Genomic DNA, 139,214 nt, shown 5'->3' with positions numbered 1-139,214 from the left:
CAACCTAGGAAATGAACTCTTAAGGACTATGCAAAACCAAAAGAATTACAAAAGGGAACCAGAGAGGTTAATCTGTAAATGACAACAGCATTAGAACAATAAAAGAGGGAATAAATGGTGTAGATATAGAACCTTCTAATGGAGAGGAAGTCAAGCAATACCAAGTGATAATAGACTGGTTCAAATCTAGGAAGATAAGGGTAAATTTCAAGGTAACCAGAAAGAAAGTTAACAAACCTACTCAACAAAATAAAGAAGAAAAACATAAAGTCTCAGTAAAAACAAAACCTACAAAAACAAAAGAAATGGACAAAAATCCACAAACAAAAGGAACTCAGCACAGGACAGTAAGAGAAACAAAACTGGAGGACATTATGCTGAGGGAAATAAGTCAATCACAAAAGGACAAATGTTGTATGAGACCTCTACTGCATAACTCATGTAAAAGTTTACACACAAAAAGAAACAATCTTTGCTGGTTATGAGGGATGGGAGGAGTGGGGGGGGGACTAAATAGGTAAGTGGTAACTTTGGTGAAGGGTAAGACAGTACACATTACTGGGGAAGCCAGCACAGCTTGTACAAGGAAAGGTCATGGAAGCTCCATAGATACATCCAAACTCCCTGAGGGACTGAATTGTTGGGTGGAGGGCTGTTGGGACCATGGTCTTGGGGAATATCTAGCTCAACTGGCATAACACAGTTTATAAAGACAACGTTCTACATTCTACCTTGGTGAGTAGCGTCTGGAGTCTTAAAAGCCTGTGAGCAGCCATCTAAGATACTTCACTGGTCTCCCCTTTCCGGAGCAAGGAAGAATGAAGAGAACTAGGTACAAGGAAAAGATTAGTCCAAAGGACTAATGGACCACAGCTACCACGGCCTCCACCAGACTGAGTCCAGTACAGCTAGATGGTGCCCGGGTACTACCACTGACTGCTCTGACCGGGATCACAATAGAGCGTCCTGGACAGAGCTGGAAAAGGATGTAGAACAGAATTCTAACTCACAAAAAAAGACCAGATTTACTGGCCTGACAGACTGGAGAAACCCTGAGAGTATGGCCCCCCTACACCCTTTCAGCTCAGTGGTGAAGCCCCTCCCAAAGTTCACCGTTTAGCCTGGGATTGGACAGCCTCATAAAACAAAACAGGAGTAATGAGGCACAGCAGTCCAGAGACAAGGACTAGAAGGCAGGAGGGAACAGGAAAGCTTCTGATAGGGAACCCAAGGTTGAAAAGAGACAGTGGTGACATGTCATGGGCTTGTTAACCACTGTCATAGGGCAACATGTGTACTAACTGTTTAATGAGAAACTATTTGTTCTGCAAACCTTCATCTAAGGTTAAAAAAAAAAAAAAGGATTATCTATGTGAGATCAAATTGACAACAGCCACTCAAAAGGTTTGATGCGAAGCCTCTGGGACAGTGAGTTGAAGATAATGGTGATGGAATAATTTGGAAAAGGATGGTGAGAAAAGCAGCACAACTGGAAGAATGTAATCGATGTCACCGAACTGTACATGAGAAACTTTCCAAATGGAGTTAACTTTGGCTATGTATATTTTCACCAAAAAAAAGGTCCTCAAGGTCGAGAAGGGAGACTGTTGACATGTCATGGGGTTGTTAACCAATGTCATGTGTACTGACTGTTTAATGAAAAGCTATTTGTTCTGTAAACCTTCATGTAAAGTACAATAAAAAAATTTAAAACAATAATAATAATAAGTGTTGGTGAGGAAGGTAAGAAACTGGAACCCTCATCCATTGCTGGTTGTTGTTAGGTGCTGCTGGGTTGGTTCCAACTCATCGCAGACATTTTACATTGCTGGTGGGAATGTAAAATGGTTCGGGCACTGGGGAAAAGAGTTTAGTGGTTCCTCAAAATGTTAAACATAGGAATATCATATGATCCAGCAATTCTACTCCCAGGCGTATACTCAAAAGAACTGAAAACAGGGACTCAAAAAAAACGCACATACATGCATGTTCACAGCATCACTATTCACAATAGTCAAAAGACAGAAACAACCCAAATGATCATCAACAAATGAATGAATAAACAAATTGCCGTATACACATACAATGGAATATTATTCAGCCATAAAAAGGAATGAAGTACTGATACATGCTACAGCATGGACGAACCCTGAAAACATTATGCAAGTGAAAGAAGCCAGACACAAAAGGTCACATACTATGTGATTCCATTTACATGAAATGTCCTGAATGGGTAAATCCACAGAGAGAGAGAAAGCAGAATGGTGGTTGCCAGGGGCTGGGGGCAAGGAAAGGGTGAAGGTTGGGGAATAACTGCTTAATGGGTATGGGGTTTCCCTTTGGGGTGATAAAAATGTTTTTCAATGAGGTGATATGGTAGTTGCATGGCACATAAATGTACTAAATGCCACTGAATTGTTCACTTTAAAATGGTTAACTTTATCTTATGTTGATATCTTTTCAAAAAAAATTAATTAAATTTAATTTAAAAAATGAAACTCTTAACAAACTAGAAGAAAACTTCATTTACCTGATAAACGGAGTCTACCAAAAAACAGCCACCACACTCAATATGAAAGACTGGGAGCACACCCTTTCAATTCAGTATCAAGACAAGGTTGCACACTGTTGTTTCTATTAACATCAAGTTAGGGATCCTAACCAACAGGTAAGACCAAAAAAAAATGTTGGTAAAACCAAAAAAAAAGGCGTAAGATTGGAACGAAGAAAGAATATTATCAACAGTCAAGGATTACAAAGACCATATTTCAACATAAAAAAATCTACAGGCAAATTGTTAGAAATAGAGCTCAGTAAGGTGATTGGATACAAGATCAGTATACCAAAAGCAATTATATTTGATATGCAGTTAATATCTACTTAGTGTAATACTAAAACATTACTACTCACAAAAGCTACAATAACTATATGATATCTAGTGGTAAATCTAGTAAAATATATGTGAGATTTCTGTGGAAAAAAGTATAAAACTTTACTGAGAGACATGAAAAGAAACCTAAATAATCAGAAAAATGTCACATGTTCATGGATGGGAAAAGGATATCACAAAATGTTAATTTCCCCTATAAATTCAATGCAATACTAATCAAAATCCCAAGACACAAAATGTGTAAACTATAAAAGACAGATAAATTATACTACATCAGAAATGAAAATGTCTGCATAAAAGAATACCATAAACAAAACAAAAAACGACATCATCATCTGGGAGAGGATATCTATAAGCACAGAACCAATTAAAAGATTAATATCCAGAATATATAAAGAACGCAAGTGTCCATTAACAGATGAATGGCTAAATAAAATGTACTATATTCATACGTACTCGTAGGCAATGGGTTTGGTTTTTGTTTTGTTTTATATTCATACAATGGAATGTTATTCAGCCATAAAGAGAAATGAAGTTCTGATATATGCTACAACATGGATGAACCTTGAAAACATTATCCTAAGCGAAATGAACCCAACACAACAGGACAAATATTGTATGATCGCACTGGTATGAACTATCTGGAATAGGCAAACACACAGAGAAAAAAGTTTCTTAGTGGTAACCAGCGGTGAGTAAAGGGGGGGAAAAAAAAAGGAGGTGCTGCTTAAGGGGTACTGAGTTTCTGTTAAGGGTGGCGAAAAAATTTGGAAACAGATAGTGGTGATGGTTGCACAACACGGTGAACGTAATTAATGTCACAGAATTATACTAATAAAAATGGTTGAAATGACAAATGCTTTATTATGTATATTTCATCACAATAAAAAATTTTAAATCTGTGTAAAAAAATCAGTAAGAAGATAACCCTAGTAGAAAATTAGTTAATATGACTAGGCAATTTATGACAAGGAAAGCAACTCATTAATCTGTTGCTGTCGAGTCGATTCTGACTCATAGTGATACTACAGGACAGAGGAGAATTGCCCCAGAGGGTTTCCAAAGCTGTAAATCTTTATGCAAGCAGTCTGTCACATCTTTCTCCCACAAAGTGGCTGGTAGGGGTTTGAACCACTGATCTTTCAGTTAGCAGCCGAACATTTAACCACTGTGCCAGCAGGCCTCCTTCTATATGTGTGAAATAAACAAATAAAAAAAACAGTAATTCCCCCCAGTAACATGGTAAATAAAAGTTCTAGAAGGCAGCCACCCCAAAAAGTCATTCTTTGGCATTAAAAATTGGTTCCAGCTCCCTGATGGAAACTTGGATAGATGGAAGCTCACATTATTCCAGTAACCCTAAATCACCTTTGTCAATTACTCAAGACACATGCTTGTGGCATTCTGGTCTGCTGAGGCAGAGTCCCACATGAATGCTACGTTTTGTGAACTGTATTACTTCTTAAAATTGTACCACTTCATGCTAGCTCTGGCTGGATTAATACGTAATGATTTTTTTTAAAGTTAACAGGAATCAGCATTTGATGGACATAAACACAATGTGAAGGAAGCACATCCCTAATGGGAGCAACAGAAGGACAGTAGGCTTTCCTTCTCTGCTTGTGCTGTAGCTTGTGCTAGACCCAGGGGCTACTCCTGGAGAAGACCAGTCCCTGGCCAGTCTGTCACTTGCCCAAGAAACTGACAGTACTGCTGCCTCAAAGTCCTTCCTTCAAAAACAGAAGGAGTGGGGCTATAGGCACTGGTCTTAAACAACTCTATGAACAGAAGGTCCTAATCTCAACCAGAGAAGAATCTGAGAGACTGGGGAAGTTCAATATTTATACACATTGCTGAAGCTTGATCCTGGCGACTCATGCAGGCTTCCCAAAAGCATCTGAGGACTGACGATTAGACTGAGTAGTGTGCAGGAGTGAAAAGGCCTCGTTCTAATCTCAGCTCTAGACACTGATTTCAGAAATCAGATACCCTCCACTGTGCCGTCAACGAAGTGGGAAGAAGTAAGGCTTCCCTTATTGGGATTTGTAGAAAGGCACCAAACACATGATCCTCAAATGAAAAGCCATCCCTTAACAGCATCCTATTATAAGCATGTAAGTAACACACATTACATGCTCCCACAAAGCTGTGACTGCCCCCTCTTAACTCTTGTTTCCCTATTATAACATCACACTTGAGCTAATTTTTTCAATAGGTCATATCTGGTTTAGCCAAGTAGCCAGCGTCTACGTTTTGCTGAATCCTAATAATATTAATTCACCTCTTTTTTCGAGGGCCAAAGGAAAGGACAGACTCCAAGAGCCCCTCCTATAGCTTTCATCCAGTCCCTCTACTCCTAACTCCTCACTCTACAGATAAAATGTTTACATTTGGTTAGGCATCCTAGATAACATTAGATGTAACTCGTATCTTCAGTTACATATAATGGAAGACCCCAAACCTAACACATTCTGTTAACTAGGTTAACTGTGGCCCACAGTGAGGCATTCCTTGTTTTCCTGTTTAAGCCAAAGACAAATTGCTTCACTTCTTTGGAGAAGATACTACTGGCCTGTGGGTTTCCTGAAGCCTTACCAGGTCCTGGCAGCAGCCTCAAACACTTTCAAAAGCTTATATCCACAAAAGCCATTATCACCAGGATAAAGATACTATATAGTCAGCAGACCAAAAACCCTGAAAAGCCTATCAGCAACTGAATCAATTATTTAATTTTGTTTTCCAAAGGCTGCCGCCCTCTGAGCTGCCTCTAAACTTGATAGGAAGTAACAGATTTTCAAGCAAGATTTAGAAATAACTACAGAGTGTTTAGGCAATTATTTGACAGGAACTTCAGTGAAAGGAAAAGAATCATGATCTGTGGAGGACAAGCTGATAGCCTACCACCTATGAGCTAATCCTCCCACACCTGGGCCTTTTCCAGTGTCGGAGAGAGTCAACACGTTCATTATCTGCAGACTTAACACTCAGTTAAGACTCACTAGATGTACTACAAAATGCTTACACGCAGAAAACAGTTTAAAAAGAAAAGAGAAATAAACCCTTGTCAGCAACATGATAAAGCAAATGCTAGGCATTACTACATTCTAACTGCTGACCCTGACGGTTTTTGATAAACACACGGGGTAAACCATGACATACAAATCAAGACGATCTTTTACTAAAATGCACATTTTCAGTACTCTGACACAAAGAGGTCTGCGGTCTTGGACCAGATTGTTCTATGAGGCTTTAGAGAAAGTGCAGAAAGCTCTTACACCATATATGAAACCAAAGCCATTACTTACGGATACATAGCAATGGAGCTCCAATTAAAAACAAGAGGAGGGAGATGGTTCTACAAAGATAGTTCTAATGCATCAAGTGTCAAAATCATAAACACTTCAGGCCCTCTTGTCAATAATAGGTTACATCCTTCACATCAGAAACTGATCCTTACCTACTCCAAGTTGCTTAAATTGACAAAAGGCATCACTTCTGTGGAAGCTTTGGGGTTCTCTGGAATGTCTGCTTCTCAAGAGTCACAGCTCCAAAAATTCAGTTTAGCTCAACAAAGACATACTAAACAATTACTATATACTGAGGACACAAAAATAAAGAGAAAACACAGGTCAGGTGAGAAAAAGTGTTAAGGGGAGTGATGCCCAAAGTGAGTTTTGAAGAAATACTTGGACAGAGTTAGGTAATCCAGGGGGCAGAAGGTGGGGGATGCAGAGGTGTTGACTGGGGGTGGGGGTGGTAACTGAACAAGAGGAAGGAAGAGTTTAAAGACAGAGAAATCCATGAACAATGATTCTGAGACACGAAAGAGCAGAATGTGTTTAAAGAAATCGAAGTTTATGTTACTGGAGCATAAAATAGGAAGTATGGAGGAAGAGTAGTAAATGGACCTAGAGAAGAAACAGGGCCAATGATCATGGAGTGTTCTGGATGCATGATTAAGGAGATTAGATTTTATCCTTCAAGGTAGTGATTCTTAACCTTTTTTGAATCACAGATCTCACTGAAAAAATGACAAAAAGTCATGGATCCTTTCTCTAGAAAAATGTGTGCATGCACACACAGTCTTTCCCCTTATAATTTGGGGATTCATACAACCCCTAAAGCTCATTTATGGGCCCCTGCTATGGACAAGGTACTTGGTCTCCAGGAGTAAGAACACCTGCAACTGACTCAGGAAGCCACTGAAGGGTATGAAATAGCAGAACGACATAATCAGATCTTTTATAAAGATCATTCTATAACCATTATAGAATGTTGGTTAAAAGCACAACTGTATACAGTTTCAAACTGAAATCCCAGCTCACTTTACTGTGTGACCTTGGGCAAGTCACTTAATCTCTCTGGGCCACAGTTGCCTCATCTGTAAAAGAATTATTAAGCAAGTGGTGAATGAATATAAATGTGAATTATATTTTGTAGATACATGGCACATTGTAAGTATTCAAAACATGGTCTAAAAAAATTACTGGAAGAAACGTGGATGCTAGAATAAAAGGGTACAGCAAATAGAAGGCGGCCAGTTAACAAATCAGAGGAAAAGCCAGACTGGAGAACTGTTTTGGAGGTAAAATAAACAGGCAAGTGGAGTATCATTCTTTAAGCCTCAATGAAAGTGTAAAAGACACAGGAATGAGGTTTCCCCGACCATGGCCTGGGGTGCTGCTAACACCTCCTCCCCAGACACCCACCCAGACTAGAGACCAGATGGCACACATATCCCATCTTTTACTATCAGCACCAATGTATATCACAGGGTAGGAGCTCTTTGGTGTCAGAGACCTGGTTTGATGTCACCGCTTAACTGGAGCAAGTTAGCTTCTCCTCATCTATACAACTGGGGAACTGGCACCTACCTCAGGTGCTGTGAGGGTCTTATGCCAACATGACCCGGCAACATAATAAACACTTAACAACTTGGCCCAACACAAATCCTACATAGCTGTAAAACTTATTTTAATAGTGTCTCTCATGAAAATACTGTATAGCCTTATCGTGGTTCCAGCCTGTTTGGAAGCCCCTGCAGCCAAAACTGCCCAGCACACATCACTAGGTTGGCTCTCATACAGGCAACCAATGTTCCATGTAGGGAGAGCCTGTTCTCATTTCCAATATGTGTCTAACATCTTCCACCATAATACGTGCTATCTGGTTCCTAAACAAACAAAACTGGTTTCAGAGAGCTCATCTCTGGAGACAGCAGATAGGATAGTGTAGTTTTACCCAAAAGTTAAGTAAAAAATTGGCACCGAGCCCAGAAAACAGGCATTCCTCCAGACAAAACTGGATAAACCAAGTCTACAAACAATGAGTGGATAAAACAGTGGGTGGGGGGGAAGGGGGGGGACTGAGACAGCCAGAATAACCCACTCAGAAAGGCCCACCCATAGTCAAGAAGGGAACCGAGTGGGGCTCTAGAATGCATTAGTTCAGATCTGAAGCAATCAAGTGAGGAAGAGTTACCAAGCGTTAAGATACCAAAGTTACTAAATGTAAACTACTATCTGGGACAGATATTCTCCCTGTTAAGTCAAAGGAAAGATTTATGGGAACAGTAAAAGTCAAATGCTCTACCCTCATTAAGATTCCAGATTCCTTATGAGAGGTTATGAAGCCAGAGACAGATTATCGGGGGAAGAACATCAGTGGAGACAAAATTTAGACACATTAAATGTGAAAGAGTACCAGGTTCTACTTCAACAGGCCATTTTGTTGATGCTGCAATCATTACAGAGATTTGATTTCTCCTAAGGAATGTACTGAATGTATACTTCACAAGGCATTCTTTGCTACCTTCCACTTACGGAGCAGGAAGAGAAATGAATCTTCAAAGAGAAACTTGCCACAATACCCTCGACACAGAATTGTTCTTTAAGATGTTGCCACGGCACATAATTTTGATTTTTTTTTAAATAAGACCTCCCTTGCTTTAAATATATAAAAATATATATAAATATATTTAAAAAAATTTTTTTTAAACATTTAATCTGAAATATCCACTGCAGAGTCAGTAGATGAAGAGCAAGTCTAACAGAGACCAATGACAGACGAGACCAGGTCAAAAGTCTCTGAGGGGGGAATCTGGGCTGAGACTACTGGTTAGGTCAATCAGTGGGTTCTACAAATACCATGCGTAATCTCATAAGTACAATAATACTACAAATGACCAAGGTTCTACCATCAACTCATGAATGGATAAATAAAATATTGTATATTCATGCAAGAGAATATTATTTGGCAATAAAAAGGAATGACATTCTGGAAAAGGCAAAATTATAGAGAGTAAAAAGATCAGTGGTTGCCAGGGGTGCAGGGGGAGTGAAGGAGGGACGAAGAGATGAAACACAGGGTATTTTTAGAGCAGTGAAATTATTCTGTACAATGCTGTAATGGTGGACACACAGCATTATGCATTTGTAACAACCCATGGGACTGTACAACACAAAGGGTGAACCCTAATATAACTATGAACTTTAGTTAATAATAATGTATCGACATTAGTTAATCAATTGTAACACATGTACACAGGAACGCAAAATGTTAATAATAGGAGAAGCAGCGTGCAGAGGGGAGAGGGGGCCTGTGGCAACTGTGTACCTTCTAAATAATTTTTCTGTAAACCTAAAACTGCTCTAAAAAATTAAGTTTATTTCAAAAAAAAAAAAAAACCTCGTTGTTGTCAAGTCGATTTCAACTCATAGCGACTCTATAGGACAGAGTGGAACTGCCAATAGAGTTTCCAAGGAGCAGCTGGTGGATTTGAACTTCTGACCTTTTAGTTCGCAGCCAGAGCTCTTAACCACTGCACCACCAGGGCTACATTTTAAAGAAAGACAAGCTAATTTTTTAAAGGGGCAAATGGTTTGAGCACACATTTCTCCAAAGCAATATACAAAAGGCTGATAAAAGCACATGAAAAGATGTTCAACATCATTAGTCATTCGAGAAATGCAAACCAAAACTACAATGAGATATCACTTCACACCCACTAGGGTAGGCAGAATCAAAAAGATGGACAATAACAAATGTTGTTAAGGATGTGGGAAATCGGAACTCTCATGTATTGCAATGGTGAGAGTGTAAAATGGTGTGGTCCCTCAGGAAAACAGCCTAGCAGTTCCTCAAAAAATTAAACACAGAGTTACCAAATGACTCAGCAATTCTACCCCTAGGTACATACCTGAATTGAAAACAGCCACACAAAAACTTACACACGAATGTTCACAGCAGCATTATCCATAGTATCAAAACAGTAGAAACAACCCGAAGGTCCATCAACTGATGAATGAATAAACGAAAGGTGGTACAATGGAATATTATCCAACCATTAAAAGGAATGAAGTTCTGATACATGCTACCACGTGTATGAACCTTGAAAACATTATACTAAGTGAAATAAGACAAAAGGCCACATAATCTATGATTCCATTTACCTGAAATGCCCAGAACAGGCAAATCAGTACAGACAGAAAGTAGATGACTGGTTGCCAGGAGAGGGAGATAATGGAAAGTGACTGCCAATGGGTATGGGGCTTCTTTTTTGGGGTGATGAAAATGTCCCAGAATTAGTCAGCTGTGATGGTCGTAAAAGTTTGTGACTATTCTAAAAACCACAGAATTTGTATACTTTAAAAAGGTGAATTTTACAGTATGTGAATTATATTAATATTGAATGAAAGAATAATAAATAAACAAGGCAAGCAGGCAGAAAGGCCAAAAATAAAAAACCAAACCTCTTGCCGTGGAGTCTATTCTGACTGATAGTTACCCAACAGGACAGAGTAGAACTGCCCCACGGGGTTTCCAAGGAGTGGCTAGTGGATTTGAACTGTAGACCTTTTGGTTAGCAGCCGAACGCTTAACCATTGTGCCACCAGGGCTCCAGGCAGAAAGAAAGACTGACTGAAGTTCTATGGGAGGACAAAGAACGAAATAACTTTGCCTGGAAAGGCTGGTAAAGGCCTCCCAAAGAAGGCAACAGACCTAAGTGTTAAAAGACAAACAGCTTTCCTTAACTAGAGAAAGATGGAGTCATTCAGTGAGACAGAATGCATATGTAGAAGTATGTAGTTCCATGTGGCTGAAGGTTGCGGGGGTAGGTAAATGAGGGGTTGCCAGAGATGAGAAATGGGTAGGTCAGATCCTGATCCTGCAGTGCCCTGGAGACCTTGCTAAGGAGTCTGAACTTTATCCTAAATACAAGGATTGGCAAATAGGTGGCACTTGGCACCACTTCCCTGCCTGTACGTCTGGCAGACATAACTATTACACCATAGAGCCCTTCCCTGTTGAGTGCTGAGGTGGCCTCAATATCTGTCTCCATGCAATCCTCTCCACAGCCCATGTGCCCCCAATAGGGGCCACTGGAGCATCTCAAGCAGGGAAGCAGTATCATCAGAATTCTCAATTTAAAAAACACTCTGGGGGATATGCGGAGGCAAGTAGATTGGGTAGGAGATTGCTGTAACGTTCTGGGCAAAAGGTGATGAGACCCTGAACTACAGGAGTGGCAATGAGAAGGGAGAAAAGAAGAAACATTAGCCACTAAAGAAGTAAAACTGATAAGACTTTAGTAGCAACTGGAGCCCCACAAACACCTTGCTTACCCCATCTACCCAGCCCCCATCACAGTACATAGCACACAGGAAAAACTCGTTATTGTCAAGTCAATTCCAACTCATAGCGACCCTACAGGACAGAGGAGAACTGCCCCACAGGGTTTCCAAGAAGCAGATGGTGGATTCGAACTGCTGACCTGTTGGTTAACAGTCAAGCTCTCAATCACTGTGTCATCAGGGCTCCATAAATATTAACCAAATCACTGTCTTACCTACATCCTCACACTGAATCTTCACAATAATAATGAGGACAGTAATATTATCATTTCACAGATAAGGAATCCAAGTTAAAGAGGTTAAATGACCTGCCCCAAATATACCCAGCTAGCAGAAGTAGAATTCAATTCTAACCCAGACTTCTAACTCCAGAGTCCAAGCTCTTATTCATGGCCCAGGTTTCCAGCTTGAACAATACGGCAGATACCAGTTTTATTAACTGTGAAATGCCAGAGATAGCTGGAAAACAGATTGGGGTTCAGACTGGGTGTTCCCACCACATTCAGGTAGGTGGTAGCTAAAATCTCACATATGGAAGTTGCTCAGGGAGTGTGTGTAGTGAGGGAAGGGTAACCAAGGATGGGCCAAACCATGACAGTGTAAAGAAAAGGAGTCTCCATAGAGAGTAAGAAAAGCAGAGAAAGCACCAGATAGGGGAGTAGGCTATCAGGAAAGACATCAGCAAGATGGGTATGATCAACATGGTCAAAAGCTACAAAAATGTCAAGTTCATCAGATGGGGGAGTCACTGGAGTCACAGAGAAAGACAGCATGTAGGGGAGAGATTCTACAAGGTATTGAAGGGTTCCTGGTGTTTCCCAAATCTGGCAGAACATCAGAATCTGAGAAGCTTGTTAAAAATACAGAGTCCTGGCTTCCACCAATAGCCACCTTGTACAAGTGACTTAGTCTCTTAAAGCCTCTGTTTTCTCATCTCTAAACTGGAAATAATAGCACTGACCTAACAGGATTATAGTGAGAACTTTATGACATATACTTTAAAGAAGCTCCCCTAGTGACTGTGACACTATTTGAAAACTGGCTTCTAGGAATCACAGCTACAGAAACCATGAAAGGAGTTTTAGCTGGAAAGGGTGAAAGGAAATCCTTCCCACTGGAGATGAGGGAATGGAAGAAGGAAAATTGGCTGTCATAATCCAGGACTAGACCAGGAGGGCCTGGGTTAAGGGAAAGGCAAAGAGGCCAGAAAGAATGGAGCAGGTGTAAGATGTTACCAAGGAAAAATCAAAAGCATCTTCTGTTCAAGGAAGGAAAGCGCACTTCACATTGGTCCCCATGGCCCACAGGAATGTCTAACAGCCAAGATGAAATGTGGGTTTGTTGCTTGGTAAAGAGTCCAGGGTTAGAGTTACAGAATAGAGTCACTTGGATAGCCTGAAACTATGGGAGTGGAAGAGATACAACTATAAGAGCCAGACTAGAAATAAAATAAAGCAGGTGGTGAGGAAACAGTAGTAAATGGCACCTTAGCTAAAAAAGACAGGGAAAGGAAGGAGAAGGCCAGGGGTGTACAACAGGTCCCAGAGCTGAGCAAAGTTACTGTGGTTCTACCTTGTTTGTAGGTAAAAACAAAAAGGGAGAAGGAAATAGGTGATAGAAGATGCCAGAAAGAAATTAACTGATGAATCAAGGTTAAGGAAGAAACAGGAATAGATGGAACCCAAGTAGAAAGGGTTAGCTTGGGGGAAAAAAAAAAGAAGACCATCTCTTCTTCTGGGAAGATGAATAAAGAGAAAGTAAAATTTTGAAACTGGAATGCATGGGGGCCATATAATGTGACAGTTAAGGGGGCAGACTCTGGCATTCAACCATCTGTCTTTAAATTCCAGCTTGTCACTGGTCAAGTGGGTGACCTGGGGTAAGGCTTTTATTCTTTGGGTTCCAGTTTCCTCATTTGTAAATTAGGCTGACAATAATAGTACACCTTATAGGGTTGCTGAGAGACCCACCAGAGTTAACACAATTAAAGAGCTGATGCTTGGAAATAAGCATACAATATATAATTAATAATAATAGGTAAAGCTAATCTCACTAATAGTTAAAAAATTCTCAGAGGTCAACAAAAACATATTACCCTAGGAAAAAAGCTGGCAAAGGACATGAAGATACAATTTATATACACACATATACACACACATATACATACATACACACACACACATATATATACGGACCACTGGAGTCAGAGAGAAAGACAGCATGTAGGGGAGAGACTCTGCCCTCCATGTGGCATGACCTTCTTTGTGTGTATCCTCTATTGGCCAGAAGCCTGGGAGAAGGGGTGACTGTCACCCCAAACTGAAACCCTAACAACATCCTGTAAGGACATAATAAGGTCCCTAAACTTAGAATCAAAAAATCTGGTGTTAAGTCCCAGCTTTTCTTCTTATTGGCTTTATGTACTTAAAATCAAGCCATTTAACCTTTTTGTTTGCTTCCTCATCTGCAAAATGGGGATATTCTTCTGCCTTCCAGGGTTGTTGGGAGGATGAAGTAAACTTACATGGAAGTTTTATAAATTATAACATCATACATATGCAAGGTATAATTATCAGAGTAAAGCAAGCATTTTTTTTCATATTCATCAATGGTGCTGTAAAACCATAAGTGGGTGCTGTTGTTGTTGTTAGCTGCTGTGGAGTCAGTCCCGACTCATAGTGACCATACAGGACAGAGTAGAATTGCCCCATAGGGTTCCCAAGGAGCGGCTGGTGGATTTGAACTGCCGACCTTCTGGTTAGCAGCTGAGCTCTTAACCACTATGCCACCATGGCTCCCGTGGTACTAGTACCTCCAAAATGTCTGTGCTGGCTAAAATTTTCCATGTTTTTATTTCTTCTCATCTATATTATTACAACAACTTCCTTCTCAACATCTCAACACTGCTCACAAAATGGTCTTGAATTTAACAACTGCTGTCAAATTTAAAGCGCCTTATGCTTTGCCTCAAGGAGCTATGGCAGCACAAATGGTTAAACATCTGCTAACTGAAGGCTGGCGGTTCAAACCCACCCAGTGGCTCTGTGGGCAAAAGACCTGGCAACCTGCTTCCATAAAGATTACAGCCTAGAAAACCCTATGGGGCAGTTCTACTCTGTTACATGGGGTTGCTATGAGTCAAAATCGACTCAATGGCACCTAACAACAAACTACCTTGCCTCAGTTTTCCTTTCTATCTCATATCAATTCTTACTACGTTACTTTTCATGCTTTCCTTTCCTGCAGACTGCTGTTTGTCACATACCTGAAAGAATAACTGCATGATAGGCACCTAACCTTTGCCCCCTGGTAGGATTCCTATGTGGTCTGATCAAACCACGAAAACTAAATCAAAGTAATTTGGATAATGTACTCTCAAGTTACTTTACCACTAAGAAGAGCCCAGAGGATGACTAATGAATTGGCACTATTCTATAACCTTCTGGGTAAATAAGAGAACTCACAGCCTCCGACAATGGATTAATTCAGCAGTTTCAGCATCGTACAGATTTAGGCTAAGCAGAGAACTGGTACAGATAACTTGGGAATCACTGAGCTCAAATTCCTGAGTAAAATTTGGGCAAATAATCTTATTTTCTGAATATGGTGACATTGAGCTCAGCTAGATCTCCAAAAGGTCCACAGCCGGCAAAGGTCACAATATCCCAGCGTTAAATCGATTAACCACTTCCAAGCAGGTGGCAGCTGGCCAGTAGTTGTCTGGAGACCCTGTGGCCCAAAGTGACCAACCAGTCACTCCTCTTCACACATGAGGACAAAGTACTCAGAGCAGTAAATGGCCAGTTGAAGAGCTAGATAATACCAACCAAAAACTGTCACATTCTTTTCTAAAGGAAACTTTGGCAAAATCCAAAGAGAGCAAAACACAGTCTTACATCACCATAAACATGGAATAAGGAACATGTTTTCACAGCAAAGCAAAGGGCATAGCCTTTGGCAACCTGGAAATACAAAGGTAGAGGCACTGCTTTAGCGAGGACCAAACGAGGCCACAAAGCTGGAGTTCTCATCATGCCACCGGCTCCACCAGGAATGATCTGTCATTTCACAAGCAGAGATCATTCATTTGTTCACTCAATAAACATTTACTGAATAACTTACTCTGTGCCAGAAACGGTTAGGTGCTGGGATATAGAGAGGAACAAAACAAAGTCCTGCCTTCAAGTAGGTCACATCTAGGCATGGAAAACAGACAAAAATACCAAAACTTAACAGTACAGTACAGACTGCAACGGCCATATGAAGGTGAGGCATTCAGCTTACCTGGAAGGAATCAAGGAAGTCTTTTAGGAGAAGGTGGTGCCTAAACTCCTGATAAGTTCAAGCTTTAGAGTCAGCCAAGCAGCAGAACAGGGAGGAAAATCAGCAGAAGGAATAGCCTGAAGACGCGAGGACCTTCAAAGAATTCACTGAGGCTTGAGTGCCAGAGAAACTGCAGTAGAGGAGGGGCTAGAGAGAAAGATACAGAGGGGCTGGATCCTAAAGGTCCTTGTGAAATGTCGGAGCAGAAGCATGCCAGGATCTCAAAGTGCATGGTGTTTTGAGTCCAGAGGAATGTTGTTTACCCTCAATTGGGGTTAAAGACCACCCTGAATGGAAGAAGATTAGACTAGGGCAAAACTGGAACAGATTTAGAGGCCAGTTATTTTCAATCACTTCTGGTTCCTACTTTTCTCCTGAATAGTAGTGAGACTTTTTTCCTTCTTTTTTTCCTCACAGGGGAATAATAAACCAAACAATTCTATAATAAAGCCTGTGAACCTTCTGTTCATCAAAACCATACCTGAACAGAGTGCTAGACTCTACTAAAGTAGTCCAAACTAGAGAAAGACAACAAACTGCTTCAGCACCTGGAGCCTTCCAGCAAGAACAAAGCCAGGTCTCTGAGGTCAACAGAAGAAAGGTAGAAAAATGTCCTAGCAGGGGCCACACAGAACACAATGCTGCCTGGCATTCTCTAGCACTCTGTCAATGGGAATGCTCACTATTCCCAAAACAGTTATCTCCTGGCTTCTCTATAGAAACGGCCAGGAAAAAAAAAAAAAACCTACCATTCTTTGATGGCTAGGAGGGTGGGGAGGGAGAGGGATATTCACTAGATAGTAGACAACAATTACCTTAGGTGAAGAGAAGCACAATACACACTACAAGGGAAGTCGGCACAACTGGACTAAATCAAAGCGAAGTTTCCTGAATACAACCACACACTTCGAGGGACAGAGTAGCAGGGGCGGAGGTCTGGGGACCATGGTTTCAGGCGACATCTAGGTCAACTGGCATAATGAAGTTTATTAAGAAAATGTTCTGCATCCCACTTTGGTGAGTGGCGTCTGGGGTCTTAAAAGCTAGCGAGTGGCCATCTAAGATGCATCAATTGGTCCCAACCCACCTGCAACAAAGTAGAATGAAGAACACCAAAGACACAAGGGAACTATTAGCCCAAGAGACAGAAAGGGCCACATAAACCAGAGACTTTATCAGCCTGAGACCAGAAGAACTAGACGGTGCCTGGCTACCACCAATGACCACCTTGACAGGGAATACAACAGAGAGTCCCTGATGGAGCAGGAGAAAAGAGGAGTGCAGAACTCAAATTCTAGTAAAAAGACCAGACTTAATGGTTTGATTGAGACTGGAAGGACCCCAGAAGACATGGCCCCCGCACTCTCTGTTAGCCCAAAACTAAAACCATTCCCGAGGCCAACTCTTTAGACAAAGATTAGGCTGGACCATGGGACATAAAATGATACTCGTGAAGAGTGTGCTTCTTAGCTCAAGTAGATACATGAGACTAAATGGGCAACTCCTGTCCAGAGGCGAGATAAGAAGGCAGAGAGGGTTAGGAGCTGGTTGAATGGACACGGGAAATCCGGGGTGGAAAGGAGGAGTGTGCTGTCACAGTAGAGGGAGAGCAACTAGGGTCACAAAACAATGTGTGTATAAATTTTTGTATGAGAGACTAACTTGAATTATAAACTTTCACTTAAAGTACAGCAATTAAAAAAAAAAAAAAACCTACCAATGCCAGGAATGACCTTGGACTTTATAGAGTGTGGACTCCTGCCCACCAGTACTGGATAAAGATTACCTTGACAATTCTCTTACCTGTCCAGCCTGCCAGCAAGGGCAGACAACGTCACTGGCTGTCTTTCTCAACAGACAAGGAAATTGAGCCTCCTTATCTCTGCATAGCACCCACATATACTACTACTACTATAGAGAATTGTGCCCCTACATAATACACATTAACTACTAATAGCAAGCACTGACCACGCATGAAGCACTAGGCCCTCTACATCCTCTCCAGTCCTCACTATCACTACAACCTTGCAAAGAAAGTAGTATTAACCCCATTTTACAGACTGCAAAAATTAAAAAAAATGAGGCTCAGAGACATAAACAGCTTATGCAAGGTCAAAAGGTGAGCAAGAGGCAAAGGTGAGATGACTCCAAACACCATGCTATTCCCACTGTACTAGGCACCTCTCAGAATTTTTCTAAAGATATAAAAAACTTGGAGCCTTCTTTCCAAGAGTTTCTGAAGCTGATCCACTTAACCAAGAGGTAGTCAAAAACATTTGTTTCAGTCATCACTTCGCTTTCAAAGCAACAAATAAACCAAAGTTTTTATTTTCTCTGATGAATATTCCACATGGAAAATGAGGGCTATCTTAAAGAATATATTTATAATCCAACTGCCTTGATTTTAATTTTTTTTATTTATTTTTTGCCAAGACATATAGACAGTGAAGAACAGAACAAAGGACAGAATTTCATTTTACTAGGCCGAAACAGATTAACAATTCAAGCAAAAAATATTCAGGTTTATATTTGATACATTAAAAATTAAGAGGCAAGTGACTTCAAAGACACTGAGCCTTACCTCAATCTTATTCCCCCTGCCCTAGGGACCAGCACTCCAAGCAATCAGCAGACACAGTGAATCAGACAAAGGGGGTAAACAACGCCTTCACACTCTCAAAACCAGCGTGGCAAGGGAACTGTGGTAGCTTCCTGGGGAATCTGAGCATACATACAGTATTTGTAAATAACTGCTCATCCAGACACATACAGCAAAATGTTTTACCTTGTAGTTTGTCTACAGGAGGACAAGTTAAAGTTAACAGACATGTTTAATTAAAATAATGCAAAATCAATTTCATACCATTGTGAACACACAGTTGTAGCTAAACTTTTCCCATAGAAAACTGTAATCGTCACTAATACTCAAAAAAACAAAATAAACTTTATTCAACAGCTTACTGATTAAAAGCTTGATATACCTGAATCACTCCTTTTTTCATACCATAGCCACATCTGAACTAAGAACTACCACTACTAAAACGCCAAAAATACCATCACCATGTGGGGGTGCCCAGCACAGCGTCTGACATAATTCAATAGATATTCTTTTATGAAAGAATGAATGACTTAGAATGGGAAATTTGGAGAAAGAGAGAGAAAAGAAAACACTATCCAAGGGAAACAAGCAATTTTTTTTAAAGATTAAGAAAAATAAATAAAATAGAACAATTCGTAGAATAACCAGAACGATCAGGACAACTAGAAAGAGTCAGAACTTCTCTCACTTATCACCTGAACACTCCTACTAGACTCCAACTAGGCAGTACCTCCCACCACTTTAAATAAACTCAGAAGGTACAATGATTCTGACAGTTTTTCTTCATGCAGGGCTCCCTTTAATATCTCATCTACAGACAACACACCAACTTTTGCCTGAATAATACATACAGAACTCTGGCACACAGCTGCAGGCCTGAGCTGGAGTTTGCATACTGCCCTTCAATGATTCAGACTGTCACAGGAAGATACAGTGTACAGATCAAATTCATTGAAAAGAGTTAAGACTTCTAGTGAAGAAAATGTCCTGTGAGTGTTAACAGGGGCCCTGAAATGACAGTCAGTAAGATTCAATAGACTCAACATAATCACTTCCTGGCATTAGGAGAAAATAAAGTTTCATGGATTTAGAGATGTAACAACTTATAACAATATAAACTGTTAGGCTTTTTATCCTTCTCTAGACTTGCACATGGAGCCCTGGTGGCACAGTGGTTAAGTGTTGGGCTGCTAACCAAAAGGTCAGCCGTTTGAATTCACCAGCTGCTCCTTCGAAACCCTACAGGGCAGTTCTACTCTGTTCTATAGGGTCGCTATGAGTTGAAATCGACTCGACAGCGACGGGTTTTGGAGACTTGCACATATTAAGCAATGACACACAGGTTAGCGAAAACAGGCTTTTAAATCAATTTAGATTCCTAAGAATTAGACTGAAAATCCCCATAATTTACATGTTTTATAGTGTCTAAGTTTGTCTATCATCACAAACAATAGCCACAGTGCTGAAAAGAAAGAATGAGTCATAATTCAAAAACAAAGAAGAAAAAATTAAGAGGAAAGCTTTGGATCCAGATATCACAAAGATTTCTTTACTTAAAATATTGTCAATGACAGGCACCATTCCGACTTGGAGTAAAAAGGAACTGTCTACACTGTCTTTGGCTCAGGTACGCATTCATTTAGCCCCCAAAAGCCCCTTTCAGCCCCATCCACTCACTGGCCAGCACCAATATAGTCAGCCACATCCGCTAGCAAGAGGCAGGAATTCTAACAGATCTGAGTCACCCCCTCCCCCGCAGTAAGAGGTCATTCTCTATCAGAGAGCCCACTCTGCAAAGTTCCCTTGTTCATCTCCCAGGCTGCCACCACCATGGCTCACGAAAATTTGATTCCCCAACCTCAGCAGCCTACCAACCTTCCTCTACACTCCCCAAATCACAACTCCCACCGGCCTCAGACTAACGCCACGGCAGTCAACATTACTCACCGTGACATTCCTATGACGAGTTCCCTGCCTGAGAACCACTTCACGCCAAGGTGCATGTGGGCCCCAGAGGATCCAGCTCTTTGCCCAACTCTCCTGTGCCCCGCTGAGCTCCTGTCTTTCCAGGAACTAATAATCACCGGTTACCTCAGAGAAGGTGAACTCTCAATGCCTTTTCTCCACACAGCGGACCCTAGTATGCCATATTCTCAGATCCCAAGAGAAGAGAGAGACGCATCCCGATACCCCTTAGAGATCGGACACGTAGAGGCCCCTAGAATCCCATCGCAAGCCCCCCACCCCCACTCCCACCTCGCGCCACGGTCACCCTCTAGGACGCCAGCATCCAGCGCCAGGAGAGCGCACAGCCACTAGATTTAACTCTCCATGCCCCTACAACTCCCTTCCCCCGCTATAAAAATCTCAAATATCAAGCTACTGAGATCCCAGGTCGAGTCCAAGACCCCCGCCAAGCCTCCAGGCACTGGAGTTTCCCACGTTGGACCCGACGCCCCCACGCCCGGGCCGCTGGGACCCGTTTGCAGCCCCAGGTAGCCGTGCGCCAAGGGCCTGGGCCGCGTCCCTGCTCAGCCCCCATTGTTGCGAGTCCCGACGGCCAGGCGGGGGACTGATGCCGGCTCTCACCTCCCGCGCCGCGGCTCCAGGCCGCGCCGGACCGGGCAGGGCCGAGCGGCCGCGGGTTCCGCTACGCCGACCTCGGCGGTGTCTGCGGCAGCGAGGGCTAGAGCCGCGACTGCAACGGGAAACAGCCGGCCAGGCCCGGGTGCCGCGGGCTAGCCCCGGCGAAGCTTCGGTCTTCTCCGGCGGCGGCGCTCTCAGCCTCCGCTTGCGGTCCGCTCCAGAAAGCGTCCCCCTCCCGGCCCCCGCGCCGGGCCGCCCGGACGGGAACATGCGCCGCGAACAGAAAAGTTCCGCTGCGAGCCAACTGGAGGCCGTTCTTCCCCTGCGGCAGGAAGACCGCGATTCCTCCCCGGATAGAACCGTTTATCAGCTATAGAGGATCGTTTCGGGAGTGAATGCGACACGGAAATCCCAGGCCAGAACCTGCCCAGGAACAGTTCTAAGGGTGGTCCAATAGAATAGGTTTGCACACTGCCAGCCACCGGTAAGACATGCTGGCCACTAAGTGGTCAACTAAATCTGGGTTCCTCCTCATCCCTCACTTGATAATATTGGAGAGTTGTTAGGATTGAATGAGATGATGCATGAGCCTGGCTCAGAGATATGAGGTTCACCATTAGAGCGCGGTCACTGCTGCTGCCGCTAATGATTGCTACTACCACTATCGCCTCCTACACAGGTTGTGTGCAGCCCTCGAGGGCCTCTGAAGTTGATGCGCATCATGTAACTAGGTTTTTCCCCTCTACCCCCACCTCCCGTCCTGTTTGCTGTTGAAGCTGTCCCTGGAAGAAAAGCAGGGGCCAGAAGGGGCTTTCTTCATCTCTAACACTCAGGCAGAGATTGAGGTTGCAGGTTCTCCTCCCCTCCTCCCCCAAGTTGAGAATGACTGCCATGTGGCTCCAGTTCACTGCTGGGAGTTTATTGTGTCCGCTCTCCTCCTCTCTCTCTCTACAGCCCTCCGTTCTCTTCCTCCTCCTCCTCCCAAGAAGTGAACATTGGCGAGATGAAAAAAGTTCAGACGGGTTTTTCTGAAGGTTTCTGCGGTTTTCCTCATAAAATCGAGAAAAAAATCCTTTCTCCTCACCACCTCCCTTTTCTTCTGGATACCAGACATGGTTATTTTGGGAGCAAATTAGGTTATAAAAATATAAATGTGTTCCCAAACTATCAATGAGAATTTAAATCTGCAGAAGGTGCTCCAGAAAGTATCATAGCTTTCACACATTCTCAATTTTTCCATTCTCACTTATTCCCTTGGCTTCTGAAACTCAGGAAAAGTTCACCGCAATACTCTTCTCCATTGTCTGAAGCTACTTACTGAAAGGCTCTGATATCAGTCACTTGCACCTGGAGGCATGCACAATTTATAACTAGATTTCCATTTGGGATTATCCTTTAGAAGCAGCTCTGTCTGTCCAAAAGCATTTTTGGTATCTGTCTGGGGAGGGCAGGCTTTATGGGGTAGAAAGCACACTCAAAGTCTCTGAAGGCTCTCTCATTCAAGTAAAGAAAACTTCATCCTGGGCTATTAGAAGGGTGGGGATGCCTCAAAAGTTGGTTTGTTTCACTTAGCATCCTGAGATCAGCTCCCTTAGATTGGGTTGCCAAGGTGAAACATATAGGGTTGGAGCAGGTTCAGAGAAGAGTCCCAAAGATGACTAAAGGGAGGAGAAAGAGACTAAGGAGGCTGCCGAGAGGCTTGGGAGGGAAGTCTTGTTTATTCCCCCAAAAGACCCAAGGCACTGGCATAGGTACAATCAACACAGACACCCACGCTTACCTTCCTCCACTGTCACTGAGGTGGGAGCAACAAGGGATGGGCCAGGGCTGACTCTGGTAATGATGGAAGTCCCTTCCATTCCCTCCTCCCAGTATGCCATTGCTCTCTGTGACATGATCACTTCCTTGCCCTCCCAGAGCTCCCTTGACTAATTGGGTGATGTTATATCATGAACCTGAATTCACTTACAAGAAAATAGGCTCTATTTGGGGGGCAGGTGGTACCCCTAAGGTGATTCGCACACACACTTGCCTATGGATGGCTCTGCCTTCAAGGGAGGTTAAATGGTTGTGACCTTCCTACTGGAAGAAAGCAAAGCTCACCAATGACTAAATTACTCAGAAACTAGAACTAGGCCTCTTCATCTCCTGGAAAAACTAGGCCTCACACCTGGAAAACCACCCTATGATGGTTAAGGTTGTGTGTCAACTTGGCTGGGTCATGATTCGCAGTGGTTTGGCAGTTATGTAATGATGTAATTTGGCAGTTATGTAATGATGTAGTTATCCTCCATTTTGTGATATAATGTAATCACCTCCATGATGTGATCTGATGTGATCAGCCAAACAGTTGTAAGGGGAGTTTCTTCAGTGGTGTGGCCTGCATCCAATATATACGGATGTTCTGGCAAAGCCCACTGGCTTTTGCTCACTTTAGATCCTGCATCCAGCTCATCTTCATCTGACCTCTGGTTCTTGGAACTTGAACCAGCAGCCTGCCATATTGCCTGCCAATCTTTGGATTCGTCAGCCTCTGCAGCCTGTGAGCCAGCAGCCTACCATCTTACCTGCCGATCTTGGGTTCATCAGCCCCTGCAGCTATGTGAGTCAAGAGAAGCCTCCAGCCTGATGTCTGACCCATGGACTTGGAACGTGCCAGCCTCTACAACCACATGAACCATTTCCTTGAGATAAATCTCTCTGTCTCTTTCTATATGAGTGTGTGTGCGTGCGCGTGCGTGCGTGTGTGGTTTTGCTTCTCCAGAGGACCCAGCCTAAGACATGCCCTCTTCCTTTCACCTGTTTCACCTTCTCCTCATTCCACCAGCAACACTTCCAGCCCACTTCCACTTCAGAATGCCAAAACCATGTTCACTCTAAATCAGATTCCAAGATGACAGAAGATTAGGCTGCTTTCTTCAACAGTCGTCCCATTCTTGAGATTTTTTTTAAAGTTTCTCCTTGTACACCACTTCTCTCATCACTCAGACTATAATCTCCTGGGACGCTTTAAAAAAAATCCACTCCAGTGTCTAATGAAGGCCTGGCATAATTGCTGTACCATCAAAATACCCCATTAAGCAATTATTACTGAGTACATACCTTGTGCCAGGCACTGTGTAATGCTGCAGAAAAGTAGTAGGACATGCCAGGCATGACTGTGAGTGAGCACTTTACAGGTATTAACTCATTTAATTATCACATTGACCCTGTGAGGTCTGCACAATTACCATTCCACTTCAAAGATGGAAAAACTGAGGCTGGGAAGTAACAGGAACAACTCAGGAGACAGGATATATTCTTCAATCAGGACAGCTTCCAACCGAGTCAGCTCTCAGCTCCTTCTTGGCCATGCCTGTAGGTATGTCACCCTTCTAGGCTAGGCTGGCCATATTCTTAGCCTGGCCTCCGCTGCCAGTCTTCTGCCCTGCTCAAGCAAGTGTTACAGCTCTTTAGTTCCACCGACAAGTGCCTGGAGGAATCCTACTCCATTAGCAAGCCTCCTGTCTAAAGGCGCTCAGCTCTCTCACTCCATGGGCTGGCAAGCCCACCGCAGCTGCCTTGCTCCATGGGCCAGCAAGGCCACCGCGGCCATTTCACACCAGTCTCCTGGTTCCTGCAGTCTCATGCCACTGCCACTCAAGCTGCTGCCGTGCCGTCTCTCACCATCTTCAGTGTTAACAGTTCTCTCTCTCCTGGGTCTAGGAGGTTCCAAGTGAAGGGATCCTGGGGCCAAAGGATGCACTGTACTCCAGGTTCTTCTTCTTGATGGTAGTGAGGACCCCCTAAACATCTGTGGGATTAGCCCTTTTATAAGCCTACTCCTTCCACCAAGACCACAAACTAACCAATACCCACAGTAGGCCATAGTCACCTAATTTGCATAGAAAACTGTCCATTCCCTTTGCAAGATGTGGCCTAGAAAATCATCCTGGAAGAACTACAAACCCAGGGGCAGGGATACCACATATAATATAAAGAGAAAACTGTTGCACTGCCAACCATTTCCTAAGTCATTCTATGAAGCCAGCATTACCGTGATGCCAAAGCCAGAAACAGACGTGACAACAAAAGAAAACTATAAATATTTCTTATGAATGTAGATGCAAAAATCCTTACCAAAATAATAGCCAACTGAATCTAGCAGTGTATTAAAAGGATTATACACCATAACCAAGTGGGTTTTATTCCAGGAATGCAAGAATGGTTCAACAAATAAAAATTAATCGGTATAATACACCACATTAATAGAATGAAAGGAAAAAACCACATGAGCATCACAACTGATGAAGAAAAAAGATCTGACAAAATCCAACAGCCTTTCATGACAAAAATATTCAGCAAACTAGGAATAGAAGAGAACTTTTTCAATACGATAAATTGCATTTATAAAAAACTCACAGCTAACATCATAATGGTGAAAACTAAAAGCTTTCTCTCTAAGAACAGCAACAAGACAAGGATACCCACTTTCACCACTGCTATTCAACATTGTACGGGAAGTTCTAGCCAGAGCAATTAGGCAAAAAAATAAATATCAAACCCAAACCAAATCCATTGCCGTCAAGTTGATTCTGACTCAGAGCAACCCTGTAGGACAAAGTAGAACTGCCCTACAGGGTTTCTAAGGCTGTAATCTTTACGGAAGCAGACTACCACATTTTTCTACTGCGGAGCAGCTGGTGGTTCGAACTGCCGACCTTTTGGTTAACAGCCAAGTACTTAACCACTCTGCTACCAGGGTTCCCCTAAAAAAATCAACAAATAAATAAAAGCCATCCAAATAAGAAAGAAAGAAGTAAAAACTACCACTATTTGCAGATGACATCTTATATTTAAAAAAAACAAACAAACTAGAGAATCCACCAGAAAAACCTATTAGAACTAGTAAACAAACTCAGCACACTTGCAGGATACAAGATCAACACACAAAAATCATTTGCATTTCTATACACTAGCTATGAACAATCCAAAAACAAAATTAAAAAAAAACAAAACTATTCCATTTACAATAGCATTTAAAAGAATAAATGTTCAGAGGTAAATTTAACTGTGAAAGCATAAGACTTGTACGCTGAAAACTACAAAACATTGCTGAAAGAAATTAAAGAAGACAAATAAATGGAAAGACAACTACTGTTTATAGACTGGAAACTTAATATTGTTAAGACGGCAATATTCCCAAGAGTGATCTACAGGTTCCACACACTCTTCATCAAAATTTGAGCAGCCTTTTTGCAGAAATGGAAAAGCCGATCCTAAAATTCATAAAAAAACAAAACCAAACCTGTTGCCATCAAGTCAATTCCGACTCATAGTGACCCTATAGGACAGAGAAGAGCTGCCCCATAGAGTTTCCAAGCAGCGCCTGGTGGATTTGAACTAGCCAACCTTTTGGTTAGCAGCCATAGCACTTAACCACTATGCCACCAGGGTTTCCATAAATTTATAAGGAAGACACCAAATGACCAAAACAATCTTGAAAAAGAACAAAGTTAGAGGATTCACACTTGCCGATTTCAAAACTCACCACAAAGTTATAGTAATCAAAACAGTGTGGTCCTGGCATAAGGATAGACATATAAATCAATGGAACAGAACTGAGAGTCCAGAAATAAACCCATTCATCCATGGTCAATTGATTTCAACAGGATGCTAAGACCTTTCAATGGGTGACAGAAAAGTCTCTTCAACAAATAGTGCTGGAACAACTGAATAGCCAAATGTAAAAGAATGAAGTTGGACCCTTACTTTATACCACATACAAAAATTAACTCAAAATGGATCAAAGATCTAAATGCAAGAGCCAAAACTCTTAAAAAACACAAACAGAAACCATTGCCGTCGAGTCGATTCATAGTGACCCTAGAGGACAGAGTAGAACTGCCCCATTGGGTTTCCAAGGCTGTAAATCTTTATGGAAGCAGATTGCCACATCTTTCTCCCTTGGAGCAGCTCGTGGGTTTGAACCACTGACCTTTTGGTTAGCAGCCAAGTGCTTTAACCACTGTACCACCAGGGCTCCTCTTAAAAGAAAACATAGAGGTAAATGTTCATAACCTTGGATTTGGTAATGATTTCTTAGGTATGACAGAAAAAGCACAAGCAACCAAAGAAAAAACATAGGTAAACTGGACTTCATCAAAATTAAAAATATTCGTGCATCAAAAAACACTATAAAGAAAGTGAAAAGACAACACATAGAATGGGAGAAAATATTTACAAATCATATATCTCATAAAGGTCTACTGCGTATTCAGAATATATGAAGAACTCTTACAACTCGACAATAAAAAGACAAACAATCCAATTAAAAATGGGCAAAGGACTTGAATAGACATTTCTCCAAGTGAAGATATACCAATGGCCAATAAGCACATGAAAAGATACTCAACATCATTAGTCATTAGGGAAATGCAAATGAAAATCACAATGAGGTAGCACTTCATATCCACTAGGATGGTTATAATAATAACAATATTAATAAAAATAAAGAAAAAGACAAGTGTTGGTGAGGATATGGAGATTTGGAACCCTTGTATATCACTGGTGAGAAAGTTTAATAATGCAGCTGATGTGGAAATCAGTCTGGTCGTTCCTCAATAAGTTAAACATAGGATTACCATAGGATTGTTGTGTTAGTTGTTAAGTCTATCCTGACTCATGGCAACCCCATGTGTGCAGAGCAGAGCTGCTTCATAGAGTTTTCAAGGCTGCGTGACCTTTACAAAGCAGATCACCAGGCCTATTTTCCAAGGCACCTCTAGGTGGGTTCAAATTGCCAACCTTTTGGCTAGTAATTGAACACTTAACTGTTTTCACCACTCAAGGACTCCTAGGATTACCGTAAGACTCAACAATTCCACTCCTGGGTATGTATCCCAAAGAATTCAAAACAGATGGTCAAAAAAAAAACTTGTACATGAATGTTCATAGCAGCAATACTCACAATAGTCAAAAGGTGGAAACAACCAGTGTTTATCAATTGATGAATGGATCAAGAAAATTGTTACATTCATACAATATTCTTTAGTCATAAAAAGGAGTGAAGTATGATACATGCCACAACGTGGATGAACCTTGAAAACATGCTAAGAAGTCAGACACAAAAAGCGACATATAGCCAAATGATTTCATTTATAGGGAACTATCCGGAATCAGAAACCCTGGTGGCATACTGGTTAAGAGCTACAGCTGCTAACCAAAAGGTCAGCAGTTTGAATCCACCAGGCACTCCTTGGAAACTCTATGGGGCAGTTCTACTCTGTCCTATATGGTTGCTATGAGTTGGAATCAACTTGACAGCGATGGGTTTGGGTTTTTGCTTGTTTTTTTTTTTTTTTTCTTTTTATCCAGAATAGGCAAAGTGAGAGAGACAAAAAGCAGGTTAGTGGTTGCCAGGGCTGGAGAGAGTGGGAACTAGAAGTGTCTGCTCCACGGGTTTCCTTCTGGGGTGATGAAAATGTTCTGAAACTAGAAAGTGGTGATGGATGATGGCTACACAACACTGTGAATGTACTAAATGTCACTGAATTGTACACTTTAAAATGGCTGCAATGGTACATTTTATGATATGTGTATTTTACCACAGTAAATTTTAAAAAATAATAACATGATCTATAATGGCAGAAAGAAGAACTCTAGGCCTGTGGTGCCAGCTGAGGACAATTGCTCTCTGCCCCAGTGAGCTAGAGAGACCTCTGGCCTTAGGACAGCAGGGAAGCAGTGATTACCCTGGGTCGCAGGGGTGCCCATAGGTCTCCTGGGCTCCACACTTGCACAGCCCCACCACCTGGGCCTCTCTCGTCTCCAACTCCCTCTAGTGACCACCCAAGCTTCGCACCCAAGCTGCTTCAACCAAAAGGGATCCAGAGCCTGCAGTGGTCTCTGCTGAGTCAGTCCTCACTCAGGCTCTTCACAGTTCTTCAGCTGTGAACAGGCCTGTCCTGGGGGCAGAGAGGCAGCTCCATAGATGGACGCTCATCCAGGCTCTCAGGAAATGGCTCTGGTTCTCTTCAACCTCTGCCAAGAATCCCTTCCACAGTCACACTCTTTTAATGCTGTAACAATAAACATGCATAGTACGCCAGACACTATGATACGTGCTTTACATGTAAGTTCTCATTTGCTTATCACAAGTTACCATATCCTTCCTTTTAAAATGAGGAAACTGAGGTCCAGAGAGGTTGAATTATATAAGATCTCACGGTCAGTAACTTGTGGAGCCAGAATTTGAACCCAGGTCTGAGAATTCAAATATAGCATATATTGTACAATGAGAAATTAGGAGCATTTACTTTCCCTTGGGGGTGAATAACTATTATGCTGGTGTTTTTCTGAGAGCAGGCTTCAATGCGGGGGGTGGGGGTGGGGTGTTGTGTCTTATATATACTAGGTGCTCAGTACTGGTTTCGTCTAAGTAGGGGAGGAGGAACAGTTCCTACTTACAGGGCTCCTAGGTCTGGAAGGAACCTGAGGTGTCCAGAAGGTCCTCTAGCTCCTTCCAAGCAATGAAGTCTCTTCCTGTCTCTCCCTCTTCCTCTGCGATGGTGGGGAGGGACCAGCTCCACCGACATGCTGTGTGACCTGGGGCAAGTCCCTTAACCTCCCTACATCATGCTCTTCATCTGTAAGATGGGAATAAAGTGCCTTCCTTGTAGTGGTAATAAAGAAATGGAAAATGGCTATAAACACTCTTTGAATGTGCTAAATATACGTGAGATTTATTTAGTACAGAAAAAACTCAGCCAACATGTTTACTGTTTGAAGTCAATTCTACCGTCTCCTCCTGGAGAAGATTACAGGCTCTTACACTCCTCTCTATGAGGGAGTTTCCCAGCCTCAGCTGCACTTCTGCAATTATCTTGACTATATCACCCATGTCATTCTTATTGGAATTGTGTCTGGCTCCTCCAGGTGGGACCAGGTCGGTCCATCTCAGTAGCCCCAAAGTCTAACAGAGGGTTGGCTTCCATGAGCATGTATTAAGGAGAATCTTAGGGTTGTCTATTGCCCACCCCCTTGCCATGAGGGGATTCAGTTTCATTCAACAGATGCTGGGGATTTGTTACACAAAGATGAAAACCACATAGCCCCTGAGGCTCCTAGGGGAGACAGGCACACAAACATCATTATAACACAGCCTTGACTCCTGTGAGAACAGAACAATCAGCAGGAGTTCAGAGGAAGAAGTATTTGTCTCAGACACTCTAGGGGTCTAGTTCCCCCTTCAGCTATGACTCACCCATTTCCAGGTAAACTCACTTCCCCTTTAATACCCAGACCAAATGTCACCTTTGTGATGCCTCCATGGACCTGACGGACTGACCTTTTTCTAGGCATTCTTGGCACTTGATCCCACAAATATTTGTTGGGTACATTCTGTTTTGTCCCTGTTGACAGAGTTACATGACTTGGCCCTGTCCTAAGAGCTTCTATCCACTGAGGGAGGCAGACCAGTAGCAGGCAGTTACACCACAAGAGGGGAAGCATGGGGTAAATACTCCTCAGAGCTGTGGGAAACATCTTTGGGATCTTCTTAGCCCATATCCCTCTTTCCAAAACTGCCCACCTACTTAGGGATGAAGCCCCGAGATCACGTTTGTGCTGTGTCTCAGGTCCCTAGCAGCAGCTGATTGACCCAGGGAGAACACCTGATTACAGACAGGCCAATCAGATTCTATATCTCAGGAATTTGGATTCAAGTTTCAAAGAGGCAGAGAGTTGAAGCAGCCTGGCAGAGGGCACTGGGCTGAGAGTCTCTGAGGTCCCAGAGGAGAAGGGAAGGGAGGAAGGGACTAGGCTTCTTGTCTTCCAGTCCAAAAAATACCCCCATCTCTCCTTACAATCAATTCCTGGTTTTGCTTAAAGGAGCTCCAGGAGGTTTCAGGAATAACCACACTGACTGAGGCAGGAACAGCCAGACAGGCTCCCAATCTAGATTGAGGTGAAAGCAGGGGAGAGAGCAAGTAGGCCAGGTCACCGGCTGAAGCTTGAAGCAGGAGCAGGAGTTGGGTCAAGGATGAAGAAGAGGATTCTGAGTAGGGGGAATAGCATAGGCAAAGGCCAAGAGGTAGAAACTACATGAATGTGATGGGAAGAGATGAAGCTGAAGATATAAGCAGGACTAGGGCCACACAGGACTTTGTAAGCCATGTTGAAAGTCTGAGACAACTTGCAATTTAGATGGATCATAAGGACACTAAAAGTGGAGGCCAGGGGGTCACAAGTTGGGGAGAGAGTCTTCAATGGTCTAGGCAGGGTATGGTTGTTGGTGACCTAAACTAAAGGGCAGGAGGGCACAGATGGACAAATGGAGTTAGAGTTGTTTAGGAAGTGGCATTGTCAGGTCTTGGTAACTGCAAGTGGGGATAAGTGAGGGGAAATGTCAAGGGTGTCACCCTCCTACGTGGTGGTGCCTTTCGCTAAAAAGGGAAGTCACCTTGGAAGCAGAGAAGCAGGGCTAGAGAGGGTGTGGTTGTTTAAAGCCTCATTGTTCAAAGTGTGGACCAGAACCAGCAGCTCTGGCCTTACCTCGGAGCTTGTTAGAAATGCAGATGCTCAGGCCTCAACCCAACCTACCCCATTAAAGTCCCAGAGGCTCTCACTGTCTCAGCAGATGATGAGCTGTCAGTGTCTGTCCTCTTCCTTTGCCAGGGAGCCTCCACTGCTTGACTCCCTTTGCCCTCCTCTCTACCCAGAGAAAATGATTGCAGAGTCCCTGCCCAGTTTAATCTTTCAGACACCATTAGGAATTTTAAGTCCTTCTGCACCAAAATTTGTAACCTGGGGTCCTTGAAGCCCCTGAAAATGTGTGTAGACTTTGGTGTACATGAGCAGTTTTTTGGAGAAAGGATCCATAGGAAGGTAAGGACTTACAGGTAAGAACCACTGCGATCCAGCAAAATGCTTCCATGGCTGGATGTGGGGCGTGCAAACATAGCGGTGGAGCACTCAATATTGTTTAAATGCAAAGTAAACTTTTTTTTTCCTATCAAAAGCATTCATTTCCTATGTAAACATACCTGGGGCGTGAGATACATAGATCTGACCCTTAAAGAGCCACATGTCAACCATCTTGGAGGCCCTTACCCTCTAAGCAGGCTTTGGGGTCCCAGCCTTTATCACACTGTGTGGCTGTTTGCATGTCTGTCTCCCCTAGGATCCTGTTTCCTGCCCAGCATATGACGCTCAAAGAACGAAGGAATGAATGAACAAATGAGCAACCGGCAGAAGTGAAATGCCCCACAGTTCTAAAGGAGAGACTGAGAAAAACCGCAGTTTTGGTTCTTCCCATGGTTCCCTCCAACTATTCCTCTTCCATCCTTTGCAGCCTACCACCCAAAGTCACTGCCTGCAGGAAGCCTTCCCAGATTGTGCCAAGCCACAGAATTTAAGGTCTGAGCCTCCAGGCTAGTTCCTTTTCCCCTTCTCCCTTTCACCTGGGGCAGGAGGCAGGCAAAGGGTTCACAATGAGAGACATGAACTGCTTACAAGGGATCTGATGGGGGGAGGGAGGATGGGCAAAAGCTATAGCCTGGTTGCATAGCAATGAGACTTACAATGGGAAAAGAAAGGAGCATGAAAAGCTGAGAAATGAACAATGAGAGCAACTGAAAGGAGAAGCAGAGGGAGATCAGAGGAATAGGAGAGAATTCGTGGGAACATGTGGGGAATGGGACCTCCTGCGTCAGCTTCCCCAGCCCCAGGCCCCTAGAAAGGGCACTGGGCTGCTCCCTCACCCCTCCCTGGGGAGGCGTCCCAACACACAGGTGGAGGCCACACGGGCTGCTCCAGCTGCTCTGAGAAGACGCTGTCTTCCAAGGTGGCATCCTCTTTAGACTGCTGAGGGGTGCTCCTAGGGAGAAGGGGGAAGGGCTGGTCATAGGCCAAGTCGTCCTGGGGTGCTGGCTGATGCCCCCCTCCTGCCTTCTTTCTGATGGAGGAGAGAACAGGGGCTCTGGATTTTGCCTGAATGGCCTTAGATGACTTATTTAACCCTTCTGCACCTCAGCTTATTCAACTGTTAAAACGGAGCATGATGTCTACCTGTAGGACTGTTGAGAGGATATCTTGAAGGGTTGAACATAGGACCTGGCACAAAGTAGGTGCCCGATGCCTGTCAAAAGTCTGGGCTGAGTGCAGAACTCTAGTCTGGCAGGGGGTCAGTAACTGTCACCAGAGCCCTGGCTGCAGAATCACCAATTAAGCCATGTGGCCAAGTCAATGACAAAGGCTCTGGTGCCTCAGCATCCAAAGATAAAGAGCGGAGGAGACTGTTCCCACCATCTCCCTCCCATGAATGGTGACAGACAGAGAACATTGGACAGAGATAACTTTGGAACAAAACATGAAAAGCATGAGCACTCACCTGGGCCAGGCTAAGCCCTTTATATCAATTAGCTCTGTAATCCTTGCAAACTCCTGGGGGTTGGCACTACTAATCCCTATATGTTAGTTTTACTTTTCAACATAATTTTGTTTTTATGGAACTAATGTATGCTTAGTGGCTTAAAAGTCAAAGACTACAAAAAAGGCTTATCTGGAAAAATGACTAGGCCTCTTCCTGCTCTCCCCACCATTCCTAGCACCCAGACCCAGGCCCCAGAGACAGTGGCATCTTTCTCATTAATCGTCAGTCTCAGGGTGGCCACACCCTTGGTACCAACGTAATGAACCCTCTTTGTAACAGGAATGTCAGACAGGACTGGGGACCAAACAGCCCATTCGGGTCAAATGGCCAGGTTGGCTGCAGGGCCTGCAGACCCCTCAAGGGTCTAAGAGGCAGCTCAAATAAGACATTCTAAAAAGTATTTTTAAATCCAGCACTTGCTACTTTAGAAGTCCCATGCTGGATGAGGAGAGTTAAAGCTCAACACAGGCCACTGTGAGGCAAAGCCATCGTATGGAGGGAGATTCCAGTTCCAGCTGGCTACATGGCCTAGGAAAATCTCTTCCCTCTGGACTTGGATGTTTCCATGTGAAAAACAAGGAGTTGGACGGCTGATCCTTAGGGCCCTGTCTGCGCTGACAGAGTCTGTGCTGCTGCTGCTGCTAGCAATCCCATCCCTGGAGTGCTTCTTGCATGCCAGGTGCTTCCTGGTTGCCCTCCTTGCAGCCATCCTCAAAGTAGGCATTAGTACTCCCATTTTATAGATGAGCAATTAAGGCTCAGAGGAGTTGCCAAGGCCACACAGCCAGAGAACGGTGGGGCCGAGATTCTAAGCCGGAAACTCTAGTGCCAGAGGGCATGCTCCTTCCATTCCCTGTGCTGGCTCCCTGAGTCCGCTGTCCTGCTTTTCTGCAATGGGTCCCACAGCCTCCAGGAACAGCAGGGCCCCCCTTACTCATCACTCAGGACTTCAGCCCACTAGGCCGAAAGTTTGGCAATTTGAACCTACCCAGAGGCGCTTCAGAAGACAGGCCTGGCCATCTGTTTCCGAGAGGTCACAGCCTTGAGAACCTTATAGAGCAGTTCTGCTCTGCACACATGGGGTCCCCATGAGTCTGAATCCACTCAACGACAACTAGGAACAACAACAAAGCCCCACCTCAGGGTGCAGGCCATCATGCCCACATCCTGTTTAATGCCAATCTCTCCTCCTTGACCAGTGGCTCTCAGCCTTGGCCGTATATTTTTATTTGAGGAGCTCTGAAAAACACTCAAGCTTGTACCTGACCCCTAGAGATTCTGATTTCATTGATCTGGCGTAGGGGCTGGGCATTGGTATGTCATACAAGCTCCCCAGGTGATTCTAATGTGCAGCCAGGATCAAGAACCTTGTGCTAGCCCGTCTGTTTACTAAAGGGCTTTGTGATGGTCTTGCTCCTTCACTGTGACTAGCCCTGGGAAATGTCTATGGAGTAAGTGAATGAGTGAGCCAGGTGCAAGACCAAAAGAACAGAGGTGGTTTGGGGTGAGATGAGCAGAATGGGCATTTTGAGAGTTCAGTAAGGGCCAAGGTGTCCAGGCTCTGCAGGGCCACATTCAGGGAAAACGTGATCTTGTTCTCCTAGAAAACATGATCTTGTTTTCCCCCGGCAGTCTCCCAGGGAAGTAGGGGGAGGCTGCCCAGCTGCCGTGGTTTGGGACAGTTTAAGACAGAGACGGGAGTGAAAGTTCAGTTTCTGTTCACTGCCTTTCTGTTCAATGCCCTTCCTGCTCAGCCCCAACCCAATCCACACTCCATGTAACTTCAGTGAACGAATTAATGAACCTGACCCCTGGTTACCCTGCAGGCCTAGCTCATGATCTAGCTTCTCCAGGAAACCTTCCTGTTCTCCTGCTCTGAACTCCCTTAACCTTCCGTCCATTGGTGCCACCACCCAACCTGGCACTGGCTTGGTCCTTCATTGTGATGTCCTGCCTGGGAGTCTTGTCTTTCCGAACAGACTAAGACTCCTAAGACTTGACATTTTGAATGTCTCAAGGTCCATCAATATCACAGCTCTCTGATTCCACCCCAGGAGGAGTGGGTGATCTGTTTTCTCATAGGCTGCCATCATCACCATTCACTACATCCATCAGGCTGAGTACCATCCCTACGGGGAGGGTCTCCCTTCTCCCCTCTTGAATAGAGGTGGAATGATGTAGTCAACCACAAGGGCTCTGAAGGACCCAGACTCAGGTGGGAGTCCTCATTCCTCTGCCCATCTGTCTGATCTTGGGCACATCACTTCATATGCTGTAAAATGGGGATAATTATTATTCCCACCTCAAAGTTGCTGTGAGATTAGAGAAAACACTTTCAAAGTGCTTTGCATAGGACCTGGCATAGAACAGACCCCAGAAAATTAAAGCTATCCTGTATTATTTGATTTGTCATTTATGGAAAGTGTTATAATCTGATTTACTTATTTAAGGTGCCAAGGTGGGTGTATTATCCCCATTTTACATAATAGGAAACAGAGGTTTAAAAGGCTCAGGGGATGTGGCCACGTCACCCTGCCAGGAAGAGTAGAGCCGGGGTTAGGCTCCAGCCCCATACTAACTGCACCCTTTCCCTGGATTCTTGTTTTCTCCAATAACAAACATAGTTGTGAGGATCAAATGAATGGACTCAATAAAAGTCCTTGGTTGTTTAAAGACAAATGCCCCAAAGTCAGGAGGTGGGAAGGCTTTGATCCTGTCTTAGCGATCTAGTGCTGCTATAACAGAAATACCACAAGTGAGTGACTTTAAGAAACAGAAATTTATTTTCTCATGGTTTAGGAGGCTAGAAGTCTGAATTCAGGGTGCCAATTCTAGGAGAAGGCATTCTCTTTCTGGCTGCTCTGGAGGAAGGTCCTTGTCTCTTTTGAGTTTCTGCTCCTGGGCCATTTTCATGTGGCTTGGCATCTCTCTTCCCCCACCTCTGCTTCTAGTTTGTGTTTAATTTCTTTTAGATCTCAAAAGAGATCGACTCAAGATACACACAGCACTAATCCTGACTTATTAACATAACAAAGACAACCTGTTCCCAAATGGGATTATAACCACAGGCATAGAGGTTAGAATTTACAATACATATTTTTGGGTGACACAATTCAATCCATAACAGACCCCATCTCGGGACCAGGGTGTTCTGCCCTCCCTCCCCAGCCACTAGGGCAAATCAGCCTTTGTTCTCAGCTATGGTGCAGCAACTTTCCCTGTAACCAGGCCCACAGCACCATTACTCTGCTCTCCTGAACTTGTTGTCTTCAGAGTAAACCAAGGCCATGATGCTTCTCATGGATTTTTTGAAATGAAAGGCCCTGGAACCCAGACCTGCCTGGCTTGTGCGATGGGGAACCCATCTTGCCCCCTTTGCTCTATATCTTAGGGGGAAAGAACACGGAGAGTGCAGGCTCTGGTCTCCACCCAGACTTCCCTGGGCGTACATGAGGCTGGCAGCCCCATGAGATCAAACATGTCCTGCATTTAAAACAAAACAAAACAAAACGAAACCCATTGGCATCGAGTCGGTTGTATTACACAGTAGAATTCCTCCATAGGGTTTTCTGGGCTGTAATGTCTATGGAAGCAGATTGCCAGGCCTTTCTTTCATGGTGCTGCTAGGTGGGTTCAAACCGCCAACCTTTATGTTAGCAGTTGAGCACAAACTTTACCACCCAGGGAGCACTGCATTTTTAATTCTGGAGGTTACAAGGTTCTCAGAAGAGAATAAGGCAAAGCTGAATGTTACCTGGAGAAAGAGAGTCTCCTGTCTCTTGCCCACTGGACTCAGGTACAGAGGGGTGCCTAATGAGCTCCTGACTCGGATGTCCACATGGGCTGTGGGCCACAGAGCCCTGGATTCCTGATTTTAGAGCCTGAAAGAGAAGAGTAAAGTTGGGAGCAGAATGTCAGGGGAGATATAGGGCTGGGGATGCACTGGCAGGTGGAAATAAGCCGGACTGCAACTAGGAACTAGAAGTGGTAATTTGGGCAGATACTCTGAGGTGGCCACTCAAACCCATAAACCCGTTGCCATTGAGTTAATTCCAACTCATAGCAACCCTATAGGACAGAGTAGAACTGCCCCATAGGGTTTTCAAGGAGTGGCTGGTGGATTTGAACTGCTGACCTTTTGGTTAACAGTTGTAGCACTTAACTACTGTGCCACCAGGGCTCCGAGGTGGCCACTAAATATGCAGAAATCCCAGGCATTGTGGTGACAGATTCATGGCAGGTCAAACTTGGAAGGATCTGGAAGCCACGCGATGTGTGGTTTTCAAACCGAGTTCCTTGGAAACCTAGGGGTTCCTCAGAACTGGCAGGGACTCTGGCATACCATGGCCCCCCAGCCTCCTGCATAGCTCTCTTTACCTATTTAATGAACAGATATATGAGACTTCACTGGATAAAAGGATTCTGTAGTAAAATAATACTAATATAATTTGAAAACCACAGATCTAATCAAACCATACTCACACTAGGCCTGTTCCCACAGCATGTCTCCCATACAGCAGGCAGCAGAAGGCCCTCTGTGGAGGCATGGCTTGAATGCAGCCCCACAAAACATGCAAGAGAGGCTCTTGGCTGCAGGCTGAAGTCTCTTTGCATGGGATCACATGGTGAGGAGCCACTCTCAACAGAGTAAACAACCCCAACACCCCCAACCTGCAGACCCTGAGAGGCAGTGAGACGCTGTCTTGGCTCAGCTGCCAAAGGCCCTCATGATCCCAGTCTGATCTTACCTTTAGGAAAATGTTGGGCCCTGGACTGGGAGGCAGGGCTCCTCCTGGGTTCCAAGGTGTCCCACTCCTCCTGGGACAACAGCTTTCTCTTTAAGGGAAGCAGCTGCGCAGTCAGTCAGTCCCTAGACTGTGGGCCCTTGAGGGCAGAGCCTGTAATTGCCTCGTGTTGTGTCCTCCACAGCACAGGGCACACGGGGCAAAGGGCCAGGCACAGAGTAGGAGCTCAGAAATCCTTAAATTAAAATGCAGCGTTGTTCACTTGTTTTTAAAGTAAGGCCTCCATCAAGTGACTCTCCCCATCCCTGACACACAAACTGGAACCTTCCATGGTAGTGACCAGCTTTCCACACTTTTTATGGAATGAAGCTTTCTCCTGTTTTCTCCCAAGTTGGCTTCTTGGGAGGTGGGAGCCTATACTCTGGAAAGAGTGAGTGCTCGGCACTCCCCCTTCTTTTCCTGGTATTGTTCTCCCTCTGGATATCCCAGTAGATAGGGGTGCCCCAAGGCTGTCTGGCCTGCTTGTCAATGTAGCAGCATTGGTAGCAAGGGTTTGCCCAGGAAGCAGGTGGGATATTCAATAAGTGGTTAATTGCGGATGGATCATAGGGAAGGGAAGAGCTGGTCTTTGCCTCAGAGCCTTAATCCCTTTGCTATGAAACACCCAGAACATCAGTGATCAGGACCCTTGTATGTACTCAGGCAAGGCAGGGCTCCTACTTCCTCCCCTCCCCGCGGGGTCTCCAGGGATAGGCCCAGGGTCAAAGATCACAGCCCCAGGCCCCAGTTGTTCTCACCTCCTGGCAATGACCTGAGAATCTGTCCTCATCCCCAGATCCCCACCCACTACAGCCTGAGGTAGAGGGGAACAGCTCTCCTTTAGCGAGTCTCTCTAGACCCCTCACTCCTCTCCAGAGTCCAAAGGTCAGTCCTGAAGCCCTTTCTCCCCCAAAGTCATGCCCACTGGGCCCTGGTTGCCCTGGTCTTTGGTCCTGTAGGGAGGCTGCTCACATTGTGACTTCACAGACGGCTGTCTCTGTGACAAGTTTGGGCCTGGTAAAGCAGTAGCTGGGCAGAGGGAGCTCCTGCCAGGAACATCATGTGACTTCTCAGAGAGCGACACCTCCACCTCTGAGGGAACGCAGAAGAGCTGCCTCTCACGGTAAGGGCCCAGAACACCCCTCTCCGCCTAGAATGCCTCTCCTTGATGAGTTTGGGTCCCAGGCCTAAGTGGGCACTCCTGGCTATCTCTGGCAACACCTCTCAGGGGTCCAGGCACTTGACAGCCAGGCTTGGGAGGGACAGGAAGTGAGTTACTCCAGATGGTAGTGGTGGGTCTCTGACCTATAAACTGCGGGTCAGACCAGCATCCCCCCATTAGACAAAGTCATACTTCTCTAGACCCTTTAGAAATGAAAGAACTAATAGAATGGGAAGATTTATCTGACCTGAATCTCCTAGATGAGGGTCGGCCCCAGCATTCCCCAGAATACCTTCAAAAGGGTCAGGCCAGAGATCTTGAAAACCTGCAGAAAGCTCTTGTGGTTATAAACAGGCATTGCTAAAAAAAACCCAGAGGTTTCTGGGAGTTTAGAGGCCAGGCCAGTATGGATTTGCAATCTCAGGAACCTGAAGCAAAGGTGGGGTAGGGTAGAGTGAGGAAGCTTAGAATCCCCCCAGCCCTCTGTCTGCTGCTCCCTCCTTATCTGTCCTGCACCTGTTCCCCAATCTCTAAGCCTTACCTGGAGCACAGCCTCTAAAAGGGCAGGGTCCCAGGAATCAGCAAAGATGATAACTGTTGGGGATCTGACAGGCCCTTGGGGTACCAGGAGGAAAGAGTTTGGCCCTCTTCGTGTTCCAGCCGCTGCTTTGTGCTATACCATCTCCGACCACCCACTCTGACCTCTCCCTCTGGCCTCTAGTTTGTCACAACACCCCCGTTGTACCAGAGGCTCCCAGGGAAGTGAGTGTGCTCTGGGCAAAGGTTCCAATGCAGGCTTGGTCCCAGCAGAGAGGCAGGGTCAATGGGCTGGCTTGGAGAGGGCAATACATCTGGCTTCACGTCCAAATGGGCTCCTTGACCTCAATTGTCCTCTACCTCAATCAGCTGTAGCCCACTCAGGTACAAGGGGGCCTAGGAACAGAGCCTCCTACCTCTACTCTCTGACCCATTTAGTTTTCAGTTCTCTGCTGGGATGGAGAGTGGACAGATGGCCCCAAGAGTGGATTCTCTACTACTTGTTATTGGTCCTGAAAACGTATCTAGGATTTTTCTGGTTACGAGCTCATTTTTCATTTAAGTATGGAGAGCCTGAGCCCTTGCAGCAGGCAGTACTGAGGGCAAAGAGAAACCAGCCAGGGCTAAGGTTGTCCTGGACCGACAATAATCAGAATAGGAGCAGCCAGCACTTACACAGCACTTACTGTGCGCCAGACCTCAAGGTAAGTACTTTATGTGCATTATCACATTTAATCCTCATAATGCTGGGAAGAAGGTATTATTCCCATCTTCCAGGCAGGGAAACTGAAGCTCAAGAGAGGTGAAGTAACTAGGCCCAGGTTCCACAGCTGGTAAGTGGGGGACCCAGGTCTGTTTACCTGCATGCAAAGCTGGACTCAACTGCTGAACTGTCTCCTCCTACAAACCCTTTCCAGTAAAGAGGAAAAGAAACTACTCTATTTTCTTATCCCCAGTCATCAGTGCTAGGGTTAAAGAAAGAAGTGTAGAAGGGAGGAATTTAAGCCTGATATCGCCCAGACTGGAACCCTGGTGGTGCAGTGGTTGAGAGCTTGGCTGCTAACCAAAAAGTTAGTTCAAATCCACCAGCTGCTCCCTGGAAACGCTATGGGGCAGTTTTACTCTGTCCTATAGGGTTGCTATGAGTCGGAATCGACTTGATGGCAATGGGATCACCCAGATCATCAGTTTTTGGATAAAGGTGCTTTGACTACTTGGATTGTCTAATCTTTAATGAGACCCATTGGGAGGTTGCTGTTTTGATTTGCTGCTTTCCATTTTACACATGATCAAAGTGAGACCCTGGGACCACAGGAGGGCAGTCCTTGGAGTCTGTGGCTGAGCAGTGGCTCTCGGGTAGGGCTGTCAGATCAAATACAGGATGCCCAGTTCAATTTGAATTTCAGATAAACAATAATTTTTTTTGATATAAATATGTTCTAAATATTGCACGGGCTCCTCACTCTGGCTGGGGCTCCAGTACATTGGAGCTGGGGTGACAATGAGACCTGCCGCCTCATTTCCCACTTGGGCCTCGGGCCTCTTTAAGAAGTTGCACCTGTCGGGGCAGGAGGTGGGGACTGACTTCCGGAGACTGCAGCTACTGTGGACATACTGGACAAAGTGGGGGTTTAAGCTTTTCCTCTGTGGAGCCTCAGTTTCTCCCTCTGTAAAATGAGCTCGGTGGTGGATGTGGTATAGTCAAATAGGAGTGGTTGCTTTGCTCACCTCTTGGGGAAGGCAGTAACGTTCTCTCTCCTTATTTTCTGGGGGGCTACAGGGGACCCCAAGCAGCAGTGGCGTACCAGCTGAACAATGGGGATTTCCTCTTTGTCCAGGCTGGGGTCCTCAGAGGCTGGCAGCCCTGAGACTCTTCTTGGTGGCTCCTGTGACACTCCTGGGTGCAGCAGCAGTCTTGTCTGGCCAACAGAAAAGTTGGAGTGTTTGTGAGACAGCTGGCCTTGCCTCCCAGCCCCAGGGAGTGGCAGGAGGAAGCACAGGAGTTGTGGGGGTGGCAGCAGGCTGAGGATGGGCTGGTGAGAGCACCTGGCTTGGGTGAGCCAGGAAGGAGGTGCTGGGAGAGAAGGGATGAGGGTAGGAAGGGAAGGGGAGCAGCCTGGGACCCAAGGAACTTGGCGCCAGCAATTTTCCTACCCCAGGGAATGGGCATGCTTGGGGGTGGGGGCAAGTGGAGCTCTTGATGCTGGGGCCAGGGCTGGGCTGCTCTTGCCCTGTCTTTGGGGCCAGGCAATCCTACAAGACGAGGTCCTCACCCTTTCAGAGGGGGCTGCTTCCTTTTCAAGCCCATGGAGAACAAGGAGAGCAGAATAGGGCAGAGTACAGAGACATTCCACCAAAGAGGCGAAGGAATCTTCCTCCATGATTCATGATCGATGTGCCAGAACCAAGCTGGGCATGTGGGCCTGGCCTTTCTATGGCTCTGTGCGTGCATATACTCAGATGTTTTAAGTGTTGGCTGTGAGCACTGCTGCCTAGTACACGCGGGTGCACAGGTGCATGGTGTTTGTGGCCATGTGCAGGGGTGGGATGCCTGTCCTGTGAAAGGTGTCAGTGACTATCCCTGGAATGTGTGTGCAGCCCGGAAGGCCTGGGTACTGCCCCTTCTTGGGGGTACCTGCAGGTCTGTGTAGGGAGTGGTGGTGGGGTGGGGAGTGAGGAGGGTGGGGAGCTGCAGGGGTTGCAGGGCAGGGATTCTGCAGGAAGCATCCCTGGACAGCTCCTGCTCCTCCTCCCCAACCTCCTGGGCTCTGGCTTCTCCAAAGTCCTTCCTCAATCAATGCCCCTCACTCCCAGTGCCACCACCTAAGGATCCCAGGCTGGGCTTCTGACGGGAAGCAGTGCCATCTGGTGGCAGGACAAGGTAGTGGCAGGCAGTAGGTGACCTGGGTCCTGGGTTCCCAGAGCTGTAACTTACAGTACCCCAGACAGTGGGAAAGTTCATGGACAGAGGGAGGGTACCTAAGGCTCAAACGTTCTGTCTCCATGCATTTTGGGTCCATGGCTCAGGGAGGCATGGCAGGAAAGTTGGCTGAAGGAGTGCCGGAAGATGAGAGAAAGTATAGGAAAAATTATGAATCTAGCATCTGGACCAATAAATCTCGTCTATATTCCTGGCTCCACCTCTCTGGGCTCAGACTTCTCATGTATAAAGGAGGCTTAACCATATTTACCCTGTGGGGGTGCTAATGAAGGTTACATGAAAAACTGTGGCATTCAGGCTACTGTAGGGTCAAAGGGTAACCAGTAATCAGATGCGGTTGAGCTGATTCAGACTCATGGCAACGCTATGTGTGTCAGAATAGAACTGTGCTCCATAGGGTTTTCAATGGCTAATTTTTTGGAAGTAGACCGTCAGGTCTTTCTTCTTCTTTAAAAAAAAATATTTTATTGTGTTTTAGGTGAAAGTTCACACAGCAAATTAGGTTCCCCTTTAACAATTTTTATACAGATTGTTCCGGGACATTGGTTACAGTTTTCACAACGTGTCGCCATTCTCAGTATTTCCATTCTGTTTGTTCTCTTTCCATTGATCCAGCTTCCCTTCCCCTCCTTGCCTTCTCATCTTTGCTTTTGGGGAAATGTTGTCTGTCTGGTCACGTGTAGTTGGTTGTTTAAGGGACACATTACCCAGAAGTGATATTGTTTATTTTATAAGCCAATCTATTATTTGGCTGAACAGTGATCTCCGGAAATAGAAGGCCTGTCTTCTGAGGTGCTTCTGGTTGGACTCGAACCTCAACCTTTCAGTTAGCAGCCAAGTGCATTAACTGTTTGCACCACCCAGGGTTGTGGCCATTAATAATATAGGCAAAGTTCCAAAAGCATAAAGAGCAGTGAATTCTGGGTGTTGTGGGGGGGAGAAAGGGTTGCAGAGAGGTGATATATCTGCACTGGTGCCACTGCACATTCTAGAATCTTGTACCTTGAAAAGTTTCTCCAAATTATACATTTAAGTGAAGGAGAAAGTTCTCTTTTCTAGAAAGAGAGAGATAGGGTGCAGTGGGTGTTATGGATTGAACTGTGTCCTCCAAAAATTCGTGTCAACTTGGCTAGGCCATGATTCCCAGTATTGTGTGGCTGTCCTCCGTTTTGTGGTCTGATGTAATTATCCTATGTGTTGTAAATCCTAACCTCTATGATGTTAATGAGGCAAGATTAGAGGCAGTTATGTTAACGAGGCAGGACCTAATCTACAGGATTAGGTTGTATCTTTAGTCAATCTTTTTTGAGATACAAAAGAGGGAAGTGAGCAGAGAGGAGAGGGACCTCCTATCACCAGAAAGAAGAGCCGGGAGTGCAGCGTCCTTTGGACACGGGGTCCCCGCACAGAGAAACTCCTAAACCTAGGGGAAGATTGATGACAAGAACCTTCCTCAAGAGCCGACAGAGTGAGAAAGGCTTCCCCTAGAGCTGGTGCCCTGAATTTAGACTTCTAGCCTCCTAGACCGTGAGAGAATAAATCTCTGTTAAAGCCATCCATTTGTATTTCTGTTATAGCAACACTAGATAACTAAGACAGAATGTGGTACCAAGAGTGGGTTGCTGCTCTTAGAGATAGCTAAAATGTGGATGCAATTTTGAAACTGTGAATGGGTAGAGGCTGGAAGAGTTTTAAAGTGCCTAATAGTAAAAACCTAGATTGCCTTGAAAAGACTGTTGGTGGAATTACGGATGTCAGACAATTAAGGTGAGAGCTCAGAAGGAAGCGAGGAGAGCTGTAACACTGGATATGACATAGACGGTGAGAAGCAGTGGTAGAGAAACAGCTGCAGCAGAACTAGGAGACTGGCGTGAGATGGCGTGGGAGCTGACCTATGAAGGGAGAGAGCTAAGAGCCTTTGGGCAGGAGGCTTGCTGGCAGAGTGGGGCGCCTCTGGGAACTTGCTGGAAGAGGTAAGCTTGCCAACCCACAGAGTGAGAGAGCTGAGGGCCTTTGGGCCTAGGCTTATTGGTGAAGTGGGGTGCCTCCAGGCACTTATTGGTGGAGCTAAAGAGCTTTGTAACACTTGCCCAAGCAGGGCAGAAGCCGGGCTGGCCCAAGAGGGCTGAGGGGCTGAGAGGACAAGAAACCAGGAAACAGATGCTGAAGAGACAAGGAGCACAGGAAGCAGAACTGCCTCAGTCTCAAAGGGCTGGGGCATGATCTCTGGGTTCTCAAAGGGTGGGGCCGTGGCCTCCCAGGTTTCAAAGAGTCAGATCTTCACCAATTCAGTTCTGGAGTGTGGGGCTGCCACCCCCGAGTGCCAGGGGGACAGGGCTGGATCCGCTGCCCGAAGCTGAGGAGGTGGGGGTGCCGTGCCCAAGGGGCAGAAGAATGGGGCCTGCCGGGGCTGAGAGGGTAGGGTTGCCACTCAGATGGACTAGGAGAATGGGGCCACCCAAATCCGAGAGAGCAGAGTTGCCATCCCAGTGGGCCCGGAAGGCAGAGCTGATGCCCAGAGCTCAGGAGCCTCCACCCAGAATCCGGAAAGTGTGGCCAACCCCCAGAGTCTGGAGGGCAGGGTCATTGCCTAAGTGGTCTCAGGGAACAGAGGATTATTTTCAAGCCTTGAGAGCTAATGTAACGTGTTCTGCTGGGTTTTAGACTAGATTGTTGCCTGTTATCCCTTTGCCTCCAATTTCTCCCATTTGTGATGGAAATGTCTACCTTGTGCTTTTTCCACTATTGTACTTTGGAAGCAGACAATCTGTATTCTAGATTTCACAGATGAAGAGGAATTTTGCAGAAGATGAGATTTTGGAGTTGGAGTTAAGACTTTTGGGGTGATATGATGGGGTGAATGTGTTTCATATGCAGCAAGGATGTGAATTTTAGGGGGCCGAAGGGTGGAATGTTATGGATTGAGTTGTGTTCCCCCAAAATTCATGTCAATTTGGCTAGGCCATGATTCCCAGTACCCTGTGGTTGTCCTCTACTTTGTGGTCTGATGCAATTATCCTTTTATTGTAAATTCTAAGCTCTACAATGTTAATGAGGCAGGATTAGAGGCAGTTATGTTAACGAGGCAGGAAACAATCTACAGTATTAGGCTGTATCTTGAGTCAATCTCTTTAAGATATAAAAGAGAGAAGCACCAGAGAGAAGAAAGACCTCCTACCACCAAGAAAGAAGAGCTGGGGGCAGAGCACGTCCTTTGGACCCATGATGAGAAACTCCCAGACCCAGGGGAAGATTGATAACAAGGACTTTCACCAAGAGCCGACAGAGAGAGAAAGCCTTTCCCTGGAGCTGGTGCCCTGAATTCGACTTCTAGCCTCCTAGACTGTGAGCTAATAAATCTTTGTTCAAGCCATTCACTTGTGGTATTTCTGTTATAGCAGCACTAGTTAATTAAGACAGTGGGGGAACAGAATCAAGAGCCTGAGCATCCAGGCCCTGGCTAGTTATGGGACCTAAGCATGGCAGCAGGCTCACTGCGTCTCGTCTTCTCCATCTAGAACTGCACGGTTGGACCAGGAACTTGCTCAGGACTCCCAGAGAGATAATGAGCTGTGTTGGGCCTTACGGCTGGGCAGGATTTTGGTAGGTGGAGATTCTGCTCAACTGTGGTGTTATGTCTACCTTTCATGTCCCCAAAAACGGGATCTTTGACTGAGAATCAGGAGTCATTCTGGTTCTACTGTTTACACTTGTTGTGCAATGTTAGGCAAGCCATTCACCCTCTATGGGCCTCATTTTTCCCAACTGCAAAATGAAGGAATTGAATGAGATGACCTCTGAGGTCAGTCCAATCAGAAGTCCCAGGCTTTTGATTTTTCCTTTTCTCTGCCTCACATATAAACCCAGGAATAAATATTTATTGATGCCTATAGAGTTGGTCTTGAACAGAAAGATAAAGAACAAACAAATAAACAAAACAGTACCTTCTGTTTAATGAGTGCTGTGATTTCTGATATTTATTCTTGTGAGAAATATTTTCTTAGATCCTGATATGTTCTAGGTGTGATGGAGGGAAATAGGACAGAGGTTATGCTGTAACACAAGGTAGAACATAAAACCCAAGAGAAGTTGGGGGAGGGAGCAACCATCCCAGATTGGAGGAGAAAATAAAAAAAATAGCTACTGAATGAGGCCTTGAAGGACAGGTGGAATTTTTTTAATTCAAAAACATTACAAAGGATACATAAATAATTTCTTGCTTTAAAAGAACAAACAATACAGAAGTACATGCAGTAAAATATGCAGGTCCTCTTCACTTTTCCCTATCTGTAAAAATGGCATGGCTGTGGCATCTGACCTCTTCTAAATTCACGAGGGAGGAGGAGAATCACAATCAACAGCCTAAGGCTAATTCCTGCGAGGCAGAGGTCAGACATGCCTCCTCTCTCTGCCATCTTTCCCAATTCTGACAGCAACTATCCCTCTGACAGCATTCTCTACTACTCTGCTGGATTCGATAATTCATTGCAACGGCCACACAGAACGCACAGACAATACTCACAATTATGAGGTTTATTACACAAGAAACAGGTTACAGTTCAGGTCCAGGAACACTCAGGATACTGTTCTTCCATCAGGACAGCCTCTTTTCAGCTTTGCTCGCAGGCATGTCTCTCTCCGGCTCCTCAGCCAAAGCTCTTTTAGCTCTGCTGATAAGTACCTAAGGCACCCCACTCTGCCTAGAGGCCTCCATGGGAAGGTGCTCAGCTCTAGCTCTGTGGGTCAGCAAACCTAGGCACCCTACTCCTCCAGCAAGCCTCTCGCCCGAAGGTGCTCAGCTTTCTCCATCTGTGGGCTGGGAAGTCCACTGTGCCATCTCCTGCTGCTGTTTCTCTGCTACTGCTTCTCGCTGTCTTCAGTGTTACAGCTCACTCTCTCACTCTCGGTCACCTGGTTCCAGAAGTTTAAAGTTTCTTAGTGCAGGGATCCCGGGTCCAAAGGACGTGCTCTGCTCTTGGCTCTTCTTCCTTGGTGGTGGTGAGATCCTCTCTTCTCACCTCTGTGATGGCTCATTTTAAGCCTAGTGAGATGGCAAAACTGACCAATCCCCTTGGTGGGACACAGTTACCTTATTTGCACAGTGTCACCCAATCACTTGGGTGGGAGTTACAATACCATAGTGAGAAAGGCCACACAAAAGCAATCCATTGCACTGCACCATCCCTAGGGATAATCACTGTTAAACACTTTGGCACATATCCTTCTGAGTCCCTTTCCTATACAGTCATGCACAAAAATCTATATTATACATTTAGTTTTTTTTTTTTTAAACATATATATGAAATCATTAGGAATTATCCATCTCGCTTTGTTCACTTACACTAGGTCTGGGACATCCCTCCAGTCAGTACTACCTTGTCGCTTTTAAACAACTCACGTTTCTGCAGGGTGGAGTTTAGAAGTGGAACAGTGGGGTCACAGGATACCTGCGACTTAAATTTTGATATACAAATTTTGATAAAACCCAACCCATGGTCCTCGAGTTGATTTTGATTCATAGCGACACAGGACAGAGTAGAACTGCCCCATAGGGTTTCCAAGCCTGTAAATCTTTACCGAAGCGGACTGCCCCATCTTTCTGCCGCAGAGCGGCTGGTGGGTTCCAACAGCCGACCTTTCGGTTAGCAGTGGAGCTCTTAACCACTGCACCACCAGGGCTCCTTCAAATTTTGATAGTACCAAATGGCCTTGGGTCGAATGCCAGCATCCCCAAATATTGCAGATGGTCTGCGCTTTGTAGTGAATGGAACTCTGAGACCATAATTCACGAGACCTAGTTCAGCACTCTGAGCCTCAGTTTCCTCATCTGTAAAAGGGGATGTTCTACCAGGTCTCGGAGCTCTTTCGGTGACTGGAATTTACATGAAGTCCTGGGGTTGACCACTGACCCACCATCAAATAATTACTGAACTCCTACCGTACACAAGATCCTGAAAACTGTGAAGGTATCTAGCAGTCATAGGCTTCTTTTTCCGGACTGGTCCCTGACTTCGCTTCCGCCTTCCCAAGAAGCCAGTGAGTACACAGCAGTTCGCGTCTACCCTAAAAACTACAAATCCCAGAAGCAAAGTCATTGTGCGCCAATCGGGGCGAGGGGAACCGCACCCTAGAAGCGGAACTACATTTCCCAGGCAGCCTCGGGACTCGCCGATTTTCCTCTGCTTGCGTTGGCTTCTCCTCCCGCCCCCTACCCACGAGCCTCGCGCAAACTCGGCGCGCACGCGGGGCACGTAGCAAGCGAGTGACGCATAATATGTGGGCCGCTCAGGAGCTGTAGTCGCGCTGTGTGTGTGAGTGAGGGAGAGTGTGAGTGCGGGACCTGAGGCGGTGTGTGTGTGTGTGTGAACTGTGGCCGCTGGCGGGGTCAGGGGGGAGCGGCGGAGCCGCCCGGGAAGGTAAGTGGGGAAGGAAGAAGACGGCTCTTCCAGAGAGGGGCGGAGAGACAGGACGCGCGGGCGGGAGAGTGGGCGCCGGGCTGGGGGAGGGGCGGCACCTGCCTGGACCGCCGGCGGGGAGGGGGCGGGCCGGCAGAGAGGCTGGGCCCAAGGCCTGACAGGCCCTTTTCCCTCTTCATTCTTGACCTGGGGGCGGGGCCTTCATATTGTGCTCCAGTCCCCGAAAGAAGCTTCCCGAGAGTACTCTTCCACCAGAACGGGGCAGGGGGATGCTCTCCCCTACCTGAAAGAGGGGCGCCCCTCATTCCTTTCGTCACCTTTTTTCTCAGTCTTCCCAGTCTTCGTTCCGTACGGGCTGGGGGTCTCCATCTTCCCTGCCGTACGGCGGCCCCTTTCCCGGACAGTGTCTCCGCCTCCAGTCCCAGTCACCTGGGCGGGCTCTCCTCTCCCTCGGCCTCGTGCCACCTCCCCTTCCTCTCGCCCTGCTCTCGGACAAGGCGGGGCGGGGGGGCGGAGCTTTCCGGGTACTCCTCCCACTCCCGTGGTGGAGAGGAGGGGCGCGGAGAGAGGTGTGCGGGTCCCGCTGCGAGGTCCTTAGCAGAGTGCCTGCCAAGCTTTCCGGCAGCTTATTTCCGGGGGTTACAGTTTTCAACAGGGTGTCAGAGGTGTTTGCTTAACTCTTTCTAAACCCTCTCCGTCTCGCTTCCTCTTACTGCAGTGGTAGCGCTCTGGTTTCCCATTTGTTGAGAAAATAGTTTTGGAGTGTTTGTAGTACTTTTTGAGCCCCAAGGACTCGTCTATGTCTACTTAATGGTCTCAGTTTTTGTATTTTATCTTTTCATTGAAACATTTTAATTAGCTTACGCGTTTTAATCATTAATTCATATAGCAGCATCTTTCTGTTCTAAACGCTTTGTTAATATACAGGATGAGGGGGTTCATTGGCAGTGTCACCCTGTAATTTTCTTTTTGCACTTTACTGGCGTTTACTTTTAAGGTTTGTGTAAGCGTGTGTATTTCGACTCTTTAGGAATTGATTTGGTATTTTTCTGCTTGATGTTGTCAGGATTTTGCTTTGTACATTGCAGTATTCAGTACCCGTTTTCAAGTAGTGATAAATTTTTGGATGTTGAGATAATAAGGAGCCCTGGTGGCACAATAATTAAGCGCTCTGCTGCAAACTAAATGGTCGGAGGTTCGAAGCCACCAGCCGCTCCTCAAAAGAAAAGAGCTGGAAATCAGCTCCCGTGAAGGTCACAGCCTAGGAAACCCTATGGGGCAGTTCTACTCTGTTCTATAGGGTCTCTCTGAGTCCGACTGGGGCGGCACACAACAAAGATAATAGACACAGTTTGGGGGAATTTAAGGAAGTCATTTTATTCTCAACATCTCGGGTAGTTGTTAAGCTGTATTTTACTGTTTTATCTGTTGTACAGTTGTTAAATTTAATACGGGAGGAATCTGGTAGAATGAACCACATGTTTGCAGTGGTTGGAGTTGGTTTATTACCAATTTTCTTGTAGTGTTTTGGTAAAGGAGATGGTCATGGACAGTAGTAATAGGAGGTTATACATGTTCTCATACGTTATTTACTGGAAGTTCTAAATTTGGATCCCCCCCTTTTTTTTTAAATAAGGAAGAATGCTTACAGACGCTTGTTTCAGTATTGTAACCCCTAAGGGACCTGTCTTCAACATAAGGAGCCCTGGTGGCGCAGTGGTTAAAGTGCTTGGCTGCTAACCAAAGGGTCCACAATTGGAACCCACCCACTGCTTCATCAGCCGGCGTGTGGGAGAAAGATGTGGCATTCTGCTTCCGTAAAGATCTACAGCCTTGGAAACCCTATGGGTCAATTCTACTCTTCACACAATGAGTCAGAATTGACTTGATGGCAACTAACAACAGCAAGCTGTTTATGCGGAGTTGTGCTCTTTGCCTTTCTCACTTGACGTATATTTGAAAGTTGATCCAAATTAGGAAAGAAAATGCTGCTTAATTTTTTCCAGCTTTTTATTAAGAAAAATTTCAAACATACAGGAAAGTTGAAAAAGAATAGCAAAATGAATACTTCTTTATCCATCCAGATTGAACAGTTGTTAATATTTTGCCATATTTGCTCTCTACGTATTTATTTTGTGGAACCATCTGAAAATAAGTTGCAGACACATTACTGCTAAATACGTAGGATGAGAACATTCTATGTATTTTCTAAGGTTTAATATTTCATTATATGGACAGTATTATCATATAACCTATCCCAACAACCATTTCTTTTTTTAAAATTTTGAAACCTTTTGTTACTAGTCACCAGCGTATATTAAGTAAAACTGTCAACAACAGGTAAAGTGTCCATTATGTATTGTATTTTCTTTTTAAATAATATTGTGTTTTCATTGAAAATCTATACAGCAGTTTAGGTTCCCATTCAGCAATTTTCTGCTCAAGTTGTACAGTGATATTGCTTACATTCTTCACAACGTGTGAACGTTCTCATTTCTGTTCTGGTTGCTCCATTTCCGTTTATCTAGTTTCCCTGCCCCCTTACGTTCTTATCTTTGTTACAAAGTAATTGTTGACCATTTAGTCTCATGTAGGTGATTTTTTTTTAAAGGAGCACAGTAGTTACAGGTGATACTATTTTTTGAGCCAATTTGTTATTTAGCTATAAGGTGACGTCGGGGGTTAATTTCAGTTCAAAGTTTGAAGAGTATCTAAGGGCAGTAGTCTCAGAGTCCTCTAGTCTCAACTAGTCCAGTAGGTCTGGTCTTCCTTTTCTTTTCTTTTCTTTTTTTTTTTTTTTTTTTTTAACGAATTTAAGGTCCTGTTTCACATTTTTCTCTCATTCTACCTGGGTCCATCAGTTGTGGCACTGATAAGAACAGTTGGCAAGGTCTTAGCTAGGCACCGTCTTCTGGTCTCAGGATAGATGAGGCCGTGGTTCGTGTAGACTATTTGTCCTGTAGACTAGTTTCTTCTTTGAGTCTTTGGTTTCTTTCTTTCTCTTTTGCTCTGAATGAGTAGAGACCAATAGTTGTATCTCAGATAGCTGCTCACAAAATTTTAAGACCCCAGATGCTACTCACCAAACTAGGTGACATAACTTTATGAACTATATTATGCCAGTTTGACCGAGATGTCTCCCGAGGCCATGGTCCTAATCCTTCAAACCCAGAAGTCCAGTCCTGCGAGTTGTTTGGTTATGTCTAAGAAGTATCCATAACTGTGCCCCCCTGTGTGCTTTATTATGTATATGAACGTATGTGCATACAGTCATAGATGCATATACATATGCATACGTATGCATTTATATGTGCCTACATACGTACATATATATTCGCACATGTATTTTTTGGTTGTTTTTACCATTGTTTCAAAATTATATATGCCATAGCAGTTACCAGCAGGTCTTTTTTTCTTCTGTGCTTTTTAGTGACATCCTTTACCTTCATCAGGGTGTGTACACTTCACTGTCATTTGGTGCTATGTGTTTATTTTTATATGGTGCTTTTAGAGATTATAATCTTAGACACAGTCATGCAGATTTACATGCACTGCATGAAGATACCAAAAATAGAAGCGCCACACAATAAATAAAATACAAATTATATATCTACAAATACAAGTGAAAGAGAAATTCACTTAGTGGCATTTAAGTAAACACCTATTTCGTTTCCAGATGCTGTTTTTTTTTTTTTTTTTTTTTTTAAAAAAAAAAAAACCCTTTCCATTTTACAGATAAGGAAATTAAGATTTTGGAGAGGTTCACTTCACCAGGGTCTCAGAGTCACATCGGCAGAGTTGGGATTTGAATCCTTGAAAGTCTTTTCTACTGAGTACCAACTGCTTCTTCTTGGGGACCTTTCTTAGCCCCAGTTTCCACATCTGTAAAAAAGGGCAGGGTAGTTGTGAAAATTCAGAATAATGTAAGTTAGATAGCCCAATGTCTGTCCTATGCTAGGTATTTACTGTTGCTGTTGCATTAGCTCCAACTCATGGAGACTTTATGTATATAATAGAACGAAACGTTGCCTTGTCCCTAGGTGTGTTTGAATTCATTGTTAACGGCTATTATGTCAAGATACTAATTGGTAACTGATGTGTCATTGAGTACCACTTAAAGAACTCACTTTAAACACAGTGAATTGAGTAATGTACGCTCGTTGTCTTGTGTATAAGATGGCTGCACCTTTTACGTTTTGTGTTAATACAGTCTTTCGTTGATGGTAAAGTGAATTAACATTGATACTGTATTTTCTCTGGGCAAGTGGTTATTCCCAAAGTTATAATTATTTTCAGGAATACATTAATTGGAAGTTCTGAGAGTGATACCAGAAGTACATATGTGTTTCTGAATTGAACTCTAAAATTTCAGTATTTTAATGCCCTGGAGTTAACCTTTATTAGAATTAGTATTTTCTTGCAGTTTTGCCTTCATGTGCTCTGCTAAACTGAATACCTAAATTATCCAAGAGACAGTCCCTTTTGTACGTTTTTTTTGCCTTTTTTAAAAAAATGAGGTAAAATTCACTTACCATAAAATTAACCATTAACCATTTAAAAGTGTACAATTCAGTGGCATTTAGTACTTTCACAGTGTTGTGCAACCATCACCACTATCTAGTTCCAAGACATTTTCATCCCCCTAAAGGAAACCCTGTACCTATTAAACAGTTGCTCCTCATTTGCCCTGCTACCCCCAGTCCCACCCACCAATCTGTGGTCTATCTGTGGATTTATCTATTTTGGTTATTTTATGTAAATGAAATACTGTATGTGACCTTTGTATTTGTCTTTTTTCACTTGACAGTGTTTTCAGGGTTTCATCCACATTGTAACATATCAGTACCTCATTCCTTTTTATTATTGAATAATATTCCATTGTGGGAATACACCACATTTTGTTGATCCATTCATCTTGGACGTTTAGGTTGTTTTGACTATTGTGTATAGTGTTGCTATGAACATTTCTGTAGAAGTATTTGTTTGAATACCTACTTTCAGTTCTTTTGGGTATATACCTAGGAGTGGAATTGCTGGGTCATATAGTAATTCTATGTTTAACCTTTTTTTTTTTTTTTAACTTTTTGAGTAACTGCCAAACCTTTTTCCATAGTGGCTGTACAATTTTACATTCATACTAGCAATGTACATTGCAGTTTTTCCACATTTTCCTTAACACTGGTTATTTTCTGCTTTTTTTTTATTATAGCTCTCCCAGTGAGGAGTCTCTTGGTGGCTCAAATGGTTAAACACTCAGTTACTAACTGAAAGGTTGGTGGTTCGAATCCACCTGGGGTGCCTCAGAAGAAAGGCCTGGTGACCTACTTCCAAAAGATCACAGCCATTGAAAAACCTATAGAGCATAGTTCTACTTTTGAATGCAGGGGCTGTGAATCAGAATGACTCTTCAACGGCATCTGGTTTTTGATTTTAGTGGGTATGAAGTGGTATCTCACTGTGGTTTTGATTTGCATTTCTCTAATGACTAACGATGTTGAACATCTTTGCATGTGCTTATTGACCATTTGTATATCTTTTTTGGAAAAATGTGTATTCAAGTCTTTTGCCTGTTTTTATGGGATTGTTTGTCTTTTTGTTGTTGTAGTTCTTGAGTATATCTGGATATTAGACTCTTATCAGATAATATGATTTGCAGATATTTTCACCCTTCCTGTAGGTCTCCCATTGTCACTTTCTTGACAGTGCTCTTTGATGCAAATATTTAAAAAAATTTGGTGCAGTCCAATTAATTTTTTTTTTGTTGGCTGTGCTTTTTGTGTCTTATTGAAGAACCTCTTGCTAAATCCTAGGTCATAAAGATTTACCCCTATGTTTTCTTCTACGAGTTTGACCCATTTTGAGATAATTTTTGTATGTAGTGTGAGGTAGGGGTCCAACTTTATTGTTTTGGAAGTGGATTCCAGTTGTCCCAGTACCATTTATTGAAGAGACTGTTCATTCTTCATTGAATGATCTTGGCACTCTTGTTGAAAATCAGTTGGATTTATATCTAGACTTGCAGTTCTATTCCATTGATGTATATGTCTATTTACATGAGCACCATACTCTTGATTACTGTAGCTTCGTGTGGTAAGTTTTGAAATCAGGAAGTGTGAGTCTTCCAACTTCTTCTTTTTTGAATTGTTTTGGCTATTTGGGATCCCTTGCAATTCCGTATGAATTTTAGGATCAGTGTTTCCATTTCTGCAAAAAAGTTGTTGGGATTTTGATAGGGATTGCATTGAATCTGTCAGTCCCTTGGGGAGTATTGCCATCTTAATAATACTAAATCTTCCCATTCCATGAACACAGAATATCTTTCCATTTATTGAAGTCATCTTTAATGTCTTTCAGTATTGTTTTGTAGTTTTCAGTAAAATTAGTAACAGCAAAATTAATCTCATAAAACACATCCTAGAGGAAGAGAGAATTTTGCAAGAGAGAGGGAGGCTTGTGTTTTTATTCGTAAGTATTTTATTCTTTTAGGTTGTAAATTGAATTTTCTTAATTCCATTTTTGGATTGTTCATTGCTAATGTATGGGAATGCAGGTGTTTTTTGGGGGTTGATATTGTATCCTGCAGCTTTGCTAAATTCATTTATTAGCTCTTTTTTATGTATTCTTGTAGCATGTTTTATATATAGATCATGTCATAAAGGTGATTTTATTTTTTCTTTTTTAATTTGGATGCTTTTTATTTTCTTTTCTTGTCTAAGGCAAGGGATTCTTAGAAATTATACCACAAGCACAAGCAACGAAAGAAAAAAAGAGATAAACTAGACTTCATGAAAATTACAAATTTTTTGTATTTAGCTCTGGCTAGAACCTCCAGTACAATGTTGAATAAACTGAAAAACCAAACCCATTGCCATCAAGTCAATTTCAACTCATAGTGACCCTATAGAACAGGGTAGAACTGTCCCATAGGGTTTCCAAGGAGCGGCTGGCGGACTTGAACTGCCGACCTTTTGTTTAGCAGCGTCTTAACCACTGTGCCACCAGGGCTCCACAATGTTGAACAGCAGTGGCAAAAGCGAGCATCCTTGTCTTGTTCCTGATTTTCGGGGAAAGCTTTCGCCATTGATTATGATGTTAGCTGTGGTTGTTTCATAAATGCCTCTTTGAAGTTCCCTTCTGTTCCTAAGGAATGTATTCTATTCCAGCACACATAAAAGGGTGTTGAAATTTGTCAAATGCTTTTTTCTGCATCAATTAAGATGATCATATGTTTTTTCCCCCCTTCATTCTACTAATGTGACATATTACGTTGATTGATTTTCGTTTGTTGAGCTACCCTTGCATTCCTGGGTTGAATCCCACTTTATAATGGTGTATAATCCTCTTAATGTGCTGCTAGATCTAGTTTGCTAGTATTTCGTTGAGAATTTTTTCATGTATATTCATATGGGATATTTGTAGTTTTCGTGTGATGGCAGTCTGGCTTTGGTATCAGGGTAATGCTGGCCTCATAGAATGAATTAGGATGTCTTTCCTCCTCGTCTTTTTGGAGGAATTTGAGGCGGATTGGTGTAAATTCTTCTTTAAACATTTGGTAGAATTCACCAGTAAAGCCTCCTCCCTCTTGCAAAGTTCTCTCTTCCTCTAGGATGTGTTTTATGAGATTAATTTTGCTGTTACCATATGTTACTAATTTGCCCAGCCTCTAGATCTTTTGTTTTAGTGTGAAATTGTATTATTGTTGAAAAAATTTGAATTACTTTCCCCTCCTTGCCCCCCTCATGCTCACTCTTCCCATTTTGGTCAAAATTGGCGAATACCCATGGTTTTGGGACCACATGTACATGATGAACATTTTAGAAGAATGCCAGTGATTTTGCTGTCTGATTGGTCTTGGGTGCCCTTTGAAGGAGAAATAATGCTCATGGTTCTGAAAAATTAAAATCCTTGCATCCGTGTGCAGACTCGGGATCACAGAGACATTTTTAAACTTCAAAGAGAGGTATAAGGAATATCATTCTCTTTGTCTTTGTTGGGACGTCGGGCTGACCAGTTGCCAGTTTCCTTTCCAGTATCTTAGCTTAGATTGCCAAGGGAGGCGTTGAACCAGTAGGAATACAGTAGTTCTTAAATAAGATGCAAACTGCCTGTTGAGACTGGTAAATATCATGTCCTACAAACACTGACATTTTGGTTTGCTTAACTTTCCTATTGCTACAGGATATAGCTTATAAAGAATTAAGATGTTTTGGAGTAAACTTGGTATGTTGTTTGAAGAAATAAGAATAGTATTTGAGAAAATTGCTTAGTATGGCTATGAATAACAAAGATAGCTGCTGTAATGTTTAAAACCTATTGGGATATGAAAGAGCAGAAATATTTAAAAAATATTAATTAGAATTTTATTAAAGAAATTCTGTTGAAGGATGCCCTGATTTGAAAAGTTTTTTGTGGATGGACTGTGATTTATAAATTTTAAAATAAGTATTTTATAGTATTTAAAGTGTTAGAACTCTGTCAGATGCTTTGAAATAAATTCCTAATCCTAGTTGACAAATGCTTTTCTATATCAAGTCAACAAATCTGTAGAGTGAGCCCTGTAAGATATAAGTTGAAGCATAGGATAAATTACACGAGAGCGGCAGCCAGGGTTTTTTAATTTTTTTAAATTTAATTTTGTTAACAATTTACTTTATGACCTTAAGCAGGCCATCTATACTTTTCTTACACTGTGAATCTTTGCTAGACCCTGATCCACCAGATAAGTGGGACAAAACACCCAGACTCTTTGTCCATGGTTAAGGTGTTTTATTATACAGTATTAACATTTTACATTATTATGATATAGTTGTTACAATTAATGAGCCTGTATTGATAGATTATCATTAATTAAAGTCCATACTTCACTCACATCTCCTTAGTTTTTATTTGATGTCCTTTTTCTGTTCCAGGATCTCATCCAGGATACCATATTACATTAATTGTCATGTTTCCTTCTGCTCCTCTTAGCTGTGACAGTTTCTTAGACTTTCCTTGTTTTTGATGACCGTGGCAGTTTTGAGGAGTACTGGTCAAGCATTTTTTAGAATATCCCTCAATTGGGATTTGTCTGATGTTTTTCTCATAATTAAGACTAAGGTTAAGTGTTTTTGAAGGGGAAGACCACAGAAGTAAGGTGCCATTCTTACCACATTGAATCAAGGGTACATGCTATCAACATGACTTATCACTCTTGATGTTAACCCTGATCACCTGACTGAGATATTGTTTGTCAGGTGTCTTCACTGTAAGGCTGTGAATGTCAGTGTCTTTTCTTCCACTTTCCATGGCTGTACTCATGGAAAGGAAGTCACTATGTGCAGCCCTTGCTTTTAGTCCACAGTTATGTTCCACCTCCTTGAAGGCAGAGCCTCACCTCTTCATCCCTGATTTTCTTCCTAGTTTACCTTCCAGGAGGCTAATTTCAGCATGGATCTTGGTGAATTTTTCTCCCTTGTCTTCCCTTGTGGAAAGCTTTGAGTTTTTCTGGCAAATAAGTTATTAACGGATTCTCAGGTATTTTCCCTCCTTGTTCCCCTGTGAAAAAGCAGTGCCACGTGTATCTGGTTGATAATTTGGAGAGGCATATACTTATTGCTCTGTCTCTGCTCTGGTAGCACAGTGGTTAAGCACTCGGCTGCTGACTGAAAGGTCGGTGGTTCAAACCCACCACCCCTTCCACAGGAGAAAAGACCTGGCGATCAACTTCCATAAAATTAAAAAACCAAACCAAAAACCAAACCTGTTGCCATGGGGTCGATTCTGACTCATAGTGACCCTATAGGACAGAGTAGAACTGCCCCATAGGGTTTCCAAGGCTGCAAAATCTTTATGGAAGCAGACTGCAATGTCTTTCTCCCATGGAGCATGCTAATGGGTTTGAACCACCAACCTTTTGGTTAGCAGCAGAACTCTTTAATCGCTGCACCATCAGGGCTCCTACTGTAAGACTACAGCCTAGGAAACCCTATAGGAGACAGTTCTACTCTGCCCTATAGAGTCATTATGAGTTAGAATCAACTTGACAGCACACAACACCAGCAACTGTCTTTATCTTAGGATTTAGGTGTATTTAGAACTATAACTTGCTCTCAGTCATTTCTAAGGGTTGAAATGACCTTTTGAATTGAGCATGTTAAAATTAGAATCACCTTTCCAGATGCTACTTGGATTTGGCATTCCTCACATTTAAACTCTTAAGCTCCAGAAATCAAACCCTACAGAATCAGAAGTATTCATTTCTTCCTACGGATCCTCATTAGGAATCTTTGGACTGCTGTCTTTTCTTGCCTGTCACAGCTTCTTTGGACCTACCTGCTTTTGCTTAGGCTGAGAATATGCAGGTGTGGAACAGTGATGAAGTTTTATACGTATGTTTCTTATATCTGAATTTAATGCTTGATGATAAGATTAGATTTTTAAAGATGAGTGGCTATTCTGCTTACCTCAGATTTTGTTTTCATTGTTGTTGGTTGCTGTAGAGTCGATTCTGACTCATAGCGACCCTATCTGACAGAGTAGAACTGTCCCATAGGATTTTCTAGGCTGTAATTTTTATGGGAGCAGATCGCCAAGTCTTTTCTTCCAAGGAGTGGCTAGAAGGTTCAGACTGCCCACCTTTCGGTTAATAGCCAAGTGCTTAACCAACTTTTTTTACTTTTTCCATCACTTGTTCGCTAAAGTTGACTGCTATTGAGTTGGTTCCGACTCCTAGTGACCCTATAGGACAGAGAACTGCCCTGTAAGGTTTCCAAGGCTGTAATCTTTATGGAGGCAGACTGCCACATCTTTCTTCTGTGGAGCAGCTGGTGGGTTCAAGCCACCAACCTTTCGGTTAGCAGGTGAGCAGGTTAACCACTGAGCCAGCAGGGCACCATACAAAAAGTTGCACAGTTACGCTAATGTTGGGACATTGTATCCAGTCTTGGTAATGCTCAGTTAACTACAAAGATTAATCTTCAGAAGATCCTAGTTCATTTATATTCAGGTAAACAACTTACAGTCTTTACTAGGGAACCTTTCATAAAGGAGAAGCCCAGTGCATGCCATAAAGACTTTTTCTGTATTATTTTTTTCCTAAGTTTATTTAATGTATCATATTGGTATACTTCGCAGTAAAGAAAAATGTTGCCATAATATAAATTTTACCATGTATGTTAAGTGTTTTTATTCTGGCAGTAGAAATTTTGTATTTCTTTTTTCCCCAAATAGTTTAAAGGCACTGACATGCACAATTTTCATTCTTTTCATTGTATTCCTCTGAGTTAAGCGGCTTTTAGGTCCCTGGGTGGCGCAAATGGGTAAGCACTCGACTACTAGTCGAAAGGTTGGTGGTTCAAACCCACCCAGTGACGCCTTGGAAGACAGGCCTGGTGATCTGCTTTGGAAAGGTCACACAGCCTTGAAAACCCTGTGGAGCAGTTCTGTTCTACACGCATAAGGTCGCCATGAGTTGGAATCAACTCCACGGCAACTAACAACAAGAAGTGGCTTTTAGTCCTGTGTGTTTGTAGCTAGGTTAAAGCTTTGATGTCTCTACTGTTTATGTTGACAGAGAAAAGGACTAGAATCTAACTTCTTGGTTTCTGGTTTAGTATTCTTTTCATTGGACCTTGTTCTTTCAGAAATTCCCAAGTGTAATTATTCTTGCTGCTTAGGTGTTTGAATGAGTAAGTAAATCAGAGCATCTCTACTGAGGGTTAAAGAAACTAGCTACATGGTATTATGTACACAGTAATTATTTAGATAGTCTAGATGGTGATCACTTTTACGGCTATTCAAAAGCTCATATGAAGCAGTGAGGACAGTAACAGGGAGCACCCCCAGCACCCAGATCTTGATTTCTAATACCATTCCCCAATAAAAGGATCTAGGGCTCCTTGGAGAAATAACTGATTCTAGGGCTGGGGCAGGGGAGATAGAATATGAGCCTGAAGCCAGAAGCGTTCCTGGAGTAAGGAAGTGCTTAAAAAACAAAAGGATGGGGCATGTCAAAGGGACACAGGAGCCAACCTGAAAGAGCTCCCAATGACCAAAACTGGAACAATTTAAGCAACAAAATAAAGTATTGGATTATAACCGAAAGTATAAAATAAATATACGAGTCTATGTTTGTATATGTAAATGATTGAATAAATAGTTAAATGGGGGAGAAGAGACAAACCTTCCTTACAGAATAATTCTAAATAACATATGTAGATACTATGCTCTCCCCACCCCCCAGGAAATGGAACTTAATCCCCTTGCCCTCCTCACTTCTACCTCTGGTGGGCTAGACTTAAAATGACTTGCTTCCTAAGAATACAGTAGGGAAAGGGGAAAATAGTAACTTTACAGTGGAGAAACCTGGCAAAATACTACCTTAACCAAGTGATGAAGGTCACCAGTGGTGTCATGGAATGTCATGTATCACCTTCATTGTATTCTTTCCAAAACCCTATAATCCCAGTCTCATCATGAGATAAACATCAAACAAACACAGATTAGGGGACTTTCTGCAGGATTACCTGGCTAATATTCCTCAAGACTGTCAAGGTCATGAAAAATAAGGAAAGACTCAACTGTCATAGACCAGTGGACACTAAGCAGACGTGAGAGCTAAATGCACTATAGTATCCTGGATGAGATCCTGGAACAGAAAAATAATATTAATGGAAAAACTGGTGAAGTCTGAATCCAGTTTGGAGTTTTGAGAACAAAAGGTTTTTTAGTAGTTTTTGCCACATTTCATATTAAAAAATGATAGCCTCAAAGTTTTGGGTCTCAGATGTCTTCTAAACCAGGGATTTATTGTATATTCATAGGTATGTGCATTTTTGGGGGGAGAAACCCAAACTCAAATCAAACCTGTTGCTGTTGAGTTGATTTCGACTGATAGTGACCCTATAGGACAGAGTAGAACTGCCCCATAGGATTTCCAAGGCACTGCCACATCTTTCTCCCACAGAGCGGCTGGTGGGTTCGAACTGCTGACCTTTTGTTTAGCAGCTGAGTGCTTAGCCTCTGCGCCACCAGGCTCCTTTGAAGGGAGAAAGGGACCATGAAAGGGGCTTTCTGGTATGGCTTTTGTCTTATTCTCAAATGGGTTCCTAGAAAGGTTAAGAATCACCAGTTTGATGCAACTCCCTGCCTCATTGACAGTTGAGGAAACTGAGGCTCAGACGGGTGAAAGGACTTTTTCATCATAACTTGATGAGTATCTAGGCTCCCAAACCAGGTTTTCCCACTGTACACAAATAAAATTACCTAGAAGGTTCACAGGTTAAATTTCCCTTGCCTTTGAATTATTTCCCTTGCTTGCTCATCCCTTGTCTCCCCTCTCCTCAAAAACTTTTCCTTTTGCAGGAAGTATTGTCAAAAAATTCCCTGTGTTCATTTACTGTTATTTTTACCTTCTTAGGTCAAGCCATGACTACAGTAGCGGTACATGTGGACTCCAAAGCTGAGCTCACTACCCTGCTGGAGCAGTGGGAAAAGGAACATGGCAGTGGGCAGGACATGGTCCCTATCCTTACCCGGTATGAACAATTAAGGTCTTTTTTTTTTTTTTAAAACTAGTTTTAAAACAAAAATTGGTATGGGGAATAGTATAGGAACATTTTTTTTTACATTAACTGTTAGTAAATTTTGAATCTGTTTTTCCTTTTCCCTAAGAACTAGTCTTTATCTCTCTTCTCAGGCCCTTTGTCCTTGGTCTCCTTTGTAGGTTCTTCTCCTGCCTGTCTCTTAAAGGTTGTTATCCCAGGATTTTGTTTGTTTCTCTTTTCTCTTCACCCCGTGTATTCTACCTAGACAGTTTCATCCCTATTTATGGTTTCAACCATCAGTCTTACGCTAAAGCTCTGTTTCTACTTCAGACTGCTTTTTGTTTTTAATTTCAGATCCATCTCTCAGCTGTTTGGTGTACATCTTTACCTGGCTATTCCATAGATACCTGAAAACGTACTATGTCCAAAATAGAGCTTATCATTACCTTCTTCTTTACCTACTTCCTCACCCCGAACTTGTGCTTTTTGTACTTGCTGCTTTTGTGTAAATGGTTTTAAACTAAAAAAGCTGAGAACTGTCCTCTCTAATGTATTCCTCTACCAACATAGTCTCTGTTACCAAGCCCTGGGGACTTTTGCTTTCTCTTCTTCCCTCTTTCCCATCCTCACTACCACTTCTTCACTAGTCTTGATCATGTCTTGACTGACCTGTTTATGCCTTATTCCTGTCTCCAGTTTACCTTCTTCTAATCCATTTTCTCCCTTTCTGAAAGATTCATCTTTCTCATACACAAATCTGATTGTCATATCTCTGCCCATAGTTCTTCCCTGGCTCTCTTTCTACGGAATAAAATAGAATCTTCTTAATGTGGCCTTGGAGGCCATTTATGATTTAGCCTCTACCTTTTTCTGCCTTACGGTGTTGGTCTTCTTTAGTATGGAATAGTACCATATTTTCTAGTGTCTGTGTACCTGTGCACTTGCTGTTTCTTTGGCCTGAAATGCCTTCCTTTGGCATATCTGCCTGGCAAGCTCTAGTCCCTTCAAGAAGTGGTTCAAGGATCATGTCTGTAAAACCTTATCTGACTTTGACTTCCCTAGGTAGGAAGTGTCCTAGTCCCTTGGATATTTCTTTTTTATACTTCTACCAGTCATATATATGTTATCTCTCTCTGTGTGTGTGTATGTATGTATGTGTGTGTGTGCATATATATTATATATTTATATTCTTCCCCATTATAACATAATACTGTAATTGTCTTTTTGTATCTGTCTTCCCTCCCTCTTTAAAGGCAGGGACTTCACCGTTTTATTGGTATTTCCTCAGACAATACCTCGACCACTACCCTGATACATGCTAATTGCATGGTACATTTTTATTGAATGAGCGTGTTAAGGAGGAGATATAGTGTAAAGTAAAAGTGAGACAGGAAGACTCATGGTTTTTCTAAGGAGGAAGTCACTGGAACATAGGAATCTTTAACATCTAATCTTTGATATCATAACAGTGAAAAAAAATTTTTATTTACACAGTGATCTATTAAGGGGTAAAGAGAACTATGGTTTTATGAAAGTTTAAACAGGGATCATGCTTTATTCATAATTGCTTTCAGTACATGGGGATCATGTAAGAGTACAGTATTTTTTAGGGACTGGATTACTGCAGACTGGTGGAAACTGGCTTTTAATTTGTAGAAGAATTGGAGATTAAGAACTATTTAGCACAAGATACTTGAAATGCCACTATAGTGAATTAAAGAATCTAAATATTTTGCAGTTAACATGTGGATTGTTGATGTAACTATGAAAGGAGAGGGTCATAAAATGGGGATGAGTTCGATTGTTTAAGAAATATTTTTTGAGCATTTATTTTAATAAAAATATTCAGTGTTCACTGTTCAAGCCTATTTTATGTTTATTATATTCGATCCTCAGCTTTTTCACTATACTATGATATTTAGCAATGCAAAGCCTAAAATATAGGGATACTCTAAAAAACGGTGTGGCAGCAGGTCTGACTGCCTCTGATTTCACGAGGCGGAGAGTCGTTATCTGCCTCAGCAGCCTAAGGCTGATTACTATGAGGCTGAGGTCAGACATGTCTTCATCCTCCAACCTTTTTACCAATTCTGACACCAACCGTCCCTCGCATGGCACTCTACTTCTCTACTGGGTTCAACAATTAGTTGTAATGGCCATACAGAACTCACAAACCATATTCACGATTATGAGGTTTATTAGGGAAGTAACAGGTTACAGTTCAGGTTCAGGAATGCTCAGGATACAGTTCTTTGATCAGGACAGCCTCTTCTGAGCCATGCCTGCAGGCAGGCCTCTTCCTAGCTCTTGGCCCCTCGGCCCCTCAGCCTGTCCTCTGCCCTGCTCAAGCAAGCGTTACAAAGCTCTTTAGCTCTGCTAGTAAGTGCTCGGAGGTGCCCCACTCCACCAGCGAGCCTCAGCCTGAAGGCACTCAGCTTTCTTGCTCCGTGGGCCAGGAAGCCCACTATGCTGTCTCCTGCTGGTCTCCTGCCAGTCTCCTGGTTCTGCTGTCTCTGCTGCTGCCATTTCTGTGCTGCTGCTTCTCACCATCTCCAGTGTTTCAGCTTTCCCTTCTGTCCTGGTTTTGCTGCCTCTCTCTCTCTCCCATGTTAAAGCTTCTCTCTCAGTCTCCTAGTTCAAGGAGCTTCTCAGCACAGGGATCCCGGGTCCAAAGGATGCATTCCGCTCCTGGCTCTTCTTTCTTGGTGGTGGTGAGACCTTCCCTTCCTGCCTCTGGGATGGCTCATTTTAAGCCTAGCAGGATGACAAAACTGACCAATCTCCTCGTTAGGGTTCCATACACCTTATTTGCATGGTCCTGCCCCCACGATTATTATTTACATTACTGGCAAGCTACCCAATCCCCTTGGTGGGCCACAAGCTCCTCGTTTGCATAATCACTCCCAGTGGGGAGTTACAAAGACTGTGACTAGAAGGGTCATATTAAGTAATTCACTTCACTGCAGGTACTGTTCTTAAGGAGATAACCAGTAAGACTAGCAGACAAGAAACAGTGGGGAGTAGTCAAAAACAGTATATAATGAAGTGCTAAATCTGGCAGAATGGTTTGTAAATATTATAGAAGTTATAAGAATTAAAAGAACTTGAGTGAGTCAGCTTCTTCTATTTACTCAACAAATATTTGAGGTCCTCTTATGCGTCAGAACTAGTGGGTAGGCACTTGTCTTCAGTGAACCTTTGTTTCTGCAGTTTGTTCCTGAAAGTATCACTGAAGGCTCCAGTGTTCAGAGGTAACCATTGTCAGAGATACTTGCAAAAGACTGCATATCCATGCAGTGGAAAGCTAAGGTTAGAACCTTAGGCTTCGACTCCAGTTCCAGTGGGCTTTCCATACAGGATGTGGTAAAGGTTCCTTGGAAGAGGGACTTGAAGGATCACAGGGTACAGCTTGATGAAAAACAGAGAAAAAGAGGGGAGAAGGGGAGGGAGATAGGGCATTCTAGGAAAATGGAAAAATGTGACTGAAAAAGGCATGGAGGGGAGAAGCAACTGTGGCAAGTTTTTGTGTCATCAATGATATGCCCTCCTTCCCCTTAGAGGGGACGGTAAATATAAGGTAGGAATGGAAAATAAAATTGTATGGGGCAAGATCTTAAAGGATCTTTAGGGTTAGAAAGGGAGTTTAGGAGACAGTAGGATATACTCAGTCTAGCTTACTTTATTTTCTGCAGGGGCACCTCCTACTCTACAAATTGTGGGTCTGTTAGTACACTGGATATTTTCTGAAGAAACTTCACTGTTTTTTTTCCCCTCTCAACTGGCGGCAGGTTTGGGTATTTTGGTGTATATTCCATGATGAGCAAATGAATTTCAGGTTTATTTCCTCTTTGGTTGACCACTATTTTTATGATCTTTTAGCAAATTTTCTAAGAAAAATGTACAATGGTGTCTTAGTTTCTTAATGCTGCTGTAACAAATACTACAAGTGAGTGGCTGTAATGAACAGAAATTTATTTTCTCACAGTTTAGGATGATAGAAGTCCAAAGTTCAAGGTGTCAGCTCTAAGGGAAGGCTTTCTCTGTCTACTCTGGGGGAAAATGTTTGTCTTTCAGTTTCTCTTCCTTGGGTCCTTGGTGCTCCATGTGGCATCGTCTTTCCCCATTTCTACTTACTTGCTTTTGTGCTTACACTACTCCTTTTATATCTCAGAAGTGATTGGTTTGAGACACACACTATGGTGATATGGCCTCATTAACATAACAAAGAAACCCTAATCCCAGATACATTGTTGTATGCTCTCTACTGACTCTTATTGTGATCCTGTAGGACAGAGTAGAGCTGCCCCATAGGGTTTCTTGGACTGTAAATCTTCGTAGGAACTGATTTTCTCCTCTGGAGGGCTGGTGGGTTAAAACCACTGACCTTTCAGTTTGTAGCATGCGCTTAACCATTGTGCCACCAGGGCTCCTTCCACATATATATGAAAAAAACTAAACCAAACCTGTTGTTGTCGAGTCAGCTCTGACTCATAGCAACCCTGTAGGACAGAGTAGTACTGCCTCATGGTTTCGAAGGAGTGGCTAGTAGATTTGAACTGCAGACCTTTTGGTTAGCAATCGAACACTTAGCTACTGTGCCACCAGCGCCCCTCCACATATATATAGGGGTTAAGATTTACAACACACATTTTTGAGGGACACAGTTCAGTCTATAACAGTGGTTTTTTTATAGTGGTAAAATATATATAACAAAAAATTAGCAATTTTAACCATTTTTTTCAGTCCCTTTAAAAATTTTGTAAAAAATTTTTTGGTGAAAATACACACAGCCAAACATACACTCATTCAACGATTTTTACATGTGCAATTCAATGATATTGGTTACATTCTTCACATTGCGTTGTCATTCTTGCTATCTCTTCCCAAATTATTTTGCTACCATTAACTTAGACTCACTGCCCTCAAAATATAACCATTCAACAATTTTTACATGTACAATTCTGTGACATTTGTTACATTCTTCATATTGTGTCATCATTCTTGCTGTCTCTTCCTGAATTATTTCACCACCATTAATTGAAACTGATTGCCTGTCTATGCTTTACAGTTACTGTTGTCAATTTGATCTCATATGTGTATATATATAATTCTTTAAAAGAGTGCAATGCTGAAGGTAAATATTCTTTACAAATCATTTTAGCCATTTTAAGTGTATAATTCAGTAATATTAATTACATTCACAATGTTGTACAGCCATCACCACTATCCATTTTCAAAAGTTTTTCGTCATCCCAGACATAAACTCAGTACCCCTTAAGCAATACCTCCCCATTTTCCCTCTCTCCATAGTCCCTGGTAACCATTAATAAACTTGACTCTGCATTTGCCTATTCTGGATATTTCATGTAAGTGAGATCAAAATTGTCCTTTTGTGCCTGATTTATTTCACTCAGCATAATGTTTTCAAGTTTCATCCATGTCATAGCATGTATCAGAACTTCATTTCTCTTTATGGCTGGATAATATTCCATCATATGGCTATACCACATTTTGTTTATCCATTCATTTGTTGATAGACACTTGGGTTGTTTCTGTCTTTTGGCTGTTGTGAAAAATGCTGCACTGAACACTGGCATACAAGTATCTGTTCGTGTCTCTGTGTTCAAGTCTTTTGGATATAAACTAGGAGTGGAATTGCTGGGTCTTACGGTAATTCTATGTTTAACTTTTTGAGGAACTGCCAAACTGTTCTCCACAGAGGCTGCACCATTTTACAGTCTCATGAGCAGTGGATGACTGTTTCAATTTCTCCACATATTTGCCAACACTTATTTTCCATTTTCCTGATAATTATCACCCTAGTGGGTGTGAAGTGGTTTTGATTTGCATTTCTGTAAAGACTAGTGACTCAGCATCTTTTCACACACATGTTGGCCATTTGTATATCTTTGGAGAAATGTCTATTCAAGTCCTTTGTTTATTTTTTAATTGGGTGATTGATTTATCTTTTTGCTGTTGAGTTATAGGAGTTCTTTATATATTCTGGATATTAAGCCCTTATCAGATAAATGGTTACCAAATATTTTTCCTATTCTGTGGGTTATCTCCCCACTTTCTGATAAAGTCTGTTGATGCAAAATGTTTTTAATTTTGATTAAGTCCCAATTACTTATTTTTTCTTTTGTTGCTCCATGCTTTTGGTGTCGTATCTAAGAATCCACTGTCAAAAACAAGATCTTTTAGGGTTTACCCCTATGTTTTCTTCTAAAAGTTTTATAGTTTTAGTTTTTATATTTAGGTCGTTGATCCATTTTGAGTTAAATTTTCTTGTATGGTGTGAGGTATGGATCCAACTTTTTTGTGTGGATATCCAGTTGTTCCAGCATCATTTGTTGAAGAGATTATTCTTTTCCTAGTGAAGGGACTTGGCACCCTTGTTGAAAATCATGTGGCCATAGGTTTATGGGTGTACCTCTATACTCTCAATTCTATTCCATTCATTTATGTCTTTCCTTATACTAGTACCACATTGTTATTACTGTAGCTTTATAGTATGTTTTGAAATTGGGAAGTGTGATTTCGAGATTGTTTTGGCTATTTTTAATTGATGTTTATTAACTTTTGACTTGATTATGTGCACAGGGACTGGCTTTGGGCCAAGCTATGTCAGCTTAACCTAGGTTCTGTGGGTGTTTTTTTGCTTTTGTTTTTTAAATTATTGAGGTATAACTTCCATGCTGTAAACTACTCAGCCTGATGGATTATTTAAACCACCACACAAATCAAGTTATGCACCACCTTCAGAAAGTTCCCTCCTGCCCCATCCTAGTCAATATCCACCCCAAAGTAATTGTTTTTGACTCTCAGCTTTCAATAATGGTAACATTAATACCTAAACAGCTCTCACATGCCAGGAACTGTTCTAAGCATGGTACATATATTAATTAGCTTAAACGTCAAAGAAACCCTCTAAGGTAGGGACTGTTATCCTTGTTTTTATAGATGATGCACAGTGAGGTTAAGTAACTTGCCCAGAGTCACATAGTGGAAGAGCTGTGATTTGAACCCTGGCAGTCTGGCTCCAGAACTCATATATTTTTAACTTCTTCTGTGCTTAGTTTCAAGTGAGGATACTAATACATCTTATAATATGTAATTATAAATGTATTTTGTATGCTTGCTCTCTGTGGCAAAGAAAATTATTTCAGAGTCTAGAGGGAAAAGAAGAGAAAGCAGAAATACTTTCAAGGACTGATGAGGAAAAATATGAGCAGAATGGGCCAGGAATTTTTGCAGGAACCCTTAAGACTAGGCAGTATGGTTTTGTGGAAATAAAGCATTTAGGAGAGTTTGGCTTAGACAGGACAGAGCATGTTAGATATTGGAGAGCATGATAGCCGTGGATTTGATTGTCATTATTATAGATTAAAATGTCAATCTTGCTTAAAGCACTTGTTTCTAAAAAGAATGCATGACCAGAAGAACTAGATGGTGCCTGCCTATCACCACCAACTGCTGTGACAGGGATCACAATAGAGAGTTCTGGATAGAGCAGGAGAAAAATGTAGAACAAAATTCAAATTCACGGAAAAAGACCAGACTTAGTGGTCTGACAGAGACTGGAGGAACCCCCGAGACTACGGCCCCTGGACACCCTGCTAACTCAGAACTGAAGCCACTCCCAAAGTCCAAAGATTAATCTTTCAGCCAAAGATTAGATGGGCCTATAAAACAAGTAATGACACACATAAGGAACATGCCTCTTAGTTCATCGAGTATTTGAGACCAAAGGGGCAACACCTGCCCAGAAGCAAAGATGAGAAGGCAGGAAGGGACAGGAAACGTGGACGAACAGACGCTGGGAACCCGGAGTGTAAAGGGAAATGGGGAGATGCTAACACATTGCGAGGATTGCAGCCAATGTCACAAAACAATTTGGATATACATTTTTGAATGAGAAACTAATTTGCACTGTAAACTTTTACCTAAAACACAATAAAAAAAAGAATGCATGCGTACAAAGGAACTATTGTTATATGCAACAACACGAATGACTCAAAATATGCTAGCAAAAGAAGCCACACATAGAAGAGTATATATGAGTACATTGATATGAAATTCTAGAGTAGGCAAAACTAATCTGTAGTGAGAGAAAGCAGATGAGTGGTTGCCTGGGGCAGGGGTCAGGGAGATTGACTTCAAAGGGGGACAAGGGAACTTTCTGGTGGAAATATTTTATATCTTGATTGGGGTGGTGGTTATAGGGGACATACATGCATAAGCGCTAGGAAACTAACCTAAAAGTTGGTAGTTCAAAGCCACCCAGAGGCCTGACGATCTGCTTCTGAAAGGTCACACCATGAAAACCCTATGAAGTGCAGTTCTACTCTGCACACGTGGGGTCGCCATGAGTTAGAATTGACTCAGAGACAACTGGTGGTGACATTTATTAAAACTCATTAAATATTTCACTTAAACATTTTAGTTTTCATTTCATTTTATATAAATTTTACCTTAAAGCATTGATTAAAAACAAATAAAAGAATGCATGCTCATTACAGAAAAAGAACACAGAGAAATATAAAACAACGGCAGAAGATGAAAGTATCCAGGTAACCTCTGCTTACAAGACAAGCCATTGTTCAATCACCGCATTGCTTTCCTTATTGAATGTTTCTGACCACTGGGTCAATGGTTATGTGATTTCAAACCTTAATTTGAGTGCCTGTATTGGCAGGAATGTGGGGAGTGAGTTGAGATTTCCGATCATCCCCCCTTGAAGTTTTAGAAGCCGTTCAAGGCCCTTTTTAACTTTTTTGAAAAGCAACGTATAGACCTGGTTTTAAAAAATCAAATAGTACCTCAAGGCTTTCAATGAGAAACAGCCTCTTTCTTCACCTCTCTTTGAGATCCTTTCTCAAACTCTTTTCAGAATAGGGAGAGAGGTTGGAAATAATTTTATTTCTAGTTACATAGGTACATTTGGTTTTCGTTGTTGGTTTTAATTAAGATATAATTCACGTGACACAGAATTCACCCTTTTATAGTGTATAGTTCAGTGGTTTAGTATATTCATAAGGTTGTGCAACCATCATCACTATCTAGCTCCAGAACATTTTCATCACCTCAGAAAGAAACTCTGTCCATTAACAATCACTCACCATTATCCCCTTCCTCAAACCCCTGGCAGCCACTAATCTATTTTCTATCTCTGTGGATTTGCCTATTCTGGACATTTCATGTAAATGGAGTCATATAATACATGGCCTTCTGTGTCTGACTACTTATAATGTTTTCAGGGTTCATCCATGTTGTAGCATGCATCAGTACCTCATTCCTTTTTATGGTTGAATGATATTTCATTGTATGTTACTTATCCATTCATCAGTTGATGGACATTTGGGTTGTTCCCACTTTTTTGCTATTATGCGTAACGCTGCTATGAACATTTGTGTGCAAGTATTATGCGGATATGTTTTCAATTCAGGTATATACCTAGCGCTAGAATTGCTGAATCTCATGGTAACTCTATGTTTAATTTTTTGAGGAACTGCCAGACTTTTCCAAAGCAGCTGTACCATTTTATGTTCCCACTAGCAGTGTATGAGAGTTCTAATTTCTCCACATGCTTAACATTTATTGTTGTCCATTTTTCTGATTCTGCCCACCCTAGTGAATGTGAAGTGATTTCTCATGGGTTTGATTTACATTTCCCTAATGACTAATTATATTGCACGTCTTCTCATGTGTTTGTTGATCTTTTGTATATCGCTTTGAAGAAATGTCTATTCAAATTGTCCATTTAAAAAATTTTTTTTTAATAGATTTTATTTTTTAGAGTAGTTTTATGTTTACAGGAAAATTGTTCAGAAAGTATACAGTTCCCATAGGCCCCCTCTCCTCCCTGCACACCGTTTCTCCTATTATTAACATCTTGTGTTCCTGTAGTACATTTGTTACAATTGATGAACAAATATAATTTCCATGGAGGAAATCGCTAGACTGTCTTCCATAGTGGCTGTACCATTTTGCATCCCCACCAGCAATGAATGACAGTTTCTGTTGCTCAACATTCTTGCCAGCATTTGATATTGTCACGGTCTTTTGGATTTTAGCCATTCTAATAGGTGTGTAGTGGTATATCATTGTTTTAATTTGCAATTCTCTAATGACATATGATGTTGAGCATCTTTTCATATGCTTATTGTCATGAGATATCTGTTTACAAAGATTTTCTTCCAGTCTGTGGCTTGTCTTTTTGTTCTTTTAAACTTTTGCAGAGCAGAAGTTTTTAATTTTATTGAAGTCCAACTTATCAATTTTTTCCGTTATGGATTGTGTTTTTGGTGTTGTATCTAAAAGATTGTCGCCAAACCCAAGATCACCTAGATTTTTTCCTGTGTTACCTTCTAGAGGTTGTATAGTTTTGTGTTTTATATTTATGTCTATGATTCATTTTGAGTTAGTTTTTGTGAAAGATGTAAACTCTGTATCTAGGTCCAGTTTTTTGCATGTGTATGTCCAGCACCATTTGTTGAAAAGACTACCTTTTCTCCATTGAATTGCGTTTGCTTCTTTGTCCAAGATCAGTTGACTATTTTGTGTGAGTCTTTTTCTGGGCTCTCTATTCTACTCTATTGACCTATTTGCCTATTCCTGGACTAACACCACACTGTCTTGATTACTATAGTTGTAGTGCAGGGTAAGTCTTGAAATTGGGTAGTATAGTTCTCAAGCTCTGTTTTTTAGTATTGTGTTGGCTATTCTGGGTGTTTTGCCTTTCCATATAAACTTTAGAATCAGTTTATCGATAATCTACGAAACAGCTTGATGGGATTTTGGTTAGAATGGCACTGAATCTATAGATTAAGTTTGGAAGAATTGACTTTTTTTTTTGTATATACTTTTATTTATTTTGTTGTTGAGAATATACACAGTAAAACACACCTGTTTAGCAGTTTCTGCATGCACTGTTCAGTGATATTAATGGCATTCTTCAAATTGTGTAGCCACTCTTACCCTCCTTTTCTGAGTTGTTCCTCTCCCATTAACAAATTCACTGCCCGCTAAGGTTCCTAGCTAATCTTTCAAGCTGCTGTTGTCAATTCGATTGTAGTTTTTAGAAGAGCATAATGCTCAGGCAGACTTTTTTTTTTTTTTTTTGTAGTTGTGCTTTAGGTGAAAGTTTACAGCTCAAGTCAATTTCTCATACAAAAATTTATAGATATATTGTTATGTGAGCTTAGTTGCTCTGCTTATACTGTGACAGCACACTCCCCCTTTCCACCTCAGGTTTCTTGTGCCCATTCAACCAGTTCCTGTCCCTTCCTGCCCTGTCATCCTGCCTCCAGACAGAAGCCACCCATTTGTTCTCTTGTATCTTCTTGAACTAGACGCACACTCTTCACAAGTATTATTTTATGTTTTATAGTCCAGTCTAATCTTGGTCTGAAGAGTAGGCTTCGGGAATGGTTTTAGTTCTGGGTTAACAGAGCATCTGGAGGCCATGGTTTCCGGGGTTCCTCCAGTCTCAGTCAGACCATTTAGTCTGGTCTTTTTATGTGGATTTGAGTTCTGCTCTGTCAGGGCGGTCATTGATGGTAGCCGGGCACCATCTAGTTTTTCTGGTCTCAGGCTGACAGAGTCTATGGTTACGTGGCCCTTTTGTCTCTTGGGCTAATATTTTCCTTGTGTCTTTGGTATTCTTCATTCTCCTTTGCTCCAAGTGGTTTGGGACCAATTGATGCATCTTACATGGCTGCTTGCAAGCTTTTAAGACCCCAGATGCCACTCACCAAAGTGGGATGCAGAACATTAATAAACTTTGTCATGCCAGTTGACCTAGATGTCCCCCGAAACCATGATCTCCAGGCCCCAATCCCAGCTACTGTGTCCCTCAAAGTGTTTGGTTGTGTTCAGGAAATTTCTTAAGTTTTGGTTTAGTCCAGTTGTGCTGACTTTCCCAGTATTGTGTGTTGTCCTTCCTTTCACCTAAGATAATTCTTGTCTACTATGTAGTTAGTGAATTCCCCTCTCCCGCCCTCCCCACCCTAAACCATCAAAAACTGTTTTCTTCTGTGTTTAAACGTTTTCTTGGGTTCTTATAATAGTGGTCTCATACAATTTGAGTCCTTTTGTGACTGACTGATTTCACTCAGTATAATGCTGTCCAGATTGATCCATGTTGTGAGGTGTTTCATGGATTCATCGTTGTTCTTTATCTTTGCGTAGTATTCCATGGTGTGTATGTACCATAATTTGTTTATCCATATGTCTGTTATTTATGGGCACCTAGGTTGTTTCCATCTTTTTGCTATTGTGCACAATGGTGCAGTGAACATAGATGTGCATATGTCTATCCATGTGACGGCTCTTATTTCTCTAGGATATATTCCAAGGAGTGGGATTGCTGGATCATATGTTACTTCCATTTCTAGTTTTTAAAGGAAGTGCCAAATCGATTTCCAAAGTGGTTGTAGCATTTTAAGTTCCCACCAGCAGTGCTTAAGTGTTCCAGTCTCTCCATAACCTCTCCAACATTTATTATTTTGTTTTTTTAGATTAGTGCCAGCCTTGTTGGGGTAAGGTGGTATCCCATTGTAGTTTTGATTTGCATTTCTCTGATGGCTAATGATTGTGAGCATTTCCTCCTGTATCTGTTTAGCCACCAGAATGTCTTCTTTGTGAATTGGCTGTTCATATCCTTTGCCCATTTTTTAATTGGGTTATTTGTCTTTTTGTTGTTGAGATGTTGCAGTATCTTGTAGATTTCAGAGATGAGGCCCTTGTTGGAGATGTTGTAGCCAAAAATTTTTTCCCGGTCTGTAGGTTCTGTTTTTACTCTTTTGAGGAAATCTTTTGATGAGCGTAAGTGTTTGATTTTTAGGAGCTCCCGGTTATCTAGTTTCTCTTCTGGTGTTTGTGCATTGTTAGTTATGGTTTGTATTCTGTTTATGCCATGTATTAGGATTCCTACCATTGTCCCTATTTTTTCTTCCATGATCTTTATCGTTCAGAGGTCCTTGTAAACAACTCATTTAGCTTTGGTCTTTATGCTACTTGGAAGGAGCTGCTTGCTTTGTTTGGTGTTCATACCTATTATTGTTCCATGGTAAGGGATGGATCAAGTAGCATCCCTTTTACCTTTTTCCCTTTGTGGCAAAAACAATATGCTTTTTAAGTTTTGAGGCTGGGGCCTTGTTTTTAGAGGAACTAGAGGCTAGGAAAGGAGCCCTGGGAACAAAATGGTTAAAGCGCTCAGCTGCCAACCTAAAGGTTGGTGGTTCAAACCACCAGCTGCCCCATGGGAAAAAGATGTGGTAGTCTGTTTCTGGAAAGATTTACAACCTTGGAGACCCTATGGAGCAGTTACATTCTGTCCTAAAGGGTCCACTGTGAGTCAGAATTGACTCGACGGCATAACTGGTTGTCTTAGTTATCTAGTGCTCCTATAACAGAAATACCACAAGTGGATGGCTTTAACAAAGAGAAATTTATTCTCTGACAGTCTAGTAAGCTAGAAGTCCAAATTCAGGGCGCCAGCTCCAGGGAAGGGCTTTCTCTCTCTGTCGGCTCTGGGGGAAGGTCCTTGTCATCAATCTTACCTGGTCTAGGGGCTTCTTAGGTGCAGGGACCCTGGGTCCAAAGTATGTGCTCTGCTCCCAGTGCTGCTTTCTTGATGGTATGAGGTCCCCCTGTCTTTTCTCACTTTTTTGTTTTATATCTCAAAAGAGATTGACTTAAGACAAAACCTAATCTTGCAGATTGAGTCCTGCCTCATTAACATCATAGATGTAGGATTTACAACACTTAGAAAAATCATATGAGATGACAGAATGGTAGACAGTCACACAGTACTGGGAATCATGGTCTAGCTAAGTTGACACACATTTTGGGGGGACACAATTCAGTCCATGACACGGGTTTAACAGGTAGAGGCTAGGAGAGAGTCAGAGGAGAAAGTGAAAGTATTGAAACATACCTTCATTAAGACACCATTGAGATTCTTGGGCTGAGTATAGGTGAATGTAGTGTTTTGAGGCCAGGCAGTACTTGATGAACCTAGTTAGAACCATTGTCTTGGCAGAGTGAGAGTGTTTTACAGTTGTTTGTGCTTGTTTATGATCTGCAATTAAGTTCTGAGATGAAACAAACTTGTACCTTACTTTCTTCCATTTTTTTTTTTTTTTTTTAGCTTGCTTATCAAAGTCAATAAAATAAAAGATGGGTGCTGATATCTGGTACAGGGAGTCCCTGGGTAGGACAAATGTTTAAGCACTGGACTACTAACCAAAGGGTTGACAGCTTAAACCCACCCAGAGGGGCCTCAGAAGACAGGCTTGGTGATCTGCTTCCGGAAGATGACAGCCTTAAAAACCCTATGTAGTGCAGTTCTACTTTGCACACTTGGGGTTGCCGAGAGTCAGAATCAACTTGATGGCAGCTAACAACATCCTTTGTATCAGTATGCTCTGTCAAACAGATGACTCTTTATGGAGGGATAGGACAGCCTTCATACTTAACATAGGTTGTTGCTTTCTTTCTGTTTGGGCCACACTTTCTGACATAGAGGGTTATTTGTTTGTTTTTGGTGTTTTTCTCCTTTCTCCTTCTCCCTGCTAGGGTTGCTTTCTGTCCTTCTGCCTCATCTCTGCTTTTATCCTTGGTAGTTAAGTGCTCTCTGTGTGAGTGTGTTGCCTCTAAAGAAGGCAAAAAAACTTTTTTTTTTTTGTATTGTTTCAGTATTTCTATATTAAGAGGAAATGTCAAAGATACCATTACAGTTTTGGTGAGCCTGTGCTTTTATTTATTAAGCATCTTTATTGAGCATTTTCTGTATGCCACACCCTTTCCTAGGTGCTGGGGATACATCCATAAACAAGGCAGACTAGGTCTTTGCCCTCGTGGAGCTTGTTTTCCAGTGGGGGTGGGGGGAGAACAGTGAACAAGTAAGCAAATTAATACAGTAATATCAAATATTGGTAAGTGCTCTCAAGAAAACCACCAAAAACAACCAACCAACCAACCCTCTGTGTAGATAGAGAGCAACCAGGATAATAAGCCAGAGAGTGAGTTGGCAGAAGGCCTAGCTGTGGGGAGAACATTACAGGCCGAGATAACAGCACACAGAAAGGCCCTGAAGCAGGAATGCACTTGGGCTGTTTGAAGAGCAGAGAAGGCTGTGACTGAAGCTTAATGAAGGAGGGATGGAGAGGTGAAAAGCTTAATGAAGGAGGGATGGAGAGGTGAAAGAAGTGGTCAGAGGAGCAGACAGAAGCCAAATTACTAGGGCCTTGTAGCTCATAGTAATACTTGGATTTAATTCGTTACTGTGGTAAGTCATTGAAGTCGGAGAGTGAATTGTGTCAGGTCAAGCACGGAAGCAGGAAGCAAGGAGACCAGTAGTCCAGGTAATTGGTGATGGTAGTCTGAAAAAGGATAGGAATAGTCAAGAAGTGATGTGGGTTAGGAGGTATTTTGTGGGTAGAGCTAATAGAAAATGTTGTGGGGAATGAGGAGAAAAGCAAGGTTTTAATGATGACTCCTAAGTTTTTGGCTTGAGCCTGTGAGGGGATGTTGGTGCTGTTTTTGAGGCAGGGAAGGTAATGAGAAGAATGGGATTGAGAGTGGAAATTGTTTTACGAGATGGTTTCTTAGCTCTCTGTTTATCGGGAAAATACCCTTTCCTTACCTCTTTGCTTTTATTTTATACTTGTGAATTGACTGTTGTAGGTGATGTTGCATTTTTTTGTATGCTTGTCCAGAGTTGTCCTTTCTTCCCTTTGTGCTAGGATGTCTGAATTGATTGAAAAAGAAACTGAAGAATATCGTAAGGGAGATCCAGACCCATTTGATGATCGACATCCTGGTAAGACTTGTGTTCTCTTAAGCTGGGATCTGTTTTTTTTTCTTTCAAAAGTAAATTGCTAAAAGGAGTATTTTTCAATTGAAATAGTATCTTTTTATGGTAAGTTTTAAGGTATTTGTTAAAATATTGTCCAAGGTGGGGGCAATGAGGAAAAATAAACTCACGGAAATTTGAAATATTTACAGCTCAAATAGAACAGACCTGACTTAGAGGAACTAAATTAATTAGATGTGCCTTAGAAGAGTCAGAGTCAGCTCAATGGCAACTGGTAAAAAAGACCTTAGTTGACTCAGTGGTGTAAATAAAAATACAAAGACTTGAAAAGAGAAGAATGTTCTCCTGTTCTGATTTTTTTAAACCATAAAGGTGTTTTCCTCTGTGCTTTCGTCTTTCAGGCAATGATAATTGCCCTTATTTTACTGATGGGGAAATTTAGTCGAGAATGCATTAAGTGGCTTGCTTTTAGTCATTGAGTTGGCACTTGGAACCTGGAATAATAAACAGACTTCTTGATGTCTGCTTTCGTGTCTCAACAGCTAACATATGTCATCTCATGTTAATTTGGTATCATTTTGAGCTAATTTAATAAGAGCCATGACAGCCCAGCCTTCTTAGGCATAGAATTTGATATAATACAGGACTATGTGGGACTTGAGACTTTGCCATTTTATGTTCTCTCTAAGGTAGATTGAGCTCAAGCATAACAACGATTGTGAGGATGGCGCAGGACCCGGCAGTGTCTCGTTCTTTTGTACATAGGGTCGCTATGAGTCGGAACCGACTTGACGGCACCTAACAACAACAACAAGGTAAATTGGAGCCCTGGTGGCGTAGTGGTTAAGAGCTCAGCTGCTAACTAAAAGGTCAGCAGTTCAATCCACCAGCTGCTCCTTGGAAACCCTATGGGGCAGTTCTACTCTGTCCTATAGGGTCGCTATGAGTCGGAACCGACTCAACGGCACCTAACAACAACAAAAAGGTAGATACCAGTGTCAGAGCTTAAGTCATGTATAGAACCGTGATGCATATAAACTCTCTAAAAGCAGTCCTTTGTGGAGAGAGGAGTCTCAAATTTTGTGTGTCGATAATCAGAATGAGTGGGAATTATAAAAATAAGAATGTTGTGTACTCACCTGAATGTTCCAGGCTTTATTTCTATTTCTTGGACTTTTGTTTTCAAATATAAGTAAGCTGAACATTTCAAGTTGAGTGTCTAATAGTTTATGTGATGTTAGCTGCTGCTTTTGTCCTAGACATTCCTGTTTATGACCTCAGAGGAATATTTACCTGTTTAGCCCACATCTTCAGTAAGGGCAGTCAGAGCATGAAGGAAGTACAAAAGTGAATGTGAAAAAGAAATGCGGAACCCACGGAAAGAATTAAAAGGGAGATGATTATGCTTAGTGATGTTGCCTTGGAAAGGATGAAATGGAAATGAGGAAGAAGGGAGAGACTTAGAATGATAGCCTTTTCTCAGTAGAGATTTAAAAACGATTTGTTTACCTCCTTACCTCTTACGTTAAGCAGTACTTGCCATTGGCATACTTTCCATTAGTAAAATAGGGCCTCAGTTTAATCATTTATGAAACTGTGAAGGTAATCTAAGGTCCTGGTTTATTTTTATGATCCCATTCTTCTAACTCTACTTTTTGTTAGTTTCTTTGGCATACTAATTACAGCATGGTAAAAACTTCTATCAGCAGCTCACATTTTTTCTTCATCCTAAGTTGTATCCTTTGACTAAATTTGCCACTCTAATGCTCTGAAAGGAAATTCAGTAAGATAGGTGGTATCTCTTTAAAATCATACTAATAATTCTCCAATCATTAACCATTCGTTTTATTGTACAATGAGTAGATCCTGGATCCCTGGCCTCCTTTCTTTCCCCAGGAGCCTAGGAGTTAAGATGGTCAAGGTTACTGTATCTTCAGGGTTGGTGATTGCTTAGTGGAATTTTCCCCCTACGTGGGATCTTCTTGCAGGTTTGAGGATGCATCTCTGCTGTTACTGTCATTGTAGCTGAAGGAGAGATTGGACTCAGAGCCTGTCTTCTCCAGGCCACCCATCAAAGGAAGCATGCTTCCTGCCCTTCTCTGTTTGGCTGGGAAGTCAGAGTTTTTCTGTTTCTTCGGCTTTTTTGTGATTCTTTTGCAGACCTTGTAGACCCTTGGTGATGTTAGTCTGGGTTCAGTGCTCATTTAATTCAGCATCGCTGTATGGGCAATATACTGGGTGATGGGAAAGTTAGAGAGCAGTTTTTATATTGCAACTTTTAATGTTAAAGAATGCTTCTTGTGAAATCTAATTCATTAAAAGTTTCTGTTCTTTGTTCCTGTTTATTTTTGCTGGCATTTTAATAGTACTGATAACAACCTAGGTGTCTTTCCAAGTCTTGAGGTTTTTCTATTGCTTGACTGGGGTGACTTACTCATTCCTTTGTTTGTTCTTCCCCTCTTTTGGTAGGTCGAGCTGATCCAGAGTGTATGCTGGGCCACTTGCTGAGAATACTCTTCAAGAATGATGATTTCATGAATGCAGTAGGTTTTCTTCTTATCTTCAGAGATTATCATCAGCAGATGCTGTACCTTTATTGTCTTTTGTAAATAGTTTACTTTCTCCTAAGGCCTTGGCAAAGTTGGGAGTAGAGTGGGTAGATTTTTTGTTAGGTGTTGGTTTAATTGAAATAAAAGTAATCATGGGCTTCTTTCTTGCCAAAGTCCTGCTTGTGGCCAAAGTGTTTTCTTTTTGCTGTGTACTTTTAGTTGAAAATTGGCAAGGGCTCCCAAGGCATCTTCGCTCATTCTTGGGCAGGAATGTTTTGAGTCTGGGAATATAGGAATCCCTTCGAGTTCCCAAATGAAAAAATAAAAGTGATACATATGACATGATTCTGTTCGGACACTGTGTGGTGTGTGTATTGGGCAAGCGGAGGGATAGAAAGATGCCTAGGGCTATTGTGAGGAATAAATTATAAGAAAATATATATATATGTAATTTATATATATATAGCACTCAGCAGCTCCTGAACATAATGATTGCTCAATAAATGGTGACTGTTGATTTGTTTTTGGAGGCAGAATGGCATGGTGGTTGAGAGCATGGGCTTTTTGGGGTCCATTGTTTTGTGTTTAACTCTGCTGTTTCACTGACAGTTTGATTTTTGGGGAAGTAACTTAAGCCTCCCCGAGCCTTATTTTTGTCACATGTGAAATGAGGAAAATAGTACTTAACTCAAAATGTTTTTGTAATTGTTGAATGGAATTAAGCATGGGAAGTGCTTAGCACAGAGCCTGGCACGTAACGAGGGCTCAGTAGATATTAGCTGTTATTATCATCTGTTTTGTATTGACTCTCAGTTTTTTTTCCTCTATCATAGATGTATCTTTTTAGCCTCAGATCACCACTAGCTGCCTTCTAGACACTCCCACCTGGATATCCCCGACAGGCACCTTGAATTCCACGTGTCTACAATGAGCTCATTGTTGGCCCGCAGATCTCCCTCTCTTGTTCTCTAGCTCTGTAACGATGTCCTCATCTAGCCAGCTAGAAGTTGTCCTTTACTCCTTTGTGTTCTCTCATTCAGTAAACTTACAGGTCTTATAATTCACACCCCGGCCCCCCCCAAACTTCATAAATCACTCTATTCTCTCTTCTTGTTGTTAGACCTTAATTTAGCCACTACCATTTTTCACCTGGTTACTGGGGCCTTTTAGCTGGTTTTTTTTCCTCCTGTCTTGTCTGCCTCCAATGCAGTCTTCACTTAATATCCCAGAAAGCTTTCTAAAATGCAAAAACCGATCGTGGCACTCTCTTGCTTAAAATCTGTTAATGATGTCCCATTGTCCTCAGGATTTAAGTTCCTTAGGTTGGCATGTAAACTGATTTTTCTCTGGCCTTTCTTCTCTCTGGCTTCAGTTCTTGTTCTTTGACCTTCCCCTCCTTCCCACTCCTCCTTAGCTACTCCCTACTTGTCCTTTACTTCTAGCTTGGAATCTCTTCCTCTCTAAAGCCTTCTCCGTTTCCTCTGCAGGGGGTTGTGTGGCCTCCTGGGGGCTTCCATGCACACTGAACTTATGATATCTGTTTTCTCAATTGTCCCCTCTGTTAAAGTATTCTTCTGTGTCATTCACTGCTGTATACCAGTTGCAGAATATAGTGCTACTTATAGAGAGAGTCAGCAAATATTAGATGAGTGCCAAAAGGAAAGTTTTATTATTCTATTTTTCTGCGATTTTAAAAAAAAACACATAATTTGAGGTTTTTTTTATTAACCAGTGTCAGGAATCTGGGTCTGATCTTTTTGAATCCTTCTGAAAAAGTGTATGCAGGGATGCAGGGTGACTTTTTTGTGATGTCCTTATTAGAGTTTTTAATTTCAGTGGTTGCTGAGTTGTTGTTTTGGGAGGATTTGGCTTTAAGGCTGAAGAAAAAATTAATGTATGATATTATCATGGCTCAGCAGGATCATAAATATTTACAGTAAAGGTTTAATTAGTAATTGTGAAGTGCAGTCTTCTCTAATAACTCTTTAAGAAAGCAGTGGGACTGTATTAAAGATTTATTAGACTTCATTAATTTGACTAGATTGGATTTCAGATCAAAAGTGTTCCTCTTTCTCTGTACAGTTGGTGAATGCATATGTGATGACAAGCAGAGAGCCCCCTTTAAATACTGCGGCTTGTAGACTCCTACTGGACATCATGCCAGGGCTGGAAACTGCTGTTGTCTTTCAAGAAAAGGTACTTACTAAAAAGAATAGTCATCATTTTACTTTCTAATTGAATGGGCAACTGTTTGATTTTTCTTTGTTATCAAATTGTAGTTTTTTTCTTATTACAGTAGTAATCTATATTATAGAAATTTAAGAAATCCAGACAAGCAATAAGAAAATGTAAAAAATAACTGTTTTAATGAATAGTTTCTGCTTGGATGCTATAGTATTTTTAAAAATCTTAGAATTATATCGTGGTGCGATGGATCGCTTTTATGTGGCCTTTCTAGCCATGGTCTTGTTAATCACACCAAAAGATTGGGTGAAACTATGCAAATAATGTGCTTGTGGCCCACCAGGGGGATTGGGCAGCTTGCTAATAATACAAATAAGGTGTGTGGCACCTTTGGGGGGGGGGGGCAGGACCATGCAAATAAGGTGTATGGAACCCTAACAAGGGATTGGTCAGTTTTGCCATCCCACTAGGCTTAAAATGAGCCATCCCAGAGGTGGCTGGGGGAACCTCACTACTACCAAGAGGAAGAGTTGGGAGCAGAGCATGTCCTTTGAACCCGGGGTCCCTTCACTGAGAACCTCCTAGACCCAGACCCAAGAGACAGAGAGAGCTGTAACACTGGAGACAATGAGAATCAGTGGCAGAGAAACCACGGCAGCAGAACCAGGATACTGACGCTAGATGGCTACTGGGCCTCCTAGTCCTGGAGCCAGGCGGTTACAGTGGGTGTGCCGACCCACGGAGTGAGAAGGCTGAGCGCCTTCGGGCAGAAGGCTTCCTGGTGGAGTGGGGTACCTCTGAGCACTTGTCAGGGAGATGGGCTTGCCGATCCACGGAGCAAGAGAGCTGAACACCTTTGGGCTGAGGCTTATTGGTAGAGTGGGGTGACCCTGGGCACTTACTGGAGAGCTAAAGAGCTTTGTAACACTTGCCCGAGCAGGGCAGAGGGGCCGAGGGCCAGAGAGAGGCTTGCCTGTGGGCACGGCGGACAGGAGGCTCTCCTGATCAAAGAACTGTATCCTGAGTCGTTCCTGATCCTGAATTGTAACCTGTTGACTTCCCTTATAAACTCCATAACTGTGAGTGGGGTCTGTGAGTTCTGCGTGGCCATTGCAATGAATTATCAAACCTGGCAGAGAAGTAAGAGAGTGCCATGGGAGGGATGACCAGTGTTAGAATTGGTAAAAAGGTTAGAGGGGAGAGGTATGTCTGACCTCTACCTCATAGGAACCAGCCTTGGGCTGTTGATGCTAATAATAATTCTCCTCCTCCCTTGTGAAGTTAGATGAGGAGTTCTGATGCCTGTGCTGCCATTTTTACACATAGGTTTTTAGATGGGTTTATGATCTCATCCAGACTTGCGTGATCTTTCCCTGTGATGAAGGACTTTCTACTCTTTGAAGAAACCCATTCTATTTTTGCTGATACTTAATACTCAGCTAATATTTGAAGACCTGTTTTGTGCTATGTTCAGTGCTAGATGCTGGGAATATTTTGTCAGCAAAATGAGGGCTTATGTTTAAATATGTATTTGGCGGGAGGCAGACACAAGTACATTAATAATTTCAAATAATAAGTGGAACGAAGACAAGAAAAAAATAGTTTGATAGTGACTGTGTGTGTATATTTCAATGGCCAAAAATAAATTGCTCTATTTTAGAAGTAATATAAATATTTTGTCTCTTAGCTTTAAGATTTTTTTCAGTGTGAATTGGGTATGCGACACAACTCTATTTTTAAAGATAATAAAAATTTAGTCTTTGGAAACATTCTGGAAGTCTTAGTATAGTTTATGAACCAAATGAAAGATCTGGAAATAGATTTTTATTTAACTTTTAATTAAATTCACATTAATTTTTGTCATTGAATTGTACCATGTGAAGTATTTTAGAGAATAACACTGTAATTGATGCTGTAATTTGTAGTATTAAATGCAGGGTAAATTTTAAAATCTCCAATTAGATATCACTGTGGGAGCCAAAATCTATATCCTTGTCAAAAATGTTTTAATATGACTCGTGAAAATCATGACGATAAAAGAAGCATTTATAGCAGTGTGTTTGTATACACAAGGTTTATGGAAGGCTACAAATGACTTCACTGTGCTTTGTGACAATTTCCTAGTTGTCATTGTAGGAGAACAATCTCCGATTCTTTATAGTTTCATCTTTGTATATCTGGAACAAAGTGAATTCCCTTTGGAAGTCAGGAAACACTAAGGGATATTTTGAATAATAAAGCTTTCTGTAAGAACAATTCTGTTATTTCATAATGATGTTAAGTCTTTTTGAAGTCAGTAGTTGACAGACAGCCTAACTTGTATTAATGAAGTAAGGTGGGAGATAGTGCCTTATTCAAGGATAATCGTGTATGAGATTGGAAATAAAATTGCCTTGAATGTAATATCATAGAGCACAGGTTACAAACCTTATTGGCAATGTGATACCTTAGCATTGGATTCCATGATAATCTTTACTCTTCAGAAGTGTCCTATGGCAGTTTTTTAAATATAAATCAATATTTTCATCTTTAAAAAAGAATTTTAAATTAATGAGGCAGAAATCATTGTTTCTGGACAGGTTGGTCAACTGGTGTTTCCCAAAGCTAGGGTTAAGACTCATTGCTTTAGAGCAGTGGTGCTCAAACTCTGTGAACCAGAGTAACATCTTATATTTTTGTATTTGCAACCCAGTCCACATGTTATGTGTATGGAAAAAAAAGTTGCTTGAAACAGACTTGTGTGGTGCATTCTGATATTATATATTTCATTTTTATTTTAGAACTGGTTGCGATTCGCTAAATTGATTTTATTCTAGTTTTAAAAAGTTGCTGACTTGTACTTTCAGAGATATTTAAGCTTCAGATATTTTATTTAAAATTATTTGGCTGTGTAGTTTCTTCATTATGTTAAGTATGCCATAGAACTGAGTGCTTTATCTGAATATTGTTTATGTACAAGGTTTTTCATAGTGTTAAGTTGATCAGTGTAAGCTTTTAATCCGGTCAGATCAGGACTGTTACAAATTTACTCATCTGCTTTAACATGTTTCTCTTTGAGATTGTCTTGATTCTTTATAGTTTAAAATGTGTTCTTCAGGTGGTAATTTAAAAAAGTTTGAAATATAAAAGAGAATGTCTCCATGACTCTAGAAAGAATTTATTAAGACATAAAATATACAAACTATAAAAAAAAATTGTTAAATATGGTTACATAAAAATTGAGAACTTACATCCACGTAAAGACCCTGGCAAAAGACATGAGTGTTTCACGGAAGTGAGAATGGTCAACAAACACGTAAATGCTGAACCTCATTAGTAAACAAATTCAAATTAGATGAAGTACCATTTTTGCACCGAGACTGCAAAAAATTAAAAGTCTGATAGTGGTCTATTGTCGGCAGAGATGTGGGAAAATGTGAACTTTTATTCACTGTTGGTAAAAATGTGCATTGTTGCAATCACTTTGGAAAATAGTGTGGCCTCATCTAGTAAAGCTGAGAATGAACATATCCTACAGTTTAGCAGTTCTGTTTCCCTTATCTACCCTAGAGACATTCTTGCACAAGAATGGTTTGCAAGCTGATCTTTGGATAAGCCAACAAAATAGTGGCAGCAGGGTTTGGAGGTGAAGAGCATCTTTTTTTTTTTAATGTAACAGTATGTTTATTGTGAGTAGATACAATTCAAATTGGGTGGTGTCACTCAAACATATCAAGAAGTCACTATGAACTTGGGTTATATAGGCCATTGCTATATTAATTTATCAACAGATAGCATCAAAGCACAGGGCAGGTTACAGAAACAGTCACCAAGAACATGCAGCATATCCTAAAACAGCCTCCAGTCAGATCCTGGAGTTACTGCTTCTCAAGGCTGGCTATACATAGATAATTTTCCAAAAGAACCCAATACCTAAGGCCAGCTGTCTCCACTAAACTGCTGACTAAGCTACTGTTTGATCTGAAGATGACTCCAGGGAACCAGTTCAGTGAACAGCATCTTGAGGTAGACTGCTTGGAGTCAGACCCCTGCTCTGCCACTTAACTAGTTTTGTGACCTTGGATAAGTTACTTAACCTCATTGTGCCTCAGTTTCCTCAACTGCAAATAATAGTACCTACCCAGTCATATAAGATCCCTGGGTGGCACAAGTGGTGTGTGCTTGACTCTTAACTGAAAGGTTGATGGTTCATATCCACCCAGTGGCACCATGGAAGAAAGATCTGGCTACCTACTTCTTTAAGATTACAGCCATTGAAAACCCTAAGGAGCAAAGTCCTACTCTGACACACATGGGTTGCCATGAGTTGGAATTGACTCAAAGGCAGTGAATTTGAGGTTTTGTTTTTTTTTAACCCAATCGTGTAAATTGTTACGAGGAGTAAATAATATTTATAAAGCCTGTTTTATGTTGAGTGCTGTTTAAGTGTGGCAACTACATGCAACAATAAAAAAACAAGTTGCAGAAAAATATGTACAATATCACTCAATTTATACAGTTAAAAACATATAACACTTAACAGTAGTTTAACAAGAAAATTGTTAACATTCAGGAATATAGGAACCTTTTGGGGAAGGAGGAGGCAGGTGGTGGCGGTTGCGGGGGGCATGTGGGAGATTTCTATTTCTTAAGTTGGGTGATGGGTTGTAGGTGATTTATATTTTCTTTGACTGGACCATACATGTTTAGATGTATTATATTTCATAATAAAAATTAATTAAAAATAAGTTTGGGCTATGTTGTGGAGTTAAATACTTCTTTGAAAGAGGACTTCTCAGAGCATTAATGTTAACTGCATTGTGAACTTCCGAGAGGGATATAGAATTTTTTGTGCTCTCCAGTTGGCCATGGAACCTTTTGGGTCTTAACATCTAAACCCAAAAACCAAACCAAACTCGTTGCTGTCGAGTTGATTCCAACTTATAGTGACCCTATGGAACAGAGTACAGCTGCCCCATAGGGTTTCCAAGGAGTAGCTGGTGGATTCGAACTGCTGACCTTTTGATTAGCAGCCAGGCTCTTAACCACTGCACTATTAGGGCTCCTAACATTTAAAGTAGGACTGTATTCTGGTGATTGCTAATCTCTAGCTTTAAATAGGATTCTGTTGCATGTTCACAGACTAGACTATCTACTACTGGACGTTTAGTTTGCTTGCATTTTTTATTATGAGCAGTGTTGAGATATTTTATCAAACAATTTTTTATAAGACTTAATTGTAAAAAAGGGACTTTTTCTGAATTGTACTATTTCATTTCCTTTATTACAGGAAGGAATTGTCGAAAATCTTTTCAAATGGGCCCGAGAGGCTGATCAACCATTGAGGACATATTCTACTGGACTATTAGGAGGTGCTATGGAAAATCAAGACATTGCTGCCAATTACAGGGATGAAAATTCACAGCTGGTAAGGACCATGTTAGAACGACACTTTGCATAGCCTGGGAGAATATTCACAGGTTCTTTCTTGTTACCTGACTGAGCTGAATCAAGGTAGATGCTACTGGAGCATAGCTATAATTTTAACATTTCAGGATTTTCATAAGAGTTTTGTTTTTACTTTTTTTTAATTTAAAAATATCTGTTTTTCATCTTGCCAGGGATCATGATGATTTGTGTCAGATAAAGAATAGTATTGTACCCTGTGTCCCATTCTCTCCCTTCCCCTGTAACATTTGTATTATAAAAATTTTCAAACATATAGGGAAGTTGAAAAGAATTTTACAGTGAACATCTCTATGTACATCACTTAAATTGATCATGAACTTTTTAGTATACTTATTTTATTACATATCCATCCTTCGGCCTTTCCTTCTATCTGGCTGCCTTTCCATCTTTTTTTTATTTGGATGATGTTCAAAGTAAATTATGGACATAATCTCTTTCTATTCTTAAAAATAAGCACAACACCACCTTTCAAGGTTGGCTCTAAAGTAAGTACTTAAAAGAAAAAGCTAAAAATAAATGGTGTACTTGAAAAATAGATTATATAATTATATACAATATAGATGATAATACCTAACAAAATACAAGTTACAACATATACAAGTTTGAGAAATCTTCTTGTTTGGCTTTCAGAGATGTTTTTAAAAATCATGGTTATAGCTAACGTCTCCCTCTTCAGGTATGATGATATAGCCCAGCTTAGTCTAAACAGATTAGTTGTAAATGGTGTTTATACGTGCAAATCTTCTGCTTTGGAGTCTCTGGAGACTTTTATGGGGAACAAGACTTTCAGCCTTACATATTTCATCAAGCTGTAGGAATCAAGTCAATATATTTATCACATTCTTACTATTACCAGGCATTGGGCTAAGTTTATGAATACTCAGCTCTCCTTAAGTGGAAATGAGAACTATTTATTAAGAATCATTTAAATTAAGATGCAGAAAAGACAACCCCTCTTACTCTAGTATCTGTTGATAGGTGGCAATAGTGCTTCGAAGACTGAGGGAACTACAGCTTCAGGAAGTGGCTTTGCGGCAAGAAAACAAGCGTCCTAGCCCGCGAAAGCTCTCCTCTGAACCCCTTTTGCCTCTGGATGAAGAAGCTGTGGATATGGACTATGGAGACATGGCAGTAGATGTAGTGGATGGTGAACAAGAGGAAGCCTCCGGAGACATGGAGATCTCTTTTCATCTTGATTCAAGCCACAAGACCAGTAGCAGAGTGAACTCAGCAACCAAACCTGAGGAAGGAGGATTGAGGAAAAACAAGTCAGCAAAACAGGGAGACAGAGAGAGCTTTAGAAAAGCCAAGCAAAAGTTGGGTTTCTCATCTTCTGATCCAGATCGCATGTTTGTTGAGTTGTCTAATAGCAGCTGGTCAGAAATGTCTCCCTGGGTGATTGGCACCAATTATACCCTTTACCCTATGACTCCTGCTATTGAGCAGCGGCTCATTCTCCAGTATTTGACCCCTCTAGGAGAATACCAGGAGGTAAGCTTCTTGAGAAGAGTACTTTTCACACTTTGAGACTATTGTGTTTTATTTCTGGGGTACTTTATGGTAGCATTTTATACATTGATTGTGTTCTTAACTCTAGTACAGAAGAGTGTTTGCTCCAAACTGCTATAGTCTTATATAGGTTTCTTCTGATAAAGCCTATTTGATCAGAGTGTGTTCATATGTTTATCTTCATAAGGGAAGAGAAGAGGTACCTCATTTCTTTAATCTTATATTCTCATAGAAGGGAATTGGGAATGTGAAAAAGCCAAAATTTAAGACTTGTTTTTGGTGTTCATTCTAGTTGCTTCCCATATTCATGCAACTTGGATCACGAGAGTTGATGATGTTCTATATTGACCTGAAACAAACTAACGATGTCCTCCTTACTTTTGAGGCACTCAAGGTAATCTTCTTAAAAATATTGGGTCGCTGAGAATTTTGTGTGTTTTGGTATAGCATCTCTGGGTTGTATTGTTCATGGTATTTCTATTGCCAGATGAGTCAGAATAGTAACAAACAAAAAATTCTTACTTAGAAGAGATGAGGTTACCAAGTACCTCCACAGAAGTTTAGGGGTCAATCCTAAAGGGCTGAATGTTGAGGTAGAAAGTAGAGCTAAACCTGGGATTGGCCTCACTTATCCCTAGTGGTGTGAACTGTTAACGCATTTGACTGCTAACTAAAAGGTCGGAGATTGGAGTCTGCTTCAGAAGAAAGGCCTGGTGTTCTGATTCTGAAAAATCAGCCATTGAGAACCCTGTGGAGCACAGTTCTACTTTAGGGTTACCATGAGTTGGAATAAACTCGACAGCACCTTTTTTTTTTTATGTCATGCTACTTTTTAAATATTCCCTGTGTCAGGCAACAACACTTTTTTTGAAACTCTTAATAATTAACATATACATATTGTATGATGTTAGATGATCTGAGGCAAACCAGATATAAACCAGAAAATAAGTAAAGAAATAGTAGGCAGACTGAAACTCAGTAGAGACAAATGATTTCCTAGGTCACAAGGGGCCTACCCACAGGTAAGTCTATCCCACGAGGTCCACACCTATCCATGATAATTAAGATAATGTGAATGGAGAGAGATAAGTTGGATGAATAACACTGTGGCTGTCTTATAGTTCTAGGCAACAGGTGACTGTTGGAAAAAAGTACCATTCTGAGATGTTGTTGTTGTTAGGTGCCGTTGAGTTGGTTCCAACTCATAGCGACCCTTCGTACAACAGAACAAAACACTGCCTGGTTCTGCACCATCCTCATAATCATTGTTATGCATGAGCCACTGTGTCAGTCCATCTCATTGGGGGTCTTCCTCTTTTTCTCTGACTCTCTACTTTACCAAGCATGATGTTCTTCTCCAGGGACTGATCCCTCCTGATAACATGTCCAAAGTATGTGAAACGTAGTCTCGCCATCCTTGCTTCTAAGGAGCATTCTAGATGTACTTCTTCTAAGACAGGTTTATTCATTCTATTGACAGTTCATGGTATATTCAGTCTTCGTCACCAGGACCACAGTTCAGAGGTGTCAGTTCTTCTTGGGTCTTCCTTATTCATCGTCCAGCTTTTGCATGCATATGAAGCAGTTGTGAGATGGAAGTCATTAAAATGAGATGAGGTCATTAAAATTACTTTTTAAGAAAATGTATGACATGAACAGCATTGTAACAGTCTTGGAACCCTAAAGAAAATAACATCATAATCCCTCTTAAAATATAATAAAAATAAAACTTTGTTTTTGTGTTGCATTCTAATCTTTATTCATAGGTACAGATGATTTTAAAATAATTATTAGCCAGATTTTTTATTTTACTTGTAGCATAAGAATGTTTACATGCTTCTACATAATTATCCCGTACAAATTAGATGTTCCATAATTTGCTTATTTTTCTTTTGTGGTATACTTGTTTTTGTTATAAAGAACACTGCAGTGAACATCTTTGCATATAACTTTGGGTTAATTTTTTTGAATCTCTACTGCTTAGAACAGGGACTGGCATATGAGAGGCAATCAACAAATAGTCATTTAAAAAATGAAAGAATTCCCTTAATACTTGTGGACTGAACTGTTGAAATAAGGCTTTTCTTGAAAAACTGAAGTTACAGAGTTTTCACCACTAGGCTAGAATTTAGTTTTAAAATGAAATTTCAATTAATAAAAAAAGCACAAGCAAGGCAAACTTTCAGTGATGTCCTGAGCATTTAGACATCAGGAAAGAATGATATATAACAAGCAAAAATTAATAAAGATTAAGAATAGAATGTAAAAATGAAGTTATTTTATTTTTTCAAATTCCAAGCCATACATTTATTTAAATGATTGGATTACTTGGATTTAGCCTCTGTTTCTCTCCTTTTGAAATGTTAACGCAAATAACACCAGCTTACAAAAAATAAGATTTGATAAAGCTTTTCTCACACACTAGGTTGGACTAAGTCCCTGGGTGGTACAAATGGTTAATGCACTCAGCTGCTAACTGAAAGGTTGGAGGTTTGATTCCACCCAGAGACACTTCAAAAGAAAGGCCTGGTAGTCTTTTTCTAAAAAATCAGCCATTGAAAACCCTGTGGAGCTCAGTGCTACTCTGACACACGTGGGGTCACCATGAGTGGGAATCAACTTGATGGCAACTGGCTTGGGCTGGGCTAAACGTGTTCCGTGGATTGTTCAAGTTACTTTATGATAAGCAAGATTGTGAATGTTCGTTTTCTTTCGGATTTCCAGGGTGGTTACAGTGTTGTTCATGTTATACGTTTTATTAAGTAATTTTAAGGGTACTCTTTTCAGCAGTCACCTGTTTGGTAGAACTGTGATAGTCACAGTGTTACTCATTCAACTTACCCCTTTTCATTTCGGTTACCTTAGTTTACATGGATAGATGTGGACCACATGGGCTAGACTTACCTTCCCTACTATGTTTAGCTCCTTTGTAACCTAAGAAATCCTTTACTGCTATTTCTTTACCCATTTTCTGTTTGCCAAACTGCTTATTTTTCCACCACCTGGCAACCATGTTTCTGCCTTCATTCTTGGGTGAACATTTTTTGAGTGTTTTCTGTGAGCCAGGTATTATGTTCAGGTGCTAGGGATACAAAGATGCCAATAAATAAACACTGTAGTTATCATACAGTTCTAGCCAACAGGTAACTGTTGACAAATAAATCAAGTCTTTGCCCTGTAAGATTTATTTTAAGAGAGAACAGACAAGTAAACTTATGATTTCTTTTAAATATTACAGATGTTGTGAAAGAAGCATGGAGGCACCAAGGAGGGAGTGATCTTATTCTCCCTTAGAGATGGTAGTTTCCAGAAAGGACTTAGAAGTGATGATGCACTCTGGGCTTTTAAAGCCAGAATTCCATTATTAATATTTCAGAGCATCACTGTCTAATAAAACTTTCTGGGATGATGGAAATGTCCAGTCCAGTGGCTGCTAGCCAGATGTGGTTGTTGGGCACTTGAAATGTGGCTAGTACCACTGAGGAATTGAGTTTTTAATTTTAATTTAATAAGCCCATGTGGCCAGTGACGACTGCATTGGACAGCACAGTTCCGGAATATATTTAAATGAAATAGAAATGAGGAAGTTTACTTTTCAGCCTCAAGAAATTTTAAATTTGGAGGAGGTCAGACATGCATTGGAGGAACTTGTGTCCTTGAGTGTGGGATTGTGTGTGTGTGTGTGTGTGTGTGTGTGTAAACTCATGGTTATACTTTGAACTGTAGGATGAAGGTGGAGGTCAAAGTTGTCTCCAGTGGCCAAAAGGTATTGTTTTCAGATGCAGCATCTGGTCCTGAACAGGACACAATGGAAGAAGAGATTGGGGCTGTTGCTATTTCTATGTGGGGAATTATAATGGGTGCCATTATTCAACTGTTTCCATGCAAACTCCTATAAGGGATTAAAGAAAATGAAGTAAGGACGAACAAGGGGAAAAAATCACAGAAGAGATTCTTCCTATAGGGAAATAAAAATGTAGAAAGATATGTGTACCATTTTGTTCAGAAGGAGACTCATTGTGCAGGAGAAAGGACAGGTTTCAAAGTTAGTAGAAACAAAACAGGTTAAAATAGTAAATTCAGGAGAAAGTAAATTTTAATATAGAGATACAAAATAAGGAGAGAAAACATGCAGAATCTTTGCACACAGGAGGAAGGTGAGCTGGGTTGTAGGGAGCGTTGAGCCAAATAGAATTAAGGTTCTCAGTAAAGGTTGCACCTGCTTCTCCATTTCCCCACCTGTCCATCCCAGCAGTGGAATTCTGCCACTTTATGATAATGAGGTAATGAGAAAAATCACATGAGGTGTTAGAGGGAAACCACACTTGGTTTAGCTGCTTCTTGGGGGAAGGATGGAGTGGGAATGTGGGAGAGGCCTGTATAATAGACAGTGAGTAATGAGGAAAGATGTTTGAATGCCAGTTATAAGGATTAACCTGAGTCAGGGTGTTGAGAGAACTTCTGAAGAGGGTATGTACCTGTTGCTTTTGCCATTGACCTTGGGTGCCGTGTATAGGTGTCAAATCATGTAGTTGCCCATCTGTGTTGTCTGTACTTTGTGTCTGAGTCACTACCAGGAAGATACCTTGGCATGGGAAACAGGAGGGGGCGCTCTAGCTCTCTGAGCCCTGTCCACATTGGCCTGGGTGCAGAGTCATCCAGCAGCCTGTGCCTTGCACTGAACTCCCTGCGTGTTCATTGCCCAGGAGAGCGGGTCCATCTAGAAACGGTAGTGGGAGTTGAACAGGATGTTAACAAAACTTACAATATAAGAAACTTTTAAAGAGCTATTTAAAATACAATCTGATTAGTTTGAAGAATTTACTGATTTTGATAATTTGCTGAAGACTGTTCTTTTGGGATATATTGAAGATCAGTTTAAAGTAAGGCACACTTGAGGACTTCATTAGTTGATGAGTCAGTGACTGAGCCACAGCTAGAACATAGAACTGATTGTATTAAAAGGATTAAAATGGGAAGGTTAATAAAAATCCTTTTAGGGAAACTATGTAATAATAAAATGGTTGTTGGATTATATCATTACTTACAGCAATATTTTTTATTTTTCTTCACCTTTGTAAAAGCCTTTGGGGTTGGGAGGGAAAAAAGGAATGTTATGGAATCTTCAGTTTTGTTTTTTTCTTTTTTTCCCCTTAAGCGATATTGATTTTGTTCTTGGATGAGGGAGTCATTGTCTGCTTCTGAGAACTCATTGTATTTAGCAGCTTAATTTAACGTTTTGTGAAAAGGTTTTACGATTGTTCTAAATTGTTCTGTGGTAACTGTTGTTTTCTTTGTTTAGCACCTAGCATCTCTCCTGCTCCATAACAAGTTTGCCACAGAGTTTGTTGCTCATGGTGGAGTACAGAAATTACTGGAAATTCCTCGTCCTTCTATGGCTGCAACTGGTGTATCCATGTGCTTGTATTACCTGTCCTACAACCAGGATGCCATGGAAAGAGTAAGTCTAGTCCATTCAGGAGTATGGGAGTGGGGGGGCGGGGGGTGAAGGGACAGTCTCTTTAAAAAGAGTATGTTCACAGAATAACTTTTGGATAAGAAAAACACCAGTAGTCGAAGGAGTAAACTGCAGTGAAAGGACAAGGAGCACGAATGTCTGGTCTTCACAAAGCATTCTAAAAATTTAAAATTGTTTTGAAAAGGTCCTGTTTTTTCCTGACACTACAGGAAAAATGCAAAATGAATTGGGGTCTAGGAGCTTTATTTAGTTCTTGCTATTTTTGTTGCATTAAAATAAATCCTTCAGGCACTTTCCAGATGTCCTTCAGTGGAATTATGTTTTACATTTTTTAAGTCAATCTATTGTAAAATCAACAATAAATGCTTCGTGTGTTAACAAATAGTTTTTGGTGGAGATAGTAAAATCATTCCAGCTATTCTCAGGACTGGAGAGGCTCACTCATTTGGTTCTCCTGTTCTAGTCCAGTTAAAACTCTTTTTACATTTAGTGATTTAAAAAAAAAGTATAAGTGGTTTCCATTTGAAAACTAACAGACCCTTGGGGATCCCTAGGGATGCCTTGTCATTTCTATGCCTGGACCATTTTTCTAATGTTGTCTGTGTGGCATAGCTTTTCTGGTAGAGTGAAGATGGCAGGTGCTTCTTGAGGTACGTCTTTAATCATCTTTGCTTATTGTTCAGTAAGATTGATAGTAATTTTAAAAACTTATTATTTTTTTCTGCCTAAGTTCAGTGTTAGGGTAGGCAGTCTTTTGAGAATAGTAAACTAATCTTTCTGTGTGTATACACAACTGATTATGGCTAAGATATAGAAAAGTGTACCAAGCTGACTTAGAGAATGCTTTACAGTTTATTGTCTGACTCATAGGGGACATCAGAGAGTATGTAAATGAATCAGTGAGCGGGTAGATACTGAACTTGTAGACTTTAGTATAAGACTCAGCCACTTCTATCACCCTTACCTCTTCGAGCCTCTTCTCATCTGTTAAATGGGAACGCAGAGCCATTGTGAGTATTAAATCATGTACATATTTGCAGATATTGGTACTCACTAAGTATAGGTTGAACTTAAGTGTTTATCTAAATTTTAGTTGCTTTCAGGTTTTGGAATGGGTTCTAAAATTTCATTTGTAGTTTAAACTTATTAAACTTAGAATGACTTGATCAGAGTGATCATTGTATTCTGCAAAGGTATCTATCTACACTGGGGAATTTTTCATCTCTTTTAAAGGTTCTTTTGCCCAACATTTAAAAAAATTCTTTTTTTTGCAGGTTTGCATGCATCCCCACAATGTTCTGTCTGATGTGGTGAACTATACTCTGTGGTTAATGGAGTGTTCTCATGCCTCAGGATGCTGCCATGCTACCATGTTTTTCTCAATTTGCTTCTCCTTTCGGGCCGTCTTGGAGCTCTTTGACCGCTATGATGGTCTTCGTCGTCTGGTGAACTTGGTGAGCTTCTTGCTGTGGCTTCTCCTTGTGAGCAGTTGGGATCCTGCTTGTGTTGGCTGCCCTTTGGCAGCATACTGCTGAAGAGAGAAAGGTCTACTTGCAGGCATTTTCCTGATAGCTTTTTGTGGATGAAGTCTTTTCTGCCCCCTTTGAGTGGTTAGAGAACTCTGTGCCACGATAGACTTGCCTTGGATATTGTAATCTTGTAGGAGGAATTGCTGTTGAGAATCCAAAAGCAACGGTTTTATGCTTGTATATATTCCAACATGGATTGAAAGCAGTGTAATTTTTCAGTATGGGTTTAATATTTTGCATTCATATGTGTACTGTTACCATGTTGCATGGATGTACTTTGATGTTTGTCAGTCTTACTGAGCATAAAAGTTTACCAAAATCTTACCCCTTTTTTTCTCCTTTTACTTTTCTCTTCCTGCTCGTTCTTTTGTCCCCTTTTGCCCCATTCTTTTTGCTTCTTTCTTAACAGATAAGTACTTTGGAGATTTTAAATTTAGAAGATCAAGGTGCACTTCTGAGTGACGATGAAATATTTGCTAGCCGCCAGACTGGGAAACATACTTGCATGGCCTTGCGCAAGTACTTTGAGGCTCACCTGGCCATTAAATTGGAGCAAGTGAAGCAGTCGCTTCAGAGGACTGAAGGTGGTATTCTTGTCCATCCTCAGCCCCCGTACAAGGTGAGTGGAACATGTCTTAAAGGGGAAAGTTCTGTTAACACTCTGTGTAGCATCTCAAGCCCCAAACTCACTTTCAAGGATATATATTGTTGGATTATACTTGTCCTTTGTGGAGGCAGAACAGTGAAAACTGGACTTAATAGTTGAATTTCAAGGACTTACTTTGCTCACAGTTGTAAATTGCTATTTCTCTTCTCTGGAATACTAGAGCTAAAAGATTAACTGAAGTGTGTGTAAATGAGAGCCTTTTTGTTATAAAAAGTACTAGATATCCTACTTCTTTCTGTGTGGAATTTCTTTTCTAAAAGAATGTATCTACAACTCTACTTTTCTTTCCCTTTTTATATTTATTTTTGATGAAATTATATATACAACAGAACACACTCATTCAACAATTTCTGCATGTATAATTCAGTGACATTGGTTACATTCTTCACATTGTGTCATCTTTGTCATAATCTCTACCCAGATTATTTCATCACCATCAACCTTGCCTCCAAACCAAAACCAGACCCACTGCTGTCGAGTTGATTCAGACTCATAATGATCCTATAGAGTTTCCAAAGCTATAAATCTTTACGGAAGCAGACTGCCACATCTTTTCTTTCATGGAGCTGCTGATGGTTTCAAACTGCCGACCTTTCGGTTAGCAGTCAAGTGCTTTAACCATTACGCCACCAGGGCTCCTTAACCTTGCCTCACTGCCCCCTAAACTTATCTATGCTTTAGAGTTACTGTTGTCAATTTGATCTCATATAGATAATTCTTTTTTTTTTTTTTTTAATTTTATTTTTGTACTTTAAGTGAAAGTTTACAATTCAAGTTAGTCTCTTGTACAAAAATCTATACATGCATTGTATGTGACCCTAATTGCTCTCCCTATACTGTGACATCACACTCCTCCTTTCCACCCCTGATTTCCTGTGTCCATTCAACCAGCTCCTGACCCTCTCTGCCTTCTCATCTCACCTCTGGACAGGAGCTACCCATTTAGTCTCATGTATCTACTTGAGCTAAGAAGCACACTCTTCACAAGTCACATAGATAATTCTTTAAAGAAGCGAAATGCTCAAGGCAAAGATTTTTTACCAATTTAGCAAAACTGTTGTTTGGTTTAAAGATGACTTACCGGATAATTTCTGTTAAAGGTTTAAAGGTTATCTGAGGGCAGTAGATTCAGGGCTTCCTCCAGTCTCAGTGGATCCAGTCAGTCTGGATTCCATAGGAATATAGAATTCTCTTCTACCTTTTTTCCATTTTGATCAGGATCTGTGGTTCAGTGAATTACTTAATTTGGCCTTTCTAGCCATGCGTGGTCTTGTGACTCCTACAAAATGATTGGGTGGGACTATGCAGATAAGGTTCTTGTGTCCCACCAAGGGGATTGGACAGCATTGCTGATAATGCAGATAAAATCCTTCAGGGTGGGACCATGCAAATAAGTTGTATGGAACCCTAACGAGGGGATTGGTCAGTTTTGCCATCCCACTAGGCATAAAAAGAGAGCCAATCCCAGAGCACCGGAGGACCTCACTACCACCAAGAAAGAAGAGCTAGGAGTGGAGCATGTCCTTTCGACCCAGGATCCCTGTGCTGAGAACCTCCTAGACCCGAGACAGAGAGCTGTAACACCGGAGGCGGCAGAGAAATGGCAGCAGCAAAGGCAGCAGAACCAGGAGACTGGCAAGAGACGGTACAGTGGGCTTCCTGACCCACTGAGCAAGAAAGCTGAACACCTTCAGACAGGAGGCTTGCTGGTGGAGTAGGGTACCTCTGGGCACTTATCGATAGAGCTAAAGAGCTTTATAACACTTTCCTGAGTAGCACAGTGGCCAGGCTGGCTTGGCCTCAGGATTCAAGGGCTAGGGAGAGGCCTGCCTTTGGGCACAGCTGAGAAGAGGCTGTCCTGATCAAAGAACTGTATCCTGAGTTGTTTCTGATTCTGAGTTGTAACCCTAAGCCTTCGAAGCAAGAAAACTAATCCCATGAGGTGTTTGGTTGTACCTAAGTAGTATCAACAACTTTTTTTTTTTTTTTTTAGGTTTTGTTGTTGCTATTGTTGCTGCTGTAAAATTACATATAATACACCATTTGCCATTTTGCCCTTTTTCTGATAGTGTTTAGTGATACCAGTTACGTAGGTCAGCTTGTATAACCATTGTCCTTAATCCATGTCCATTTTCCCGTCACCATAGACAGAAACTCACTACTTCCCAGAGAATGATTCCCTTTCCCTCCCCTCTCCTGCCCCTGCTAACCACTAATAATAACCCTTAGTCTCTCTATATTTACATATTGTCATTTCATGTAGGTGAGACTGTACAGTATTTGTCCTTTTGTGATTCACTTACTTTAGTCAGTATAATGTCTTTGAGGTTCATCTGTGTTGTAGCATGTATCAAGACTTCATTTCTGTATATGGCTGAGTATGTAGTATTCCATTATATGTGTGTACCACATTTTGTGTATTGATTCATTTGTTGATGGGTACAACTCCACTTTTCTGTCATTTTTTTTAACGTACTCAATATGTTTTGGGATCAAGATCATATATGTATCTATGGTTTAAAAATCACAAATTAAAATATGTACCAACAAGTTGGGGTAGAGTAAATAAAATAAATTGAACATTATATATTCATTATTTCACACGTGGGCTACTGACTCAAGTATTGTGATATTTAAAACTATTATTACTTAGCTTTATTGTTAAAAAACCTGTTGCCCAGTGAACCATGCTAGAGAGGGTGGTAGGTAAATGATAGCGTTCTTTAATAATATATATCTCTCCTTACAGGCATGTTCATATACTCATGAACAGATTGTGGAAATGATGGAATTTTTGATAGAATACGGCCCAGCGCAGTTATATTGGGAACCAGCTGAAGTCTTCCTCAAACTTTCTTGTGTGCAACTCTTGTTGCAGCTTATTTCTATTGCCTGCAATTGGAAGACCTATTATGCAAGGTGGGACCAGAGAGAGGTTGCAGATGAAGCTAGATCCTGCTTTTTGCTAAAGTTGATATTGGTTGCACACAGTGTATGCTTAACAAGTATTTCTTGAATTGAAATTTTGGGCTTGAGTCTGAGAAACTGGATTAAGCATGATAATATGATTACTAATTTACAAGGGTGCCTATTCATTTTTATAGTCTTGGTAGTTATAAATACTGCTCAGTAGGCAGGGAGCAACATCAGTACTCTCAGAGAGGTTGCATAAGGGAGTCCTGTCATAGTATTCTTTGATACTTAGAGTTTAAATGTCTTCTTAGTTTTTGACAGATACAATTTATCTTACTTTCACATAAAACTGTATATTTGCTCTGGGAATTCAATACGCTGTTATTACAGTTCACTTTAAAGGCAGTCAGAGTAGAGCAGGACAAGGCTCAGAAAAGGGCAGCTGATGTAATCAATAGGTTGGGTGGTTTCTGTTTGAATTAACACTTCATTTTGGAAAAGATGCAATCTGAAGAGAAGATAGTAACAGAGTTTGCAAACAGCTGTTCTTAGCCTTCTCTTCCTATCCACTCACTGCAGTAAAGACCAGAGGGGCTTGTTTAGGGTAAATATAGCTTGTTTTGCTAAGTTCCAGGGTATTAAATCTAGGGGGGTATTTTGGGGCAGGTGTTCTCAAATTTTTTTTGCTCCCAGGACCCTTTATCATATTAAAACTTGTTGACAGCCACAAAGAGCTTTTGTTTTTGTGTTACAGCTATTGGTATTTACCATATTAGAAATTAAAACTGAGAAAAATTTTTAAATGTTTATTGATTAATTTAAAAATAATATGAACCCATTGCATGTTAGCATTTCTTATGTTAGCAGATTTCCAAAACAAAAACCAGATGATTTTAGCAAATTTTTAAAATGTCTGGCTTAAAATCTCATAATCTGCTTTTGCATTCAATCTGTTGTGTCTTCATTCATCACATAGCCTCTGGAAAACTCCACTATACACTCGTGAGAGGATGACAGTGAGAAATGAAAATAACTTCTTAGTATTACTATGAAAATTATTATTACCTCACAGGACCTTCTGACCACACTTTGAGAACTGCTGTTTTAGAGTATTGAAAAGAAGTAGGTTATATATTTACTTGGAGAACTTTGCTTAAAAGATGATGAAACCTCAAAATATAACTAGGAAAGGTATAAATACGTTTTTGACTGATAAATGTATATTTAAAGTACTAAGAAAATATAAATATATTTGAAGTATGCCCTTTATTTTTTAAAGTTAATTTTTTAAAAATGAAATTAATAAATGTGGTTTTGCTTTAGAGTATACAGAAACTTGAAAAGAGAAAATTACTTTTAGACACTGCTAATTTCCTTCCAGTCTGTTTTCTAATGTATGTGACTATTCTTAATTGAGATAATACTATTTAATCAAATTCATCTTTTTAATGAAATATTTCAAAATACAAAAAAGTGCACAGAATAAAGTAACAACTAGTCCGTAGCCAGGTTTAACCAGGATTGACACTTTGCTATATTTCCTTCTTCCTCATTTCCTTTCCTGTCCCTGCCTCCAAGAGTCCTAACCGCTCTTCTGAATTTGGAGTGCATTCTCTCCATTCATGCTGTACATATGTGTGTGTCCATAAACAATAATACAGTGCTGTTTTGTATGTTTTTACATTACATAAATATTATCCTGTATGCATCTTTAGCAATGTTTTTTCACCCTGTATGTTTGAGATTTATACATGTGTGCTATTCATTTAAGCCGCTGCGTTTCTGTACTATGGTTTATCTGTTCCCCTATTGATGGACAGTTAGTGTTTGTTTTTTGCTGTTAAAGAAATGGTACCACAGACCTCCGGTTGGAGTCTCTCTCAGGATATGACTAGAAGCTGGCTGATAGAGTGTCTGCATTCCACCTTTATTGGATATTGCCAAATTGCTTATAAAGTGATCATACTGTTTTCTTCTCCCACCAGCAGTATGTGGGAGTTTTCATTTCTCTACCTTCTTGCCAATACTTGGTATTGTCAGATTTTTGGTTTTATATCTTAGATTTTTATTTCATTAATGTATTTTGTTTGAACCTTTTCCCTTGTCCTTTACACAGTTTGTCAGTGGCTGCAGAGTAGCTCATCATATGAGGGTGCTGTAATTTAACACATTTACTCCTGTTGATTGTGTAGGTTTTCTAATCTTTTTGCTATTTTAAATGATGTGGTAATGGACATCGCAATACATAAATTCTTGTTTTTACTACTGATTATTTCCTTAGGACAGATTCCTATAGGTGAAATTCCTGGGCCTAGGGTTATGAATGTTTTAAGAATCTTGATTGGTATTTTTAGATTACTTTCTAAAATGAGTGTTGTAATTTCTGTTCCCACCAAAAATTTGAGAGCACTCATCTCTACCAAACCTCATCAGCATTGGGGATTATCTTTTTTTTTTTAATCTCAGCAGTTTGATAGGTGGAAAATTCATTCCTCTGTTTTTTAAAGTTAATGTCATGGTGACTTACAAGTCCTCTCTTGCTGCCATGGCTAGGGACAGAGCCACACAGGCAGTGGTTCTGATCCTTTGTACTTTTTTTTTTTTTTCTGAAAGACTGTTGTTGTTTCTTGTGACTGTTACCTAGTTTCACTTTGACTAATTCTTCTTCCTGTCCAGGAATGACACTGTGCGCTTTGCTTTGGATGTCCTGGCTATTCTCACAGTAGTCCCAAAAATCCAGCTCCAGCTGGCAGAATCAGTGGATGTGCTGGATGAGGCTGGCTCCACTGTCTCCACTGTAGGTACGTTGTACCTTGCTATTTTTGTTGTTGCTTAGTTTGAATTTGTTTTCCTTTGCTATTCTAGTCATGGTTACTTGCCTGATCTAATTTTGCCATATTAGAACAGAAGGAAGCAGAGGAGGGTACCTTGTCTCTGCCTTGTAAATGGTGTCATACAGTTTCATTTAAGGGAGTCGTGCTAGTAAACTCCAGTTTTCTGAGTGGTACATACGTTTGTGCTATAATGGTACGTGCGCATTCCTAAAAACCTCACACTGCAGAGTCTTGCACAAAAAACAAAGTTTATCAGAAAAATGGGTTGGGGCAGGCAATCAAAATCTTAACTCCAGTTTGTAACCTGAGCACTAACAAGAACAGTAATTGGCAAGCAGCTCAGAATGGGTAGAGGCTCCATACACAGAATTGGAAGGAAAACACTGGCAGTGCTTTATTTAGAGCAGGGATGGTTTGGGCTGCTGCCGAAGGAGCCTGGGATGCGTCGTGACTGGCTTTGAGTCCTGGGTGCACCTCTCTGGGGAGGACGCCCAAGGCGCATTCACGTGGGTTTAATTTTGATACATAGCGGAAAGGGTTCCTGCTGCCACTGTAGCAGCGAAGCTGAGTGTGTTCCTTTTCTGCTTGAGGTTTTTATTCCCACTACTTCTGCTCCCCTTACCTAGGAGAAATTACACAGAAACCTTGGTGACTTCCACATAATAACTGACATCATTCCCCTGTTTAACAACTGCATATGAGGTGTTGTGTTCTAAAGATACAATGTAGTGGAAGTGATTGTATTTTATACAGACAATTCCTTGCGCTTTTAAAAAAGTGAGGTAGTTTTCTGGTGAATAGAACAAATGAATAGAACTCCAAATTTCGACTCTGAGACGTGGTGAAGTTGGCCATTCATTATATGAGGAATAATATAAAAATTTTTGTTGTTTCCCCATAGGTATCAGCATTATTTTGGGAGTGGCTGAGGGTGAATTCTTTATCCATGATGCTGAAATCCAGAAGTCAGCACTTCAAATTATCATCAATTGTGTGTGTGGCCCAGATAACCGAATCTCCAGTATTGGCAAATTTATCTCTGGAACTCCTCGGAGAAAGCTGCCTCAGACCCCCAAAAGCAGTGAGCACACCCTGGCTAAGATGTGGAATGTGGTCCAGTCCAACAATGGCATCAAGGTGCTCCTGTCCTTACTGTCCATCAAGATGCCCATCACAGATGCAGACCAGATCCGGGCCCTGGCCTGCAAGGCCCTAGTGGGCCTGTCTCGTAGTAGCACTGTCCGGCAGATCATCAGCAAACTGCCCCTTTTCAGCAGCTGCCAGATCCAGCAGCTGATGAAGGAGCCTGTGCTGCAGGACAAGCGCAGCGACCACGTCAAGTTCTGCAAGTATGCAGCTGAACTCATTGAACGGGTGTCAGGAAAGCCACTTCTCATTGGCACCGATGTGTCCCTGGCACGACTGCAGAAAGCAGATGTTGTCGCTCAGTCAAGGATCTCCTTCCCTGAGAAAGAGCTACTTCTGTTGATACGAAACCATCTCATTTCTAAAGGGCTTGGAGAGACAGCAACTGTGCTGACGAAAGAGGCAGACCTGCCTATGACTGCTGCGTCCCATTCCTCTGCCTTCACCCCAGTCACTGCTGCTGCTTCCCCTGTCTCTCTTCCCCGAACTCCTCGCATTGCCAACGGCATTGCAACCCGACTGAGCAGCCATGCTGCCGTGGCCCCTTCTGCCCCCCCTGCCCCTGCTGCCCACCCTCAGCCACGGCCACCCCAGAGTTCACTAGCTCTGCCCGGCCCATCTTATGCAGGCAGTTCCCCTTTGATTGGCAGGATCAGTTTTATGAGAGAGAGGCCATCGCCCTGTAATGGCAGAAAAATCAGAGTGTTGCGGCAGAAGTCGGACCATGGCGCCTACAGCCAAAGTCCAGCCATAAAAAAGCAGTTGGACAGACATCTTCCTTCCCCACCTACGCTGGACAGTATCATCACAGAGTATCTTAGAGAGCAGCATGCTCGCTGCAAGAACCCAGTTGCCACCTGCCCACCTTTCTCTCTCTTTACTCCTCACCAGTGTCCTGAGCCAAAACAGAGGCGGCAAGCGCCAATAAACTTTACCTCAAGGCTAAACCGCAGGGCATCATTTCCAAAGTATGGAGGGGTGGATGGCGGATGCTTTGATAGGCACCTTATCTTTAGCAGGTAAGGAGAGGCCGCCTCATGCCCTGGAATTAGAATGATTTTTATATATAAATCCATGTTGAGGCAGTTTCAGCATAGAGTGGTTAGTTTGGAAAGCTGTTTATTGGCCTGCAACAATTGGCCTGATTGTTACTTTCTGTGATTACATGAACAATATAACTGTACCCCTTTTGTTGACCATAGGTTCGTTGTATGACTGTTGACAAGATTAATACAATATTCTCCGTACTTGGACAACTCTGTCTTCTAGAGCCCATGCAACATCTGTTCCTACCTAGGCTCTTAGACTTGTTTTTAGTGGCAGTCTGAGTTGCCTCCTCTTCTGATTCTTTACAAATCTTACATAAAGGTTGTAGAACCACAAGTTCTAAACGTGGGAATTGTTCTTGTTGTTTAACTTTGTAAGTGGAGGTCCTTTTCTCTGATTTAAAATGAAAATGGACCACTGAAGATCACTGTGGTATTTTGTAAGAACTCATTTAAAACAAATGCTCTATTTTTCTCTCATCCTTCTAGCAAAGTTAGCTTTATCTGAGCCCCTGCACATTGTCTGTCTGTAATTCTCTCCTTTTGCTTAGGTTCCGTCCTATTTCAGTATTCCGGGAAGCCAATGAAGATGAGAGTGGCTTCACCTGCTGTGCATTCTCAGCACGGGAGCGGTTCCTGATGCTTGGCACCTGCACGGGACAGCTGAAGCTCTATAATGTGTTTAGTGGACAGGAGGAGGCCAGCTATAATTGTCACAACTCAGCCATCACACACCTTGAACCTTCCAGGGTAAGGGCCCTTTATCATTATTCTGAGGCGAGTAGGTGAGTTATGGGCCCAACAGCTGGCTGCCTGTTTTCGTATAGAAAGTTTTCTTGGAACACAGCCATGCCCATACGTTCATGAGCATTCTCATACTTCTGTGGGTGCTTCCACGCTAAAACCGCAGAGGTAAGTAACTGCAATAGAGACCTTGTGGCCCACAAAGCCTAAAATACGCACTATCTGGCCCCTTAAGTTTGCCAGCACCTGGAGATACAGAGATAGACACACAAACACACATGCATATATGTTTTGTTTTGTTTTGTTTTTGGTATCTAAATGAATAATTTATAAGCATCAGCACAAAGCTGGTTCCTGTGAGGCAGAGGTTAAAGATGCCCCAAATGTCCAGTGTTTCCAAACTGCTCTATCATTCCATCTCTCACATCAGCTACTCCCTCTCTCCTCAGTACTCCCTCCAGTCCTTTGGTTGTGTAATTCACTACAGCATCTCACAGAACTCATGAACCATATAAAGGAAATGGTTCACGCAGTTGTGGAGGCTGGATGCTCGCAAGTCCTAAATCTCTGGGTCAGGAGTAAGCTTCTCTCAACCCACGTGGCTGCAGGGGCTGACAAACCCAAACCGGCAGTTCAGACCACAGGTTGCTGGCTCACCAAGCTGCAGAAGCTAGCAAATCAGGTCAGATGATGGCGGCTGGCAAATGGCAGGTCAGACAGCAGGCCTGTGGCCCAAGTCCCAACAGCTGGAGGTCAGTTGATCGGATGCAGAGGGAGAGCCTTGCCAGGACACACACATATATCTTAGATGCAGGCCACACCCCAGGGAAGGACATAAAGAGTGGGACTTGAGTCGTTCCCTCCAGCAAGACACACCCTACACCAGTCCTGCCTCATCAGCCTGTAGAGGTCAGGATCCACAACACAAAATGGAGGACAACCATACAATAATGGGAATCATGGCCTAGCTAAGTTGACACATAACCCCAACCATCACAGGTTCCATATACCTTATTTGCATAGTCCCACTCAATCATTGTGCGTGAGTCACAAAGACCATGGCTAGAAGGGCCATATTAAGTAATTCATTGCACCACAGTATCATAAAGACATCTCAGAGTGCTGTGAAGTTTTAGGAAGCCAAGTGTTTGTATGATTCAACTGGGTTATAGTTTATTAGTACTGTTCTCTGGACGGAAGTGACATCTTTGTTATTTTTAAAAGTCAGGATTATTGAGATGACAAGGATATTTTTCTGATTATTGGGCTTTGTTTTGAAAAACAGTCCTCAGAAAGTCTAACAAATGTTTTTAGTTGACTGATATTTCAGATATGGGAGACTGAGGAAAATGGTTAAATATTAAGAAGGAAGGAACCATATTTGACATCTTTCCAAGTTTTTTTTTTCCCCCTTCCCTGGAACTGTTGCATTTTGTGTTACTACTAGTTCAGGAGAATTTATTATTATTTTAAATTCAGTTGTTTTCTAGGATATGGTAGGTACAGGGTACTTAAAGCCTAGTGGTTTTTGACCATTTCTGGGCTCCTGGGAATTTTCCCTATCTTCTCTGTAACAGTATTTTGTATGTGTATCTTTCTAAATGCTGATGGCAGATAGCAACATCTGCATATATGTAAACACATGGTTACACACCTTAGACCTCCTTCTTCTTTTAGGATGGGTCCTTGCTGCTGACATCTGCTACTTGGAGCCAGCCTCTGTCTGCACTTTGGGGAATGAAATCAGTATTCGATATGAAGTATGTATCTGCTTTTGCATGTCTAGATACTAGTATGTATCTAGTCTTTCTTTGTTTTATTCACTTATTTATAGCTCCCTTTATCCCATTCTTAGACTCAAAACCTTTTGGGAAATGAGGAATACTGTGAGTTATTACTGACTTCTCCCTTATCTGAGGCTTATGTTTAATAAGATTTTATGCTTTTTAATTCCTAAATATTCTTACCAGGTGTAAGAATATTTACTCCCATTGTGCAGCAGACCCTTCAGTAATCCAGAGTGGAACATCTATGTATTATCTCAGCTTCACATACTGAACTCTTTCTTGGGCATATTTCAAAAGCGCTTGTGCCCGGTTAGCCATTTCTGTAACCAAGTAATTCCTGTCAGTTCTCTTGGGTCTCCTTCGACAAAGTGTACCTTTTTCCTCTCTGTGAACTGATGATCTTCAGGTGAGCATGGCTGGGCAAGAGGCTGAGGATCACCCTTATTTTCAGTCCATTGAAGGAGTATGTTCTGGAGGCCTGTTACTTTAGTATTTCTGTTGTTTGTCCATAGGCATTCCTTCACGGAAGATCACTATGTTGAGTTCAGTAAGCACTCTCAGGATCGGGTCATAGGCACAAAAGGGGACATTGCCCACGTAAGTACTTAAGAATCTACTGCTTTAAAGCTGATTATACCATTTGTTCACACTAAATCTGGATTGTGAATGTTAAGAGTCAAGAGTCTAGGAGGGTAATAAGGTAGTTTTAAGCTATGTGGGAAATATGTAAAAGGGCTGAACATGAAACTTAATCTGACAATTTGAGAAAGATGTTATTAGAACAACAGATATTTTGAGCACATACAAGTTTTAGATGAAATAAAGCATGTGCTTTTATGGAGCCTGATTGCTGGAGACGAGATAAAGGAGCAAATATATGGTACGTATGGTGGTAAGTGCTGTGGAGAAACAGAAAACAGGGTAAGAGGTAGGAAATGCTTGGCTGTGGTGGTGGTGGGGAACTTCTAGAAGACTCACTCTCAACAGACTGGGTAACATTTAAGCAGAACCTGAAGGGAATGTGGGTGTCATGCTGATACGCGTGGGAAGAGTGTTCCTAGGCAGAGGGATTAGCAAGGGAAAAGCCCTTGTTTGGGATGTGAGAGGGAGAGGAGAGGACGGCTAAGTCAGTGAGGGGACCATCTCAGGTAGCGTCTTTGCTGGCTGTGGATACATGAGTGGATGTAAAGTTCTTACAGCATGACTCCTTGTGAGAGAGGCAAGAGCAGGCCATCCAGTTAGGAGGGTGCTGTGTCAGCCCACATGTGGGTGGTGATGGGACTGTGCCCAGGTGGGCCTGGTGGAGGTGATGAGAAGTGATGGGGCTGGGCCCTGTGGTTTTGGAGACATGAAGTTTGAGATTCTATTAGACATGCAGGCAGGGAATGGGCAGTTGAGTGTACAAATTGGGAGTTCAGGAGGGTGGTCTAGGATGGGAGCTAGGAATGTGGGAGATTCCCACATGTTGATTCAGGTGAAGCTGGGTGAGATCACGAGGAGGTGTGGGGACGGAGCTCTGGCTTGTACCAATATTTAGAAGTTGCTAAGTGAGGAGGGACTTGGAAAGAAGAACAAGGAGGATGGCCAGTAAGACAGGAAGAGACACTAGGAGAAAGCAGTGCCCTAGAAGCCAGGTGAAGACTGTTTTGAGGAAAGTTGTTTGACTAGGTCAGAAGCTGCTGATGAGTTGCATAAGATGAGAACTGAGAGGTGACCTTTGATTTAACAACCTGGATGTCAGTGTTAACCGTGTCAGGAGCTAGTTCTGTGAGGCTGATTAGAGTGGTTCATGAGAGAGCAGAGAAGTGGAGACAGTGAGTATAGACAACTCTTTTGAAGTGTTTTGAAAAATGAAGCAGAGAAGTGGGATTGTAGCTGGAAGGGGGGGGATATGGGGTGGTGAAGGGAGAATCCCCCCTAACTTTTCACTTGAAAATGTTAAAACATACAGAAAAGTTGAAAGAATAGTATATACATTCATCACCTAGATGTCATCAGTAGTTAATATTTTCCCATATTTTCTTTCTGTGTAAATGTATTTTCTGAGTCATTTGAAAGTAAGTTGCAAACATCATGATATTTTATCCCTAAGTCCTACAGCATGTATTTTCTAATTATAAAGACATTTTATTACATAATCACACTACTATTATCAAATTTAAGAAAATTTATAGTAATTCCCTAATATAATCTAATAATCCAGTCCATATTCGCTTTTCCCAGTTGTTCCTGATGTGTTTGATTTCTTTTTTTTTTTTTTTTTTTTGAACCAGGATCCAGCCAAGATTCACATAATGCATTTGGTTGTTATGTCTCACTAATGTTTTAAAGCCAAGATCCATTTCTTCAGTTTCATGACACTGACTTTTGAAGAGACCAGGCTAGTTGTCCCATGATCTGGATTTGTTTGATTGTTTCTTGTGGTGTCTCCTTACTTGTTCCTTTATCAAAGGAGGATTTTTTTTAAAGATTGGAAATATTGTAGCACGTCTGTAAGCCGATGGAAGAGATCTGGTCTCTGCATGGGCTGCACAGTGTAGACTTCGGAAACTTTCAGTCCTGGGGGCTAACATATGGATATTGGGAGATTTTACAGAGAAAAGAGTATTTAAATGATTCCCCCCCACCCCCGAAGTAACTCTTAAGGCGTATTCTGTGGGTAATCATTGAAATGGATGGAGAATTTCTCAGTTTTAATCCTAGAAACATTTCCTGTTTCTTGAAAAGGGAAGGGGAAGAGAGGGTTTTCTTGTCCTTACCATCGACTCACTTCTCACTTTCTTACTTGTGGGAAAGGGAGTTTTCAAACCTTGAATGAGAACCAAAGCACTTAAATTTTGCTTAGATGGGTGTGGTCTTCCTCCTTTCTGGTTATTTTAGAATATTACGGCTTTGTTAATTTTGGGGGCACTTGGAAAGCAGGGAGAGAGATTTACACAGCTTCTCTTTGAATTGGTCACCAGATGCATTGGTCTGATTTTTCTCTCCCTACCCCTTCTTCTCTAAAGATTTATGATATTCAGACTGGCAACAAGCTGTTGACTCTGTTTAACCCAGATCTTGCCAACAACTACAAGAGGAACTGTGCCACCTTTAATCCTACAGATGATCTTGTCTTAAATGATGGCGTCCTCTGGGATGTCCGCTCTGCACAGGCCATCCACAAGTTTGACAAGTTCAACATGAACATCAGTGGTGTTTTCCATCCGAATGGTCTGGAGGTCATCATTAATACTGAGATTGTATCCTTTATATGAATGTCTTTCTTTCCATTGGTTTATTTAAAAAAAAATTTTTTTTTTTTTTTTTTAATTTGTTTTATCTTTCCACCAATACTTGGTTAAAGTATCCACACAGGTAATGATAGGGTGCCTTCTCTTTTGGAAGAGAAGTTTGTGAATCTACAGTGGACTCTTGTAGACTTCGGTCTACAATCCTTATGGTAGATTGCTGTGATGATATCAATGTGCACATTTTCTCTGTATTGGGAAGAGTGACCAGACTTCTTCTGTCCCTACCCTACCCCCATCCCCCCGCCCCCCACTTTCCCAAGTGGAGAATTGAATGTTATTTATTTTCAAAAGGCTTTTACTTTGCTCTATAGAAATCAATTGCTAGAAGTAAGAGTAAAATGAAGGGCTGCCATTCAGAGGAAGGGAGCTCATGTAGCTTTCATTATCTGAGGATACAGTAGGATATTTTCTGGGATATTATTCAATAATATGTATTCTACATGCTTTTATTTTACCTTGATCTCATCAGCTTTTCTGTCTTGTAAATGGAGGGCCTATACTGATCAGCATCAATACCTGGTAGGAAAAATAAAGTGATGTTTCAGAATGTCCCCCACGAGGTTATTTAAGAAGTTTTCTGTAATTTCCTTGACCATTGCCCTCCTAGTGGGACCTCCGCACTTTCCATCTTTTACACACAGTTCCTGCTCTGGATCAGTGCCGCGTGGTGTTCAACCACACAGGGACAGTGATGTATGGAGGTAATAAAGCTTTTACTTTTCTTCATTATTCTCCTTTTCTCTTTTTTCCTCTTTCACTTAATTTGATATTTTTTGGAAGTATCTGTCATTTGTGAGTTTGAAAGAAGGATAAAATGATTGTACAAATGGTGACAAAAGAGAAGATGAAAATATTTAAACCTTCACCTGTAATACTCGTTAGGGGCTAGACAAGAGGCAGAGGATACTGTTTGCCACGATTGCAGGGATATGCAGGGAGGATGCTTTGCGGAACTGACTGGATGCAGAATGAATTTATTACAGGGAAACTCACCAAAGTCTTGATTGACCATTAACATTTTCTGCACTTGTAAATAGGAGATGTTTCAGATTCTAATGGTGTTTTGTCCCCCTCCATCCCTCTCTGCCTCCCCAACTAGCTATGTTGCAGGCAGACGATGAAGATGACTTAATGGAAGAAAGGATGAAAAGCCCTTTTGGGTCATCCTTCCGAACATTTAATGCAACTGACTACAAACCTATAGGTGAGCATCAAGGGGCAGACATTGATCATTTTGTCATGTTTGGTGTTCATTATTTAAGCTCTTCTGTTTTCTGAGAGGACTGCAGTGTTCATTGAAAAGCAGAGAAATTATGGAAATAGTTATGAAAAATCACCTTGAATTCCTTTAGAGGAAACGAAAGCTTTAAGGTCACAGCAATGGTCCAATTCCGAGTCTTGTCACATCTGTTTTCCAGCCACCATTGATGTGAAGCGGAATATCTTTGACCTGTGCACAGACACCAAAGACTGCTATCTCGCTGTCATTGAGGTAAAGGGTGTTTGTAGAAGCCCTGCTCTTTGGTTCTGATATTTAGGATCATTTTCAAATTGTTCTATAGGCATTTTGTCTGTTACAAGATGTGCTCTAAAGTCAGTACATTCCTCATGGTAGATTATTGTGACAGTAGCCTACCTGTTCGATGGGATTTGGGAAATACAAAGAACAAGAGAAATCACAAGAAAGTCCCAATATAAGACAGCTTGGAGCATCCCATATCCTGTACCCTGGACTCACTGCTGTCCCTGTGTCAGAGGAGTCCATCTCTCTTCAGAGCAAGACAGCTGGGTCCCCAGGATGGTGGTCTCTCATGTGCCTCTCTCTCCACTGCCCAAGCCTTCTCATCTTATTTTTCTTTCCCTTTCTGTGTCCTGGACATAACATTTTCAGAATCAGATCAAGAATTTGGGGTATCAGAAGCTTTAGAAGTTTCAGGGTCAAGGTTTGTGAGTCTCAGAGCTGAGGTGTGGCTGTGGGCCTTCTGAAAGCTAATTGCTCCTGGGCACTGGGTGTTCTATTTCAGAACCAAGGCAGCATGGACTCCCTGAACATGGACACGGTGTGCAGACTGTATGAAGTGGGCAGGCAGCGTCTGGCAGAGGATGAGGATGAAGAGGAGGACCAGGTCAGTGGTTTTTGAGATTTCTTTCTGCTGTGATTATGATGCTCTTCTGCTCTTCGCTGTCGGGGTTTTTTAAGATTAGCCTTTGCTACTTGCTGCCGTATTCTGAAGGCCTGTCATGTGCCCTTGATCACTGAAACTCAGAAAGAAGAAAGCAAATTTTTGTTATTACAAAACCTTAACCAATACCTGATGGTCCTGTGAGCTCTGTTCGTAGATTAATTTGCAGGTTCCTAGTCTTTGATTTTGTGCCAGAGATTTCCTTGAGTCTCCTTTGTACCAGTGATCTATTCTGGTTTTAGGATAAGCACTCCCATACTCCGATGTCAGTACAAAGCAGAAAAGTCACTCTACTGAGAAGGATTGTAGAACTAGCCTGTCCTTTATAAAGTTCTGGTTTGCATTTTCTCAGTTTTATAGCATAGTCTATTTTCAGAGTAATGGAGCAGAGCTTAGAGGTAGAGAGAAGGTTTTTTTTTTATTTTTAAAATTTTCCAAGTTTCATTTATTTAGAGAGAATTGTAATTCAGTTGAGGAAAACCCCAGCAGTGTTTACTCTTCATTACTATGCCAGTAGCTCACCTCTCTAGATTTCCTTCTTGCACTTATTGTCAAGACCACATTGCTTAGGTTTTTGAAAAGTGTACAAATCAGTGATTTTTCAGTAAATTTACAGAGTTGTAGAACCATCACCACTGACCAATTTTAGAACATTTCTGTTACCCCAAAAAGTTCTCTTTATCCATTTGTAGTCATTCCCTCAGCTCCAGGCAACTACTAATCTACTTCATGTGGTAGAGAAATGATTCTGAGTTTTTTGAGAAATTAAACATTTATAAAATCTGGGTAGATATTATCATGTCCCACAGAATCTTAGCTTTTTCCTTTTTGTCTTATCTAGTGCTGCTATAACAGAAATACCATGAATGGGTGGCTTTAACAAACAGACATTTATTTTCTCACAGTTTAGGAGACTAGAAGTCCAAATTCAGGGGGCCGGCTCTAGGGGAAGGCTCTCTTTCTCTGTAGGCTCTGGAGGAAGGTCCTTGTCTCTTTGAGCTTCTGCTCTGGATGATCTTTATGTGACTTGGCATCTCTCTTCCCCAGTCACTGTTTCTCTCACTTGCTTGTTTAATCTCTCTTACATCTCGAAAGAGATTGACTCAAGGCACACCCCATACTAATCCTGCCTCATTAACATACAGACAACCCATTCCCAAATGGGATTATAACCACAGGCATAAAACCAAAAAAAAACCAAACCCATTGCCCTTGAGTTGATTCCGACTCACAGTGACCCTATAAGACAGAGTAGAACTGCCCCATAGGGTTTCCAAGGAGCACCTGGTGGATTCAAACTGCCTGCCTTTTGGTTAGCAGCCATAGCTCTTAACCACTACGCCACCAGGGTTTCCAAACCACCGGCATAGAGGCTAGGATTTATAACACGTATTTTTGGGGGACACAATTCAATCCATAACATTCCACCCTTTGGTCCCCAAAAACTCATGTCCTTGCCACATGCAAAATACATTTTACCCCATCACATATTCCAGAAATCTTAAATCAGCTCCAGGTTCATCTGAATCAAATATGGATGAGACATTAAGTGTATTCCATCTAAGGCAAAATTCCTCTTCATCTGTGAACCTGTGAAATCTAGAATACAAGTTGTTGGTTTCCAAAGTACAATGGTGGAACAGGGACAAGGTAGACATTTCCATTACAAATGGAATAAATTGGAGAGAAAGAAGGGATAAAGGACACCAAGCAAGTTCAAAACGCAGCAGAACAATTTACATTAGCTCTCAAGGATGAAAATAATCTCTGTTCTCTGAGACCATCTAGGCAATGGCCCTGCCCTCCAGACTCTGAGTGTTGGCCATGCTGTCTGGATTCTGTGTGGAGGCCTCTGATCCCTCGGCTTCAGTTCCACCTTCCAGGCCCACTGGGACATCAACTCTGCTCCCTTGGCTTTGGGCGGCCCCGTTTTCCTGGTCCATCAGAGTGGCAACCCCACCCCCTCAGCCCCGGGAGGCCCCATTCTTTTGCGGCAGCCCCATCCCCTCAGTTTTGGGCAGTGACCCCCATCCTCTTGGCCAAACTGAATCGCAGCTCTGGAACCAAGTTGTTGAAGACCTGACTCTTTGAAACCTAGCCCCACCCTTTGAGACCGAGGTAGCTCTGCTTCCCTTGCTCCTGCCAACAGTTATGCTGATCTCTGAGTTGCTCCAGGGATGGTCCTGTCCTTTTCTTGGAGGACAAAAGATGTAGCTCCTTTGACCTGTTTCCTGCCTGTAGAATTCCAAGAGGCAGACAGCATTCTTTCCTTTCATTCTTTCTGTGTCCCCTTTAGTCTAAACTGATGGGTATTCTGCTGTGGTAGTTGGTTAGATCTGTCAGTCACAGGCTTAATCTCTTTAACAAAAGATTGTGTGGGCATATCCTTGGTGAACGTTCCTAGGACACGTGTCCTTAGTTTGTACAACTGAGTTTGCATTTTGCACAGTTCTTTTTTTTTTTTTTTTTTTTGCACAATTCTTTTTTAAGTCCATCTCTTTTCTTGTGTATTTTACTATAAGCGGCAAGGAGAAACCACGCGACCCCTTTAAGATCTTGCTTAGAAATTTCTTCATCTAAATATCCAAGTTCATCACTTATAAGTTCTGCCTTCCACCAAACATTTGAACGATATCTAGACAAGCTCTTTGCCACTGCATAAAAAGCATCGTCCAATCACACGTTCATCATTTTCTTTTAAAGTCTCACTGGAAGCACATTTAATGTCCACATTTCTATCAACTTTGTTACTGGCGCCATATGTATTCTCTAAGACTATAGAGACTGTCTCTGTGCTTCTCCTCACTTTCTTCTGAGCCCTCACCAGAATTGCCTTTGATGTCCATAATTCTACCAACAGTCTCTTCAAGGCAATCTAGGCCTTTACTATTAGGCACCTTAAAATTCTTCCAGGCACCACCCATTACCCAGTTCAGAAACCACTTCCACAATTTAGTTGTCTGTTAGAGCAGCACGTCACTTCTGATACCACCTTCTGTCTTAGTTACTTGGTGCTGCTGTAACAAATACCATAAGTGAGTGGCTTTAACAAACAAGTTTATTTTCTCACAGTTTAGGAGACTAGGAAGTCCAAATTCAGGGTGCTAGCTCTAGGGGAAGGCTGTCTTTCTCTGCCAGCTCTGGAGGAAGGTCCTTGTCTCTTTGAGCTTCTGCTCCTGGGTGATCTTCATGTAGTTTGGCATCTCTCATCCCCCATCACTGCTTTTCTCTCTTGCTTGTTTAATCTCTTTTACATCTCAAAAGAGATTGACTCAAGACACACCTTACACTAATCCTGTGTCATTAACTAACAAAGACAATACATTCTCCCAAATGAGATTATAACCACTGGCATAGAGGCTAGGATTTACAACACATTATTTTGGGGGAACACCTGTAATCCGTAATGCTTTCAATAGGGAATTTTAATTGTGGTTGTCTTATGCTGGACGCTTGCCTGTGTGGTGTATCAGTTTTGGTTCTAAAGAGTTTCTCAATCTGCTGAGTGGCGGCTCTCACCCACGTTCTCTTTCTGAGGAGTACATTCTCCAGGCCAGATTCTTTTGTCTTGTTTTCTGAGAAATAGTTATTGCGAGGTGAGTAATAATAAAGTTGAAAATGAATGTGATTAAGATTTGATTTTCTTTTGTTTCAGATATTAAAGCAGGTAAAATGTCTTTTTTCCTAGATCTTAGTTTTATGTCTTCTTTTTTTCCCCACTGGTGGTGTTTAGTCTCGGTGTTCCACCTCCTCTTTAAGGGCATAGAGGTGCTCTGGGTAATGGGAGGTATCTTAGTCATCTAATGCTACTATAACAGAAATACCACAAGTGGATGGCTTTTAACAAAGAGAAATCTATTCTCTCAGTCTAGTAGGCTAGAAGTCCAAACTCAAGGCATCAGCTCTTAGGGGACGCCTTTCTCTGTCTGTCAGCTCTGGAGGAAGGTCTTTGTGGTGCATTAGTCTTCCCTTGGTCTGGGAGCATCTCAGCACAGGAACCTGAGGTCAAAAGGACACACTTTGTTCCCAGCACTGATTTCTTGGTGGTATGAGGTCCCTGTGTCTCTCTGCTCACTTCTCTCTCTTATATGTCAAAAGAGATTGGCTTAAGATACTACCTAATCTTGTAGACCTCATCAATATAACTTCTGTGAATCCATCTTATTACGTCATATTGATAGCATTTACAACACACAGGGAAATCACATCAGATGATAAAATGGTAGACAATCATACGATACTGGGAATCATGACCTAGCCAAGTTGACAGACATTTTTGGGGGACATAATCCGTGACAAGAGGGGATGGCATCATGAGATGAGAAGAGGCTGGCTTCTCTCTGCTTCCATTGCCACAGTCTCACCCTCATCTGTCCCCTCCTCTTTGGTAAACGATTCTCAATGTTTAGGGCTGATAGAATAGCTTTCTGTTAGCATCCTTCCCAAATAGCTTGTACTTAAAATTTGAAAGAATTCTTTAAAGACACAAAGAAAATTGTAATTTTGTAAATGTTATTGGATGCTAGTCTAATACTATGGGCAAACAGTGTTTGGTTGTCTCTAACAGAACTTAGTAGTGACTAAGCAAGGGTATTTTGTTGTGTCACTTGGTATTCAGGAGTGTGTCGCACTGCCTAGCTTTTCAGGTATGAGCATGTAGTTTATCCTCTAGATGGAATTCTTCTTGAATACTGTATCCCCTGGGACCAGAAGGATAAAACAGACTCAGCTAAAAATCCCTTGCGTGTGCTTTCTTGGTCTCCACTGTTCCTGCTGATGTCTTCCCACTGGCTAAGCATGCGTTTTATTAGAGCTTAGAGATGCCTCGACCCTCAAAAACGGTTTCTGAGCAGAGTGAGGAAAGGAGAGTCTCTGTACATACGCGAGGCAGGTGCTCACTGTTGGCTTGGCTGCTTCCTGACCCAGAAGCACTGTGTGTTTGGTGCTTCCGTCTGAGGGAGGGCACTTTCCTAGTCCTCTCTCTTCCGTGCACACAGATGGACAAGGGTAGCAATGGTCCTTGTTGAATACCATGGGAATATTATTTTGTAAAGAACTATATTGAAAATTACATTTTTAAAACACCATATTTATTATAAAGAACAATCAGACTCCAGAGTTTGAGAGCACTTCATCAGATGCCCACAGGGATTTCCTAGTGTAGAAGGATTTCCTGTAATGCTTTCCAGGTCATGGCCTGGAGGGGCTTCGGGATCTTCTTGGCATCATGGGTGAGAGGAGCCGGCAGTGTTTAAAGCTCATGTGTGTTAGGAGGTACGGGTAAGAGGGAGGGGTCTGAAGATGCCTTTCAGATGGACACTTGATATCTTTGCTTCATTTCTGACATGGATGTCAGTGTTTTCTTGAGTACTGTACTGTTTAACTTGCACGTATTGCTAGTCTTTTTTTTATACCAGAGCTCGCAAGTGGTATTAGATCCTCCATACTTTATGTGGTTGACTTGAGTGGGTTTCTTACTAGTGTCTCTTACTTCCTTATAGTACCTTAGATGCTGTCCTCCCACTTTTAATGTATACTCTTTTCCATTTCAGCTACTATGCAACAAGATATGTAGTTTATCCTTGAGTAGGTATAGAAGGTGTGGTTGTCAAACCATTTGTACCTTAACTGGTACAGGTGGCTACAGACCATCCCATCCTCTGTGGGTTCACTTACTCAGTACCGGGCTTCACTTCTGCCTCAGGCTTCTCAGATGTTACATGTTGACCTGTAAATCTGAAGCAAAGTGGATTTATTTTATCAACACCGTTATCCTACTTTCCCACATCTTTGCAGTTTATGAGGCAGTGGGCAGTAGTCATCCTTGGGTAACCATCACTAGGCTCTGTATGATGCCGTATGTCCATCTTTGAGAGGGAAGGTCAACAAAAGGAAAGCTAGGATTATCTTAGACACCTTGGGAGCCGGAAGGTCCTTCTGTGGGTTGGCCTTGTTCTTCGTGCATACATGGAGCAAATGGTGAGAGTGAAGGCACTGGAGATGGGTGGCTGGCTGTGGAAGCAGGGGACTGCTAGAGGGAACAAGGTCAGTGCTCCTCCCCCATCAGCTCCCTGCTTCCAGGGAGGCTTGGGTCAAGGAAAAGATTGACTGATTCTCTTTCTGTGGTTCTGCTTAACTTTCTTTCTGAGCGGTTAGGGGAGAAAGATATTAAAAAAGGTATTAGGGTGGTGGTTAAAACTTCTGACTCTCTTGTCTGGGAAGAAAAACATGGCTACGTCGGGATGGACCGCCAAGACCGAAGGGGCAGGCTCAGCAGGGCCCCACTGGGTGGCTCTGGGACACAGTCTACAGAAGAGCATAAAAGCTTTCTAGCTCTGACATGACTAGGTGTCCGGGTGGATCTGCGCTGTGGGAGACTTAGTATTGCTTCTTGATTCTTGGGATCCAGGCACATTTCCCTGCAGCAGTAACCCCACAGTCCTCTGGTCACTGGGTGCTTGTCATGTTTGGAGGACACCCATTAGAGAACTGCTTGTATGCACAAGCTTCTGCGTTGCCAGTCTTAATTTAGAGATCTTTCAGGTGGTATAATGCCATATCTATTTAAGTAAGTCTCCTTTGTAACCTTAATTCTGTTGGTTTCCACGCCCTTCTTGAGTCTTGCAGTGGTGTTTTGCTGTATTTACTATTTCCGTCTGATTTCTCCCCACTGCCTCTTTCTGTGCCAGTATGATTTTTTTTTCCTCTTACTTTCCTTTGTATGCTTCACCTGATTTTAAAACCAGATACTTTTCATTTTCATATGAATCATTTGTTATTCAAAGTTTTCTCCTAGTCTAGATATCTGCTCTCAGGTCTTCTCAGATGTTCCAGGTATGTCTTCTATGGCCAGGGATGTAGGCACCTGTGACCAACACCTTTGAATTTGCCTTTTCACTTCAGCAGAGTAAACTCAAAAGCTTAAGTGGTCAGGCAGCATCTGATCAAATGGTCCAGCATAAAGTGTCAGCATAAATGATCATTACTTATTTATTTACTTAAACAGCTTTATTGAGATATAATTTATACTCCATAAGAATGAGTGTCTTTTGCCTTTGTGTTTAAATAAACTTGGAGATCAACAGGAAGGAACTTGAGCACTATATTGGTGAATGAAACATACTCATTGTATTTGACAGCCACAAATATTTGGTCTGCTAATCTGCCTACCTTCAGACATTTGATGATAGCAGAGCTAAGCCAATCACCTGTCAGAATGCCTATTCATTGTAATTTAGTACCCATGTGTTGTTTTTAAAAATCACTTCAGTCAACTTTGATGTTGACTTTTAGGAAAATGGAAAAACCAAAGATTAATAATGGATCATTGGTCCTAGATTTTGAAAAGCCAGTACATTTCAGCTAGTTGTAGTTAACCTTAAATTTATACAAACCTCAACAAGGGAACAACACTCTCTTTTCTCCACTCCACTTTGGAATCTGGGACACACTGTGAGCTGTGCTTCCTGTGTGTTCTCCGCTGCCTAGAAGCGGCTGGTAAGCATCTTTGCTGGTTACACACCTGCTGCTCGTCTGCTCAGGGCCGAACGTGGTGACTCCCCAGAGGCCCTTGTTTTTCCTTATAAAATTTAACATGTGTGTGAGTTCGACTCTGCCAGTGACGAGAGGAGAATGCAAATTTTATGACCCTGAAATGAACCTATATACCTTTTTTTTAAAAATCTGTCTCACTTTTTGTTGTTTTGAGAACATACACAGCAGAACAAACACCAATTCAACAATATTTACTTGTACGGCTCAGTGACATTGATTACATTCAAGTTGTGCAGCCATTCTTAACCCTTCTTTTCTGAACTGTTCCTCCCCCATTAACATAAACTCACTGCCCCTTAAGTTTCCTATCTAATCTTTGGGGTTGCTGTTGTCAGTTTGATCCCATATAGATAGTTCTTAAGAATCTATAGCTTTTAAAGACAGTTAACACCAGAAACAAGAGTTAAAAGGGGAAGCAGGAGTTTGAATTTTGCAAAAAGATGACATGTTGAAATATCAAGACAGAAGGTTCAGGTTTGAATTAAACATTTTTTTGTTTGTTTTTTAAAAGCTCTCCTAGTTTTTACATTCTGTTCTTGAAGTAGGACTAGAGTTGGGTCTATGACTAAGAGATTGGTCATATTTTTGAAGAAAATACAGACTAAAAGGCTATTTCTCTTGAAAAATACGTATTCAAGAAGAATTTTGAATGATCTGGAAAATGCTTTACTAATAAAAAAATCAAATGCCTGTCATAAAATAAATCTTGAATTATCTACTGGGAAAGCATATAGAGTTATTCTGTTTAAATCCTAAAGAATGAGACAATTTGATGTAGCAGAGAAGGTCAGAGGGCATACTCAGATTTACCATGTTGGTTGTCATCAATGTATCTTTGTGGACAAGCGTATATTGCTACAGAAAAGTAGAACTTTAGAACTGGCAGGTACTTTAGAGATCATCTTGTAGTGTAGTTCTTATGAGGGGTGCACTTTACAATTCTGAGGAGCCTTTCCAACATCCACCTGTGTGAACGTGATCTGTAAAAATTCTTCCGTCAGTCTGGGCCCTGGGTGGGGTTTAGGCATGCGTGTTTTGGAAAAAAGTTTTCTCAGTTGATTCTGATAGTGACACCTGATTAAGAGTGACTTATTTAAGTCACACCTTATTTAATTAGACCACCTCATTTAGATTCAGAGAAGTTGGGATGTGATAGATGTTCAGTAAATGGTCGTTGCTTTGTTGTAATTCTGTAATGTGGGCAGCAGTGGAGAACCCCTGTGGACTTTTGATCCAGGATGGCTCAAGACTGTACAAAGTGGGAGAGACTGGAGCTGGCAGAGAAAGGACACGGGAAGGAGCGCTGGGGATTCCAGATTTGTGGGACACAACAGTTGATGGGATGTGAAGCCATGGAAATAGGAGAAGTGAAAGATAAGTTTGAGATTTTGACCTGGTAACTGGGGAGAAGTGTGAAAGAGGTTCTAGGTTTAGGGGTGATTTGAGTTCAGTTCTGGAATTACCGGATTTTAAACTTTGTGGTACAGGTGGATAAAAACCAGTTGCCATTGAGCTGACTGACTCATGACCACCCCATGTATGTCAGTAGAATTGTACTCCACAGGGTTTCCAGTGACTGATTTTTCAGAAGGAGATCACCAGGCCTTTCTTCTGAGGAGCCTCTGGGTGGACTTGAGCTGCCAACCTTTTGGTTAGTAGCTGAACAGGTTAACTGTTTGCACCATTGAGGGACCTAGAGCTTTCTACTAATGAGACTTCAAGGTTTATGAATGAGAGGAAATATGAAGGCAGACATAAAAGTTGGAGGCACCCGTATGCCTAGAGGAAGAGAACTGGAAGAGACCAAGGAAGGATCTGGCAGTAGCACAGTGTGGAAGCCAGGGTTGCTTGGTGTCAGTCACTGCAGAGAGCCAGAGCTGGAGAAGCGGCAAGAGGCCTCAGGGTTGGCCATTCAGGACTTCATGTTTCTTTAGGAGGGTTTCCGTAATTGTAATAAGAATAATAAATGAACACTTGATGAACCCTTAATATATACCAGGCACTTTCCAAAGATCTCATATACATATATGTACACCTATTTTTTTCCCTTTTTATCCCAATAACAACCCCATGAGGCTAAATAAATTGCCCAAGGTTGATGACAGTGCTGGTGGAGTTTGGGTTCAGCTTAGGCAGCCTGGCTCCAGGGCATACACCCTTGACTACAGCAGTATGGGCAGAAGCCATGCTTCCAAGTGTTAGAGGAAGAGAGCGTGAGCGAGTGAGGCTCTGGATGCCAGGAATAGGGCTTAGGCCACCCTTCTCAAAACCCTATAGGTGGAAGGAATTGGAAGTTTGGGTAGATTGAAAAGGTGTTAGGTTTCAGGGAGCTCAACCTCTTTGCATAGAAGGAGCCAGTAGAGTGAGGGTGCATGGAGTGGGGACAAAGAAGGTGCACCTGTGTTAACAAGGTCCCATGGTGGACTGAGGCCCAGAGCAGGAGGTGACATCAGGGCAGCCAAGGGAGCTCATGCCAGCTCACCTGACCTCTGTAAAGGTGGGCAGGTAGGCCATCTGCAGGGGTTTGGGCCTTTGGGTAATCGTGATATCAGCTTAGGGTAGAATGGAGGTAAGGGAGTGACATTTGTCACTAGAAAGTCTTGTATATGCACCACACAGTGCTCAACACAGTGTGTCACAGACAGAACAGACGTGGAAACTGTTGTTAACAGAGCTAGCTGTACGAATAGCTTACTACAGTGGTAGCTCTGTCAGACAGTGATGAACACTGTGGTGCATGTAGTACACTATTCAGTACAGATGTGGGACACGGTGTTTAACAGTTGTGATAAAGAGATACGTGGAAATTTACTGGTAGTTTTAATTTAAAATGGCCCTGCCCCGAATTCCTCTGATTTGGTTTCTAAGCTCTAAAATAAGTCTTAGAGAATTAAAAATAAAAAACAAAACAATATTCCTACATCCAAAACATCATCTAAATATTGCTGGAGTTAAGATTCTAACCAAATTTGTTTAATTGTTTTTGCCTTTTCTGGCCTCTCACTCATGGAAGCTTTACTCTTTAGATATGGAGGAGAGGGGCTCATGCTGCCAGCCAGGTACTTGAACCAAGAGAGAACGCTCCTAAAATTGTCTCCTACAGTCTCTTTGGGGGTCAACCACAGGATGAGATTCTGCCACAGCATTTTGGACAGGTCTCATGAACCTCTGTTTCATGATCAAATTTCAGATTTAAAATTTACGAAGTGAGTTTATAGCCGAATCCATGTGTGGCGTAGTCACGTTAAACCAGCACTGGCCACTAAGCACTGAGTATAGATGGGGACGCGATGGGCTCTACCTGGGGTTCAGGCAGCTCTCTCCTCTGTACTTATTTTCCCTCCCTGTCCCAATCACATACAATGTCCTTACGCCATCCGGGGTGAATACACATACACCTATGTCTTCTGCTACAAGAGTAAGTAAAGGGTAGGTTTGTAGGCTACTAGGAGGATTTGGAATGGTATCTGTAGTTCAGAGCTCACACCCCAGTTGACCTATTTTCCAGAATTGCTCTTAATTTGGAAGCTTTTTTGCTCAGTTCTCCCTGATCACTAAAGTTGGATGATGTTTTTAGAAATGAAAGAGAACTGGTTAATAAATGTCTGTTCGAACAGTTTAACTTTTTACATACTCACTCAACTGTAGAGCTTTAAAAGTTGTGATCTTAACTTTAATATAGTTGTAGTCCATAAAGGCTTAAGTGACACAGGGTCCTGGATACTGACTTCTTTAATGTATGTACTTGTTTTTAAAGGTGGTACTTTGTTAATGGATTAGAGCTAATTAAAAAACCCGTTGCTGTCCAGTCGATTCTGACTCATAGAGACTCTATAGGACAGAGTAGAACTGCCCTATAGGGCTTCCAATGATGTAAATCTTTATGGAAGCAGACTGCCACGTCTTTCTCCCACAGGGCGGCTGGCGGGTTTGAACCACCGACCTTTCAGTTAGCAGCTGAGTGCCCTAACCGCTGTACCACCAGGGCTCCCTTAGAGCTAATTAGGGCATGAAAGTATGCCTGGAAAAAAGGGCAAAAGTTGTAATCTGGTAAGCGGTGATTTTGGATTATTTTCCCTGAATTTTGTACGCACTGATGTGCTTGTAGGGGCTGTGAGTTTGCCCCCGCCTCATTTTACCATTGCTGCCTCCAGGCACTCTTGACTCCTTTCCTTGTAGGTAGTGTGTGGTCAGGGCTGTGGCATCATGGTCTCAGGCCATCACGTGTGCATTCACACACACATACACACACGCTGCCACAAAACCTGCTACGGCCCGTATATACACCTGTGCAAGCGTTCGGATGACTGTGTTTAAAGGGGTCAATTTTTCCCATATAGCTGCCAGAAATTGTTGAAAAATCTTAAGTCACTGACTGGATAAAGTCTCTAAAGGTGGTTCCACAATTATGGAAAGTCTGTAAAGCAGAGCCTCTCTCCTGGATGAGGCAGTTGCATCACAGCTGTAGAATACAGTGGCTGGGTAATCTCAGATGTTTTGTTTTTTAAGCAAATGAAAGGCAGTAACACCTCCCCCCTCCCCCTTTTTAATTTATAATGTTTTTTTCTGTCTTGATTTTTAGTAGGCCGATGTATTAAATAAAATTATATCTTACCGTAGTAGGAATTGGATTCCTTTTACTTTGGCAAGGCTCAGTTGATGTTTGAGCAGAAGGATTAAGTGACTGAATCTTGATACACGTACTTGGGGAATCCTGTCATCTTTATCAAAGCAGTGAGGCGTCTTTGTGCCCTCTCCCACTTGGAGGGAAACAATTTGGATTCTAGTGCAAAGTTGAAATCTGTGGGAAGATGCCAGAATGTATCATTTACAAAGCCGAGAGTACCTAGAACAAAGTACTTCACTGGTTGTCTGGTAATTTTCCTGCCTTTGGGAAGTTCTCTTAAGAATGGAAGGATGGACAATATCTCTAGCATAACTTTTGGTTTTGGCTTGGAACAGAAAATGTGGGTTATCTGTTAGTGTTTATATTGTAGGGTCTATTTTGTTGCAATGCTCATATGCTCGATGGTTACGGTAGCGTTGTTGGGGGTTTACCACTTCTTGGTTACAAGAGCAAGGGCAAGAACGTGAAGGGCTTAGGAGCTGAGGACTCAGCAGTTGTGCTCTTCAGTTTTGTTAAAGCATTGCTTTTTAGATTCTAGGTAGAAGCTTCTGCTGTAGCAATTCCACTGATTTCACTTGGTTTGGTTGATGCAGGAGAGGAAGGAGAGCCCTCTCGGGTTCCTTATTACTTAACCAGGAACCCAGAATGTTGATGGCAGAGACCTGTATGAAGTGAGTTGTCCACTTCCTTGGATAAGGGCTGCATGAGCAGTGCTGCCTTTGTGGAAGGACCAGTAATCCTTGTCTCAGGGGTGCTTTGACTGTCTTTGGGGACACATTTGCCTGTCTTAGCCATCACTGACGAGACCGCTGGCCTGTGAAGTCTGTGCTAACCTTAGGTGACCACCCTCTTTATTGATGCTTTCCTCCCCGTCCTTTCGGGAAAGACTCACTACGTGGCCCTTGTGGGTGCGGCTTCTGTATGTGTCCTAATGGACCTCACGCTTTCTCACCAGGAAGAGGAAGAGCAGGAGGAAGAAGATGACGACGAAGATGATGACGACACTGATGATCTAGATGAGCTCGACACTGACCAGCTGCTGGAGGCGGAGCTGGAGGAAGACGACAACAACGAGAACGCAGGGGAGGATGGGGACAATGACTTCTCTCCCTCTGATGAGGAGCTAGCAAACCTGCTAGAGGAGGGAGAGGACGGGGAGGAGGAGGACTCTGATGCAGACGAGGAGGTGGAACTGATCCTGGGGGACAGTAAGTACAGGGCGGACCACCAGGCTAAGCCTGGGCAGCGCCCGGGAGAGGCCCCTTCTCTTGGGCCAGCCCAACTCAGAGGGCAGCACAGCAGGGTTCTGTGCCCCTGGCTGAGGACTCTCCACTCCCAGCCCCTTGAGGAAAAACAGGCTGTCATCTCTGATCCTCTGCTCGCCCATCCGATGTGTAAGCAATTGGCTGTCACCTGTTATCTTTAGAGCAGGGGTGGGCAGACTTTCTACAAAGAGCCAGGCAGTAAAATTTTAGGCTTTGCAGGCCATATGGTCTCCGTTGTAGCTACTCAGCTCACCGATGTAGCACAAAAGCTGCCATAGACAGTAAGTAAATGAGTGAATGTGGCTGTGTTCCAGTGCAGTTTTTACAAAAACAGGTGGCAGGCTAGATTTGGGCCTTGGGCCATAGTTTGTGCCTTAGAACGGAAGGCCAAAGTATGGTTCTCCCCAAGGGGCAGAGTTAAAATCAGTCAGGATGTTCCTCATGGGCATTGTACCTGTTCCTTTCTAAAGTGATACAGAAATAAAGTCCCACAGTGGAGGTGTCCTTTCCTGTCTCCTTTTGACTAATCCCCCTTAAAAGTCCAGGGGACAAGTGTTTCCTTTGGTTTCTGTTTTGCTCACTTCCTATTTTTCCCCCTTTCTTATTCCAAGTTATGAAGAACGAACCTCCAGTTTCTATAGCAATTTCGCATCAGGACAGTTTTGACTGTTCCATGTCTCTGACTTTGCTGATGATCCTGAATAAATGAGCGAGTAGACCTGAGTCTGCTCGCTCTGCAGCTGCACTTTGTACGTCTCAAGAGGACCTGTCCGCAGCATCACTGTGGGACATGTCACTAGTGACAGACTCATGGCTGCTCTGGACCTGTTTCTTCCTAGTGCCGCCTTGCCTGATGGGAGTAATCCCTGTGATATCTAGCCAGTTTTCCTGTAGCTAACCCAGCTAGCATCTAACCTCCAGAGGAGGTAGTGTGTCTAAAACGGTAGTCATTAACCACCTGTGCCTACTTAATCAAATTAAAAATTCAGTTCCTCAATTTCATGGCCACATTTCAAACGCTCAGTAGCCACATGTGGCTGCCATATTGGACAGCACAGATACAGAACATTTCCATCATCACAAAAAATTCTTTGCTGCTGGTGTGTGCCCAATGAATGCCAGGCTGCTTCGTAATGGATGCTTTTTTTAAAAAATTCCGGTAAAATGTATGTAACAGAATTTACTATTTTAACTGTACAATTTGACTGGCATTAGTTACAGTCACAATATTGTGTAACCATCACGACTGTCTATTTCCAAACTTTTTTATCGCCCCAAACAGAAAGTCCGTACCCAATAAGCAATAACTGCCCATTCCGCATTCCCCTCTCCCCCCACAGCCCCTGGCAACCACTAATCTACTTTCTGTCTCTAGTAATTTGCCTCTTCTGGACATTTCATATAAATAGCATCATCCAGTATGTGGCCTTGTGTGTCTGGCTTTGTCACTTAGCATAGTGTTTTCAGGGTTCGTCCATGTTACAGCTTGTGTCAATCAGTACTTTGTTTTTATGACCAAATAATATTCCCTTGTGTATATGTACCATATTTTGTTTATCCATCCATTGATGGACATTTGGGTTGTTTTCACTTTTGGTGGTGGGAGAAAGTATATGTATATATGAATGTGCATGTGTGTGGTGGAGGGAGGGCAGGTGGCAGTATATATTTTATACATGTATATACATATATATAAAAGATTCTCCTGTTCCACAGTAACCTGAATCCATTTTCTTTGGGATAAATCTTATACATGTTTCCAGCCCTCAAGCTTGATGGCTAGCTGGCCTAGGGGAGACTTTCTGACATAAGTCCTCTTTCCAAAGCTGTTTTCTGGAGATGCTCTGTGGAGCTGGGGGGAGTGTTCCTAGCTGCCGTCTGCTGTTTATCTGCTTCCATTGCTCCATACTAGTAGTAGGACTAGTATGGCCTTGTTGGCCATAGAGACTAAGGGGCAAGGGACACGCTACAGTACCGGTGGGAATGACAGGCCAAGTTTTACCAAAGCTTTCTGTCATATGTGAGTACTGAGATATGGGTCCCAAGGTCTACCTCCTTTAGTTACAGGTCAGTACACTGGCTAGGAGGGCCAGCAAGCAGCAGTCCAGCCTGGGGTGGGGCCCCTGATGGAAGAGAGTGTCACTCTGATTTTTCATTCTTAATTTGAATATAAAGCCACCAAAATTTGGATTTTTTTCTTTAAAACTACAGCCTCCTTTTAACCTTCACCTTTAGCTTAGGAAATTCTTTCTCTCAAGCCCAAGAAGTAGTCTGGGAAACTTTTAATTCTATCAGTCATGAGAATGCTGCCAGTTTAACTTAGGTGGGAATCTTGTATGATGTGAAAATGCCCAGTAGATGACAACTTGGCGGCATTTCAGCTTGGACTCTATAGTTCAGGTGGAGACTTAAAGGCAGCATCTGCAGTGTGACCTCCACTGCTCTGTGCTGGGAGGAGATGGGCAGCAGCAGCTCTCCGTATAGCAGACAGTGTCTGCACCCTTGGTTTGCTAATATTTTGTCTCTCACTAATCCTCTAGAGTCATAGCTCTTAACCTTGTTGGGGTTATGGAGCCCTTTTAGGATATGACGAAAGCCTTTGAGACTACGGAGAACCACACCCAGATGCCTGTACATCACTTTGCATGGTGTCCAAGGGCTCCAGGTACAGACCCCACCCTAGGAAGAGAAACATCTTGACTCCAAAGTTGTGTTTCTCTGTTCCAGTTAAAAAAGAAAAAAAAAACCAAAAACCTGAAAAATGCCACACCACGTTAAACCCTGCAGGGATTATTCCATCCTAGACTACCTTTGCCTCAGAGGGCCTGGGATTGGGTCTCTTCAGCACTGGGAAGATGAGAAAAGGCTAATAAGGAAGCCAGAGAGAGGAGTCCTACCACCTGACCCCCGGAGGGTTGTCAGTGCCCAAGCCCTGAAGGCTTTCTCGCACATTGAGCCCGACACTTATTTGCTTAAAGAAGATTGTGCTGTGATCCTCATTAAGCTACATTTATAGTCCTTAGATGCGATGCAGAGCTGCTAAGACTCTTAGCTCTTAATAGCGATGTAACTGTGGTCAGACAGGGCTCAGGTAGGTGGGTCTGCCATAGAAAACAGGTGAACCTCCAGTGTGGGCCCAGGACCTGTGCTCGGCTCTGGGCAGGGGCGCCCCTTCCCCACTGGCACTTCCTCCTGGAGATCTTGAAGCAAAAAGTTGGTGAGGCCTAGTTTGTACCTGCTTTGTCGTGTGCTGGTTTGGTCTTTGATTTCTCCCTGCTGGCTTCTCGCCCTCACCAACAGTCAGGCTGTGCTCATGCCCATTCAGTCCCAGGAACAGTGCTTTCTCCCAGGCATCTCATTTGCTTACTTTCAGGACTTTATGTCACTGCCGTGGTTTTCTTGGTTTTACCTTAACCATTTCCCTTGTCTTCCTGAAGGAGATGGTAGTGAATGAAGGGAAGGTCTGTGAACACGGATTGCTCCTCCTCATCTTTCCCAAGTTCATTCTCTCAGGTGTCTGGGAAAGGCTGATGAGGGTCTTTAGCACCAGTGGCTGCCCTCTCCGCATGGGAGCCCCAGAGCCTGTGGGCCCTTGCAAGGCTCCACCTCAGGGCTTGTCCACCCACTTCCTTGGGGACCTTATTAAAATCCAGATTCACAGCTGCCTGGTCTGAGTAATCAGAGTGGACACCAAGGTCTTTCTCTTCCACTCAGCAGATATTGGAGTTTTACGAGCTAGGTATCGTGTTTCTCTCCAATTCTAATCGGCTGCACATGATGTAGCTACGTCATTTTGAGGATTCTTTTTGCCACCACCTAGTTTTAACTGTTAATGGATCCTTCCAGAGGTTAATGTGTTCCGTTCAGTGCCTGAGGCAGATGGCCAAGCAGAGGGCTCCTCGTGTGGCAGGCACAGTGCCCCTTGCAGAACTGCTCAGCTGCTCCCTGCTGGCCTCCCACATAGAGTTTCTGGACAGTTTCTTCTGTGGTATGGCTGCCAGCTGGCTGGTACCTTTCTGGAAATTTACTCCCTGCAGGTTACATTCAGGAATGAATCCTAGGTGGACTGTATCGCTGCTTTTGTGAGGTCTTCTAAGGAAAGGAGAAAGGAATGGCTAAGGAGCTTAAGATAAATCTCTTGCCTTTGCTTTGGCCCAGCGGCCTTTTCCCCTGAGGTCAAGCAGGCCCAACCGACTCCAGAGGCCAAGGGCCGTTGGCGCTCACTCAGTGCTCCCCTCAGCAGCCATTCTGAGTAGGTCCTCCTGGTCCCAGCAGGTCTCACAGGCAGGAAGAGCAGCCTCCAGGAGGCAGAAGGCACCATGCCCAGGTCCTTTGAAAGGTGAGAGCAGGAGGTCCCAGGGGCGATCACTGGTACCAGAAACAGGTATATTCTCCAGAGCTAGCTCCAAGGAGTTAATTGGTGTTATTTTCTTCTTTCTGGAAGCGGATAATTAACCTCGCTCAGGCATAAGTGTCTGTGGTGCTTCCTTTCTGAAAGCGTCCTGTCAGCCCAGTGTATGACCTCTCTCCCTCCTCTTACCTTTCAGCTGACAGCTCCGACAACTCCGATTTGGAAGATGACATCATCTTATCTCTGAACGAGTGAGAGGCCATCACCACGTGGAAGAGTCTTCGCAAGTGGGGAAACTGAGTCAAGTGAATTCAGAACACCTCCCCTTCCCTTCCCTCAGGGCTGTTTGTCTTTTAAGGAACTGCATGCCCCAAATTCAGAGGGTTATGGCTTACAGAGTCTCATTTGAATCTGAGGGTCCTTCCAAAAACAGTACCGCCACAGAAAGACAACAGGGTTAGGCCCTATTCGGCTTCACCATTCCCCCTCCTCGGATGGACACTTATTTTCTCAAGGGGGAAAAAAAAAAAACATGTCTCTGGGGCTATTTCACAATATATTTTCTTTGTATAATGTTCTTTACTTAAAGAACAAGAGATAGTTTTTTAAAAAACTTAAAAAAACAAAAAAACAAACAGGCATTTATAACCGAGGGTATGAACTTATATCCACCAGGTCTCTTGTCCCTACACTTCATTTTCTGTGGGAGAAAATGATGTCTAAAGAACAATAGAGGCATTTTTACATATTTAAATGAACAGGAAAATCGTGGTTTCTTAAATTGATAAGGATTAAGACTATTTTATTATAAATGTAATATATGATTTTTTTACCCCATTTGAGTGCCTCCCATGCTGTCAGGTGGTCTCCTCCATGCCGGAGGCGGGAGGAAGTCACTACTGTTGCCGAGGAAACGCATAAAGGCACCACCTTCAAAGCTAGGGGGCACAAGGGCATCATGGATGTTGGTTTTGTGGAGTTGAGGGAACTTAGGAGATATAAGTTCACTCCCTTTATTTTTCTTTGTGATTTCAGTTTTTCAAAAATCTTTTTTTCTTCCCTTTCTCCCCAATGTGGAAATTAAAAATCAAAGGCCTTTTTCTTTAATGTAAAGTGTATTTATTTAAAAAAAACAAAACCAAAAAAAAAAAACAAAATAAACTACAAGTCTGTCTTTGTTTGTGGCCTTTCCCTGTTCTCTTTTACCAAAGGGGTGTGGCCTCTCCACGCAGTGTCCAGCCAAGAGGGTGGACCAGGAGGGAGATGTGTTCTGCCCAAATAAAGCCTCAGGGAGAACAGGAGCGGAGTCACAGTGTTTGCCTTTGGTATGCAGCTCTCCACTGGGGCGCACCTGCCTTGAGAGACGCTGTCAGGGAGCAGCCTGTGGGGCTGAGGAAGGTGCCCAGGCCCTTGTCCACTGTGGACACAGCCCTGTTCTGAAGTGAGGTGGCAGCTCGAAAGGTAGGCGTCCTGGGAAGCTTTGGAGGAAAGAGCTGGCAAAGCTAAGCAGTGAAAGCATTTTGGCCATCCGTTTGTTGGGGTGACTGTCTTTACTAACAGCGGACTTGAGCACTTCTCCAGTCCTGGAAGTTTAGGAGCCGGTTGGCAGTTCATAACCACCCAGAGGTGCCTTGGAAAGACCGGCCTGGCCATCTGCGTCTGAAAGGTCAGAGCCTTGAAAACCCTACAGAGCAGTTCTACTCTGCACACATGGGGTGGCCATGAGTCGGAACTGACTCGATGGCAACCAACAATAGGGCTCAGGCTGGGCTGGTTGCAGAAAATTACTTCAGAGGACTCAACAACTGGCCTGTGGCTAAACTGCTACCACCAGAGAAGCACCAGGGTGCCCACCTTTTCACTCACCCTACCCTACCCCCCCGTTTCCTTCCCACAGTGAATCTCAGACCCTAGTTTGTTTCTTCCTTTGATTCCCTCCTCCCCGTGCCCCACCCCAAGTAACAGCTTCTCAGTCTCTGTTACAGAGCTATAGAAGAGAGACTTGTCTCCTTCTGAGAGAAGACAGATTTAGTGGTTGTGAAGTAAACAAGACATCTAAAACTCTCCAGGGGCTGATAAAAGCCCTGCTGGGCTTAGGAGCGCCACAAGGCTTGTCATCTGCTCAAGTGGGCCTGTGTCACACACGTACCACCTGGTCCTCTAGAGAGCACAGGCCTCAGCTCTGAAGTCGCGTGATGCCTTAGCTTAAATGGGTAGTTAACACCTAACCAGGGGGATAGTCTGACTGCTGGTACCAAATGCATTAGAAGAAATCAAGGGAAAAGTCAAGTAGTAGTAGAAGCACAGGACTGCCGTCCTCAACTCTGTACTCTGCCCAGAGCGCTTGGGAGCCCACAGGCATCTGAGGAAAATGAGGCCTCCAATAGGAACGCAGAATTCTGGTTGACTTGACAACACACCCTTAGGAAAGGGCCCTGAGGGGCTGAGGACACATCTAACCTTCCTTATTAACAAGGCTCAAAATCTGGATGACTTAAGCAGCAGCATGTAAAATAGTAGCAAACCACCAATGAGGCCACTTTCACTGTAGAGTACTTTTTTGTCTTTAAGCAGCCTGTTAGGAGCTGACCCCCAGGTGGAGGCACTGGATGGGGTTAAATAGCTTCCTCCTGGGGGTAACTTCAGCAGGCAGGGCCTTGGCCTCTTGACCCACCCTCACTTGTGCTGGTGGAGACCTTTCTGAGGTGGTCAGAGGACCTGCCTGTCGTATCAGAAGAGAGAGGACTGGGAAGTGTTTGAGAACAGGGCATCCAACTAGTTGGAAACCACCCCGCCCCCCCACCCGCCCGCGAGAATTTGCATTTCTAACAAGTTCCCTGCTGAGAATTTAAATTTCTAACAAATTCCCAGGGAGTTATACATAACAATCACCTGGGGATCTTGTTAAAATGTAGATTATGATTCAGTATATCTGGCCTGGAAAGGCAAATTCCCAGCAGGGGGTCTGAACCAGAACAAACCGGTTTGAAGCCCAGGTTAAAAGGCAGGTCTAGGGAAGAGAAGGTCACACAGCGAGGTGTGGCTCTTTGAGGCCGGAGGGCACCATCCCTGTACAGAGGTGGCCAAGGCTGAAGTGTCTTCTCCAACCAGCAGCTGGAGAAGTTTTAAACATCACATGCCAAGGCGGCTCTGGCTGTGACTCTGGTTTGTTGGTCTGCAGGGACCCATGCAACATGCCTCCCAGTCACTTCCCACCTCATTTGCCACAAGCCCCATGAGGCCTGTTGCTGAGGTCTCTGGCAGTACCAGCAGCCCTGGAAGGGCGCAGATGTGCCCCCCTGACTTGCTTAGATCCCTGGCAGCTGTGGCCACAGCTCAGGTAGAAACAGGCAAATAAACATGCTAAGGCTTCCTTGCACTAATGTAACGTGCTTGTTCTCAGGAGTGCCAGCTGAAGCTCAGTGAGCAGTGCTTCCCCAGCCCCTCCCCACACAGCCCCAATCTCCAGCCTCTAAATGACACAGCGGGTGCCCCATCCCGCGTGCTCCAGCTCACAAAGTGGCTCTAAAAACACCCCAGCCAACCAGCTGACGTGGAGAGGAGGCACGGCCAGCAGAGCGTGAAGTTCCTGGTCACTCGGGGGCTGCTTACAGCACTCAACCAGCAGGGACCCATTTTTCCTGCTGGAGCTTCCGTTCTCCTCAGTCCTGACAACAGACCCTTTTGGAACATCCAAGTGCCACACAAACCTTCTGAAGAATGGTACTTAGGCTGTGTTCTGTGGTGACAATCACTGCACGGCTCTGGTTTCTCTCCCCCCAGCCAGAGGATCTCTCCACATCCCTCCCCAGCTTGGCTTCAAGCCGTAGCACTGCCCAACACCACAGCAGCTGTGACTGTACTCCCCGCAGAGAAAGACCCATCGCCCCGTGTTCCCCGCCTCACTATCAGGGCGAGGGGCCATGGCACCCGCTCCTTTGCACTGGGAACCCGCTGTTATCCCAGTTATCAAAGCAGCTTCCTAACTCACTGCACTCCCCTGCACCATCACTGAAGTACGTCAATCCTGGGGCCTTGGCGCCCCCCCCCCCCCAAAGCTCTAGGTATGACTGTGGGCATAGGACCACTAGACCAAAAAAGAGCCAAAATCCACAAATGTCTGGGTAAAGGAGTTCAAGAATTAAGTAATGAAGGCCGCCCCCTCTTCCATCCCACTACTCCCCTCAGAACCTCCCCTCCCCCTGCCAGACTCAGGCGTCTGACGCAGCTCTGTCTCCAACACTGAGTATCCCTGGGCTGAGGAAGGCTAGATGGGAGGCTGACCAAGAGGAGAGGGAGTCTCGGGCAGGTCTGTGGCACAAAGACACCTTGGCATTGACATCGTACTGCTCTTCCCGCCACTGCAAGACAACACAACTGCCAAAGACCAACTGCTTTCAAACAGGCCTTGAGATTGGGCGCTTTGTCTCCCAGGTGCAGCTCAAACCGACCGACACGTTTAGGGCAGGAAAACACACACCTACCAGTAGCTGCTGGTGTCAGACCTCAGGCTCACCCCTTTCCTCTGCACTGGCTTTATACTCTGCTGGGTGGAGGTGGGGTCCAGAGCCCTAAATGAAGCCCACCTGCCCACAGCCAAGATGAAAAACAAGTGAGTAGAGCCCTGCCTCAGCCCGAGCCGAGGGGCTCTCAGCCCCTGTGTGCAGGACTTCTGGAAAGAGGCCATGGAGCAGCTGTGTGCACACAGAGGGGACAGTCGTTCTTTGATAAGGAACTTCTTTAAACCAGGACTCTGGACAGGATTAAAAATCCATCTTCTGACAAAGGCTTTACTGACAACTTTCCATACAGTTAGTTGAAATATAAAAAAATACAGGACACAGCAGACAGAATCTCGTACACTAGAAATCAACATAACAGGCGTCCCTTCTCATGGCTGTAAAACGAACAAAAACAGAACCTAGAAATTTAGTTTTGGTGGTGAACAGGACCTCTGCCCCCCTCCCCCGCCAGATGAACCAAAATAACCCAGCAGAGAATTTAAACCAAGGGCATAGAGTAGGGAGAGGACAAGACTTTAAAATAACTGCTTTTGTGACACAAACAGGGAGTCAGAAAAGATACATCTGGGCTAGGCAGCGTCTCTTACTATAACTATCACCATGTGTTCTTCTTCTAGCTTGCCCAATGTCCTTAGTGCTGACTGGAGGTACTGCTGTGAAAAGTCGCAGGGCGGGAAGGCATAGAGCATGCCTGTGCTGTCTCTGCCCTTGGACCCACCCACGGGCAGGCTGATCACCCCTGCGGCCTGCTTCTGTTTCAAGTAGGAGACCAGGTTCCTGAGAAGCCGCCTCTGTAGGCCTGGCTCCACCGTGTGCATCCCCTCAGTGCCAGGCCCACCGGGGGCTGCCTGGGTGGCTAGGAGCACCGCGTAGCCATTGGGGCTCCCCTGCTTGATGCGACGTGTGACCTCGTCGAGCTTGGGCTGGTCCAGTCGAAGGCGCTGGGCAATCTTTAGCTGGGTCAACTTACTCCCAGAGGTGTGGTCTTTGAGGAGACCGCTGATGACCCCCTGGTCCCCCTCTAGGATATGCATAGATGTTGGGAAGCAGCTGTTTTTCAACACAAGAAGCCCATTCCAACCCAACTGTAGTGTCTGGGCATACTCTGAAAGATTCTTTAGCTTTTTGGTCTCATGTTTTGGCTCTTCCAGCGGCTTGGGCTCAGCCTCAGTGGTCCGATGATTACGCTCGCTGTCTCTGGCCTTCTTCCCGTGGGAACAGTCTGGAGCTTCATGGTGGTGGTGGCTCCGCTCCTCGGCTCCATGCCTGCTGTTGCTGAGAGAGTTGCTGCTGGATTCCTTGGTCCCTTCACTGGAGTGGTTCTCTTTGCGGCTGCGCTCAGGGGTGCGCTCAGCGCCTCGCTCCAACTGCTGCCCACCACCCTTGGTCCTGCTCCGTTCATCATAGGGCGAGTGGGTTGTCCGCCCGCGGTCGCTGGAAAGGCTCCTGCGCTTCCGCCTCTCTTCCCAGGGCTTGGGCATGACACGGTCCCCATCTCCTCCCCAGCGCTCCCCACTCCGGCTGCGCACTTGGCGGCTGTAGCCCTCCAGGCTGTTTCGGCGGTCAGAGCTCTTACTGGGGCTAGTCCAGTCTCCTTCCAAAAAGGTCCGCTCTCGGTCTGAGTAGAGGAGGTGCGGGGGGGTCCTATCCCGCACCCTCAGGTCAGGATCCAGGGTTCGGTGCCGGGTATATCCATCAGGGAGGAGCTCATAATGCACAGGGAGTGGTGAGGGCTGGTACTGCTGGGGATACCGGGTCTCCTCTGCTTTCGCAAAATCCACACGGAGTCTGCGGTCTGGCCCACCCAAGGGAAAGCCCCTCATTTTAGCACAGGCTGCCTGGGCTGCGTCCAAGCTCTCATACTGGATATAGGCAAAGCTGTCTCCCTTGACATGATCGATGGTCCGAATGCTCCCAAAGCGGTCAAACTCCCGGGCCAGAGCAGCCAGTGAGGTGTTAGGTCCCAGGCCACCCACCCAGAGGCGAGTGGTGGGGTTGGCCTTGCCATAGCCTATCTTAATGGGGTTGCGGCCAATAACCCGGCCCGACATGGCCACCTTAGCCCTGTGGGCCATGTCCAGGTTCTGGAACTTTAGGAAAGCATAGGCACCGCCCTGGCCACGCGCAGGCCTCTTGATGACCACCTCCTCAATGATGCCATACTTCTCGAAGGCGCGCCGCAGCTCCACCTCAGACACACTGTGGTCCAGGTTCCCGATGAAGAGATTGCGAGTTGCCCGCTGGTCGTCCTCGGGCATCAGGTCCTCCTCGCACACTGCCGGGTAGCCGTAAGGGCGCCCGCGGTCGTCGTACAGCCCGTAGTAGTCCAGGGCCCGCTCGCGCGAGAGTCCTACGGCAGCGGCTGCAGCAGCAGCATCTAGGGCGAAGGCTGCGGCGGCGTGGCGAGCTCTGGGTTCCCGTAGTGGCGGGGCGGCTACTGGGGACAAAGAACGCTGCTTGTACTGGTAGCCTCCGTGCAGGGGCAGGTAGCCGAGGGGGTCAGCGGGCGCAGGTGGCCCTGGGGGCGGTGTGGAGGCGGCGGCACTGCTGCTGCTGCTTCGCCGGCTGCTCCCACCGCCGCCGCCCCGAAGGTACACGGGCTCCACCTTGAGCGGGCGGTCGTAGAGCAGCAGCTGGCGGGCCAGGGCGTGCTGGCGGGCCTCGCGGGCGTCCTGTGGGTGCCGGAAGTTCACGTAAGCCACGCGGCCCAGCTCAGGGGTGTGCGACAGGCGCAGGCTGATCTCGCCGAAGCGCTTGAACTGATGGAACAGCCGGTCCTCAAGGTGCTCGGCGGGCAGCGCGGGACTCAGGCTGCTGATGAGTAACGTCTTGTATTCGGGCGCGGTCGCCGACGAACCAGGGCCCGTAGGCTCGGCTCCAGGCGGTGGCGGCGGCGGTGGCAGCGGGGACGCGCGGGGTGACGCGCCCGAGGCTCCCGGGTCCCCGGAGGCCTT

The 139,214-nt window shown here is 42.8% G+C and overlaps 3 protein-coding genes and 1 long non-coding RNA gene across 10 annotated transcripts in view; 1 reads left to right on the top strand and 3 right to left on the bottom strand.

Moving 5' to 3' along the window:
* RAD54L2 (RAD54 like 2) overlaps positions 1-21,215 on the bottom strand; it is a 113,020-nt gene extending 91,805 nt beyond the window's left edge. The window contains exon 1 of the mRNA XM_004368578.2: positions 21,035-21,215. The gene's annotated coding sequence lies outside the window, so the exon portion shown is untranslated. The remainder of the gene's footprint in view (positions 1-21,034) is intronic.
* A 7,181-nt stretch (positions 21,216-28,396) lies between these two features.
* LOC111820877 (uncharacterized) lies at positions 28,397-38,300 on the bottom strand. The gene is made up of 3 exons (XR_002824386.1): positions 38,192-38,300; positions 37,198-37,324; positions 28,397-29,091 (listed from the first exon to the last, which is right to left on the bottom strand). It is a non-coding gene; the product is annotated as an uncharacterized LOC111820877 (long non-coding RNA).
* Positions 38,301-49,149: 10,849 nt separating this feature from the next.
* Positions 49,150-132,911, top strand: DCAF1 (DDB1 and CUL4 associated factor 1). Of its 7 annotated transcripts, XR_002823240.1 has the most exons (26): positions 49,166-49,283; positions 62,680-62,797; positions 71,329-71,379; positions 78,559-78,635; positions 81,099-81,172; positions 83,261-83,374; positions 88,632-88,769; positions 89,789-90,301; positions 90,612-90,713; positions 95,622-95,780; positions 97,073-97,252; positions 97,737-97,946; positions 100,744-100,913; positions 103,584-103,708; positions 104,643-105,906; positions 106,485-106,683; positions 108,355-108,437; positions 108,977-109,061; positions 111,473-111,706; positions 112,365-112,458; positions 112,857-112,961; positions 113,176-113,249; positions 113,782-113,883; positions 127,077-127,329; positions 129,927-130,051; positions 131,934-132,911. XR_002823240.1 is itself a non-coding variant. In XM_023727078.1 (25 exons), exons 2-25 carry the CDS (start codon positions 62,688-62,690, stop codon positions 131,990-131,992), a joined length of 4,575 nt encoding a protein of 1,524 aa, XP_023582846.1. In that variant the 5' UTR covers positions 49,166-49,283; positions 62,680-62,687; the 3' UTR covers positions 131,993-132,911. The 7 variants fall into 7 exon arrangements, 6 of the variants coding, with proteins under 6 accessions (XP_012415563.1, XP_023582846.1, XP_023582855.1 ...); XM_023727078.1 differs by lacking the exon at positions 129,927-130,051; XM_023727087.1 differs by having other exon boundaries at positions 129,927-132,911.
* Positions 132,912-136,500: 3,589 nt separating this feature from the next.
* RBM15B (RNA binding motif protein 15B) overlaps positions 136,501-139,214 on the bottom strand; it is a 3,689-nt gene continuing 975 nt past the window's right edge. Inside the window, exon 3 of the mRNA XM_004368734.2 lies at positions 136,501-139,211. Within this exon, the coding sequence (XP_004368791.1) occupies positions 136,830-139,211 (2,382 nt within the window). The 3' untranslated portion in view covers positions 136,501-136,829. The remainder of the gene's footprint in view (positions 139,212-139,214) is intronic.

Source organism: Trichechus manatus, unplaced genomic scaffold, assembly GCF_000243295.1.
Source record: "Trichechus manatus latirostris isolate Lorelei unplaced genomic scaffold, TriManLat1.0 scaffold00001, whole genome shotgun sequence".
NCBI classification, from domain to species: Eukaryota; Metazoa; Chordata; class Mammalia; order Sirenia; family Trichechidae; genus Trichechus; species Trichechus manatus.
This window is presented reverse-complemented; position numbering and strand designations above follow the sequence as displayed.

Excerpts from the sequence above, each read along its gene's own strand:
- DCAF1 (XM_023727078.1), top strand. The coding sequence starts at position 62,688 with ATGACTACAGTAGCGGTACATGTGGACTCCAAAGCTGAGCTCACTACC. Across the intron at positions 105,907-106,484 it reads AGGCACCTTATCTTTAGCAG|GTTCCGTCCTATTTCAGTAT; the intron begins GTAAGGAGAGGC and ends CCTTTTGCTTAG. Across the intron at positions 113,884-127,076 it reads AGGATGAAGAGGAGGACCAG|GAAGAGGAAGAGCAGGAGGA; the intron begins GTCAGTGGTTTT and ends CTTTCTCACCAG.